This window comes from Pipra filicauda, unplaced genomic scaffold (genome assembly GCF_003945595.2).
Source record: "Pipra filicauda isolate LSUMZ 115617 unplaced genomic scaffold, ASM394559v2 scaffold267_size1258537_pilon, whole genome shotgun sequence".
Classification (NCBI taxonomy): Eukaryota; Metazoa; Chordata; class Aves; order Passeriformes; family Pipridae; genus Pipra; species Pipra filicauda.
Genome location: NW_024104384.1, coordinates 468,174 through 586,340, shown reverse-complemented (window position 1 = coordinate 586,340; position 118,167 = coordinate 468,174). Strand labels below are relative to the sequence as shown.

Below are 118,167 nucleotides of genomic sequence, written 5' to 3'. Positions count from 1 at the left end.
TTTTGAGCGCTCAATTCTAAACGATAAAATCTATCTGAAACCTTCCTGCAGGTTTCTGATAAATACATAATGTGACTGCAGGGCAGGAAGTCTGTGCCTCTGACACAGGTGACTGTGGGTGACATCCGTGGCTTATGCTACAGGGAAGAGTCAGAGGAGCAGCAGGAAGGATGTTTTCAGCTGGTGGGTTCCTGCTGTGTAGGGTAAACAGTAGAACAGCTCAGGGCCCAGAAAGCACAGCTGGGAGGGTGAAGATGACCAGGGGTTTTTACTCTAAAGGTGGTTATTATGAAGCTGTTGGAATAAAACTACTATTTTTATAGGAGTGGTGGTTTATTTGAAAGACTAGAGGAAAGTGCATGTCTAAAGCCCGGTTTTGCTGGCTTGTGGCAGGCGGGAGTGTGGGAAGGGGTCGTGTACCAGCAGAGGGCAACAGTCTGGAGCTCCGCTGGAGATGCCGGTGGCTCCTGCAGCATCTCCGCCTGGGGAGGGATCCCGGGGGGACGGTGCTGGGGAGGTGCTCCAGCCCTCTGCTCTATGAATCACATTTAGAAACCAGTGCTTCGGGGGTCTCCTACTGCTTCAGCTGCCACATCATCACTGATTCCAGCTCTCGGGAGGTCCTTACCTAGAAGGTCTCCTAGAGCTTCCTTTTGAGCCTGGTGATAACCTGAATCCCTGTGAGTTGCTGCAGTAGGTAAATTTTAGCTGCTGTTTTGGTTCTGTTATGTGAGAGCCTGCTCTGAATTCGAGCACTGGTTGGGCAGCAGGGACCTTCAGGCCTTCCCTGCTGAGACATCTCAAGCTCCTGGTCCTTTGGGAGCCAGGGCAGTACCTGAGCACCACCTCAGAGTGACTTCAGTTCACCAGGGAGATACTAAAGCAGCTATCTCAATAGATACCTTACATTGCTTTTCTTATATTAATTTCCTTAATGGACCTTTTCTCAAAAAACATATGGTCTATATGCAGATGTCTCTAAATGAATACTTACTTAATTAGAATGACAAAATAAGTTTAGTTGGAAGGGACTTCTGAAGATGATCTGGTTCAAACACCCCTTAAAACAGGACCAGCTTCAGGGTCAGATCAGCTTGATCACTCAAAGATAAATATATATACTTAATATATACATTAATAAAAATGTACGTATATATAAAACATATATTTATCTAAGTATATAAATATCTAAAAATATATATATATGTCTTTAAAAAAACCCAACAGATTGAAAAACAATTTAGGCTGAGAAGATGCAACTTTGGAAGCTTCCATGAATGCAGTGTTTTATGTACACCTTTACCAGCTCTTCAGTGCCAAAGCCATAGATTATTTTTTAAGAAAGCTGACTAATAATCTGGTGGAGGGGATTATGCAGCTAAACAGGAGAGGTGCTAAAGATAGGAAATTGCTTATGATATGGATCTATGGAACCTGTATATTGGTATATACCTGGAAACGGGTATGTACAGTGAAGTGAGGGGTTCCCAAATCATTGTTTGTGTTGTATTTAATCTGTATGATCCTGATTCAGGGCTCTTGCAGTTTGCCTTGCAGAGCTAGGAAGGGTTTTTTCCCACCTTGATAAAGTTTGCTTTCTGCAGAAGCTGTGGAGATTGGCAGGATATTTTCCAAATGTATTGGGGCTCTTCACAGAATTAAATTCTTGTCAGCACTCAATGTCCTTTACTTACAACCTCAGGGCTAAACCAGCTTCTGGATTTAAGGCCAGTAGGTAGTTTTGGATCAGATTGGCAGGAATTGTTTTTATGCCCTCCCTTCCTGCCATTTTTATTGAAGAAATTCCTTGCTGCCATGGGGACACTGGCAATGCTTTGCTCTCCTCTCCCTGTGGCTCATTGGAGTTGGGGGGTTTGGTCTTTCACTGTAGATCTGAAGATTGTTGCAGGAATCTGGAAAGGTTTTGGTGGGCCAAGGGTTGGTGGGACTGGCTGGAACAGGAGCTCTGTGGACCTTTCTACTCTGAGTATCAGTTATATGTTGTCAGTGATTGAAGGTAGATTCAATGTAGGAGGAATTTAGGACTACTTGGGACTAGGAATTTTTGAAAGAGGCTGGAAAATTTCCACCCATCAGGGGTTACCTATTCCTTTTAGCTGGATAGTTTTTACAAGAGACCAATCTCTGAACCTAAAAACAAGCAAGAACTTTCTGTCTTGGAGTTGTTACCCAGTCATGATTATTTTGCAAGGCTGCTCTAAAGATAATCTCTGATTACTGGGACATGCTTTTGTCCCATTCCAGCAAGGACTTATTTACTGGTTTACTTGTCTGTCACTGGGATTTACCTTTCTGTGGTTGCTGTCAGGATTTGTAGAATTCAGTGGTACACAAGCCAGTGGGTCAATGCACATAAGAAAGTATTGCTGGTTTGGTTCAATTTAGGTTTGAGCTCATATCTTGCAGTTTTGCATGTTGTGCATCAAGTGTGTAAGGCTGGACATTGGGACGTACTTGAGGATTTAGGTGTGTTAAAATTATAGTTTAACAGGATTCTGAAGGGGAAATAAGGAATTTTGCCTGAATCCTGTGTGAGGTTTGACTTCATGGCTTTATCTGTATTTCTCCTGTTTATGGGGGGGCTGCCAAATGGTGTTTAAATAATGGGACTCTGGAGTCTCCATCCCCACATGACTTTAATAATGTCCTTAAAGTTTCAGGTGTGTTTTCTTATCTGAAGAATGAGGGTGATGACTAGTTAAGATCCTCAACAACCTTTTGAAACCCTCCTGTGGAAGCTGCAATTGCATCTGTTCAACCATCACTGCTGATACATTTTAAAAGATGTATGAAACTGAGGACATGGCTTGATGAGAAACAGAAGAGCAAGGTAATTTTATTTATAAAAGAGATGAAATGGCATCTTGCAAGAGAAATCTCTTGATACTTATCTCTTTTGCACGAGAACTTTTTTGTGAATGGAAGAGTAATGAAAGCAACTGTTTCTTGTCTTTATTACAGTTAACCTCTAGGGCCTCACTGTTACAGAATACAACTGAAAAATTCTTTTAATAAAACGAGGGGGAAAAAAAGATTCGTGTGAAAACCTCTGCACCTGCATCAATTGTAATGAAAAGGGCAAACGTGATTTAGTTCAGCACTTCAGGCTGAAGATCACCTGCAGTTTAGAAGGACCCATGTTGCCTGTGCAGGGTGTATTTGGCCTGATGGATTGCACAAAGGGCTGGAAGGTTTTGACAAATTGGGGAAGTGGAGAGGAACCTGAGGGTGCCAGCCCCTCTAAGTGTCCCCCCCCCCGGGGGGCTGTGGGGACACTTAGAGGGGCTGGCACCCTCTCCTTCCTGGAGAAGGTGACGGTGCTCAGCTCTCCTCGGGGTGGGCGCCGGGGATGCTCAGCCACCGAAACTTTTCCCTCAGCCCCGCAGATCGCGGGGACCCGAGGCATTTTTGGGCCGCCGCTCCGCTCACCCACCCGCCAGCGGCACGGCGGGGGCTGCTCCGCGGGTGCGGGGCCGGCTCGGGGCGGGCTCTGCGCCGCTTGGCCGCGGCGGCGGGGCCGGTGCGGGGCGGTGCGGGGCGGCGCCGGCGTTGCCCGGAGACGCTCGCAAGCCCCGCCGGAGGAGGGAGGGAGGGAGGGAAAGAGGGAGGGAGCTGCGGGAGGCGGCGGCGGGGCCGCAGTCGGTGCGGTGCGGGCGGCGGGGCGCGCCCGGCTCGCAGCGCTCCGCTCCCTCCCGCAGGAAGCGGCCCGGGGCGGGGGCGGCCGCTCGCAGCCATGCCGGGCCCGGGGCGCTGAGCCGGCCCCGCCGCCTCTTCCCCCCCGCACCATGGAGGACGAGAGGTGGGTACCGCCGGCCTTTGTGCGCGCCCCGCAGCGCTGCGGGGATGGGGATGCGCCGGGAAGGCACCGGGAATGGCACCTTCGGCGGGGCGGGGAGCGCTGCGCGGGACGCGGCCGGAGGGGATCCCCTCCCCTCCCTCCCAGCCCTGCTTCCCGCTTGCAGGAATGCCGCCTGCGATGAGCGCCTGCCGAGCTATTCGTGGATGTTGCAATGTCATGGTGACAGGCGGTGTCGCCCCGTGTGCCCGCAGCGAGGCAGCGGAGGGGTTTCCGTGGGATGTGTTTCGGGTGTGAATTAAGGAGGTGAGGGGGGCAGGTCGCGGGTGTGTGTGTGTGTGTTTGCTAAAATGGAGGTGCCGGGCAGGGCGATGGGATGCCAGGCAGGAGGGTGAGCAGCCGCTGTGCCTCGCGAAACGCCGGGGTTGTGTCTGCGCTGCTCGTGGCTGGAACCTCGGGCAGCCGGCTTCGGCATTCCGCCGAAGACAGACCCGCTGATATTTGCTGCTTTTCTGAGTCATGAATGAAAATCTGTAACGTCCGTGGAGCCTTTGGGGGTCGATTTTCCCACCTGCGTGTGTGGAAGCCGTGCCCTGCTGGTGTTAGGGCAGCGCAGGGGATCCCCCGTCTCCCTCCCGCGGTAGCTGGGCCATATAGACTTTATTTCCTGCAAGGCAGCTATTCTGCTCCAAAAACTGCAGAAGTGTTTACAGAGTCGACCTAATGCCCACCGAACCCATAAAAGATGTTATTGCTGCGCAGGGACCTCAGGGATACAGAGAGATGTCCAGTGTTTCAGCTCTGCCCTTGTTCTTCCCCTCTGTCAGGTGCCTTTCGCACACCAGAAGCCTCTTGTGCTGCTTCAAACTAAACATTAAGCTGGTCTGGGTTTTTTTTTTTGCAATATTCTTTTAAAAACAGGATATGCTGAGTGTTTCCTTTTGTGCTGGTGACCTTGCAGTGAGTGGGGGAACAGTGAGGGGGCTTGACCTGCTGGTAGGACTGATAGTCAGGGCTTGACAGAAGTTTCGTTTAAATATGATACATTGAAAAATTAAGCTGGAATCAAGCCCCAAATTCTCGAAATTTTCCTTTTGTTGAGGCAAAACATTCACAGCAGCCTGTGGGAGGTGTTTTCCAAGCTCCAAGGGGCAGCTTTCTGCCCTTCTGTGACTCAAGTGATGCAATTGTTTGTGTATTTAATGTGCAAACCAAAACTTTCATCCTGCCACGTTTCTCTCTAAATTACATTGTAATGCTTCTGCATCCTCTAGGGTTGTGGAGAGCCACCTCTGGATGTTAATCCAGATGTCAATTATTTTAAGTGCCTCGAAATCTTAGTTTGTCATGCTTGATGCCAGCTCATGGAATGGGATTTCCTTTTTTTTTCTTTATTTATCTGAGTGAGTTTGTGTTTGCGGAAGTGGAACAGAGCTGTTTTGATACCCCAGGCTGGGATCAATCCTTGGCATTGTTGCTTATTACCTTTTTTTTGATGGTTACCAGCAATGGTCTCATTTTGACTAGAGGCCTTTTGCTGGGGGTACAGTGGTGAAAAAGTCACTGGGAAGGTACCTGGATTATTTTACCTTATCCTGTTTTTCCAGACCATCTGTTTTTAGGGCATGAAGGACTGTCCCCATCAGCACGTTCTCTGCCTCTGGAAGCGAGGAATGATTACCCAAATTGCTGCTTGTATATCTAGTTTTCGGGAAGAGGGAGGTGGTCCTGAACTGCTTGCAGGCAGTAATGATGTGGGGTTTGACTCTTGGCAAGGAAAGCTGGAAATATTCACCTGCTTTGTGCTTGGAAAGGGCACATTGTGTGGGACTGTGCCGAGGCTGCTGTGCCTGCTTGGGGCAAGTCCTGGCAGGGGGTGTTCAAAAATGACCTCGGTGGGTGAGCACCCCGGGCTGGGTCTGTGCTCGTTCTTGTGCTTTTGCCCCTCATTTCCACTCAGATCTGTGTCAGGCAGATTAGTCCTCAGATTTTACACTCTGTGACTTTTGTGATGGCAGAATTCCCCCTGGTTTTTAATATTACTGCGTTTTCCATTTTTGTAGTCAGTGAGGAACACGTTGATGTTGCTCATATCACCTCTGACTCTGGTCCCTGGGCCTGCCAGGACTCAAATATCCTGTTAACTTGCACATCCAGGTTGTTCAGTGGTATCATGTGCCCATGTCATGGCACACAGGCAGAAGCAGCCGGGGGCAAGGGGGAATTAACCTGAAATATTCACATTTGGCAGTAAAATATTTCAGAATCCTGGTTTTCTTTTGCTGTGCTGATAGGGATTTTAGTTTTATGGAGAAATTGTGTAAGGTGATGGTCAGTCATGATACTCTGGTTCTGAATTTGCAAGATGTGTTTGAGTTTGAATAGAAAAAACTCCCTGGAATGTTATTTTTTTTTTTGTTAAAATATTAAAACACCTGTTTTTTTTACATTTGAGTGGATGTAGTGTCTTTGTGATATTTGTTTGAGAAACACAATATTTGCCTTTGAAAGCAAATGGTATTGTCATATTTGAGTTATTTTGTGTTGTTTCCATTACTGTCAGCAAAGACTTTTCTTCTCAGTAGTTCCCAAAGTCTGCTTTTCCCCTGAGGTCTCCTTTGATATGAATATCTCCTTTTGGGGATCTGCTCTATGCCAGTTGTGTGTTTTTCTGAGCTAATGTCTCCATGTTGATGCAGGCACTAAAAAAATTCAACAAAATAGGAAAATAATATTGCTATTAAAAGAAAAATAATCCTTTCCATTATGCTGCCTCCCATATGTTTTAATGATGATGCATTTCTCTGAAATCCTCTCAAAAGCCTGCTCAGTATGTGGATTCCTTTAGTCACAATTTTTTTACTGTCTTTGTATAGACCTAAAGACAGTTTCAGAAATTGAGATTTTTATAACTATGCTGTTACACTGACTTATTTTTCTTACTGTGACTTGAGGAATAAAACTGCTGGACATAATGTATTTGCACCGTGATTTTGGCCATTGATTCCAAACAGAGAATAAGGCCAGTTAAGGTAAAATGATTTTTCCTTTTGCTAAGATTAAATTAATATTTTGGTCTCCATTTATCTTAGTAGAGGCATTTAAATTTTGAACCCTACTAACTGCTATTGGGCTTCTGTCACTTTTTTAGATCAGAGTGATGTCAAACCACTCAGAAACTGGAGATTAACATTTTATGGCCATGATTGTAACATATACCACAAAGAAGCTCCATAGCCTTAGAAAATTTACAGTTACCAGTAATTTCTAAGTTAATCTAAGGATATGAAGCCCCTGTGGAGACGGTGCATTGCCTGTGCTGTGGGAAGGGCAGGTTGAGTCTTTGGCCGAGCTTGCGGTGCTGAAGCTCTGTGGTGTTGGGGGATAACCAGGAGAGCAGAACTCAGCCTGTGCTGCTGTGGCAGGAGATGAGAGCAGCTCCCAGAGACCCCTCCAGTGATGCACAGTGGGATGAGGCTGGGCTGGACATGTCTGGAGTCCCATCACCTCTCCAGTGGGAGAGCCTGGTGGAGAAGGACCTCCGTGGTGCCCACATTGGGCTGGGAGCTGAGCCCGGTGGCTGTTCTCCCAGAAACACGTGCAGAAACTCGTCCTTCCCTGCTCTGAAGGAGAGTGCATTTGAGAGCTACCCTTCCTTCAGGGTGAACTCCTGGCTCCCATAAAGCCAGGGTTAGAATTGGATTTGGCAGAGCTGGGATTTTTGTTCCTGGGGTTTACCAGCTCTCTGCACGGCAATAATCTTGCCAGGGGACAGTTTATCTCTGAGGAAGGCTTTTATTCTTTCACATAATCTACAAAGACATCTGTAATTACTGCTGGTAACTAAGGCAACCCAACTTTATAGTTGATATATGTAGGCAGCAGAACAGTGGGTTAGGGGTTTTTAAAATACCTTTCTGTCCGTCGGAATGTGGGAATGCTCAGGCAGGAGCTGGGCTGTGAGCCCTGGGAAGCCTGAGCCCAACCCTGCTAGGGGTCCTGGAGAGGAGAAACATGGTGTTAATGGGGTACTGATTAGCTTCCCTGGATTAATTGGGGACTCTCAAATCAGGGTTCATTTGTTCTGCTTGGGGACGTGATTAAATGCCGTGCAGGAGGTGGCAGTGGGGTGGGCACTGTCTGGAACGAAGAGCCTCTCTGCTTATTTTAGGAGAATCCTGCTGTGTCCATAAAGAGGATGCTCGTCTGGCCCAGGGAAATTAAATCATTTGTCCATTCACTCAGTGCATGGCCTTGGATAGCCCAGGAATAGAACAAATTGCTCCTGGCAGCTGACTTGCGAGTCCTGCTGGTGTAGTAGGACATGAGCTTGGCAAACGTGAAGGTGCTGGGGGGGAAGTCCCCGTGGTCATGGGATTCAGGGGCTCCAGCATGTCTGGGTGGTCTCATCTGATACCTTTGATCAGAGGACCCCATTCTTCCTTTGCTTCGATCCATTAAAATTACAACAGGTAATTCTTAGCCTTGTGGGGGGAAAAAAAAAATCTCAGAAAAGGGCTGTGCAATGTGCTGGTTTGTTCTTCTTCTCAGGGGCAGCTTTTGCTTTGTGGCAGGTTGCATTTGCTTGGAGCGTTCAGGTTCTTGCATTTTTGCGTTGGAAATGTGTCGGTGATCTCTGAGAGTGTGTGCAGGGAGGTGTAAAATCTCTCTCCCAGATAAAACCATCCTCTGTTCATCACTGGCACACAGTTCTGTGGAAGCTGAGTTCGTCTCAAAGATGAGTTAAAGGCTTCTGGCCATTAATTTTTCAAATCTGTTTTTTCATATGAGTCATTTGGAAAAAACTTTAAATAGCATATCTTGATCTTTTTTGAAGCAAGTTTTTAACCAGACAATCTGCAGTATTTTTCTGTGGTAAGCCTTTGGCAAATTGTGAAATCCACCCCTGTTAATAAAGCTCAGGATGTCTCTCTGGATGCTTTTTAAAAAAATTACCTTTTTGCTGCTTTTTGGGAAGAACTGCTTGATCTTTTCCCAAAATTCTGAAGCAATTTTTTTGCTTTTAAAATACACAGCCAAATGCTGGTGGAGTTGAGGCTTTATGAAGCCTTGTTGATCTGACATTTACTTTGGTGTTCAGTGAAACTTGCTGTGTCCTTTGAACTGTGTCTTTTGCCAGCGGAAAAGTTTGAACATAAAGGATCTTTGGTCTCCAGCACTGGAGTGCTCATAAATAAATCTCGGTGGTGTGCTTGTTCTTGTTAAAGAACCCCCATGACTTCTGTGTGCATCACTTGATTTGGGATCCGTGAGGCGCGTCTGTGATGATGCCCAGAGCAGTGTTCTGCAGTGTCCAGCTGTCCTGCCTGGGCTGTTTCTGACGCTGCCTTTTGGTTTCACTTTCTTTTTTTTTTATTTTCCTTTCTTTTTTGTTTACTTTGTTTGCTTCCTGTATGTGCTCCGGCTTTGGAAACTGAAAGCTCAGTGAAGTCACTTGCACTTCCAGAGCCTCATTCTTCCCTCCTTGGCTCTGTCCTGCCGAAGGGGCAGGTTTAGCTGTTCAAAAACCAAGGGTTTCTGCTGGGGTGTTCAAAGCTGTGGTCAAACTTCAGTTGGCCTAAGGTTTCCACCAGGGCTTTTGATAGATACAACAGTGAGGCTTAGCTGAATTAGGCTGTGTCCCTGGAGCCAGGAGGCTTCCTCATTGGAGTGTGCAGGCTTGGGGAAGAGCCGAGTGCCAGTGCTGCTCCATGCCCATGGAAACCTCTGGCAGTACGTGCAGCACAGAATGAGTTCAGCTTTCTCCAGGGATAGAAGAGCTGGTTGTGTCACTGCCTGGCACCAGTCCCCTGAGTACTGAGCCTTTAACATGAGATATTCTCCTTCCTGATTTTTTTTTCTTTTAATCCAGCCATACTGAGCTAATTGGATGACAACTGTAACGGAGTCTGGGAAGTTGTCTTCCTCCCTGGGACATGTGCTGAGTGATGTTGTGCTCAGCCTTGCGGCTTCACTTATGACTGAAAATATTTCACTTGCTCAGCAAAGTGAAAGAATTGGACTTGGCTGTTTTTTGGCATTAACCTTTTTCTCAGGCACAAAGCTGGAGGCTGCTCAGTATGCAGGGGTGTGTTTGAGCTGTGTGCAGCTTGGCTGCTGTTCAGCCTCTTGCTTTGAGAAGGACAGTGCAGCCCACCACAGACAGCTGGGGGGTGAAGAGCTCTGTGTGTCCTCAAGGGACACGGTGATGGTGACAGTCACCTGTCAGGAGCAGGCAGTGGGGAGGATGTAATGTTCAGCACGGACCTCACACTGTCAAGGGGGTTGTAAATAGTGAACAATGTGTTTTTCAGAGGGAAAGTCATTGGGTATGAGTATACATGTATATAGATAGATATGGGCATGCATGCACACCTTGGCAGAGGCTGGTGGGCTGTTCTGGGGAGGATCCTTCCACACTTCCCTGGCTGTGTGCCCTTCCTCAGACGTCACCTCCTGGTCACCGGTGGAGCCAGGATGATGGGCTGCCCAGACTGTTGGTTTATCATGATACAAGCCCAACTAAGAAAGGTGGCAGGGAGGAAGGGACAGAGGTGAAGCTGTCCTTTGGAAGGAAGCTCTGAGAAGGTCTCGTGTCAGGCACATGGTGGTGATGGAGTTGCTTCCCAAAGTCTGGCATTCGCTTCGAATTGGCTTTGACATGGACAGCCCTCCTTGACTTGTTTTATTTGCCTTTGCCTGCTGAGGGTTTGAGGGCTGAACCGTGGGCATGAGCAGAGCAGGGACCTGCCTCAAAGTGCTGTTTCTATCCCAAGTGGAAACCTTTAGCTACGAGTGATTTGACGTGCTCGCAGATTGGGGAGGTGGGGATATCGACCCACTGTCAATTCTGTGCAAAGAGCCAATGCTCCCAACAAAGTCATGAGGACACGTGTGTGCCTGAGGCACCTGTTGGCCTGGTTAAACACGGCACAGCACTGGGTGCTTCTGGGCTGACATTGACTGCAGAGCTGGTGGTTCTGGTAGGAAGGTTTAATAATTCATTCCATACGTTTCAGTGGCAATAAATGGACCTATTTCTAAAATGGAAATGGGATGTGGCCTCAGCAAAGCTAATGCTTTGGAAGCTGGGCAGGGAGTTTTAATAGTCCTTTTCTGCTTGCCTCTATAGAAGATACGAGTCATGTATTGTGTGCTTGCCTTTTTCAGATGGGACATTGAAGGCTAAACTTCTCTTTCTCCGTATGGATGTTAAAAAATCTGTGGTACTCTTGTAGCTCCCAGTGCTGAAGTCTATTTCTATTCAGTGAGGCGATTATGTTCTGGCTTGAATTTCAACTTATACTGCTTTCCTGGCCTGAAGCCTGTTAGACTGGGCTTTGTCCTCGAGTGTTTGGCACTTTTTTCTTTTCTTCCCTGCTGACTGAAATGTAGGCTGAGTTGGCTTTCAACATCCATGCAGAAGTAGCTGCATTTTGTGATGCTCTTCGTGTAGTGAACCTGAGCTGACTAACAAACACGTGAATAACTCCATGCTTAATGCCCTGTGCTGCAGTTTTACGATGCTCATTTTAAAAAGTGCCATTGAATCGAACTTTCTACTCCTTTTTTTTTTTGTCCCTCTTTTTAGCATTAAGCAGAGCCCCCGTTCCTCTGAGGCAGCTGAAGATGAAAAGGAGCAGCGCACAGTGACAGTCAATCCCTCTCACATGAGAAAGGCTTTCAAGGTCATGAATGAATTACGAAGGTACACTTTTGACTTACTGGGCACCCTCTCTCGTTGAGCAGAATTGTGCTGATTGGGAGACTCAGAAAATAGGTTGTGCCATCTTTGTTACAGCTAGTGGTTGCATGTAGAGGATTAATCAACAAGTGGGAAGCTAAAATATAGCCCTTTTGTGGTGGTTTGCTCTCCCAAGCCTCAGACCTCTGTCTTCCCAACAGGAGTCAGCTGTGGCTCAAAAATGTTATCTGAGCAATAGCCTTCACTTATAGATAAGAATTCATTTAGTTTTTTCCATTACTTACAGCAAATTCAGCTGTAAACTATGTTCTTAACTGAGATAATGGTCTGAAACCCAATGATAGAACATTATAGACATTAAGACACCTACGCATAATTACAGACCAAGATTATTAATGCACTGTTCTTAGTCTCTTTAACGAGCAGCATCACTCAGTCTGGGCTTAGCACTCCAAAGTAAGGGGTGAAAAAAAAAGCAAGTGCTCAGGAAGAATGTCAGCTCTCTACTTGCAAATTGGAAAAAAGTTAAAAGAGAAACACCTTGGTCTCTACACAGCTGTGTGGGTACAGGGAGAATGGAGGCTGAAAAAACATCTGTGAACAGAGTCTTCAAGAACTGCTGTCTTCACATCAGCAATGTGGTGGCGGCAGTTCAACACAAGTTGTTCCTTCATTGCTGCTATCCCACGAACCAAACAGAAGTTCAGCAAGCATTTTTCTGACTAGCTCATTGGAGTTCTTTACCATTCAAATAGACTTGGAAGCCAGATTTTTAAAAGAATTCCTATGGAAAGTATGAGTGCCATACACACGGATGTACGTGCTCCCTCGCTATCGAAATGGTGTGATGAGAGCAAGGAACACCCTTTACTCTTCAGGCACACTCAAAGTACTCAAAGATGCTTCAATAGCTACCTCTCCTCAGTGGATTAAGTACTTTCTGTAATATACACGTTCTCTGGTGTGGAGAATGATTGAAAACGTTTCCTTTCACAGATATCTGACAGTGATTCTCTGTTGCATAGGAACAGAAAATGGAAATATTGTAACAGTTACATGAAGCGGAGCATGCTGTAATTTTTTTCCTTTTTACTTTTAACTGGCATCCCTCTGGTCCTTTCTTTGTACTGAAAGCAAAGGATCTGAAAATAAAGGTTTGTGCAGCTATATTCAGAAATCTATTGTGCTCCTATTATTCCTTGTTAATTGAAGCATAGTGGGAATAACTGGAGATGGACAATGTTTCTTAGTGCCTGTGGTTAGCTAGATTTTGTGCAATACTGAAGTAACAAAATACAGAAGACTGAAAGCTGCCCTTAAGCACCTGTGTCACGTTTTCATCTTCTGAGTACTCATTTTTCTGTCATCTCCTGCTGCTGTTTTGGAATATACAGGTTTCACATCTATTGTACGTGCATTGAGCTTGTGATCTGTTAAGCTGTCAACAATCAGTGTTAATAGGTACCTTGAATAATAGTGCCTCCCTTCACATGCATCCAGAAATGTCATACAGAGGGTGTCTTGCTAAGCTTTTAACCTATTTGCAATATAGAACCATAGAATTGTTTAGGTTGGAAAAGACCTGTAAGACCATTGAGTCCAACTGTTAACCCAGCACGGCCACGTTCACCACTAAACCATGTCCCTAAGTGTCACTTAGGGTTTTAGCTTTCAAATGTAGATGAAATTATTTTATGAGTGGTACTTTAGATGGCTGTAGATGACTCCAAAGAGGAATTGAGCAGAGCAACTTTTGCATAAGCTGAAGGATATGAGGAAGCTTCCATTAAGAGGCTCATAAAGAGCTCCCCTCATTGCCCTTACCCCTTCCAAACTGGGGTGAACATAGAGTACAGACTACCAGTTCCTACTTTCTTCCTGTTTTCCAACTTTAACCCTCTGTTTCACAGCTGTTTTGTTCACATACTAGGCATACCTAGTCCATTAGAAACAATGTGTATGTTTATTTGATAATGAGGTTTCCTAAAGACAAAGTTCAGTGTGAAGATAAGCATTTCTGAAGAGAAGGCAACATCTAGATTACAGACACTGATCCTTTTTCAGGCTTGGCATTTGAAAAGAACACCCCTAGTTTGCATTTGTATGCTTAAGCATCTTAAACCAACTTATTGGGAGGCTGAGCACTTCTTGCTGTCGGCATCTGCGAAGCTCTGTGCAAACATTAACTAATGAATCCTCAAAGGACGGATGTGGGGCGAATAGAAAAGGTCACTCCTTAATGAAGTGACTTTTCCAAAGCTGTACAATGAGTCAGTGGGGGAGCTTAGAAGGTTTTTTTTTTTTTGTTTCTGTCTGGGACCCGGTTCTTTATCCCAGTGACTCTTAATCCCAGACTAATTCCTGAGGTGAAGGAAGTCCTCATGCCCATGGTTAAACTCCAGTGATTGACACCTCCTCTCTGGCAGATGGCAGAGGCAGCCTCTCTGCTCATCAATGCCAGGACATGTTTTGGTGGTCACATTCTTTAGGGCCAAGCACGAAAGGAAGTACCAAAATCACTGCATTTTCCACTCTACCCTTCCCCTGTGGAAAGACCAAAGTGCTGCTGGTGTTCCCTTCTCTTACAGATCTACTAGAGCCTGGCTCCAGGAGAGTTCTTGGAGTTCTTGGGCCTGGCCCAAACTCTTAAGCTCTTCTGTGCCTTCTCCAAGCCCTACTTGTTTGAGAGGTGGAAGGAGCCCCTTATCCTTTGTTCTTTGGGCAGCGTGTATACTAGTTTGACTTCCATTTTTTTTCCTGGGAAAAGCAGAACCACAGGCAGGGCTGCAGCATCATTAGGATTCAGGCTTTGCTTTGTAGGCAAACAGTGATGGGAGCTGGTAGCTGAAGGATTAGAGGACCTTGCACTGGGATTTGGCAGAAGCTCAGGTGCCGTGTCTGTAGTGGTGGGTCTTCCACTTACTTTTTTAGGCTATACTGATGTAGCTTTTTGCCTGACCAGGAATTCTGAAATGACCTTTGTCTTTTCTGGTGTTTTTTCCAGCAAGAGGCTCCTCTGTGATGTGGTGATTGTGGCTGAGACCGTGGAGATGGAAGCCCACCGCGTGGTCCTGGCGGCCTGCAGCCCCTATTTCTGTGCCATGTTTACAGGTACTCTCTTTGACACCACACACTGTTCTGGGGTTGAACAGGCCATTGCAATCCCGAGGCCTCAGGCTGTGTCTCTGTCAGGAGCTGCAGCACAGGCAGAGGGTTTCCTTAAGAGAGAAGTGATACAGATAGGTCTGCAGTTTGCTAAACTTCATGGATGATGCTGGTCATCCTTGACTAATTCCTTGAGGCATCTGTATGGGTGTGGGGTGCTTGTGTGGCTGTGGGGTGAGTGGGTAGCATGTGGGCCACAGTAAGGTTTACTATGGGGCTTGGCTCACTTGATTTTTTGGTTATTTTTATTCCCCCTAACAAGACCGTGGGTCATGAAAACATTATTAACATCAAGCACGTGTGCAGTGCCCCAAATGTTCATGGTGCACATCAAAGAAGTAGCTGGCACAGGAGTTGTAGTTTCAAGGCTCAGCCCTGCTGATACTGATTTGGCAGTCACAGATGTTTAATCTCCCATGGCACTTTTTTCTGCTGCCTGAAATAACACTGTTGTTCTCTCGCTCCCAGTGTGTTTTAGCAGCCCTGCTTTTTGGCAGGGTGTGTTGCTGCAGTCTGGTATGTTTTGGTAAGGGCAGAAGGGAAGAGGAGGACAAAATTCTTGCTCTGTTAGCCTGATCACTGTAGCAGGTGCCCTTTGAAGGCTGTGCCCAGGCAGGGCAGCAAAGAAAGCCAAAGAAAGCCATGCCAATACTGAGGCAGGAGAGTGACCAGCTTATTTAAGTCATTCTAGTAAAATTAGTCTGGTCAGGAACTCCTTAACTTCCTTCCTTTTCCTTGCCCTCCTCTCCAAGGTAGGAACTGACTTAACCAAATACAAAGAAAATGATTTTTACACCCCAGGGAATGGGTGTTACTGTCCCTGAACTCCAACATAAATGAGCTACAGGGGTTTTGCCCCTGTTTCATGTTCATTTGCTTGTAGTCTAGGGCTTGCTTCTTCCTTTTAAAAGCCTTGGGATTAGACCTAGTTTAATTTACTTTGCTGGAAGCAGAACACAGCATTTCTCAGGAAAGAGCTTGTCATTTGGGAAGCTTTTTTCCCTTCTGTGATGGAGATGGGGGGAAAACCTCAGGTGTAAACAGATGTCTGAATGTGAGATGAGATGTGACGCCGTGGTGGCTTTATCAGTGTGGTGAGCTCAGGTGGGAGAGTGGGAGAGCATTTGTGTTTTCTAGGGCACTGTTGCTGCACCCTGAAGTTGGTGTTGGCTGTGGTGGTGAGGCAGAGGAGCAAATGCTGCTCAGAAACAACTGTTTGTCAGGGTACCTCGAGCACGACTTGGGAGGGCTTGTGATGCTCGTTCCTGGCGAGACATTTAGTAAAGGAAAACTCTTGGAAAAACCCTCTGATCCTTAGAGGTCATCTGAGCGGGAAGGTGGTGGTGCAGGGCTGCTCGTGTTTCCATGCAGGAATTCTCTGGGCCGTGTAATCCCTCACGCTGTGAGTTAAACAGTAATCAGCTAACCACGGTCATGTGGCTGCTCCGCAGCTCCCCTGGGCTGGGTGACAGCCTGGGCAGCCGCCTGTCCCCTCCCCCTGACACATCCCCGGGGGCAGAGGGTCAGGCAGAGACCAGTTCTCCCTTTGCTTTCAGTCTGGCTAGTCCCAAATTCCTAAGGTCTGGATCTCTCTCTTGCGAAGACTGAGTGCGTGATCTCCTTCCAGCTCTGTGGGGGTTCCCTCCCTGCAAAGGGACAGTTTAAAATCACAGCTCCAACATGAGTTGGTTGTCGTGACTTGATTTTTTTTGCATTGCAGTTTTGCATCAGTGATGAAGCCAGTGGCTCAGGGACAGCCACACCATGGGGTGTTTGCAGGAGCTGCCTGTGCACGCTGAGTTCCCGCTGGAGGAGCAGCTTTCTGGGGCTGTGGGGGGCTGGAGGGATCCCCCAGCAGTGCCAGCAGCCATGCTGTGAGGGAGTGACCAGCAGGAAGCTGTGAACAGTGGAAACCAAACTGAGACCTGCTGCTTATCCACCTTTGCCTGCTGCTTGCTCTGCAGGCCCTGTCCCTGACAGCTGAGCCTGACTTTGGTGTCATGAGTGACCTTGTGATGACCTTGGAGTCTTTCCTAAACCATCTTCTGTCCTCTGGTTAGGCATTCCTCTTTGAAACAGCCTTGGGAAGCCTGAAAATGGGCAGGCACATCTTCCATTCCTATCTTCCACTGCTGAAGGGGAGATGGGACCCAGCACTTCCTAACTGAGTGTCCCTTTTTGTACTGGCTTTCTGTAGCATTTTGGATGGTGCCTGGTCCTCATTGGCACCATTCTGTGGGGATAATTTGGGACAGTAATTTCTGTCCATTTAGAAGAAAAGAGTCATTTTGAAAAGGGTAGCAAATACTTCAGTGATGCTGCTGGGGCTGCTCCTGTGAGATACCTTTGGAATGTTGGAAATGCTGAAGGAGGAAGCAGGTCTCATGTGCTTTCCCTTGCAGGTCTCACGCGCTGCTTCAAGGCACTCACCCCATGTGTGAGAGGCTGTGCTTATGTTATATGATGCACTTGTATTCTCCTTCAGCACATCTGGGACTTAGGAAGCAGGCAAAGCTGTCTCTGTGAAAGCGCTGGGAAGCCTCTCTGGAGTGCAGTGTGCAGGAGGCAGGGCAGGCTGCAGTGCTGGGTAAACATGGCACGGCGAGCTGCTACAGTTTTGAGAGTAGTTTATCTTGTGCCAAAGCAGAGCTCTGCTCTCTCCCTGCCCTCATGAGCAGAGGGGAACAGGGAAAGCACTGCTTTCCCTGTTGAGCATGATGCAGAAAAGGTGTGCCTTCACAAGGGGCCATTGTCTGCAAAGTCTGTCCCCTGAAGAGGGTCTGCTTGGAGCCACTCCGCCTGTTTTACCTGCCTTGCTCCCGCATACCTTGTCCCTTGTGTCTGCCTGACTCTGCCCAGCCACAGAGGTGCAGGGACAGGTCTGTGCAGAACCCTGTGCAAGGCAGCCCTTTCTCACCACAGCCCTTAGGGATGAGAGATGATGGTAGTGCTCTGAGTTATTCTGTAACTGAGGTGTCAGGTAAGGCTCTAGCCTGACTTATGAGAGACATCCTGGGAGTTGGGGTTTGTGGGATTTTTTTTCCTGAAGGGATGTGGGGTGAGATACCTTCATTGGCCCGCTGTTGGCTGCCCACAGCTGTGCCCCACAGGCTGCATTTGCCCTGGCTCTGTGCTGGCCTCCTCCTGGTCTGCACCAACCCCTGCCTTGGTTCACTTGTGGTGTCTCCAGGTTCTTCCTCACTCCACAGCACTAGAGGCATGTCCACCCTCTGACAAGTGGGAGGAACTCCATCGCTCCAAGTTGGATCCCACTCGACTGTGGGGCCCAGCATGTGAGACTCCCCCCTCACGGTGCCTGGGCTGGCAGGAGCAGAGGCAGCGGAGGCTGTTGGTATGCAGGGCTGGCAGCTTGCTGGTGGGTGTGGAAGCCCACACAGCTTTTATTTTTGTTGCCTGTGTCACATGAACACCACAAGGACAGATGATGTTATCAGGTTGGTCCCTCCAAGCTATTTCTGCATCGATCCCTGGGTGTGCAAGGCTGAGCCTCCTCTCTGCACTGTGGGTCCCACAGGGCTCTGGCTGCTCTGCTCCTCCTCTCTGTGCAGGGGGGGTTTGGTGGGTGCTCCTTGCAGGCACCTCCAGCACCACAAGGCTGATGGGGACTGGCTTGTTCTCAGAAGCCCCCTCTCATCTCTGGAGACGTCTGGGATGTTTTTGGGGGAGGAAGTGTGTGAAGATGACATTTTGTCAATTAAAAAGTCCTGCCTGCTTTGAAGGCCTCCCAAATGTAGGTCACTTATCCCTTTGTACTTGTACATTTATATTCATGGGCTTCTCTGAATAACACTTTATTATTTAATTTTAAAAATTGAATTTGGGGCAAATATTATTTCACTTCTTGGGGCCTTTGACTCTTCTAACACTTTTGGTCTCACCCCACTCCTGTTATTTACCCGCTTATTGGCATAAATGAAGTCAGCAAAGTTCAATTTGCAGGATCCAGGTATTGCTAAAGCTTGGACCCCCCTTTAACATCTGACTCTGTGCACTTGATGTGCCCAGCCACGTCTTGTCAAACACTGCACAGAGGTGTAGGCTGTAATTACTTCTCCTATAGGCTGCAGGAAGTATTTTCCCACTTAATCCCACAGCAGTACTGAGTCACCGGATTTCTGAGAGTGGTGATTATTCATGCCCAGGTTTAAGAATTGACATTTTTTCATGCTCTCCTTTGTTTAGCTTTGTTTTTCCACCCATCATTTTCTTTCCGCTCGGGGTTTTGCCCTTTCTTTTCTGTGGCCCCTCAAGATCTTGGTGATTAAACCCTGGGTGAGGTCACGGTGTGCGTGGATGCTGGAAGGGCCCTGGGGAGTCCCTTGTCCTCCCCCCCAGCATGATTTTGTTCCTCTGTCGTGCTCCTGTCACGCAGGGGGCGTGGAGGTGGGTCATGAATAGGCTCTTACACGGACACATGGTTTTACTTGTATATCCAGAGGGGAAATTATTCCCCTAGCTCTGCCTGTTTTTAAGTTACGGATTTGAAGGAAGGATGAAGTTTGGATCCGAAGGTGTGAGGCTGGGAAAGTGAGAGGTGAGGAAATGCATGTTCCTGTGTGGATGCTTTGCACAAGGTGTATCTGATGGATGGGTTACAGCAGGGTAATTGAGAGAAGCTGGCTGCACTCTGGGTGCTTGTTTTCCTGAGCAGGTTTCAGCTTCTTCCTAAAGGAAGAGGGTAACACTGCATTGCTTTTACTGTAGGGTATACCACAAAACACCCTAATGCAGCTGTTGCAGCATACTCATCTACCCATATGTATATATATTAAAAAAATTAAAAATACTTACAGTAAATATATAAAAAAGGTCTTTCTAAGACTTGTCCACAATCTCTTTGAGTCTGTCCCTATACTGTTGAGGGACATACTGTTTTTTTGTTTTTTTTTTACCTCTATATTTGTTTGAATGCAGGAGACCCACGGCAGGTTCTTTTCTGTCAAGAAATTAAGCTCGTTGCATTTATTGACTTATTTTTTTTTACATTAGTGTCCTCAATGTTGAGTTGTTTTTTAGCTGGCCTTAGGAGGCTTTTGGGAATCTCCCTGGTTGTTCTTCAGTGGTCAGGGATAGTGCCAGGCAGTCTCGTAGTCAGCAGGAGAACGTGCTGGATGTGTGGGGAGCGAGGTTCTGCAGAGCAAACTGTAACTGTCCTTTTGAACTGAATTTCAGGAGACATGTCTGAAAGCAAGGCCAAGAAGATTGAGATAAAAGATGTCGATGGCCAGACCCTGAGGAAGCTGATTGATTACATCTACACCGCTGAGATTGAGGTCACGGAGGAGAATGTGCAGGTAGGTCTGGTCCAGCACTTCCCGTGGAGAACCGAGTGAAAAGCTTGAAACTCAAAGGCACAGGTCCTTTTGGGGGTGAGGGATCTCCCCAGGCTGCAGAAAGTAAAAGGTTGAGCTTGAAAAAAGCTACTTCCAGCCTCTGTTTAGTCTTGAGGCGCTTTAGTGTTTTCCCTGCACTTAAGTCATGTTGCATTTAGCTTTTGTGTTGGGCTCTTATAACAAGAGCAGGCATTTGCCTTCCAAGAAGCTGTGCTGACTTGTGGGTCAGTCTGTCGAAGGTCAGAATAGACTCAAACAAGCAGTGAATTTTAAGGCCAGGGCAGGGGAATCTGGCTGTTAGTTTTTAAATTCTTCTGGCTAGTTTGAGTTGTTCGGCAGAGCTTTGAGTGGAATATATTGTTCAAATGAGGGCATTCTTCCTTTTTATTTTTGTGTGTGCACTCTGTCTTGAATTTCTGTGAGGTCAATATTTGTCCAAGAGTGGAAAGAGTAATTGAAAGGCAGCCCAGAGATAAAGCAGGGTGCTCAGGAAGAGAGTGTTTTACCATGTCACGTGGCTGTGGCTGCTGGTCAAGCTCTTTCTTTGACTCTGCTTGTATTTGTGGTAAGAAAAAGGCTCTGCACTCAGGCACTGATTTCTGGAAGGGATGCTGGGAGCTCGTGTGTGGACGTGCTTTTCGGTGGGTCTCTGTTTTTGTTTGCAAGGGGCAGTTTGAGCCCCTTGTCCTCCTCTCTGTGACCTGGATATAGGTCAGGGTAACAAGTCTCTGTCCATGATGCTGGAGAGAGAGGGGCAGTGCTGCTGGGTGCATTCTGTTGACCTAATTAACATGGCAAAATTAGACTAGTTCTGCTTGAAATGAGGTTCTTGCTGTGAGCTCTTCTGCTCCAGTCCCTCAGGGACAGTGCAGGTTCTTGCTGACCAGTTGCTCCTGAAAAACCCTGGGCTGTGCCCACTTTGCAGTCTAAGCCCTTGCCATGCTTCGTGACCCAAGTCTGTGGGGGCCTTTTCTTGCCCCTTCTGCCCTCCACTTTTACGAAGTTGACTTTCTGGTGTGCTCCCAACCCAGCAGTTGTCACACTGGTAGGAGTGTGGAGCCTGGTTGTCCTACAGGACCATCAGCGAGGAGACCTTCAAGGTGTCACTGCAGCAAAGGAGCTGAGACTCAAACCCAGCTGTGGGTGGCTTGGACTGGCTCTCTGCTGTGTGACCCACACTTAGGGGCTCTGTATAGTCAGGGTCATCAGCAGCTGACATACAATGTTACTCAGTGAGGAACTGGGGTGGAGCTCCTTGGACCTCTGGGATCTCCCACTGAGGAAGGAAAAAGGACATTTACACGCTCTTGGGCTGGTCCCTTCTTCTGTGGGAAATATGAAGGCCAAATCCACGTGCTTTCTGAAATGTGTGCTTTCCTTCCATGCTGCTGGTTGTTGGGTGGCTCAGAAGCACCCACTCGGCACGTGGGACGTGTGGAGCTTGGGACACCATCTGGCCCCAGCCAGCCTGCCTTGAATGGAGCTTGGGAAGGGCCTGTGCCTGCCCAGGGGAGTATTTTGGTGCTCCAGCTGCACCTGTGTGTAAGCAGGGCTGTGGGAGCTGGTGCAGGCTGGAGAGCTGGCTCTGTCCTGCTCTGCCTGGGCCTGCCCAGGAGGTCTGGGAAAAGTCCAGGTGTTCCCTTTTCCGAGCAGCTGGAAAGCTGTCTTTCTTAGTAAAACCTAACCAAAGCCTGCCTTCTGTGGCCTGGGGATTACAAGGAGTTAAAGTAAGCTCCCTGTCTGTATTTTGGCTTTCATCTCTTAGACAGCAAGATAAAAAAACATAAGTTTTGAATACTAAGATTTGGGCATGCTGTTTTTTCCCAGTCTATTAAATGAGGTCCTTTTACTGCAGGATTTATTTCAATAACCACTCTGTGAATAACTCTTTAGGCTAGAGGTAAATTCATGGGAGCTAAAAAATGAAGCTGTTCTACCACAAGATTAACTGACTAGTTTAAATTTTATTATGTTTAAAATGTTCATGCTGAAAATGTTTTATGGAATTTATTATAATTTTGTGATGAAACCAACAGAAATAGATCCTGTCTCTGGGTGTTTTGCTCTGAACAAAAGGCTATAAACAGGTTAATATTCACCTGCAGCCAAAAGAAGAAAAGTTTACAGAAATGAATATTCTGTGATTTGTTGGAAAGTTTCACATCAGTGAAGGCAAAAAACATGAGCAACAAAAATTAAGCTCTTTGCAGTCTCTGGTTTGGATTAGCAGTGTCAAGCTTAGGAGGAAGGTTTGGTCCTTTGCATCACCACATCTCCTGATGCACAGCTTTGGGTCATTCATCCATCCATCCATCCATCCATCCATCCATCCATCCATCCATCCATCCATCCATCCATCCATCCATCCATCCATCCACCCAAGGACACCTCAGAAGTACCTGTGTTGTTTCAGCAATGTTCCTTCACAGCCTTGCTTGAGCACAGTGAGACTTTCTCTTTTCCCAGCAGGTATCTCCTGAGGTCTGTTATTGCCATGCCATGCACTCTGATTCTCTAGCAGGGCAAAGGTGCTTTTTTAAAGGAGTTTTTCAGACTTCCTGAGTGGGTGGAAGAAGCAATTTCTGGGTATAGGTGCCAGGTAATTTCATTGTAGAAACTAGCAAAAATAAAAAGATTGCTCAATGGCATTAACTGAGCAGATGCAGCCAAGCTACCGAAACTTGTCAATAAATGAAAAGACACGATCTTTTCAGTGAGCAAAATAAGATGAGAGCAGAATAGAAATGAGAAGATGAGCAGTAAAGGTACCATGCAGTGCAGGAATGAATGCTCCCAGGCGTGCTCTAATGCTGAGCAGTGCCCAGCACTTCACAACAAGAAGCCTTTTTACAGTATTTTTGTTACTCCTTTTCTAATAGAAACCTGTATTTTTTTGCTTTTATAGGCCTGGTATGAGTTCAGGAAGTGAGACTCCCTTTTTTCTAAGCTTGTATTTCTGTAGCTGATTGTACAATGAAATGACACAGTGCTTTTTGTTTTGTTTTTCGTGTGAGGAAGGATGTGTGTACAAGGGGCCAAGCCTTTACAGTCAGTTCCAGTCATCATCTATGTAGTGAGTTCCTGGGGGGGAGGTTCATCCAATTTCTCCTCAAGATTATGTCCCAAATGTGCAGGCAAAGGGGATTTTCAGCCCACCTAAGCTCTGTAAAGGAGAGCACTGAGCCCATATGGAGGGAATACTCTCTTCTAACCCTGCTGGGGGCATGTAGGTGAGAACTGCCCCAGCAAATGCAATCCTGCTTTATCTACTGGACCTTCATTCTTAGAGGAAGATTGCAAGGCAGTGTAGATGAAGCAGTAGGAGGGCTCAGGGATGATGGATGACAAAGAATCTTCTATGCTGAGCAGCATTTTACCTCTGAAAATGCATTTGGGATTTAACCTCCCACTTGTTTGGAAGGCATGGAACAGAGAGAGAACTTATGTCTTTATTGCAGTCATGTTATCTCAGCAAAACCCACGCTGGGATTTCTGTCCCCACTGCCTTCTGTTGTTCCTCTTCTGTTGCACCCCACATCAGGGTTGGTTGTAAAGATTCATATGCATGACATACAGATCTCATTCATTTGAAGGTGGAGTTTGATACATTTATTTAGAAGGAAGTTGTGTCATGCAGTTTCTGTAAAAGGAAGGAAAACTAAAGTGATTGTCATGGGGAAGTTCGTGGATGCTCACGTGCAGCCCTGGTTGACTTCCATGGAACACGTGTCAGAGCACAGGGCCTGCTGCTCCCCACCTGTGTGGAGTAGCTGGTGGTTTTAACACTGCAATTACTTGGGTTTTTCAGATAGGTCTTGATTTTGCAGCTGAAGTGGCTGCACTGCTGCTTTCCAACCCTCATATCAAACCTGCCAGCTCCGAGTGATGGGAGCAAAGTCCGGCGATGGGGAAGCTGAGCGTGGTTTCCTCGAACAGAGCTGAATGATGAGGAGATTTGGGAGGAGGCTCCTCATTCTCTAAGGTGGTCCTGTGAACATACCTGGACCTCTGGTTCTAGGCAGTGAATACAGTCCCTCCTCAGTGTGTCCCAGCCATCCTTAATGAAGATGACACTTCATTACTTTCAGCAGCCTAAGAATTGCCCTCCCAATTAAGCAAGTCATTATCATTCAGGCTGTAATGATTCCCTGGAAAAAATCCTGATTAACCTGACTTCCCAATTAAACTTACGGATGCTGTGCAGTGTTACCACATGTGAGGGGTGTCCTTGTGCACAGCCATAGTTTGAGATATGGATTGTGCAGAAAGAATGAAACCTGAAATTAGCTGTCTGGAGGAAGTGGATATTGAAACTGTCAGCTTTGCAGGCACAGTAATTGTCATACAAAATGACTTGAGAAAAGAGGAAAAAAGCTTTGCCAGGAGCTGTACTGTTTCCATTTCAGAAGTGTGCTCCTGCACCTCAGCTCTCCCTACAGACTTAGGACTTCACAGCAAGGAAGGAGAGTTGTGTGGCAGATGCAGTTTTCATGATAAAGGGGTGATAAGTGGGTCAGTTCATCACCCTTCCCCCTCTTTACTCCAAAAGCTGGAATTGTAGCAGGTGCAAGCCCAGGGTGAGGCAGAGCACCTTTCAGCAATAAATCAGGGCTGTCTTCCTCCCTGCAACCAAAGCTCCTTGCCATGGATTGCCTTGGAGTGCTGGGGGTCCTGGTCCATGGCAAGGTTGACTCCTCTGGGTTGGGGGACCTTCCTTAGACCTATGGAAAATCTTATAAGTTGGCTTGGCCTAATACAGAGATGAGGAGAAACTCGTGGATGCGGCACCAGAGGACTATGCTGGGCCTGATGGAAGTGTCTCTGCATTTTTATTCTGCTGTTTAATCAAGGAACGGTGTGTCTGAAGTTGGAGAATGTAGATCAGGAGGGAAGTTGCCAGCAGCTCCCCTGTTTTCTCTCTCACCTCTATATCCCATGTTCTTCTCATGCCTGCTTCTGGCATTCCTGCTCCTGGTGAGGCTTTGTGGCTCCCTGATCCTGTCCCACTTGCCTCTGCCTGGGCCATTTCACCCCAGGTGGAGCATTTAAGTGGAAGCTCCGTTGTTCACCCCGTGTGCTGCCTGGGAGCAGCTGGGGAGTGATAAAGCCTAATTGCCATCCTTGCACTCAAAAGCCACATTACACTAATGTAATTTTATCTCCACTACTCGTGCAGTTTGGAGCAGTTCATTTAAAACTGTGTGCTTTACCTGCCGTGCAAACACAAAATCCATTAATTTCTCTGGTCACGGGTTCCCCTGGGAGGGTGCTTGGGAGCTGTCTCCCTGTTTGGGCAGATGTGCAGTCCCAGCTGTGTCCCTGGATGTGCAGCTGAGGATTACAGCCAGTACTCTTGTTTGGCTTCTAATTTGACTGAATTGTCAAAGCTGCTTATGAGCTTTAATACATCCCCTGCTCTGGGAAAATGCTCCTTTCCCAGTTTTGCATAGCAGGAATGGACTAAGTTAACTTTTGGCCATGGGTACCTGGAAGGCTGTGTCACGCTAGGGAATCAACCCCAGTCTCTGCAGTCCAGCATTAATGAATAAACCTTAGAGTGACACAGAGCACTTTTGGCTGAAAGATGTTCCTAGTTTACAGACATCAAAGGTCTGTGGAAGTAATTGCACAGGCAATGTTGTGTTAAACTTGAAATTGGTAGGAGTCTGCAGAGCACAGCTGGTGATCTAGATGGTTATGGTTATATCTATACATATATATATACACACTCCCCATAGATGAGATAAATTATTTAACAAAGCAGTCAGTCTCAGTAGTAATAGCAGATAATTTTGACATAGTTTCAAGAAATGAGTGGGTTTTGATATGGAGGCAGATCTGGTACAGAAGCCAGCTCTCTGTAAATCTTTCACGGCTGTTGGAGTTCAAGTACTGAGAGTCAAATCCAGACCCAAGTGAGTAACTTGCCTGGATGTTAATGGGGTTGCAGTTTGGTCCTGCTGCATGTTTAGGCAGGGCATTTCCTCTTGTTATTTCTAAAGGAAACAGACTTTGTTCTCCCGGAAATCCTTTGCTTGCTTTTCGCCTTCCCTGGTAAAAACAAGATGAGTGTCGAGACGCTCAGCTGGGAAATGGGAAAGAGAAAATCCACTCATCTTTTGATAGGCTTTTTATATCCTACTTCTGAGAAGTATTATGTGGTAATGCCCCTTTCCCAAAGGCTTCAGTGGTGTAAGGCTCCTTCTGCACTGCCCTCTGAAGCCAGCACAGGGCTGTAATAGTAGTACTGGTACGTCCAGGGGCTGTCACATGTGGTGTTAGTGATGGCAGTGAGCACCTTCTGGTTTAGAGGCAATATCCCAAACACTGGAGGTAGGCAGCCCCCCTGGATTGGCAGGTGGACATGCTGGATGGATGGGGGTGCACAGGAGAAGCTCTGTATGGTCTGTGCCCAGAGAGTTTTTGCAGGGAGTCTGGCTCCTCTACCCAAAACCCTTATGCAGCTCAGGTGCTCACCTCTCGTTCAGCTAATCAGAAAGTGGTCCACAGCTAGGTTTCAAAAACCTAGAATATTGCTATCTTGATTTAATCAAACCCCCAAACTAGTCTCCTCCTGGCATGAAGAGACCTGGGCCAAAACAGACTCCCGGGTTAATTGATTTCTCTTTTTATTGTTGCCTGTTGGCAGTGGATGCTTGGCTGCTGTTCAGCTGGGATGGAGCTGGAATGCATCTGTGGCTTAGAAAGACCTGGGGCAGGTTGTGAGTGTCCTGCCCTGATGTGGAATGGGACTGTGGTGGCAGGGACAGGGAGGGGACATCTTTATCCCTTCCGTGCCGTCGAGATCCAGGGAGGTGAACGCTGTTAACCCACTTGTTTTGTTTAACAGCTGCTTGGGGTTTTTTGAGTTGGAAGTAATTTCCAGGAAATGTGTGCTCAGATGGTGAGCACAGATGCCCAGTTGGAAGGACATGTGTGAAGCAGCCAGAGCTATGAAGGGTCTGGGATAAGACACGTCTGCAGTTGCTGTTCGACATAAGAAAGGAAGTAGCTGATGTCACGGGCTGCAACGTCCCGATTGACTTTGTTTTCTACTTCCTGTCCTTCTTACTGGCCTCAAAGGTGTTTTTTTCCAGCAGATGTCACATTCCTGATCCACTTCCATCTCCATTTTCTGCACTTAGTTTTGGAGGGACAAAGCAGTACCTTATTTTCAGAACGAACCACAAGTGTCCACAGCATTTTGTGTGAGTGGAAATGAGGGCTGTTAATTTGAATAGTTGGCCCCATCTTTCCTGGGAGTCTTGCTGTCACTAAAACCTGCTTGAGCTTCTGGGAACTTCCTCTCTTACACAGCCATTTGGGCACCCTGCTCAGAGGCCAATTGGTTTCGTTGGAAATAAGAAAGTTCAGGGTTTTGAGGAGCGCTGGGCTGCTATGGGCTTTGAATCTGATGGCAATGCTTATAAATAGTATAAAGCTCTTCAGGGGAAAAAACAATAAATCTGTGGTGCAGGACCTACCTGCAGCAAAGCCAGAAGTGCAGGTGCACCCGTGGTTGCTTATGTCTTGTCCTCCCTTTACCTACCTCGAGGTCTTGTGGGGAGAAGATGTGAGGAGAAGAGCTCCACTTTTAGCCCAGCATGGGATAGCTATTTCCATTTCTCAGAGCGTGAATGGAGATCTTCTGCATATGGATAGAGCCAAGCCTTTAACCTTCCTTCTCGTCCCCCACAGGGACCCTGAAGGGGAATTGCATCCAATTTGCGCAAGCTGTGCATCAAACACTCTTTGTCGGCTCGCTCTAATTCCCCTTTCTTGCCTTTGCAGGTTTTGTTGCCAGCTGCTAGTTTATTGCAGCTGATGGATGTTAGGAAAAACTGCTGTGACTTCCTTCAATCCCAGCTGCATCCCACGAACTGCCTCGGCATCCGAGCCTTTGCCGACGTGCACGCCTGCTCCGAGCTGCTGCAGCAGGCCAACGCCTACGCAGGTGAGGGAGGGGAGCCCTTCTCTGGGGTCAGACTCGCTCCCAGGGGCAGCAACTTGTGTAGTCTGAGCGAGATCTGCACGTCCTGGTTGGTCACTTCATACTTCTGGTGTTAGAACGGGGAAGGGAATACTTTTATTGGGTTCTAGGCCGGTAACTTTCTGTCACGCCGCGAGTTGTGAAATGTGGTTTGGTCGCAGGGGAGCTCCTTGTGAGGTAAAAACCCCTGATCCTGTGGATCTCAGCCCACAGAGTAGCTCCTGAGTGTGATCCCAGCAAGCTCTTTGTGTGCCTGTTCAACAGCTTGGTGTTGGCACGCTGGCATCCTCCCCAGGGACCCTGCCCTGAGGGAGCAGTAGGCAATGCTGGGGATTTCCATTCTAGGAATAAATGGAACTAGGCAAAATTCAGTCTCGTGGGTGGGAGAGGGAACACTCTGCTAAAACTGCCAGGCAGTCTGAGGCTCTGATCTGTGCAGCAATGGGCACTTACCCCCAGGGTGGATAGGCTCATGTTTCCTGGAGAGTGGATGTGTTTGGTTGCAATGAGCAGGTGCAGGCAAAGGCTCCCAGCATTTCTCCTCTACATTGTAAATGTAAAGCTGTTTCAGGCAGCCCCAAGCCCTGAACTCCCCAGTACTTTCCAGTCTCCTCTGGCAGAGCTGCCCTTGACCTCTGCTCGGGAGAAGCTGGTGGTTTTCTCTACTCAGTTTGTTTTGCTGCTTTTCTGGTGATTTGTATGGGGATAAATACACCTGCGGTCTCCCAGGGCACCTGCTCTGTCCTGCAAAATTTTCCTTGTCAACGGTTTTGTCCTTAATTGGACCATAAGTAGGCTCAGTGGAATAAAAATGTGCCCACCGAGTCCTCCCCTATTCTCCTGCAAATAAAAGTAAAACCTTTTCAGCTGCTCTGGCTGTATTATCCCCTGGAGGAAAAGGTACCCTGGAAGGAATGGTTAATTGTATAAAAGCTTGCTTGTAATATCTCATTATCCTTGCTTCCAGGCCCTGTTTAATCTTTAACCCAACAAGCAGTGCATTCACTGTATATTTATTTGGTTGTTTGGCAATTAGAAAGTCTGCTTTGTTGTTTTATTGGCCTTCATAAGTCCCAGTTAGTACAGCAGTCCATGTAATGTTAATGGAACTCCATTAATAAAAATGCCATTAAAATTCTTTTCACTATGTTGTTTATGTAACAGCCTTAAAGCAAGACAGAAGGTCCCCAAACTCAAGACTCCATGTCTGCACGAGCTCAGTTACTTGAGAAATGCTTAGTTCTGGCCAGTGGATCACTTCAGTAGATGGAGGAGCCTTCTTGATGCAGGCACCAGTTACTTTATTAAAATCAGTAAATATTCTTACTTGCTTGCAACTAATAACAAGAGATCAAATATATTTCTACTGCCAGATGCAAGTCCAGAATGAATGACTTTTGTCCAGAATGAGATTTTGTCCAGAAGTCAGAGTGCATCCAGCTGACTGTGTGGGGAGTGTTTCCTGCCTCTCGAGTATTTAAGGCCAGAAGAGTTCTTTAGATCTTATATATACTTCCAGCATAACAGAGTATTAAACTTTATCCACATACTGCTATTTTTAGTCAGAGGCTTTGGCTTAGCTGTGGGGTTTTGGTCCCCATTACACCAAGTAGGGTCCGTGACTGGGGAAGTCCAAGTCCAGAGTCCAGCTCTGCAGCACCAGCTTTGGTGAGGGGTCATTCAGGTGCCGTCTCCAAAGAGCTCCTCTCTAGAATATATGCCAGCTCATGTCCCTGTGGTGCTGCTTTTTGACAGGCAAAGCACTTTGCAGATGTGAGAACTCGAAGCAGATCTTGCTGCGGAGGGAGATTTTTGGATACGTGAGTCTGAACTTCGCAAAGCTGCAGGATTAGAGCTTGAAAAAAGCTGCTGCAGATAAAGTGTCTGAGCTTCATGTTTCTGTATTTCAGCCAAAGATAAATGGGACTTAGAAATGGCAGGTGAGATTAAATTGGCAGTATATGTAAGAAATGCTTGCAAAACTAAAATTGCCTGCAACTGGCTAATGACACAGTTGACCTAGAAATTATTTTTTAGGAAGTAATTCTTTCCTGTGCCTTTTGACTCGATGTAAATCTTGACAGATTTGATGATCCTCAGTCATAATTCTTCCAGTTTGGGATTATAATCAGTGACATGCATTTTGTTTTCAAGTGGCTCCCAGAGTTACAGCATGGAGGGATCTGGAGGCAGAAAAGGGAGAAAGAGGAACTTGTAGAATTGTGGGCTGAAGTGGAAAGGGGAAAAGCTGCTGGGGAAGGTGGGTCCTGGGGGGTTGGAGCAAGAGAAAGGGTACATTTACATGTTTGGGGGAAAGAAGTAAAAGGTGGAAGGAGAGGAGAGCTGATCCCATGGGAGTGCATGGGATGAAGATGCCCCTTGCCCATCTCTCCATGTAGCCCTTGGACACACAGATTCAGCTCCATGCCCTGGGATTCCTCAGTATTGGCTGCTGACCATATGCCCCAAACTGATTCATGTTAAAGGTGGGCTTCCTTGGAATATGTGCAAATACCCAAGACCCTTGTGGAGTCTCTCATCCAGGAGCTGAGCAGATCTGATGCTGCCTAGCTTGTTGAAGTGGGCAAGAACTGAATCTCGAGGTGGCCAGATAATTTACTGCCTTAGAAAGGCACTCACACTTGTCTCAGTTGCCACTTCTAATCTTATTTGCCACTGGAAGACTCTTAGTGGCTTTTCAGAAACTTTGATGTCATTTATGAAGTTGTCTCCTGGGGCTCATGCTACTTGAAATAACATGAGATTTCTCTTGCAGCTCTCTCTCTGGTTTCTGTTTGTGTTCCACCACGCAGCCACAGTGGGTTTGTCTCGGGTGCTCAGAGCTGTAATAAGAGCAGTTCTCTGAATGCTGTAGTCCTTCCATTGACTGAAAATACGGATTTCATTATAATTTTCTGTTCCCTCTTTTCATTTGTTGAACAGAGCAGCACTTCCCTGAGGTGATGCTAGGAGAAGAATTTCTTAGCCTTAGTCTGGACCAGGTTTGCAGTTTAATATCAAGTGACAAGCTCACAGTCTCCTCTGAAGAAAAGGTACTGTAAATTGCGTAGGAAGAGTGAATGTAAGAATGCTGGAATGTTTCTAGATCTTACACCAGGAATGTTCTCATTATATGCTCTTTAGGGGCCATTCTGCAACAGAGATCACGGGGAAAGGAAAATTAAAATCATGCAATTCCTAGAAACACATAAAAATGACCTTCACTTGGTTGTTCTTTGAAGGAAGTAATGATTCTCAGATCTATATCACTTCCAAAGGCCCTGGGGGTCAGAACAAAATACCTTCCCTCCCTGGAAAACTCCCATATGCTGTTGTGTAAAGCACTCATTACCTGCTGCAAAACCTCAGAGAAGGTGAATTTCATTAAGCCAGAGAGGAGTATTGGCTTCTGTTGCATGTTGGGTGGAACAACAAAAGGAGATCTGGAACTAAAAGGAAGGAAGGAAGGAAACGTTTTTCTAACATCATCAATGTTTTGAATGGAAGAGGGGAGAAAAAGGCACTGGTTGATACTGTTTTGTGGTTGAAATGTTCAGCACATCTTGTATAATCTGGAGTCCTGGGGAGGAGAGTGACTAAAGCTTTTAGTGCTTGGTGAGCTCCATTCTCTGGTGTGAGCTTCTTGTATGACCTGCTGCAGGTTTCTGGGGACAGGTACGTGCCTTGAGTCCTTCAGCTCACCCCAGAATTGTCACTGTGGGGAGGTTGTAGAACCACAGAGTCATTAAGGTTGGAAAAGGCCTTTAAGACTGTTGAGTCCAACCACTAACCCAGCACTGCCAGGTCCACCACTAAACCATGTCCTTAAATGTAAATGGTCACTTGTGGGAGACCACAGGAGAGCTTGAGGATGATGTGGTTTGTAACTTCAGGACCCTTGTTTGGGTGGGACGAGGCTGGACCTGAGTGTGTTGGTGCTGCTGCTCAGGCTGCACATCCAGGCATGTGCTCTCCTCCTGCTGAGCCCCTCTGGGCTGCAAACACACGGGTGCTGGGGCACACAGGGGTGGTAAAACTTCCCAGAAAACCTGCACCATGTGAGGTGGGGGCACAGGGATGCTCGGTTCAGATGCTGAGCCTGCAAACTCAGAGGCTCCGTGGGGTGCTCAGAGGTGACACACGAGCAGGGCCAGAGAGGGCGAAAACCAGCGGCACCAACTCACAGCAGAAAGGCTCTGCATGAGCCCAGCAGCCTGCAAAGGGAAGTGCAAGTTTAGTAACCAATTTTTTCCAGTCCTGTGCAGCATTGTTAAAAAGCTTTTATTGGCCTTGTGCCCAGAGGAATCAAAGTGCTCCCTCCCTCATCTGAGCTTTGTACAATCAAACCCAGTATTTCTTTGGCTGATTGTAAAAGTTGAGGATGCAGGGCAGTGGGAGGAAATGTAAGCATGAGCTGTATGTTCAAAACAACAGATCTGAATAACAGGAGAGAGGCAGAAAATGGGAATGGAACATAAACATGAAATGTTCTGGGGTCCAAAGAAGTGCTGGAAATTGAGGACAGGCTCGTAGGCTGCTGTTCCTTGTTAACTTTATGACAGACAAGCCATTTTCCTCACCTATATTCTTCCTATTTGCTAATGCTTGAGATATATATTATTAAAAAAATACATAAAAGTATATGCAAGTGTGTGTGTATGCCAGTCTGTACATACACATATGTATCTATGTGCACAGGTGATGGAGAGAGAACTACTTGGAAGCAACAAGGTGTTTTTTAAGTAGACAAATAGTTCAAACATCTGAGAGCTGAATTGTCACAGCCAGATTTCACAAGAGGTTTTCCTGTTCCTGTTCTCACTGTGACTCTTACATGGACTGCAACCTGGCATCCAGTGTTGCCATCCCTGGGTCACTGGGAAGTGTTAGAGCCGAGTCCTGCCAGGACCAGGGAGGGAGTGTTGCCCTTGGAATGCCCCAGGGCATGTGTGCTGTGCCCAGGACCTTGTGTGCTCTCCCCTTCCTCTGCCACCCCCCAGCTAATACCAACTGGCCCAATAAAATATATTTTTGTCTCCACAAATTTGGCTTACTTGTACCCTTAGGCCATCAGGACTACAAAAATTGTCTGCTAGCACAGAAATCTATTTTAATTGCAAAATGATGACAGAATTTCCCCACCATTCAAAGATTCTCCTCCTTCCTTTCCTCTCCCCCTTGTTGTACCAGCCTCTGTGCTTGTACAGGCCTTTTCAGCACAGGGCAAAGGTTTGTTTTGGTCCCTGCCTGCTCTTTTTGATATAGCTGAGTACTTGGAAGACAGTTTTATTAATGTTTTCTAATTGGCTCTTTAATTATGACACTGTTTGCAAGCCAAAAAATCCCTATAAAAATCATGTTTATTTGCATTTACTAAAGATGTGTGAAATGGAGGGGCTTTCAGGCCTTGAGAATGGGCTCCTGCCAGCTCACAGCACTGGCTAAAGAAATTTTTTAAAGGGTTGGGATTTTTGGATTGTGGATTCTACACAGAGTGCAGTAACTGACTCTTTGTCCCACGTCGCTGACATGCAGCAGAAGCTGATGCATGGTCTGACTTCTGGGAGTCCCTAATAACTGGATTTTTGGCTGAAGAGACTGGGAAAACATCTGGGCTGGCTCTTTCCGTAGGTGGTGTGAGGAGAGGGGATATTCCAGGCTTTTGCCCTTCTGCTCCATAGAGTTGGAATTTTACTTCTCCCGGGTTTGGTACGGCTCCTACAGCCAGGCAGGTGCCAGCTGCTACCTCAGCTGCAAATCCAGCTGTGTGGGTAAAACTGCTTTGGTCCATCCCACCTGGCAGCAGGATCCTGGCTCCTGGGGGAGCAGCAGTAGCTGCTCGGGGTCTGCAGCGGGCACGGCACGTGCAGGGAGGGCACAGCAGTGGTGGAAACAGATGCGGCCTTTAAATAGAGATATTGCTGTCTTGGATTAAGTTTTTTTCCCCCTTTCTCATAAAATTAGGAGTCAGAGCCAACGGAAGGTACCAGAATCTGATTTTTTTTTTTTAAATGCTGTTATTTTTAGAGTAGGCACAGCAGGGAAGCATCGGTGTTTGCCTAACTCAGGAATGGTCTCCAGTTTATTCCTGGTGACATTTGCCTCACCTTCCTTTAGACTTGTTCAGTGTCATCTTGTCCAGGTGGGCTGTCCCAGCCCTGTGACCTGTTCTGTAGCTCAGCCTTAGTGCAGAAGAGGTTAATGAAAAGCCTGTTTGTCGGCTAAACATGTGCTTTATCCTCCCTCCACAGTCATTTGCAATTAAAAAGATCTCACAACAACCCAGTTTCTACTTTAAAGGCCTCATAGAAGTTAAATTGTTTGTTTGCTTATTTATTTTAATTTTAAAATGCTTAAAGGCTCTGCAGTAGTTATTCTCCTCAGCATTTGCTGGGGTTTGATTACACGGCTCCCTGTTGTGTTGCTTAAATCCTCATCTAAGTGTCCTGAATTCCAAACAGTTCAGCAGGAGCTTTGTTGGCACAGGAAATGAGGCCGGTGCTTTACTGCTCTTTAAAAGTATATAGTTTAGCCCAAGAGGAAGAAACCCCTTTCTGCTCTGCCTCTTCTTCGTGGGGAGGATGTGTCTGCCAGGACCTCCTGTTTGCCAGCAACAATAGGGGGCTGAGAGATGGTGCCCTCAGTTCTGGTTGATTTAGTCAAATTAGTGACCTTGGACCAAACAAAATGGTTTCTTGGGAAGTGGTGGGAGGGATGGAAAGAAAGAAAAAAATTATCTGTGCAAATTGGCCTGACCAGTTGGTGACCCCAGAGGGAAGCTGAAACCAAGGGCACTTGCCCAGTGTGCTGGGACGAAGGGCCAGTGATGCTTTTTTTGGGGAAAAAAGATAGGGTCTGTGGGAAGGAGCTCTGCTCAGCCCCCTGGGCAGTGAGAGCACTTGGGGAATGTCGTCTGTAGATCTGAGTTACGGATCAGAATTTAATTCTGCCTCAGTGGGGAAACTCCACTACAGTGATCCAGATCCTGCTGTGCGGCATCTGAGCCTGCACCAGCCCCTCTCCCTGCCTTGCTGGGTTGTTTAGAGAGCCTTCCCCACTCCCGATGACATTTTTAGGCCTTTCTTCTGCGAGTGAGGCTCACAGTTATATAAGCACATGCATATTCATACCGGAGCCCACATAGGACGCTTCTGCCTGTGCGTCGCAGGGCTCTGCTGGCGCCTGCCCATGGGCTGTTTGTGAGCACTTGGTCACGGAGCACAGGTCTGGATGCTTATCTGAACCAGCTGGATCTGGAAGTACAACTAGAATTTGGTTCAGACCAGAAGCCCAGTGTGCTCTTGTTTTCCAGCTGGAGTATCCGAGTATTTTTAGCAGCGAAGTGCACGCGGTGCAGAGCTTCCGTGGCTGCAGGCAGGGCTTGTCCTGGGTGTGTGGGGAACTTGTCCTCAAGACTTCTTGGTTTCTGGGGTGGAACTGGTGCAGTGATTAAATACGAGTGTAGTGACTTACTGCGTGGCCAGGCTCCTTGGGGAGGGAGATCTCTGTTATCAGGAGTAATTGTTGTGGCTGATTTCATGAATAATGTCCAGTGCAAATGTCAGCAGGCTCATTAAGTTTCCTGGCTGCCTTCCAATCCTAATGTCCAAGGGGTATATGATTGTCCTGGACATGCACTTAGCTTTGGGAGTGATACAGCACATCTAGATGGGAAGTTGCTTGTTAATATGCATGGTCAGCTCAGCTCTTTGGTACAGTGGTGCTTGTGCTCTGTGTATAGTCACGACTCTTTCATCTGTTTTTGATAGAGATCTTGCACCTCCGTCCTGTTCCATGCTGTAAAATCACAGTGCTTCTGATTTTGGGTAGGTGACTGTGCAAGCCACTTCTCTCTCCCCCATTTAATTGTAATTTATCTGTGTAGGTGTTTGAAGCAGTTATCTCTTGGATAAACTATGAGAAGGAATCTCGCTTGGAGCACATGGCTAAACTGATGGAGCATGTTCGCCTGCCCCTTTTGCCCAGAGATTACCTGGTACAGGTTAGTCTGCAAATAAGTCCTCAGTAATTGCACTTAAGCTGCTGGTAGCTCCTTAATCAATGGCTTGTCTGTTTGTGTCTGAGATGGGTAATTTGGTGTGTTGCTAAGTCTGTAAACAGAGGAATAAAAGCAAAAACTGAGTGGACTCTGAAATCAATGCTCTCAGTCAGAAACTTTCTTGTAAATGCTTCTGGGGGAAGCATTGAGCAGTTACTGCCTTGTGATTTTTCACCCCAAAAATACCCAGGTGGTGGTATTACAGGCTTGTGTAGGTTTTTTTTTTTTCCCCTCCTGCACAGGTAAATTTAGCTTTACGTGTGATAATTTTGGCTAAAGATGTGTTCTGCACAAAGATATGGGTCTGTGTGACTGGCAGGTGAGGTGCTCTCTGACTTAGTCTGACTTGGAGATCGTTCTTCCTAAGTTAATTCCTGGGATCTGGGCCTTGATAATGAGCTGAGAATCCTCAAAGAAGGGGTTGGCATGTGGGCTCTTTGACTACTATGCTTTTATCATGTGTCTAAAAAAATCAATACAATTGGCATAAAATTGGCATTCACAAGATGAACCCATCATATTTTTTTTTTTTTCCTCTCAGCTGTATCTTCTGATGGAATAAAAAATGCTCCATCTCCTTAAAAAGTCTGACTCAGATAAAAGAAATTACTTATTTTGTGCTCAGACTCCTGGTGAATTCTCCTCTGCTGAGTTAAGTGTCTGGCAGAGGGTGATAAAAAGCTCACTCTTTGTGAGTGGTCTTGGAAAACAGGGAGAAACTTGGATGTTTTTCTTTGGGAAGAGCTGTCAGTCTGTATTTGTCTTCTGCATTTTTTTTAAAATGTTGATACTCTGGAAGGGAAGTTCCAGGTTTCATGCCCTTTCCACAAAGCTCCTTGTGACCTGTGCCACCAAGTACTGGAGTTTAAATGATCTTTTGTGTGTGTTCTCAGACAGTCGAAGAAGAAGCTTTAATCAAGAATAACAACACTTGTAAAGACTTCCTTATCGAGGCCATGAAATATCATTTGCTTCCTCTGGATCAAAGGCAACTGATAAAGAACCCCAGAACAAAGCCCAGGACTCCTGTTAGCTTGCCAAAGGTAAGCAGAGCTCGTCACTTCGTGTCACCTCACTCAGCTTTACAGGTGGCATTTTCTGTCTTTGACAGGAGCTCGAGAGCTTGCTGTGCTACTTCTTCCTAACTCCATGATCATGCTTTGAAGTGTTTTACTCCCTCTTCTGGCATTGCCTGTGCCCAGCAAGGACACGAAATTAAGTTGGCTAAACGTAGTTGAATCGTTAGGGGAAGCAGCATCTCTGCTGCTGAAGCATTTTGTCGGCCACAAGTGGTTTTGTGACTCTGGAGAGGCTGCAGCGCTGGGAGGGCTGGCTGAGGTGTCGAGGAGCCCTGCTGAGGAGGGTCACAGTAGTTGTCTTTTTGTTTCCTGTATCCATAGTTAGAAGCCAGGAAATCGGGAAAGAACAGCACCCAGCCCCGTGGGCAGGAAGTCTGAAGCGAATTTCAGTCGACTCAAAGCAGCAACTGAATAAATAATCCTTGTTGCTCCCCTGTTTATCCTGCAGGCGTGTGATGCTCTGGTCACCACTTTATTAGTGAAGTAAAAAAACAACCACAGAAACTATTTTCCCTGTGCCCCAGAGATAGACACAGTTTGGCACAATGTCTCTCAACAGGCTGTCACTGGAGTTGTTCATAAGCATTTTGGAGATTCTAAGGCAGCAGAACCACAGTGTGTAATTTTTCTAAGCACAAATGGTGCGGGGGCTGGTTTGTGGGATGGTGTATGAGATCTGTGCTGTTTGTGATGTTTAGGTATTGGACTGTCCATTGAGAAATTGTGGTTCTGCTGTATGTGTCAGCGTGTTGTGTCCTTTCTGCTATCGCTGAGATGAAGTTGGTAGAACATAGCTTTGGGGGTGTCATGAAGGGCTGACATGTCCCTTGTTCAGGGATTAAAGCAGTGAGGGATAAAAGGAACAGCAAACCAGCGAGTTCAGAGGTTCTCAACAGCCTCTATAGTATGACCCGTGAGCACAAACCCAAATCCTCTGCAGGTCTCTCCTCCCTTCTTTTGAACTGTGGAGAAAGGGAAGAAGGTGATGATCTTTCAGCAATCCTTTTACTGAGAAACTTTCATCTGGCCTGTTGGTCCTGCTGATGAGGGATTATCGTCTGCCACGAAATCTCTTAATTCTGTAATCGTGTGAAGCTCTGCAGCTTTCCATGGGAGACTGTTACACAACTGGTAGTCAGGCTGTTAATTTAGACTCAATTTGCTTTCTAATGTCACGTTCTCATCTTTGTAGATCAAACAGGTTACTATTTTCATACTCTCCAAATTCTTTAAATCGCTGTCCTGCTTTTAAAGGAACCGTGCTTGGGAGTTGAGCTCGTTACCCCAGTGACCTGAAGTGACGATCTTATCCCCTCAGCTACTCCCAGCTGCCTTGCAGAGGCTAAAACCAGTTTCCAATCTACTCTTTGTCTATATTTGAAGCCCCGTTATCTTGTTTCTAGCTCCTTGGCCTTGTAAAAATCAGATTGTCTTGGGTAGTGTTTGCTCCTGCTGATTTGCTGTGATAAGGGAGCAAATCCTCCCTCGATAGCCGTGGAGGGTTGAAGGAAATGTGTGCAGGTGTTTTGGGGGCTGCCTGTGCAGATGCTGGTTTGCAGTGCCCAGCAGCAATGCACACTGGAGGGATGAGCTACAGGCTCCTGAACCCATGGGAGGTTTGTCTTCTGGCAGCAGACATGGCAGATTTGGGAAGAAACACACTGCTTGCTCTCCAGGTCTTCTGGCCTTCTCACTTTTTCACCAGCGTCCACCACTTGCTATTGCTGGGGGTGGAGCCCGGGGCTGGATGAACCCTTAGCCTGACTCAGCAGAGCAGTTCTTGAACTCCTGAGATTGCCCTTGATCCCCTTCACACAGCTCTTCCCTATCTGTAAGGAATTTAGGGTTTAATTCCTGAATTTGCATCAATACCTGTGGCAGACAAAAGCCTTAATGGAGCTGACAAATCCCTTCCTTCAGCAGCTGAGCACCCCAGGTGGTCACAGTGCTGGTGATTTCCCGAGTGTCATCTTCCCCACAGGTGGCAACACAGCTGTCAGGTTTTATTTGCTCAGTGGCATTGATTATTTTTAGCACCACCAGGGAAATAATGACTGAACAGTGGGCTGGCAGTGGAAATTATGCTGGAATCTTCTTCACTCAAAAATGCTTTTACAGTGAGTCTTTCATGCGCTGTGGGGCTGAAAGGTTTTGTATTTCAAGGGGAAATTGGGCTGGTTGTCCACCTTGGACATGGTGAGGAAGGGTAAATGGGGCAGCTGTATTTAGCCTGCATTAAATTGGAGACAAAGTTTTCCCCCTTGAAATAGTATTGACTGAAATAAGTGTTGCTGCAGAGGCTTCTAGTTGGCCTGCCCCATGTTTTTGGGCAGCTGCTCTTGAGCAGGTTGTGGTGATGGTTTCTCTGCAGGGAGCAGCTGCTCAGGGTTATGTCTGAGGTTTTCTATCTGTTGTCTTCCCTCCCCAGGTGATGATCGTGGTGGGTGGGCAGGCCCCCAAAGCCATTCGCAGTGTGGAGTGCTATGATTTTGAGGAGGAGCGCTGGGATCAGGTTGCTGAGCTTCCCTCACGGAGATGCAGAGCAGGTAACGGGACCTTTTGCTGCCACCTTCTTTGTTTTCCTCATGCAGCTCTTTAGCTCTGGATGGATGGCCTCAGCCATCCCTTCAGCCTTCCTTTGTGCCTCTGGCCTCAAATAGCTCTTTCTTTTTGCCGTTTCTTTCCCTACAGGTGTTTCCCTTTCTTGTTCAGGTGGATGAACCCCTCTCTAGAGGGGTTGATCCTGCCTGCCCGCCTTCCATAGCCACTGTCTCCCCTTCATCATCTCTCTCTCTTTCCTGGCTGCTCCTTTATCAGCATTTCCTTTCCTCCTCCCATCCCACTGGCTTGGCAGCCCACAGGGATCCAGTTTGCCTTGCTGGTATCCTAGTGAAAATCCAAGGAGCTGAGTCAGTCCCTCTTGGTGCTGAGGAGTGGGTGACGGAGAGCAGATCTTCGAGTTGGGAGCGTTCCTCTGAAAACATCTGACAGAGTGTGGATCGCCATTTGGTGTTCCCTCTGGCTCACAAAATTACTCATTCAGGTGTGAAATCCATCTGTGCCTTATGCTGCCATGGTTTGATGTGCGTTTCCCCTCCCATGTGTTTTATCACACTTGGCTTCAACGCCCTTAACCCGCGGAAAACGCCAGAGCCGCGCCCACATTCTCCCGGCTGTGTCCCACACCCTGGCAGGGCACCTGCTCCCAAAACTGTTTGTAAAACTGCTGTGACACCTCTCTCCTCTCTTGTCAGGGGTGGTGTTCATGGCTGGCAACGTTTATGCCGTCGGGGGCTTTAACGGGTCGCTGCGGGTGCGGACGGTGGACGTGTACGACGGCGTGAAGGACCAGTGGACATCCATAGCCAGCATGCAGGAGAGACGGAGCACTCTGGGGGCAGCCGTGCTCAATGACCTCCTGTACGCAGTGGGAGGCTTTGATGGCAGCACTGGTAGGTGGCTGAGCAAAAACCAGGCAGTGCCTGACCTGAAAAAAAAAACAAAACGTTTGCAGAGGCCCTGCAAAGATTGCAGGGCTTTAGTGAGGTTCCTGTAGAGGAAGAGCCAGAAATGGGGTTTGCTGCGTGTTGTAACCAACTACATGTATGTTCTGAGCCGTCAGGAATTGCAAAGCATCTCACCCTAGTTGTTTTCTTCAGTGATACAGTTCTTTCAGTCTCGTTCTCTGTATGAATATGTTTTTTCTGGACTGAAAAGGGATTTTTCCTTGTTTCAGTGAAATTTTTCATAGCGACATGAATAAAATACCAGCAAGGCAAGTTACAGGGTGTGCGTGCCTGGGATTTGTCTTGGCATAACTGCATGTTTAGATTCACACCTCTGCCTCTGCTGTAAAGCTTTGCCACTTGGTTAAGCCCTGAAGTATTTCAGCTGGTGATGAGTACAGTGCAGCAGGGTCTGGGGGAACTTTTAAACCTTTACATGGACATTTTGTAATACTTGAAAGGATGTGGGGCTTTGGGGCTTGGAATCTGGACTCTGCTCCGCCTCAGTGTCCCCAGCACACTGGAGAGGCAGCAGTCCCAGGGCAGGGGTGATGGGGTAGCATTTTTCCAGCTGCTGAAGAAGTGGCATTGAGATGCTGGTCCCAGCCTGAAAGGCAAGGGATTAGAAAATGGGATTGCAGGAGCGTGGCGGGAATTACGGGCTTGGGAGGAGGTGGAAGGCAGATGAAAGTGCAACACCAATCTTTTTTTCTTCTCTTTTTTTTTAATTAGAAAACCTGTGTATCCCCTTTTTAACTAGGTCTGGCATCAGTTGAGGCCTATAGCTATAAAACCAATGAGTGGTTTTTTGTGGCTCCCATGAACACAAGAAGAAGCAGTGTTGGAGTTGGAGTTGTGGAGGGTAAGAAAATCAGCAGCCATTTCCATCAAGCAAATGTTCCTGTGTCAAATAGAAGCCTGAATGGTTAAGTGCAGTAGGAGGCAACTGCAAGAGCTTTTCCATCGACTAGTTGGGAAAGATTAATTTTTATATGATGTAGTTGCTGCAGCTTTTTCCATTCTCCTCTTTATCTTAGTGAAAAATCATGTGTAGCCTTCCAAGAGCCTCAGACCAGCCCATGCCTCCTGTGAATGCCATTAGGTTTGTGTAGGTTTCTTGGAACCTTATTCTTCCTGGGCTGCCTCTGGCTGGTGAGAGCCGGTGCTGCTGTGCAGTGGATGCCGTTGCTCCCGTGGATGGAATTCCCATCACGGAAAATCTGCTCAGAAACAGGAACACATTTTGTCCCACAGCCCCAAGCTGGTGGGTTGGCAGGAATGCTAAAGCCTGTGTTTGTTGACATCAGGCAGGGCACGCTGTGCTCTGGTTCTTACATGAGCAGGGGCTGGCAGCAGCACAGGCTGGTGCGGCGGCAGCTCGGAGCGAGGTGGGAGCGGAGGGTGCTGGGGAGGAGGGTGGCAGCTGCTGGCACCTCTGTGTCAGCACCACACTCGAGGGAGCTGGAGCTGAGCAGCTTGGTTTGGATCCAGGAGAACGAGCAGTTTAAGTAGGAACCATTTCTTCCTTTACAAAATCTGTTCTGAAGCAAGTATAAGGTTTTATTTGACGTTATCTTTAGCAGGTTTTGGCAGTTTCCAGTTAGTGCAGAGCAGAGCAGCCACTGGCACAAGCACTGTTACAAACCAATGCTTTGCAGTGGTTTGGATTGACCTGTGTGTGTCATATAATACATGGGAATGTGTTTATGAACATGGGAAATACATGGAATGTTTTTATGAACATGAAGTGTGTTTAAGTGAGAAGAGAGAAGAAGATAAAAGTCAGAATAAATAGTGGTGATTAACTTAAATCTGCATATTTAAGAACCATCTCCTTCAAAATTGGCCCATGTTTGGGAAGCACTGGGCTGCTGGGATTTGCTAAAAGGGTTTGAATGCAGAACAAATATTAAGTATGGATATGAGAGATCCATTTCTACGAGAAGATTTTCTACAGGAGAGTTAGGAAATCCTTTTCCTTTGCTTTGTTTGAAAGTGCAAATAAGTGTTGCATGTGTTGGAGTCTGTAATTAAAAAAAAAAGAGGGCATGTGATTGAGACAAGAGCTGATCATACTGGTGTAGGGAACAAGCTGCAGCCTTCAGTTAATCCACAGGGTTTGCCTGAATGTGACAAAAATTGACCTGATTTCTGTGGATACTGAAAATACCTAAGAATTGATGCCAGCCAGGGAACTTTATCTTGCCTTGCTTGGTCTGATACTCTTGCCTGATTCATTGACTAACACCAGGTGGGTCAGACCAACAGCACAAATATGTTTACAGAGACAGGAAGATTGAGAAGGAGGCCATGAGTGAACCTGAGGGAGCAAAAAAAGAGCCAGCCTGTTCTTGGAGCCTTGCAAACATCCAGAAACAGGAGAATGCAAAACTGAAGATAACTGTTGGAGGGAGTCTTGTGCATGCAAAGAGTTGCACAGCTCATTTGTGGCCAGGCTCTGCTGTTATGGATTGAAAATTGGTCTTATTTCTGAGTTTTGTTCAAAAATTTAGGTTAGAATTTTTCTAGATATCTGTTGAGCTTTATTAATGGTTGTTTGTTGTAGCATCTAAGAGACCTGAACTTGAAGCAGAATGCCTTTGTGCTAGCTGCTTCAGTAAGGAGAATCCCTCTCTGTCCAGAGTTTACTGCCTAAATGCAAAACAGGCTGATAGATGATACAGGGAGACAAGGAGAGAGTACCAGTCAGGCCCTGGAACAAAGGACATGGTGGAGCATCAGCCTTGTTTCATGTGTGATACAGTCCCAGGATATCTGATTGTGCTCCTCTGGTCTCAGAAAGTCTTTGTTATTCAGCTTTCCCTAAGCTGAGGTAGGGAGGGTTGGACACACTGTGCTGTGAGGGTGTCCTGGGGTATCACACTGTGCTGTGAGGGTGTCCTGAGGTATCTCCTGTGTTCTCATCACTTGGTATGAGTGACCAGGCTGGTCTCAGCTGTGCTGGCAGCATTGCTGGGTTTTGATTTGGCCTAAGTTCTCCAAAATCAGGTCTAGGTTTCCTTGCAGGTATTATATAAGAGGCTATTGCATATTTATTGCTCGTGTGATACTGTAATTAATGTGCAGTGCTGACAGCACACCTTGCCTTGTGGCACCTGAACGGGAGGAAACGCTCCATCAGCAGAACACACTTTGGTGTCACCTCTTCTCCTGGGCCAACAAGTAATTTGGAAAACCCTCTGGGCTGCTGGCTTCTAGTTAAGCTGCTGTGTTGTACCATTGTCTTAGCTGACAGCTTTAACAGCTTTACAAACAGACGTGCCAGTCTGTGAGTCTACTCTGGGTTCTCCCCAGACACCCCAGCAGGTTTAGGCACGTCTCCCCTCAGGCAGGATCCTCACCCGGGGCTGTCAGGTGTGATGGTAACATAAGTCAGTGGTAGCCACGATGCCAATGGCCCTGTGTGTGTGTTCCAGGGAAGCTCTACGCCGTGGGGGGCTACGATGGAGCGTCCCGTCAGTGCCTTAGTACTGTGGAGCAGTACAACCCCGCCACCAACGAATGGACCTACGTTGCTGACATGAGCACTCGGCGCAGCGGGGCAGGTACTGGCTCCCAGAAGTGTCCTAAGGAGCAGATGAGCACTCAGTTCTCCTCTGCTCGTGGAAGGGAAGGAAAAAATGTGGCTGCGCTGGCAAGTACAACCTGTTATTTGCCCCCCTTCCCATGAGGGGTGAAACCATAATTGCTTGGAAGCCCTCAGCAGCTCTCCTGATTTTGACAAAATCTGCCAAATTGTGATTAGTTTCTGGATGAATGAAATGATGTTCAGTGTCTCTAAGTAGCCCTGCTGACAGATGTGTCTCACTTGTAAGCAAAGAGCTCTCTCCCCAGATCACCAGCTGCAGGGTCAGCTGAGCATGAGAAAGCCAAGCTACACCTCCTATCACTGGGGTTTGTCGGATGGATTTCCATTTTGGGTCTTCCTGCAAGCATCCAGTGGGTGCTTTGCAGACCTTTGCATCACTGGGTGATGTGCAGACCAAAATTCATCTCAGATTGCCCCTGCTAAGCTAATTTTTAGTGTATTTTTTGTTGGCGAGAGTTGATCTGGAGGATTAGAGGAAAGGACATGTTATAAAAGGATTACATTCTAGTCTTGATGGTTTCTAACTTACTACATTGTGTTAGGCTAGGTAGGGACTTTTCTTTGTGACTTCCTCTCTGAAAGGGGTGAGAGCTCTTATCCATTGCATTTAAAATCAACCTCAGGTGAAAGGGAATTTGTCACTGTTGGTCCTATTGCTCAGTGTGTGCTGTGGGTCCTCCCTGTTGTTAAACTGTGCAGTTACCCAGAGGCAGCCAGGCCTGGAAGCTGCCCTTTGGGGCTGAAATGACCCCGCAGGTTAAGCTGGGGTGAGAGGTTCCCTTTTGAGCTGAGCAGTTTGAGAGGCTGCTCTCTACACCTTGTCTTCCTTTCCTCACCCCAATACCTTTTTTGTGACTCTGAGTGAGGCAGATTTGGGCACACACTGTTGGTTCAGTTGGAAGAATTTTGTAGCATCTGCTTGATGCTTAAACCTAGCCCAGCACAGCCTTACAGGAGAACAGAATGAGCATCTCATATTGTTTACAGCACGTTGAGACAGCAAAACAGTTTGTGCCTTAGTGAGATGGATTTTAGTGAATTTTCTCTGTTTGAAGCACTGCTCTGAGAGCTGCTTTGCCAGTATATCCCTATTGGCAACTCCATTGTTAGGAGCGCTCGTACTTCCCTGCCAAATTGCTCCGCGGTTTTCTGTTCCCCACCTGAAAGCTGAGCTCCTCGAGCTCTGGGCGTCACCGAGGTGTCCCTCCAGCAGGCACTGGGAGGGCACTGCCCGGTGCCCCTGGTCCCCAGCGGTGCTGCAGCACGATCTGCTGCACAGCTCCATCACTGACACTGCACTGCCGTCCCCGTGCTGACATCTAGTGGGGACGAGGACAGTTGTCCCCAACTCCCTGGGGTGGCCCCAATCCAGGCAGTGGGGCTGTGGGGGTGTGCAGGCACTGTCTGGGTTTAATAGAATCACGGAATCATTTAGATTGGAAAAGACCTTTAAGATCATCAAGTCTGACCATTAACCCGGCACTGCCGTGTTCACTGCTGAACCACGTCCCCAAGTGCCACAACTGCTCATTTTTTGAACACTTTCAGGGTTTGCTGGACCAGCTTGGGGTTCTCTTCCCCCTCCTGGCAGGAACATCCTGTCTGCATGTGCCCTGCCTGTCTCACTGCATAGGGAGGCAGTTTTAGGTGGAAAAGCCTTTAGAGCGTTTCTGACTCTTTTACTCTCTTTACTTACTTAAATTAGTTTACTAATTAAATTATTTCTTAAAAGTATAAAATAAAACAGCTGAATATAGTCAAATGCCAAGGTGCTGCTGTAAGCAGATGCAGTAAGCTTTACTCCCCATTTAAGTGACTTACCATTTTCCAGTGAACTGGGAGACACCTTGTACAGCTCAGGAGCCAGGATGTATGTTGGGACTTGGTCTCCCCTTCCCAAGTGATGCATGTTGGAGTATCTCAACCAGACCAAGGATTTGGCCCAGTAAGGTGGATATTTATGGCAGTTAGAGATGAATTATGTGTTTGCCAAAGGTGAACCATAAATCCCAGTCCCATGCTGGGATTTCAGCACCTCTTGATGCAGAGTGAGATGTCTGGTCAAAACCAAACCCAGCAGCAGCAAGTTAGGAGAGTCTGGAGAAGGGAGAGATGATGGTGACAGACCTGTGACAGCGTGCCTGTCCCCAAAGGGTGGTGTGGCTGGTGGAGCTGTAATTCATCAGTCAGTCTCAGTTATGTTCTGGCCTGTTTTGGGGTGAGGGAGGAGCAGTAATGCTCCGATAGTTTCCTTCCCCACCTTGTGTTGCCATCCTGCAGCTGGAGCATGGCAGCTGCTGTGGTTTGTACTCCTGCTGACCATGGTGAGCCTCAGAGCAGTGTGTCACATTGTGTTTTTGGCACGGGATACACCACCAGGAGATGTTCTGGTGGCACAGGAGCTGCTGAGCCTGAGTGGTGCTCTGGTCCTCTCCTTTCCCTGTGCTGCACAGGACAGAAAAGATCCTTGCACAGGGACCAAGTTAAAAACCTGTCAGCGTTAGGCTGGCAGGGCCCCTCTCCTCCCTGAACACCGGTTCTGTGCCTTTCCCTCCACTGTCAGGGCCCAGGGCCCATCCTGCTGGTTAATGCCCTTGGTTGGAATGATGGGATTCAGATCTGTTTCTGCTTTACTAATATCACACCTTGTTAATTTTAATAGAGGCCCTTGAACCTATTAATGAAGATATGTTGCTGGAAGTTTTAGCTCTCATGGATTGGTGAACATTTTAATTAATTAATTTACTTAATATTAGGCAGAAGTACCCTTCAGATCCCTGTCATTCCCAGAGATTCAGCCAGAAGCCTGCAAAAGTGGCTGGGAAGGTGGCATTGGAGGCACCTTCTCTGTGTCAAGTGCTGCCAGGTTTGGGGGTGGGAGTGGGAGGAGAGGAACCCATTGGTAGCCTCAAGAACTGGAGTCTCTAAGTTGTTGAAAAGACGGAAAGCATCTGAAGGATGAAGTCACATGGCACAAAAGCATCAAGAAAAATAAAAATAAAGCTCCTGGCATTGGGAATCTGGCTAAACCCAAAGGGGGCCCCATGGCAGAAAAGATCAGGCAGATGGAAACAAGGTGGGATGGGAGGCAGAGAACAAGTCAGTCCAAAGAGATGGAATGAGGGCAGAGGAATGTTGTGGGACTAGACTGTGGATCTTGGATAGCCTAACAGCTTCCTGAGAAGGGGCACAGCCCTGCAAGAGGGTTCATCTGCCAGGCATTACTGCCCAGGCTGCCGTGGCGCCGGTGGGTGGGTGGGTGGGGAGTTGTCTGTGGTGATCTTGAGGCACATGTGGCCAGTGTTTTGGAAGTGCTTTGGAGAGGCCAAGACAAGCCCCCAGGAGGAGAAGCAGGGGGTGTGCAACCCTCTCCCCTGCAGGTTTGGCTGACTCTGGGCTCTCTTGGCAGGTGTGGGTGTTCTCAGCGGGCTCCTCTATGCCACCGGCGGCCACGACGGCCCCCTGGTCAGGAAGAGTGTGGAAGTCTATGACCCAGGGACAAACACCTGGAAGCAAGTAGCAGACATGAACATGTGCAGAAGAAATGCAGGTAACCACGACATGCCCTTCTGTGGCGTTTGGTTCAGTCGTCTGTGAGGTTTTTAATGCAGTTAATGTGCTGGTGGTGTGAGTGGCTGGTGTTGGGAGTGACAAAAGCAGAAGATGAAGCATCTGCTTGGGAATGGATCAGGAATGTGGCAGGAGATGTGTTGTGGGGGGTGAGTTAGCCCACGTCTGACCGTCTGTGCTCTGCTTTGAGGTGTGTGTGCGGTGAATGGTCTCCTCTACGTGGTGGGAGGCGACGACGGTTCCTGCAATTTGGCCTCGGTGGAATATTACAACCCCAGCACGGACAAGTGGACGTTGCTGCCAACCAGCATGAGCACAGGGAGGAGTTACGCAGGTAAGCAGCCAGTGGGAGAGCTGGCAACAGCTGGGCTCGTGCATAAACCTGAGGGCTGTGTCTCCTGAAGCTTTAATCCTACCTTTTTGTGTGTTTTATGTTGGTTTCAGTAGAAATAGTAGATGCCTCTCTGCTGGCCCGTTGCTGGGCTTTGGCTTTGCAGGGTGATCTGAACCACCCGGCAGCCTAGGAGCTGCTCCTGCAGTAACTGTGTCTGTCTGTCTGTCCTTACAACAGGTGTGGCTGTGATTCACAAGCCCTTGTGACACACAGTGAAGCCAATGTGAGGAGCAGAAGTGAAGTGGATCCAGCTAGGTGGTGTTGGGAAGATGACTGACCTCTGACTTGACCCATCTCATTGCTGTTAATGTCTTAGCATGACAAGTGATACGTTCCAAGCATCATCCACTCTGTGGTGGATTGCATAGCCAAGTGAAAAGCCCTCTGGGGACATGTTCCATGCTAGACACGAGGTGTTGCTTGTTTTCTGTGGTGCAATCAACTGTTCTTCTCAATGGCGTGTCCTGAGATAAACGCTGTGCTTGGACTGCAGGCACGGAATTACCTGTGTGAAACAAAACTGCTACGTTTGGGCATGTGAGTAAAAATGAGCATTCCTGGATTTCTTCACTACTGATGCTCCGTGCACATTGTTGGTTGAACTACTTACTCACTGTGCCTGGAGGGTGGACTTCACTACTGGCAGTGGAAATCTCTGAGTTCCAACTGAGAAAAACAGTCAGCAGAAATGGACTGGAACAGGGTGCTCTGGCTCGAGTGTGACGCTGTCTCAGTCATACGTCTGTACATGCCACTGGACTGCTGTATGTACCCCTGAAATGCTTGTCCTGCGGTGGAAATAAATACCATGTGATTTTTCTACTTGCCATGGATGCTGTGTGCTGTACCTGACGGGACCTGCTGGGCAGTGCCTTCCCTGGGGCTGAAGTCTCAGCACCTGAGCCACACAAAACTTCCCAGCCCCACAAAACACATGCTGCTCCCACGGGGTTTGTTGCTCCTGTGAAACAAATGTTGCTTGAATAGAAAGTATTCCCAACCCACACATTTCAGCTGTGCTGAAATCCCCAGTTCTGGCTCTGTCCAGCATCTCAATGCCATTTCATAATAGAGCATTTAGATGTTAAAAACTACCTTATGGTGCCATTAATGTAGAGACATTCCATACAGAGAGAACCCTCTGTCACCCAAGCAGGGATTAATGAGCCAAGTAAAATACCTGCAGTGTTTTAATGCTTTCAGAGCATGGAGATTAACTAATCACTGTCACTGTAATTGCTATTTTAGTCTTGCCCTTACTGAAGGCATTCCTCTATTAGTATGAAGAACTCATAAAATTATTCAAAACAGACAAATGTAGCTCCAGCTGCAGGAGAGCTGTCTTGCTTACATACTAAATTCTTAAAAGTTTTCTGTTTGAGAAGATGTTTGACTTTAAAACACTTTGTTGTGTCTCCTTGTGAGCTCTGGCATGCTTCTGCATACAGGGGTGGGCTCCCAGAAGCTTCCCAGCTGAAGGGAACTGGTGAAGAAAAATATTTTCTCTAGGCTTTTTCTTGTTATTTGTTGTTTGGGGTTTTTTTTGTTGTTTGTTTCTCTCCTGTAGATCAACTGAGGCTTTTTGTTGTGGGCAGCTGGCCAGTGTTTTTCTGCTGGTTTCTGTCTCCATAGGTCTGTTATCAAAAAGACTCCCTGTGACCTTCGACAGTAGAAAAGAAAAATACTTAAATACTTCAAAGTTCATTTCAGAGGGATCCACGCTACATCATCTTGTGCAGCTTTTGCAGAGGAGTGGGTTACTTCTGTAAATATGTAGATCTTTGGTCTTTGAGTTGACACAGTCCTGGTGAGATGGGTTCACTGTGGGGGAAACAGCACCTACCTTTGCTGTGTCACCCCCCCACAGAGGGACTGGCCTTCATGGGGAATGTTAGGTAGCTCCCACTCCTCTTTGGATATTCTTGTTTTCACAAACAAAGCCAAACTGTCCAAAGAAAAGGCAGTATTATTCTTGATGTCTACCCTTCCACTGTATGTCAGCTCAGAAGTCTTGAAAATAATAATTAAAAAAAATAAATGAGTCGTTTCTATAATACCCTTTAAACATTTTGAGTTTTACAATCCGCAGTGAAACGTGCCAAAATAATAGTATGACATGCTGCTCTTCTCTGAGGTTTTGCTTACTGTAAAAGCCATTGAGGCTGGCAGGAATGTATCCTGGCAGGAATGTATCCCTGACTGCAACTGCCTTAGGATCAGAGTCCTGAGATGCATCTTTATGATGACATAAGGAAGGTGATGAGGCCCCAGTTTGGACAGACTCAAATTCACTGGTCTGAAAAGTGGTTCCCTTTGATGCAGCCCGTGGGAATAAAGGATAAAATGGGACAGGTTTTGGTCAGAGGGAGCATCTCTTGTTAGGCTGAGTGACTGGACAAGGGTGGACAAGCATTTGGACACAGATGGCCCTTATTAGATCTGTACAGACATAAAGCTAAATAAACTACTGTATGAGCTGCTTGCAGAGCCCCACTACAGCTCAGCAGTTGGGAACAGTCCCCAGCCAACCTTCTCATACCTGTGGCTTCACTGGAGCAAAGGCAAATACTGTTCAGGGACTCTGAATTTCTGTGGGCTGGAGATAAAAGCTAGTAGGTACTGCTGGAGAGGAGCAAGGTTGAAATCTGCTGTGGTTGTCAGATGTGGAAAGTGGATATGCCTGAAGCTGGGATAATTTTATCCCCTGCTATCCATCTATTCATAAGATATTTTCCTTAGGAGGAAAACAGGTTTTGGTGTTTTTCTGCTATTGTAAAATGGCATTTCTGCCCGCTGCTGGCCCAGACCTGTGGCTTGCTGGACAGGGCCAGGACTCCCAGCCCTTGCCAGGGACGAGTGATGCTGTTCCCAGCTGCAGCCAGTTCTCCTCGATGGCAGATGACACGTTTCTTTCTCTCCTCCTCAAACAGTTGCAGTGTTATGCAAGTCAAGTGACCTCGTTTTCCAGCTATGCAATACCAACAACCCTAACACGTGATGAACCAGCTGTAAACCTCCCCCACCCCACCCCAGAAATGCTTTTGGAATTTGTCTTTGGCCTGTGGTTTCGTGTTTGTATTGTTCATCCTGAGCACCTGAGCCAGATCCTTTACAGATTGCCTTTTTCTAGGACTGAAAACGTAGCATTAGTGCTAACAAATTTTACTGTAAATATTTTTATAAGACAGATTTTAAATAATTTTTTTGGATCGCTTTTTATGGTCGTCAGTGACACTTCTGTTAAATTCTGGGTCTAATTCATGCACTCCAGTGCAGTTTTTGCTGGCTGTGGTGTGGGTGTGACTCTGCACGTTCTCTGCACAAGAAATGCCGTGTTGTAACTGAGATCTGGGATGGCTCTTGTGTTGATTCTAACCTATGAGAAGGACAGCACTGGGCTCCACATTATGAGATAAATTCAAGTCCATTACCTCAGTCACCAGGACGCTCTTAGATTATTAATTTACAACGATTTCAATACTCTGATTTAATTTACTTGTGCCATGTGTTTGGTTCCTGGTCAGTTTAGGGGACAAGCTGTCACTCAACCATCCTCTTTCTTGGCTCCTGTGTGAGTTGCTTGAAGATGGAGATGCTCTGCCCAAAACAGTGTGGGCACAACCCCCCAGGCTGCCAAAACCAGCCAAATTATTGCAGGAGGCTTAGTAAAAGCTTTACACACCAAACTCGGGCTGCTTCCTCACGTCGGTCCTTTGTGAATACGAAGGCTTTCCTCAGCTCCTGTTGTCACCTCTTTTTGGGATCACCCTGTGCTTGACCCCTGTGGGATTTTCTGGCCTTGGGTTTTCCCAAAGGTGGCTTTGCTGTTGCAGAGGATGCACCCTGGGGATCTGCCCCCCAAACCCCCACAGCATCTCATGTAGATGCACACGCTGCTGGGCTTGCAAAGCAGGATAGATTTGCCTCAAGCAAGCTGTTGTTTGAAAAAGTTTGAATCAAGTCCATCTTTTCCATTTGTGCCTAATAGATAAATTGGGGGTGATTAAAACCAATTTTCAGTTCATTCAGTTTATCCAAACACTTTCTTTGTACAGATGTGTGCAGCATGTAATTACCATAAATACGCTTGGCAGCGTTTGCGTGACACCACCAGGAAAGCTCAGCACTGTTCTCTGGTTTGCAGTGTTTGGAGACCAAAATCCTTAATACCCAGCGAGGTGCAATGCCTGTTCACCAAGCTAACATGATGGTTCAACAGCTAGATTAACCTTTGGGATTGTTACTAATATATTATCAAAGCAGTTGCCCCCTTGGTTTAACATCATGCCCACAAATCACATTCACATGAGCATAACTCGTTGCTCAAAGCTGCAGTGTTGGGAGTGTGCTAGGTATTACAGTCTAAATATGGGCTAATTCACTTTTTTTTCATCTACTCTTCTCTTGTTTATGGGTTTATAAATTATTTTCCTCTACAGTGACAATAAACAAATATTGAGAATTTTAATTTGTGTATTTTATGTATAAGAAGACCCTTAAGAGTAACGAATGATTGTGAAATAATTTACCTGGGTGTGAATTTTTTTGGTTTTGTAAAACAGACTTTGTTGGTTCAGTAGCTGGCAGTATACTGACTCGGTAGACTGTTTTAGCTTGTTTTTTAAATTAAAGATTTTTTTTGCATGAGTGTGGAGGACCAAGGACTTTGCAAAGTAATTCTCTTGACAGCTGTCTTGTCCAGTGTGACAAATGACTCAAGAAACATTCATATTTATATTATGAAAGAAAATCACACTGTAGTTCCCCATCATTTAATTTGAATAAAACCTGAACTAATGAAACTTTTCAGGGTCTGTTTTGATTTCACTGGCTTCTGACAGCGAGGAACAATCTCATCACTCCAAGTGACTTTATTTTCCCCCTCTTTAATTACAGCAGATACAAAGCCTGGGTTTACTTTGTGCCCTTTGGCCTGGGGTAGTGGTACCCACATGTGCTGATGCTGAGAGGAGATGCTCCCTGATCCTGTCCCAGACTCTGCTCTGCTCCTCTTCCAAGGGAAGTTAAAAGCTGCTTTCCTGCTGGAGTGCAGGAGAAGAGCATTTCTTTTGGGGGTGGAAAAGCCCTTGTTTTAGGGCACAGATGGCAGAAGACAGAATCTTTTACTGAATGCAATTGGGAAGAGAAAAAACATGAAAAAGGAGAGTTTATCCTCATGGGCTCAATATTTCTTAATAATACCATAAAGTAATACATTAAACAAGTTGCCCAACTCATTTTGCCTTATGCTTACAATACATCTCACTGAACTCTCTGGTTTTCCAGAAATGTTCCTTGTGCCTCATCTGTTAATACCAATGTATGACATCAAATTTACCATGTGGGATCCTGAAATTTAATTACCTGACGAGCAGATAATGACATATTGTGGGCTGCTCTATGCAGCTGGAGGACTCTGCAATTATTCCTTATTTTATTTCAAAATGACTTTTCTCCTGCACAGTTGGCTCCTCTTTATTCACATTTAAACTGATAAATCTATAAATCTGTGAACCTGCAGCTGAAGAAAAGCCTTTGCAATACAGGAAAAAAAAATCTCACTGGCTTGATTTTGCTGCCTGATTTTTTTTCTGCTATTATTGTTTCTTTTTGTAGCCTACATTTTAATCTTTTGGCATGTGTTCCACCCCAGATTTCACCCTTGGCAGGACAGGGACCTTATAGCAGCAGCTGCCACTTTGCCTCATTCACCTCAGAAGGGTAAGTAGTTTTGCAGTGAGGAAAGAAAAGGGGACCAGGAGAGAGGAAAGGAGAGGAAATATGAGGAGAACTCACCCAGTGGGGTTAAAAGCTCAGAAAAGCAGCTCCCCTCTTTGTTGCTGGGTATCACCCATTTTGGAATAACCCAGGGTGAGATTTGCCTCTTCTGTTGTATAATTTGGTCCATGAGTCATCTGGAACCGGAATCAAAGGCAGGGCAGGAAAAAGCCTCAGCTCTGGAAACTTCAACATCTGATCAAAGATGACCCTATTTATGAATAAATAAGGCCAAAAAAGAACTCTCTGCATCCCCATGCCCTGAACTGCAGTGATGAGCTGGGCTGGAGGTGGGACATGTCAGTGGAGGCTTCAGATGGCAAAATTGCTTCTGCCCTGGCACAGGTTTGTTCTTTGCCTGTGCTGAGGGTTCTGTGTGATGGCAAAGAATGATTGCAATCAAAAAAAAATAAAATCTGTTGGATACTTCTGAAAAAGCCCGTGGGAGCCAAAGGACCACTGCAGACACATTGCCACGAACCACCCAGGGTTCCCAAAGCACCCCACAGTTGCTCAGTGACTGATGATATTGCCTCACAGAATGTTATTCTGCACTGAAAACAAGCACAAAATCACTTAACTACTTAGTGACACGAAATATTCTAAGAAATTTGCCAAAGTGATTAATGTTAACGTTCTTGTTCAGCAAATTGAATGAGATTTAATTGGCACAGCTGCTGAAGCTCAATGCATTTGATCTGGCCTCGATTTACAGAATGTGAGCCTTCTCCTTCTCTCACTGCAAACCTCCACAGCCTCTGCTCAGCTTATTGCTCAGTGAATTACAGGTCTTAAGTGTTAGAGTATCCTTTTTTTTTCAATCAGTAAATCTTCTAAAAGGGCCCTTTCACGTATGTATAACACCTGTCCCAAAGGATCTGTTCTTCTTTTCTAACCATAAATGGTTTAAATATTACTTTTCTATGTCTTTCTTATACTTCTTTACATTATACTCTTTCCACAATGTTATCTCACCCTATGGTGAGTTTGTCCCACTGGACAAATGCAGAAATATAATTTAGTGGTCACAGCACCAAGGCTGACAGAGCTCAAGAAGCATTTGGATGATGCTCTCAGGCACAGGGTGTGACTCTCAGGGATGGTCCTGTGCAGGGGTAAGAGTTGGACTTGATGATCCATGTGGGTCCCATCCAACTTAGCATGTTCTTTGATTCTGTGACTTTCATGACAGAATTTTCTCTGATGGAAACTACAGAATTCAGAGAGCCACAGTCTTCCAGGCAGCTCTAATTTAATTCAGAATTGGGTAATATTTCTTACCTGGGTAAGGAAAGTTCAATGAAAGTTCAGTGAACTGGCATTTTGCATGTTATCAGTTTAGTTTGAAATGCATTAATATATGTAAAGTGTGTAATCACATAGGCTTTAATCCATCGCTGTAGCATCCCAGGGCACATGTCGTGTGCCAGAGTGTTGGAGCTTTGACCCCATGCACAGAAATCCCTGAGGCTGCTGCGTGGACATGAAGTGACAGTAGACCATGATTAGGGAGCAGACAAAATGCTGTTGATAAATTGCGGTTAATTTGTGGACTAAAGGAAAACAGCCTGGGACGTTAATTTGTGGTTACCTAAATAGGTGAGCATGATAAAATCATTCCATGAGTGTTAGATTTTGTCTAAATTGACTTTCCATGTTCAGACCCGGTTTGGGGGTTTAAATGGCTGGGGGCTCTGACACTGAAGGGGTTTCTAAGGCTTTAGGACCTGCCTCTACCACCCAGGCTGATGTAAGGAAACCACTGTGACTCCCAGCACTGCTTCTCCCTTTATCCTCCCATCTCTCTGCATCCTGTCAAAACACCCATCAGGTAACAGGTAAGGAGATTGGGGGTCCAGGACTCCGTTGCATTTTCTTCTCCTCTGTAGTTCTTAAAATCTCCCTTTATCTCTGACTTTGGAAAGAGGAAAGGCTGCAGGATGTGTCTGAGCCCGTGTGTGCCATGGTCCAGTCTCATCCCATGGACAACCCAAGCAAAAGGAGGTTTAAAAGCCTATAAGAGAGGGTGGTGTGAGCAGGCATGTCTGAAAGAAGTGGTATGGCTCAAAAATCAGTCGAGTGACTGGTTACATAAGCTGTTTTAAAGCTGTATCTTGAATGTAAAACACCCTTCTGCTTTTGAAAGCATATATGACACTGGGAATAACTTGGCTTATCTAACACAAAATGAAACCATTATTTTTATATTCTTTGTTAAAGAATAAAATAGTGCTAAGCCCTCTAGAAGCAAATTACTTAAAGCAGGAGCACCTGCTTGACAATTTAACCTTAATTGGGATCAACTGGTTCAAGCACAGGTGTTGCTGCCTCACTTGCATCCACCCCTCCCACTCTTGCCCAGCCACCCTGTGCAGGGGAGCTTTGGTCACTGTTCTGGCTTGTCTCCTGCTTTTTCTTTGCAAGAAGTGCCTTGTACTTCTTGTTGGTCCCAAACCAGCTGAAAACAGGGAACAGTTTCTGCAGAAGTCACTGTGGTGGAAGTCGTGGGGGATGTACCAGAGCAGGTTCCAGAGGACACCAAACCCCTGCTGAGGCTGAGGAGAGTGAGGATGGAGCTGCAGCAGAAATGGCAGGTACAAAGTGGTGGGAGCTCTTAGCCCTGTGTCACAGGGATGGCTGGTTGTTTGGACAGAGGTGGGTGCAGTCCCCCTTGCTGGGAAAGGCCCTCGTGTGAGGTGTTTTGCAGGTGGTGGTACCTGTGCAAGGTCACAGGGAATCTGTGTGTTTTCTCCATTGTGCTTCCTCTTTGCATCCCCAATGTTTATGCTGGAAGGACAAGAAGTTCTGGGACCCCTCCCTTAAGTGTAGTAGGTGTTTTCCTACAAGGAGATGATGCATTGAGGATACACCACCTTGGCTTAGCCTGTCCTTGGAGATGGATATTTTCCTCAAGAGCTGTTCTATATTTAACTAGTTTCAGCATTTAACACACTTGTTTATGGCAAAATACTGCAGCCTCAGGTGCTGACTGAAGGAATGTGGGGCTCCCTGCTGCTATCCTGTTGCTGGTGGGATGCACTGAGGTCTGGCTGCAGCCCAGGTGCCACTGCTGAGGGATCCAGCTCAGTTCAGGTGGGAGTTCTGGTTTGGCTCCCAGGGGGCTGTCCCAGCACGGATAATCTGTCAGTGCCATCAGCCTGTTTGCTCATACAGGGTTTTTTCACTAGTACATGGGCCTGGATGATATATCAAGCGGCACCACTCTCTGGTTCCTTTCCAAGATGCCATTTATTATAACTCTTTTTCTTTCTGTTTTTTTTTTAATGCTTCAGCACTTTCCCTTTGTCCCCTGTGTGTGCAGTGTCAGTGACAACCAGCTCTGCAGATGGGGAGCACCTTGTGGCTCCACCTGGGTGTCCCCTGTGCTGGTGACAAAGGGGGATTCAGGGCTGATGTCCCTGCCCACAAATGTCCCCTGAGCTGCTGCAGCAGCAGCTGAGGAGACAAATGTCAGTCTAAAGGGTGGAGCAGAGAAAGGCAGAGGTGGGGAGCACAGCCAAGAATAAAGATCCTACCTTCACAGGAAGGTATATAGAGATTATAAGAGATTTATCAGGTTGTCATTTGTGAAGGGGTGAGAGGGAGGATAATTCCCATCTGAGTTGTGAAAAATGCCACTTGCCTGAAGACAAATTAATTTACTTTTTTTTTTTTTGCTGGGCTGAAGGTGTCATTGAGCTGTAAAAGCTAAAAAAGTATGTAGGTATATCAAACTTGCACAGAAAACGAGCCTTAAACCCTCATCCACAAGGAGACCTGAATTTGGGTAAAGGAAAATATATGGTTGTTTTAGTGGTATGTGCAAGAGAAAGACACTTCACTTATTGGAGTTTTGCTCAATAAAAAAAATGTGTCCTTTTGTGCTAGAGAAGTTTTGGTCTCCTTTACAGTGATTTTAACATTGTGGCTGCAGTCTGAACAATTTCTCTTATGCATCAACCACCTAAGAATAATTAACCCAAATTAATCCGCCTCTGTTTTCTGTGCCTTTAATAATGTCTTATTGGTATGTTTGATAGTTAAAATGGCAACAGTTATTTCAGAAAAGTGTCATTAGAAAGTTCTAAAATGTCTAATATAAAATAAAATACAGTATCAGCTTCCCCTGGACTCAAGTAGCAGAAATAAAGGATTCCTTTCTGCCCCAGTGGGTGCTTATGTGGTGATAATTTGGTTTTTGCCACGTATGTGGCTGGAGATATCAGATATAATCAGGCAGCTTCCCCATGAGTTTCCCTACGTGTTGTATTGTAATGACTATGTAATTTTTCCCCCCTTATCCAGTTAATTCTGCAGTTTCTCACACATGTTGCAATTTGAGTCAACGTGGGGTAAATGTGTGTTTTCTCTGGTGCTGGCAGGGTGCAATCATCCCCAGCCTGTGGGAGCAATCACTCCAGCAAAATGTCCTTGGCTTAGTGTCAGTGGGTGGAAAGCAGGTGAGGGACCCGATGGGATTTGGGCTGGATGTGCCGTGCAGAGCACTGGACTCTGGGGGTCAGCACAGCCAAATAAATGAGCACAAGCCTGGATAGCAAAAGACATTCTCAGTGCAGGGTGAATTCCTGAAAACAGCATTTTTGGGGGGAAAAATTAATATTTTCTTCTCAAGCGGCGCAACTTCACAATTCCAGCACTTGTGCTGCGTTTTGCAGATAGATTTGGATCAAATGTACTGTGACAGAAATCCTTCCTGCCCAGTTCTTCAGCTTCATCATATCTGAGCCCCTCATTTGTTGACATACATTAAAAATAAGCTGCAGACAAGAAGCTGGAGTTTTTAAGGGATGTTTTTATTAAGCCCTGTACTTTGTCATCTGTTTTCTAGCGTGAGGTGCCTGAAGCAGCAGTGAGCTGAGCCCCAGATGGTGGGAGGTGGAAGCCTTTAAGTTGATCTTAGGGGCAAAACCTGTGCAGTGTGGAGTTGTAGCCTTAATTAAGATGATATTGATTGCCTGTGACCTCTTAGGGGTGTCCTGAACTGTGTTGTGGACTGAACTGTGTTCAGTTTTGGAAATCTCATGACAAGAAAGATATTGAGGTGCTGGAGTGTGTCCAGAGAAGGACAGTGGAGCTGGGGAGAGGTCTGGAGCACAAATCTGATGAGGAGCAGCTGAGGGAGCTGGGGGGCTCAGCCTGGAGAAAAAGAGGCTCAGGGGGGACCTTCTGACTCTGCAACTCCCTGACAGGAGGGGGGAGCCAGGGGGGAATCAGGCTTTGCTCCCAGGGAACAAGGGACAGGACAAGAGGAAGCAGCCTCAAGTTGTTCCATGGAAGGTTTAGATGGGATATTAGGGAAAACTTCCTCATGGAAAAGACTGTCAAACACTATACAGGCTGCCCAGGACAGTTGGAGTCACCCTCCCTGGAGAGATTTAACAGACTTATAGATGTGGTACTTGAGGACGTGGGTTAGTGGTGGCCTTGGCAGTGCTGGGGGAACAGTTGGGCTTGATGAATTCAGAGGGATTTTCCAGCCTAAACAATTCTATGATCTACCCCCTTCACAGCCTGATTCTCTGCTAATTCACATCCTCTCAAGAAACTCAAAGCAGAAGTCATCCCTTACTGATAGAGAAATAAAAAAGGAGGTTGAGACTGTCTCTCCATCGGGGACATGCCAAGGACACCTGGGAGAAATTTAGTCTTTTGCCTCCTGTACATACAGGATTGAATCCTGCCAAATCTTGTGCTGATCCTTGGTTGCAGGTGACAAGGAAGGGTGAGTGAATGCTGCTCTCCAGTTGCTGAGTTCTGGGCTTCAAATCTAATGGAAGCAACATTTAAATGTCCAATCTCAATAACATTACCTACAAACCACTCAGCTCTGGAAGCAGCATTTGGTAATTTCTGGAGGTCAGAGACAGTGATTTTGTTGAGCGTGTACAGGTGGTTGCAGGGCAAACAATTAGTCTTGGTAGAAACCAGAGCCCCTGATTTGTTTCACTCTGCCTCCTACCTTTAGGGCTTTTTGATTTGAAACTCAAGAAATGAGGCCCAAGAGGTTATTTGGCATCTCCCTTTTCTATCATAACCCAGAGTGAGCATTGCCCAGGAAGGGACTGATTGCCTGTGCTGTCTCTGCCTTGTTGATGAACCAGAAAAGCTTCTATTAGTTTATGGAAATGAGATTTAGACTTACACAAAAGCTTGACACCATGCCATGTTTTTAATTAGTTTTTTTGAAAAGATATGTGAGATGAGACACGCATATGCCACCGGTTCTTAGTGTGGCTGTTAAGGAGCAGGTCTCTGCTTCTGAAATCCGTGTCTTTTTGCAGTTACCTCATTTCATAATTGCCATTTAAACAAATGAGGAGCAGATTCCTCTAATTCTGCTCTCCCTAGAAAATACCTTTCCTCTTCAGTCTCCCTGTTGCATTTAATGAGAGATTGTCTGGTTTTGATCCCAAGGAAATGTAAAAGCAACAGGTAGAATCAAGATCAATTACTTTATATACTGTGCATTAGACAGTTTTAGTAATTATTGAGCCCTTTCAATTATATATTTTTCCTTGACATTTGTTATATTATGAAGCTATAACTGATTCCTCAAATCTTGTGATTTATGGATGGCATTATTAGAGGAACCTGGTCTCATCATGTCTTCTTGAGGCAATCACTAACTTTTAGAAGCCCTTTTTTTCTGTGTGTGTCAGGAAGCAGCTTTACAGGGGCAAGGAAATGTGGGGAAAAAATGTAACCTTCTCCATTGTCAGATCACCTTAAAATATCCCCTAAACTGTTCAGGAAACTTCGGTTTTGGATTTTGACAGATTAACAGACAACAGTTTGTTTCATCACCTTTGGCAAATCCAGCTTTAATTAATCGACATTTTAATGATTCTTAAGTGGTCACAGGCTTCAGTATAACTTAATTTAATTTAATTTGCTGGGCATGATTCTACAGTCATGAAGTCCAGAGCCAAACCCTGTTCTCATCTCTGCTGCAGCAGTGCCAGCCCACCACCAGTCACTCACAAGTGTCATTAAAAGCTGGACCAAAGCCCAGATCAAAGCAGTGTAAGGGTAGCAGGAGGCTTCACAAGCTCTCCATGTGACTGCAAATTTGTAAATAGCTGAGAAGTCGGGATTATTTATTTATTTGTTTGTTTTTTAAGGGAAAGACAAATTCCCTGTAGGTGTCATGCCTGGTACAGGATGCCACTTGGATGCCACCTTGCTGAGGACTTGTGCACATCAGCACAGCTCACTCCTCCCTATCTCAGTTAAATGCTGACCCCAACCAGCCATGAGAAACCTCCAAAAGACACAGAAAGTGCTGGTTTGTAACCTGGCAAGTGTCTGAGGTTGGCTTTCTAAAGGGATAGAGAGGAAAACAATCATAACCAAGTGCTGGGACGCCTTTAAATTGCCAGATTCTGTCTGTATTGAGGGGATTTGTGTTTTTCAGAATTCAGTATTATTTGAATTATCTTTCTTCTCTAAAACAGGTATTATAAACTTAAAATAATACCTATAAATCTCTCTTTCATCAAATGTATTTTTAGTTCCACTTCCCATCCTGTATCTGGGCTCCAGCGTCCAGAGAGACACTTCTCCTGCTCTTCTGGTGCAACTCATATTTGTCCTGTTGAATGAAGCTGTAGCTTAAAAGTACACAGAGATGTGCAAAGCATAAGCTGTACAAATGTTAGCACTTGAGTTTGAAGGCCAATATTAAATTGACCTGCCTATATTTGCATGTGTATTTACTTAATTCCTTTCTTTACCAAATATACTCAGTATGGCAGGGGAATGTTTCTCTGCTTTACTTGCTGGCAGGGCAGCTGTATCACTTCTCACCTACAAGTGGTGTTGCATTAATCTCTACCTGTTGCCAAAGATGTTGATTTACTAAGAAACTAAAATACTGTGTTTATAGCACAAAATTTAATTAAGTAATCTAATAAAAAACAATCCCTGTGCTCGATACCTTAGCTGTTCTGTTCATTGTGCCTCTGGCTGGAACATGTACAGCTATTTTATAAACTCTGTGCTCCTTTTTTTTTAGTGGTCACAGAGCACAGAAATGTTCAGTGTGGCAGTGAAATGGTTTGATAATATGTTCTGTTCATACAGTACCTTTTTGTTCTGATGGTGCTGTATGGGAGTTTTTATAAGCTGACCCAGAAGTAGGTTGAGACTCTTCATTTTTATGTGGTAGTTGTTGAAGGGCATCTGGAAGGGTAGGGGAGGGTGGGGGAATCTCATCAAAACCACACTCTGCAAGCAGGTGCTATTCAGGGTTTTAAAGATAAATGGTGTGACGTCCCATTTTACTCAATCATAGCTATAATGAATGATAATTTGATGAGCTTACCCTGGAAGGGTTGGAAGGACTGTGCCAGCCTCGACGTGACGACTTTGCTGTGTCTGGACCTGTGTCACTTGGACAGAGTTCCTCTGGAACTCCATGGTTTCCATCCTCCCCTTCCCTCTGTCTGTCTGACTGATCTCTTGGACACCTCCCAAAGGGGTTTATTTAAAACAGTAACAACAGAATTGGAACATGGAGGAATTATGTGCAGCCTGGCAACGTGAGGCACTGCCAAGAACAACTATGGGATCAAAAAAGACAGGTTGCTTACAACGCCCTGACTAACAGGAGGATTAGCAAACTCAGCTGCTGACAGCAGTGTTTCAGCAAGCAAAACTCTTACCCCAGGGGCCAAGCAGCTCCTACAGCAGCAGATCCCAGCTTTTCCAGCCGTGCAGGAAGGTTGCTCACCCAGCCATGCCCTGGCAAAGCTCCTTCAGGGTCCATCTCAAGGCAGTTCACTATGCTCAGCATGTACTGAAATTACAATTAAATAATTAAGTACTAATATTAGTTCAATTTAACTATTACCTGAATATTTCAAGGATTCAAAGGAAAAATTAATTTCTTGATCCTTGTGGTATAATATTGCTTCTACAAACTCTTCAGCAGAGAATGGGAAACCTCACCAAGATTGTAAATATCACTAAATGCTGCCTTTAACCATGCAATGTTTTAGCACACAGAGGATGAAATTAATGAATCTGATGATAATGAAGGTATAACTGAACAAGATGAGTGTTATGCCTAGAGGTTAATTATCAAGTAATTCAAGGGAGGCTGCTGTTATAAGATTAAGATTTGTGTGATAGGATTTTTTACCTTTATATGACCCGAAATCCAATACTTAATAAAGGAACAACAAATTAAATAAGAGGAAAAAAGAACACAAAGGGATTGTCCCCTGCTCCATATCTTTTGCAGAGCAGGTAGATGTGGTTAGCTGTATTTGTTGCTCAGAAAAACCTGGTGTTTCTGCAACCTGAAACGAAAGAGAATTTGCTGGGGACCCTTGGGGAAGGTGGGATCTTGCCAGGGCAGATGAATGGATGGTCTTTGGGGGTATAATCCTGATACAGGGCACAGCAGCAGTGATGGGCAGAGCCTGGGTGGGAGCTGCAGGCTCTTGGTCAGTAGCTACATGTGAATTTTAGTGAAGCCAGAAAATTTCCCACTGGTGGTAACTCAACCTCAGTGCTCTGGAGTGAAGCACTGCAGGTACTTCCCATTTCCTGTGTTCTCCACCTGTACCCTTTGAAAGAAGCCAAAAGTAGGGCAGGAGTGGAGATGTCTGAAAGCAATGAGTTTCAGACTCAGCAAAAGAGAAGAAATCGAGTTGTTCACTGTAAAAGATGGTGGTTCTGGGAGCAGCAGCCCTGGCTTGGGCTGTCCCTGTGGATGCAGGTCTGGAACCTCAGCTAGGAATGAGGCAGAAATCTGCATTCCAATCTGCACTTCCAGTTTCTAAAAGCTCACACTCGAGCTAATTTCACAGTGCTGGAATACCCATTTAGAGTTTAACAGAAATGCAGTTTGAAGGCTGGGAGGAGAGATGTCAGTTTGGAGTAGAGTCACTGTTCCTGTAACACCGAGTTAGTCAAGGATTATCTTGGCCATTAAAAGAGACGGAATCCCTCAGGAGACCGGGGTTTTTTCCCACCACAAGATGGCATCAGTTTTGCAGAGATAGGCTTGCAAAAGGACGTTAGACTGGAGACGAGAGTGGCTTTAAAATAAAAACATTTTTAAATTAATAGCAGACTGGTACGAACCAAGCATTTGTCACACAAGTGTCTCTTGGAAAATTGTGTTACCTAAAAGCTTATTTTGGATGCACAAAATGAAGCCACCCCTGATCAGATTAGCCAGTGCAGCTGCTGGTTGTGATGCTACAGGCATGAACAAAATTTTGCTTGCAAATGCTTTTTTGCTGTTTGTACACACCACATCGAAGTGAGTTTATATTTCCCTCACAGGCCTCCTAAAGTCTATCAGTTGTTTGCTGCAAGCTAGCAACAATATTTACCCTTGTTTAATACTCGTCTAATGTGTTCTAAAGGTCTTTATTGTTGTTTGCTTTATGGAATCCCTCATTTAGATGCTTGATGCTTCACATATATATTTTCCCAGTCCTTTTTCAGGACTCTGTTTTGACTCTGTGTGGCCTCATAAAGTTTACTTAAAGTAAAATCCCTCTAAATACTCATGCTGCCTCATAAATCTCTGAACAATCATCAGCTGGCCTGGGATTTATATTGATTCAGATAATTTTGTAGTTACTATTATAAATCCAGTAGTAATCTACTAGTAAATGTACTAGTAATCTACTAGTAAACTCAGGATACCTTGGTACTTCTTGGACTTCTCTTCTTGGAGGCATCAGTGTTTTGTTTTGTTTGTTTTCTTTTTTTTAATTATTATTATTTTTTCTTTTTGATTAAGAAAGATTTTCAAAATCCTGCTTTGCACCACATATTCGTGGTATTTTCTAAGCAGAGACTCTTTCCAAGATTCTAGTACGACCACACTCCTACACAAAGAGCTGGAAAAAAAATCTCATTCCTTTTTCTCTTAATGATTTATATCTCCCCCCTTTTTTTTTTTTTTTTCTGATTTTTGTTTTAAAAACAACAGCACTCAAAATGTCACGCTAGAGACTGTAACTCACGGGGTCACAAGGCTTTGACAAGGCGTTTGGAGATTTATCAAGTGCCACCATAGGTTCTGCTTTGTTGTGTTTTACAACTTAGAGCTGCCCAAGGCTTATTTCTTTCAACTGTTGTGTGTGTAGCTTTGGCTTTCACAGGACTCTGAGAATTCATGTCTTGTTTTCTCGTTTTTAGAAGAAGTCATAGGCTTTTATGTCTTTACTCTGTGCTGCTGGTAGGCAGTGAATAGTCCTGGTAGCCCTTCCAGTCCAAGCAATGTATGAAGCAATGCTGAGTCTCCATTCAACTGCACAATAAACTGCACGTTCTTCTGTTCCTCTTGCAGCTCTCCAGTTGTTTCTGAAGCATGAAGTGCCTTTGTAAGTGCTATTGTAACAGTGATGGTTGTGCTTGATCTTGCATTTACTTCACGCACGAAATTCCCCTGCAGTCAGTGGGTATTTGAGCCAGCAGGCTCCCAAGCCTGGGCTGTGATTGCTGTTTATGACAGTATTCAGTCCCCTAAAAAACAAACCCAAAAGATATTGCTGGACTTGATGTGTCTTATCATGGCTGATACTGGAGGGTTAAACAAGATTAGACTGAGAGAGAGGTGAAGAATCTACTCTGGAACACTTACACCCTGACTCCACAATTAATTTTATCTAGATGGTCCCTGACAAAATTGCCAGATTAGCAGTTCAAAATGACCAGGAGGTGGTTGTATCTACAGAGCAACCTGATGGCTGCTAATGGAGGAGTTAATTACTGAGGAGTTTGCACTGAGAAGCACTCCAGAGATGAGGCACTTGGGGGGGGATTTCAGGCTGTTCTCAAAATGTATTATCTCCTCATCATTTTGCACCAAAAATCGAGGGAGCATCGAAGCAGTGACCATGTCTGTGCCTTGAAAAGTGCCTGCAGTAACCCCTGTCCTTTTCCCACCAGGATTTGCCTGGCTGGTCCCCAACACACAGAGCAAAGGTGGCATCTGCATTTCCCTGCTCTGACCTGTGGGCATCACTTATTCCCGGTGATCCGAGGTCATTCCCAAATAGTAATGGCTTTGCCTCTCAAACAGGCAGGTCAGGACTGTGCCTGACCTGTGCTGAGGAAAACCAAGTTTTTCTAGCCCAGAGTTGCCTGCCTCAGCACAATATGGTTGGGGTGTTGTCTATTTTCCCCTTTTTCTGCAGAACATGAGAGGGGATTAAGCTGTGGTGGCTTCTGTTGACCTGCAGTTGTGAATCCCCCGTGGGCTCTTCTGGGTGTAACTCTGCTGGCCCAGGATCACTTGCTTGAGAGAAGAAAATGTTCATTTCTGGTGTCTGTTACCCTCCTTCCTGCAAGCAGAAATGTTTCTTTTCGCTTTTTTAAGCTCCCCAGGAAGTAGGTTTTTGTCTTTTGATCTCAGAAATGTTTGACAACTCATGTTACCAGCCCTTTGTTTGAAATTATGCTGGGAACAGATCTATTATTTTGCCTTCAATACTACCTTCCTTTCATAGTTCATTTTAACTTCTTAATCATACAGATGTAGCATATCATTATAGTATTTTTGCTCTACATGTCCACTTAATGGCTTTTTACTCTTTTCAGTTCAAGGCACTTCTTAATTAATCCGTCATCAATTTATTTTAAACACTTCTTTCCTCTACTTCTTTAGAAAAGCAGATAAGAAAATAAAAAGGCAAATGATATAATTGCAGACCTGGTATTTTTGGCATCAAAGCTCTTTAACAGAAAACCTGCAGGACTGCAGAGCCCGGGGTATGAAGGCAATGTCTCCAGCAACTTTTCACGTGTTTTAGGCGCAGTTTGGGAGAGATTTTGCTTTATTTCTGTGGGAGTACTGCCCTTCCCCTTGGACAGCCTTTGCACAACCTTGTGTTTCATGGCATGACACCTCACCTTGGTTTTACTGTAGTTCTTTACTGGTGGCTGTAGCAAAGGCAGAGTGCAAAGGCTCTGTGGCTGTACATGTCCCTCCTGGTCAAGAAACAGCTGATGGATAATGTCTTTCAAAATGTATCACCCATTTTCTGACAGTGTAGAGTATATATTGCCACCTGCCAATCTCCTATGCTACAAAATACATGTTTATATTCGCTTCATAAAATTCCTGTATTGTAACCGTGGTATGAGGCAGGGCAGGTAATTTGAGTCTTTCCCCTCTAAGCATTCAGCTTTTTTTTTGTTTTCTTTCCACTCCATTTGGATAGCTATACTTTCATACGTAATGTGTTCCTAAAATTGTATTCAGGTTCGAGCTGGCTGAACGTGGTCCCCTGAGCTGGAATCAATCCTGCTTACAACCAAATAATCTAATGGGTTACCCCCTGGGTGGGAGATGCCGGGGGTGTGGGAACAAATTTCCTCCAGACCTGGAGGAGCGAAGCAGCATTTTGAAAATAGTGAGAGGATTCTTGGAAGCGTTTCTGGGCTTCAGAGAAGGGAAAAAGCAGCATGATCAAGCTTGAGCAATGCATTTGCAGCATGGAAATGTGCAGAGAAAGGAAAGAGGCACTGTGCTGAGGGAGAGGATCCAGGAGCAGAGTCCTGGCAGGTTGGGAGTTCAGACTTGAAACCAGAGGAACTGATGGAGTTACTTATCTAGAAATTAAAGTAATACTGGATTAGATGGAATTCAAAGGATTTGAACCCAAATGTACTTAGAAGTCCAGTCCTCCTTCAAAGCCTCCACAGCCAGAGGAGGTTTGAGGTCTGAGCTGTGTCGTGCAGTTTTGGGGGGATACCCTGATGGGTGTGATAAGGGTTGCACACACGGTGCTGGCACCAGTGTCTTGGAGAAGCTCACTCAGAGTCTCCCCTGGAGAGTGGAGGAGAAGGACTAACAGACCCCTCTCTGCCAACCCCTCACTAGTTTTCTGAAGACGCTGTTGCTTTGGTAGAATTCTTGTGATGTTTTTCTCTGTTGTGCATGAGGAAGAAAAGCTTTTTCATCCACCAAGAGGATGTTTCCTTGCTAATTAGCAAGGGGCTTGGCCAGTCTGTAAGTTCTTGGAACTGACTTTAAAGCGAGAGATAGGCATATGTTTGTGATTATTTTATGCCAGCATTATTTTGTAATGGGATTGTTGGCAGAAGCTGTTGTTGGGAGTTTTCCCTGTATTAATTTAAACTGAGGCTCATCAAATTAAATTGAACTAAGGGATGAGGCACTCTGAGGTCAATACCCTTCCTCTGCCTCCGTTCCCAGTCCCATGTATAACGTGGGTCTCTGAAGCCCTTGGCCAGGAGCCCTGCTCCAGGGTTGGCAAAGTTTTCTCTATTTGTGAGAACAAAAGCTGTAATGAGCCCGGAGCAGTCCCCTCAGACTGGCAGCGTGCACAGAGCAGGCAACAGATGCTGCTATTTTTTTGTAAACCCAAAACCTAATTATGCTTGCAGCAGTCCCATAAGTCAGGGGAAAAGAAACCCCTCCAACCTGATTTATGGATTCCAGTCATCACTGCTGGGTTTTAAAGCAGCAGAATATTTTTTTTTTCCAGTGGTGCTCCCCCTCCCCAACCTCAGGAAAGCAGGCAGGAGTGTTACCTGAGTGGGGATGATGGTGAGTTTGGTGCCTTCCCACAGCAGGGCTGTGTGTTGGGGCTTTCCACATTGCCAGTGGGAAGCTGAATTCTCACTGGGACATGAAACAGGGAACCTGGCATTTAGCAGACATGCAAGCATGGACCCAACAGCTTCATTTAGTGTGTGTTTAGGGCTGATGAAGTTGCCTGTGAAGTGCTTTTAGGGATATTTGTCACATTACAATGTCAAAATCCACTGTGAATCTTCACAGCTTATTCTTTTTTCTATTTCTTAGTGGTTTTTCTTGTTTTCACTTATATTGAACAGACACATTATTCTTATCACAGTACCTGCCCTGCAAGCCTGGATAGCTGGAGTACCTTGACCCTTTTCTGATCCAGGCTTCCAGGGACTCAGAGCCAAAAATATGAAAACTGCCTTTCACAAAACCAGAAATTACAATCCCATCAGGATACGATTTGTGTGTGCCTGAAGCAGGAGAAAAACTACACAGAGCAGAGATGAGGCATTTCCCCCTGCCTTGAAAGGGCTTGCTGCCTCTGATATGCTTCCAGTTCAACTGGACCAACAGCCCATGGCAGCTTTTGGACATTTTTGTGTCTCTGCAGATCTCATTTTAGGTGCAGAAGAATACTAATGGATTTTTTTTTTTTTTTGCTTGTCAAGACTAAAAAATTTATATTCTGCACGCTCTGCTTGCGGATGATGGAGAGATGTTACAGCCTGTAGACAAGTTCATTTGAATTGTACTTGCAAAAGGGATTAGCAACAAGTAGAAAGTAAAACAGTCCCTTTGGGTGTAGATGAGGTGAAGGGGTGTGAAAATAGGGCTCTGAGGGGTGGCTGGGAGGTGCCTCTGTGTGCTGGGGAGGTCTGAAAGCCCCCAGGATAGTGTGGGCATCTTCTCCAGCACAGGCTGGATCTGGAGGCAACAACAAACAACAGCTTCTGACCTAAGCACTTCTGGCCCAGTCTCCTGTTCCTTTGGAGGGATTCAGGTCCTTGAGAGCTGGAATCACTCAGAAGATGTAACTGAGGCAGGGAGTGATGTTGGAGGGTATCAGCATTTGTAGGAGGGTGAGCTCTGACTGGGGTTAACAAACACTCCGTGGTGACTGTGAACCTGCTCGTTGGGTGTCTGTCTGCCCAGGAAAGCCCTGTGTGTGTGGCTGTGTCTATGGCAGTGCTGTGGTTTGTGTGACAGTGTGCTTTTGAAGTGATTCCCCTGCCTGTCCCCATTCTTTGTGCCTTGGTTTGCATTGCAGATGCATCTCCAAGAGCAGAATCCCTTCAAATGAACACAACTGGCATATGCAGTGGGAATCTGCTCCAGTGCTAACGTGCATTCAGAGAAAGGCTGCTCTGTCACAACCCCTGGAACATCTGTGGCTGGTCCATTCCCCTGCAGCAGCTGTTCCACACTGCCTGTCCCATCAGAGAGCACCTCCTTAGGTACAGCCTTGGCATGGCTGAAGGAAAACTGATGCTGAGACATCAGTCGGATAAAGCAGGATCAGCTTTTTTAGTACCCTGGCATGATTTGTTACAGCTGAGTCCTTCCAGCAAATCCTGAAGATTTTCAGCAGCTATAAGCTTTTTATGGCAAATCAGATTTTTCTGTCTGGTTGACTGGTTATAAACACACATTTCTCAAGTTGGCTTGTTACACTGTGTCAGTCTTAAAAACAACGATGAGCAGTGGAGTGTTCATCTGTGTCTACTTCTGATGACTTATGCCTCCTGCAAATGAACACAAATAACCAAGAAAATCAGTTTGCATATGAAATCCCAAAGACAAAAACTTGAGCAAAGCAAAGCAACAGGTTGGCCTGTTGAAAGGAAGCAGCCTGGAAGCAGCCTGGTCGTGGTTGCTGCTCTGAGACAAGTATTCTGGAACAATAAAGAGCTTATGGAATATTAATAGGGAGCTGCCTGGATTCTAGGAGTGCCACCATCCACCAGTCCTGTCAGGGTGGTGTTACTGCCTTTCAGCATCTGTATTCAAAAGAATCGATCCAGACCTTCAGTGTGAGCCCTCACCCAGGGATAGGCAACACTAATTAATTTTCCTCGTTTCTTCTGAATCTAAGCGATTTAAGAAACGTCTTATTGATTGTGGTTTTGATAAGTTAAATTTGTGTTTAGTGTGCTGTGAACATAAGAAGAAGGAGAAGGGTTTGCCATTAAGGGCTGCTGTGGGTGGCAGCCTGTTGGGGAAGAGAGGAGTGCTCCACCCAGTGCCCCCTTCTACTCGGTTGTTGGCATTTTTTTTTTGCTTTCATGTTTTATTGTAGGTGTTTTGGATGGATTCAGTGACCACAACTACAAAGGCTCTGAAGCATTTTTTTGCCATTAAAACCTAGCAGCATAGCTGCAGTACAGTCACAGCAGATTTAGGAGATCTCAACACTAGTCCGAGATACAGCCCAGACATAGACAAAGACCAGAACAGATTTACAACTAAATCCCACTGTGTTCCATCAAACTATGAATTTTTCCAGTTTAAGGCATGGAAAAGATACAGCTGTCTGTCTGACTGGTGCAGTGCAAGTGGGTTTGGTCTGTTCTGGCTTAGGTGGTCTGCATGCCTAATCTTCAGGTGACAGTTGTTATTAATGTCTCCTCCAGCACGTGTGTGATTTTTGGACCATGTGAAGCAGAGAACCTCTGACACTCTAATGCAATTTATTGAAAAAAAACATTATTTCCACAAGGCAATGAAATGAATTGAATGAACAATTCACATTTAAACCTCTGTCCTCCCCATCCCCACTCTGTGTAAGAGGGAAATCTGGAGGAATTCAAGGAAAATGTGGTCTGGCAGTGTAAGGCTTCTGGCCAGCAGCCACGCTTTAGGGTTATCACCTGTAGGATGTGAAATGCCAAAGGGAGAGGCTGTCACATATAATGTGGAATCTTTGACAGGGGAATACCCTGTGCAGCACAGACGACTCTTTCCATGGGGCCTTTCGGGCTGCTCGGCAGTTACGAGCTTTTTTTTATAGCAAGTCAAATTTCTTCACCCTTCTGCTTGTCTGCTTATGAAAATGCGTCCCTCTGGTGCACTTGTTACATTTCATTACTGTACAAGAAAATAAAAAGTCAGCATACCTTGCCCACTGGTTTAGTCATCTGTGTCCACTTTTGACAGAGTGCATCTCCTGTCAAACGCACACAGATGCTCTGGACACAAATATCACCCCCTGTTACAGCTTCCAGGCCTCTAATAAGGAGATCAACTTCCTTAATGATGAGTGTAAAGGTAATGCCCACCAAACAACAGCCCCACTGGGAAGCTCTCCAAGTGGATATGTGATGCAGATGTTGTCTTTTTCATGAACAATTAAATTTCCCTTTATTACACCCTTTTGAGAAGGAAAACCAGAAAAAGAAGCAGTTTGCTAATAGCCAACTTTATTTCTGGTTGCTTACCTGCCTTTGATAAGATTCAGTAAAACCATTTGAAGGGAAATGTTATAGAGAGAAATTTGCTCAGACCTGAGACACTGTGTATATCAAATAAATTTCGTGCCGTAGCATCATCTGCACTCCCTCTTCAATGCTGTTGGGTTGGTCCACTCCTCATGAGGGAAAGAGGAGCAAAACAGCCCTAACCTCTAGGGACAGCCTAAATTGTTTGCTCTAATTTTGTCTCATTGTCTTTAAGGTCTTAAAAATTAAGAACACGTTTTATTGTGCTGTGTATAAACAGTCAGCTCCCAGTGGGAAGGTTAATTAAAATAGCCAATGCATCATATTACCAACCATCTGAGTAGGGCTCAGTGCTCTCTGTTCTGTGGCCTCCTGGGCATAATTCAGGTGCAGGTGCAGGTCCATACAGACAGTGAGACTTAAGATGCTCTCAGTTGTAGGTTTATCATGTGGTAAAATACAAGTCCTGTTTATTGTAAAGATAGAAATGTCTCTGGAGTCTAGCCCAATACTGTGCTAAAGAATAAGACACGACTATTGCAACTGTGACTTCGATTAAATACTAATCCCTTCCCCTTTCCTTTTTCCTTTCTCTTTCTCTGTATTGAATTATTTTCAAGATTTCAGGCCCTCTTACTTGATGTTAAAGGGGCTCAATTTCCTTTTGGTTTTTCTTTCTGTACTTTTCCATTAACTTAATGGTTTTTCTTTTTATTTTCCTTCCTTTGCTGGCATTTCCTTGGCCGGTTGGTGGCTAAAGTGGATTGTTAAGAACGGATTTTTACAGCTTTTACGTAGGCACCAATATCCATTCACTCTGGCTTCAAATCCATATTCTGCCTGCCTATAATTCCTTGTCATCTTACTTGGGAACAGTGTCCTCTCCATCCCAAGATGGTTTGCAGCTAATCAGCTGCCACGTTTCTGTGGCTGGTAAAGTGATTCCTTGGGGAATTTAATTTGGAAAGTGTGGTGCTTTTCCTTCAGTATGACAGGCAAGTAGAGGGGATACTGTGGGAATGCAAGATGGTACTGTATATTCCTCACCTTGTAAGGGAAAGTCTCTGTGAGTGATCGGGTCATTCAGGTGCTGTTTATGGGACAAGTTTTATTTCACTGGATTTATTATAAAGCCACAGTCCTGCCCTGTGCTGTACTCTGGTACAGTAACTCTCTTTCTGCAGGGGGTATCTTAGCAAGCTATGACTGTGCTCTATCTGTTTATTTATAGGCTCAAGATTAATGTGGTGTGGATGAAAAACATGTTTACTTATAGGATTGTGACTAATGTAGTGTGTGCATTCTACATCAGTAAACATTAATGAATATTCCTCCGTGAGAGGCTGAATAAGAGACTCGACTGTTCCCACATGAGAGGGTGAGTGCTGCAGTGGTGGCACTCACAGGAGGCTCATCACAGGAGGATGGAGCACTGGACCTGCTAGGGAGGCCACAAGCTGATACTCCTTTAGTGAATAATGACTTGGGGCGCTGAAATGCTTATTAAGATCAGCCAGGGGTAGCATTAAACCTGTGGGATGGCACTGATAGCAAAGAATCCATTTTGTTCATGTAGTGCCCTTCAGATTTAAAACATTTCTAAGTGCTTGACAAATAACTGAAATGGAGTGTTTGGGGACCATGATAGTAGTTATACCAGTCATTATGAAAAATGAGATGGAAAGCAGTGAAAGATCTGAAAAAAAAGCCTATAAACAGTGATGGTACAGCACCACCACCAAGGCATAACCCAGTCCCTCTGCCTCAACCCAGGTCCTGCTGCACTTGCCCACAGGCAGCACGGATGCAGAACTGGTTGTTCCAAGCTTTACAGCATCTTCATTTTAAGCAAAAGTCTTGGCAATGCAGGAGGAAGAAATTACAGAGAATCCTGAAGACCTGAATGAGAATTTGAATGAATCACCACGGAGCACAGCTGCACTTATCTACTCGCATCAGAGCCGGACAGCCACGATAAGGCAGGGAGGTCTCGTGTGAAATGATGTCCCTCTCAGCTCAGCACCCCTCTTATCTCTGTGCAATGCAGATGCCTGTCCAGGATAGGCACCTGATGGCTTCCAACCCCCAGCAGGAACTGCTGTCTGAGCTATTCTTCAGCTTTTTTTTCCCCTGGCAGCTTCCCAGCCATCCGACACGTTTGAACTCCTCAAGTAGTTTTGTGTGCACTTCCTGCAAATTCTCCATGCAGGAGCAGGAACTGGTCTTGAAAATACAGGACAGGGGCATGTGCTCTATTTGGTAGACTAAACTGACATATTTGTGCATCAAATATTGGCTGAGGGAACCCCACCAGATCCTCCCTAGCTGAAAGGGAAAAGCATTTTTGGCTGTAGCTTGTGTGTGACCTTGGGGCATCATCTGCAAGGGGGTCTGGCTGGCAGATGCAGCCTGGGATGGTGGATACATCTTTCTTTCACTCTCTTGAGGATACTTTAAGCCATACCTTGCTCTGCCCCATTTCTGCCTCTTCCTTCCTCCCTCCTAACTTGTCCCCTCAGAGGTGTGAAGGAAGGAACCTGCTCTGCAGCTCGTTCTCCTGACATGACCTTGCTTGGGTGTTATAAAGGGAATGGATTGTGCTGGGAAAATAGTTCTGGTCCCAGGTCACAACTTGGGAAATAAGGCAGAGAACTTCCTGCAGGCAACTTTATTTAATAACCTGCAAAAACAAAAGCTGCCTGCCAGGGACTGTGCTGCTTCAGAGCCCCAAAAGGGTTCCTGGGGTTCTGCCCATCGTCACTGCGCTTCATTATTTCCCATTAATATTTTATCAAGCAGAAGAAGAAAGTTTCCCTTTGAAGTGATACTTTAGGAAATCAGCTTCTTATTATAGCATTAAAATAGTGACAGTTTTACTTGGGGGAAAGGGAAGCAGCTGGCCCAGCTATAAATACTGCACTGGAACGATTAATAACTCGAGGAATAAGCAAGTGTTACAAACTAGAAATTTACTTTCTAAGGCCCCTAAAGCTGAACCTGCAACAGCTCTGATCTTGTTAGTTCATTCTTTCATCCTTTCTGAGCCTAATGCAAACCCTTGGGGGAGCACTTCAGGCCTTGATGGTGCCAAGTACTAAGGCACCATAAAAATAACATTTTCAGGATGATGTGCTGGGCTAGCTGGGAATGGAGACAGAAACATCATGGGCTCAGACCTAACTTTTTCTATCAATTACTGTAATAGGGAAAAATGTGTATATATCTTTATGGTATAGTTACAGATGGCCAGACTAAAAGCTTGTCTGGGAAAAAAGATCTCCTTCCTAGTGGACAGGAAGGAAAGCGCTTTGTCTGGTAAGTGTAATAAAAACTGACCAGCACTCAGTGCTGTAAAGACAAAAAGTGCTGTAAATGTGTCACTACCTGTTATGTGGTTTATATGAGAGATTTGTAGCCATCGAGGCAAGCTGCCCACGGGGAGTGCACTGGGAATTTGGGAAAGGGGGTTGTACTTAGAAGAGGACAGGACAGACACATCCCAGTGTAATCCTTCTCAAGAAGCACTTTTTGGAAATCTCTGTTATCATGACAGGACAGTACAAACTAAAGAGAGACCATTTGGTTTACAGGGTTATCTGTATTTTCAGAATCAAAACAGGTCTCAGCATGGCAGTTCATCTCTAATCACAAAGAGGGAGTCGGGAAAACCCTTCTCTCTCTGGGTCAGTGCGAAAGCTGTCACTGAGACCGGGCAAGAGTTTGACTCATTTGGCTGAGAAGGCAGGAAAAAAAAATATAGAACCCTTTAATGAAAACTGGTTGTCTAAACAGTGCTTTGCAATGAAATCTGTTTTTGATGGGTTTTGCTGAGAAGAAAACTTCATGCTGATCAGCTGATGGCAAGTTTAATTTAGTCTGGTGTTCCCTCAGGAGGCCTTGGCTGCCCCATTTCATTAATCCTCTGAGATTTGTTCATTTGGGAAGGATTTTTTTTTTTTGTCCCTGCTTTTTTAACTACATGTTTGCATAGCTGCTGGTGTAACCCTGGGTGGGTCTGTCAATAATGACTATCTCAAACTGTTGACAAAGATGTGTCCTGTGCAGGCACGGGGAGGTGCTTGGGTGTCTCAGACATGAAACTGTTCCCTGCCAAAGCTCCTGCTCCTTTTCTCAGCCCAGGTCAGCCCCCTGCTCTTCCCTGGCTGTCCCCAGCATTGTTCTGGGGAGAAAAAACATCTTCATAGGGATTTCATGCATATCTTCAAAGGCCCTTAATGTTTAGAGCTAAAATCTTGCCCTATCTTATCCCTTGTTATATCTAGCTAATGTGTTGTCCTTAAAAATGAAGTGAACAAGGTAATCCTTTAAGCTAATAACTTCAGGAATCAATAATAATGCTAGATGGTGTGATTTGCTTTCTGCTTTCAAATTTGGCTTAGCAAACAGGGTCCCTTCAGCTCCTCTGCTAGAAAATGGCCAGAAGATCCCCTTTGAAGTGATGGGCTTTTATGGCTTGTTATCTGTTAATAGTATTTATAATCTAATGGAGAACAACTTTCCGAATCTGTTTGAAATATTTTGAAGCTGCTTATCACGATGTAGCATTATAATCCATCACTAATTCACATTAGCCAAGGGTTGGATTTCAATTAATAGTTGCAATACTTGAGTTTATTTAGCTGAACCATTGGCATTGGTGTGGCATTCATACAAACAACATGCAGGTACAGAGCTCTCTTCCACATTCCCCTGGCAACTTTGGACCAATTTTGTAAATTATGTACAAAAATGAGATTTTTTTTTTTTATAAAAGTTTTTTAAATCCAGAGGCCTCTGAAGAAAAACAAGGAACATATTTCCTTGGTATAAAATCTTCCTCTATTGCCTTCTCTAACCCTGACAGAAAGAAGTAGTTTGCCATCCCAGTCATCACAGTCCTGCCTGGCAAGTTTATGGCCAGCCTTGCCCTGGTGGTAACAAACCCAAGCTGGGAAAAAGTGACAATGTGCATATCAGAAAGTACATTTCTCAAAGTGCCACTGGGGCTGAGTTCAAAGCACTTTCTTTCACCATTTCATCCTCTAAATTACTTGAACAGGATTCACTCATTCTCCTGGCGTTTCTGGGCATATTGCACAAGTGCCCCGCAGTGCAAAACACAAATAAACATCAAAGCAGGGAAAATAATTTGACTTCCTCATCTTTTTGGATGTGTCATTTTTATATATATATATATATACATACATATATATATATAATTCCAGAAGTAGCCCGTGGCTGATATTAAAGTGCAGGCATTTGAAATAGAGTGACAGGGGGTCATCTTTGGGGGAAAAAAAAGGAAAATTCCAAAGTGATGTGATCAGATCCTGAAGTCCGAAAAAAAAAAAAAAATAATAAAAGAGAGGAGACCTCCCTTCAACAGAATAATTCAACATAATGAAAATTTTCCTAGTTTCACTAGTTTTTGTCAGCTCTCTGCTGTGAGGCAGGACCTTAACAGTATCCCTGAGGAGCAGACGGATGAGGGGGAGACCAGAATTGCCTGGAGCTCTTCTACTGTTCTGGACCTCTTCATAACTTTGTTCTCTCCCTGTCTCACACAGTCTAATTTTGGGTGGTATCTCTGTGTCCCACCAGTAGCTTGCCCAGGACCTTGGCAAGAGTCCTTGTTTCAAGATGTTCATGGTTTGGCAACTGGCAGCAATGGAATCTGAGGGAACGTTTAACTCAAAGCAGATATTGGCAAGCAGTACGTCTGTGGAAATGGCTTTGTGTAGACTAGGATTTATATGGTGCTTTAAAAATAAATCATAAGTGAAAAGTGGAAAATTATGTGCCCTTCTGTGCTGGGAGGACGTGAGGGTTTGGAGCAGGGAGGGAGCACTGTGGGGGCTACTCCAGCCTCCCCTCTCCCTGGGCTCCCTGCCAACCAACCTGCCTGCTCTTGCTCCTAGCATTATTATAAAGAAGGTTTGGGATGTGCAGGGGTGGTTATTGTGCCAAACCAGCTAATTGCAGAATTTCTGAGAAAAAGGGACTTCCTGGAAACTTTCTCCTGGGTGCTAAAGCTGCATTTCCTATCTGTGAAGCTGGCAAACAGCTGCTGAGGCTCTTTGTCAACTTTGGGCACATTTGGCCTTTGTTTGCATTTCCTTGTCACCATTGAACTCTGGGGATATCATAGACTGGTTTGGATTGGAAGGGACATTAAAGATCATCAAGTTCCAACCCTCCCCCTCCACCCCCCCACAGGCAAGGATGCCACTCACTAGACCAGGTTTGGGGCCCCATCAAACCCAGCCAGTTGGCCCAGTTGGCCATTTATGGCCATTTTATGGCCAACTTTCCCCTTTTGCTTTGTCTTCCAGGGCTGTGAGTGTGTGAGAGCACCTGAGTGTCTGGGACACCCCCCTGCCCAGTCACCTGGAGCCTGCCAAGCAGAGCATGCTCTCGCTGCCCACCAGCACGTCTCATTCTCACTGCTTCTTGTGTGACCCCACAGCCTGTTTGAAGGAAACCTTTCCATGCAGAGGGGTGATCCCGAGGTCTGTTAGCACTTGAGTGGCTATGGGATGTGGCACCCTGTCAGTGCCAGCCTGCCCTGGGACCCTCCAGGCTGGCTGCAGCAGGGTGCACACACAGCCCGTGGTGTCAGCACGAGCGCTGCTGCCTCAGCAGCCCCTGGGGTCCCGTCGCTTCAGCTGCTCAGGGGCCGTGTGTGTGCCTGCCTATCACTTCTGATCAGCACCAAAGTGACACCTCGGAAGCGTGCAGCTCTCCCACAAGGGCACCTTGGGAAGCTGAGCACCTTCAGGCTGTCGTGCTCCTCACAACCCCATTTTCACTTACTTATCTGCTGTGGAGATTTGGGCTCTGTCCTTCTGCTGCAGAGCTGGCCCCAGGCTCTGTATCTCCACTGGCTCACACGTGTCACTCCCTTCAATCCAGGCACAGCTCTCGAGTAGCAACAGCTTTGATATTCTCTGGCCAGGGTAGCACAGGCTCATCTAACTCGAGGTGTTTCATTACTGGAATTGCACTGGGGAAATATAATGTTTAATGGCTTTGTGTCACTTGATCTAACAGTCCCCTCTTGGGCCATGTAACACGACCTATAGAAATGGTGTTGAATTTGCAGCCTGCTAAAATTCTTCCCAGTCCTGCTGGGACTTGCTCCCTCCCACTGCTCACCAGTTTGCAGCAGGCACCACGTTGTCTGCTCTGGTGAGGAGGATGGAGCCATTCTGAAAATACGAGTTACTGGTTCTGTCCTCCCCCTTCCCTCTGACCATCAGGTGAGACAGAGTAGAAAATTACTTGTCTGCTTTCCACAAGTAACTACAAGCCATTGAACTCCCCTAAAGAACAGCTTGTGATACTCTGTTTTTCAGCTTGTCTTATTTGCTTGTTTACTGACTAATTTTTTTAGCTTCAGCAACTTGTAATGGAATCTCAGTTATTAGCAGGAATTAGCAGGATTTGGCTGCTTAGCTTCCCAGAGTAAGCTTGTTTGCTTATTAAAAGGTTATGTGATAATATACATGAAATCTGAATTTAAAGAACCAAAAGATCATAACAAATATAGGCAGCATAATATAAGCATGAGGACTACTTTCCCACACCACTGGGTGCTTTGGGACCACTCCTCATTCACAACACCCTTAATTCAGTTTATCATTCTTACTCTAGAGGTCCCTTGCACCCTGTAATTAGTAGCATCCTCCTTTTCTGTCCATAAATGTGTACTCTCATGTACCTTTTGTGCAGGATGTGTGGGATTACCGGTGCTCTCCAGTACAGGACCATGGGTTCTGCTCCCATCCATAGCCCCCTATAGCACATGTACCTTCCCACTCTGTCAAGTTTCCATTTTATACTACTGGGAACATGCAGTTTATGTGAACTTCTTTTCCAAACATTTCAGGAACCCAGAAAGCACTATGGGTTTGTTAATCCTCGTGTGATACAGAATGCTGCTGGGGTTCAGTTGGGAAAATTATGAAAACTGCAAAGAATGGTTCAGATAAAATAAAGGAGTCCTCTTGGTAGTATTATATGTTCCTTGCAGCTTTGTATCCTATTTATAGCAATACATTTGGCAATGAAGATTAAATATATTCTCCTATGCAAGATTCAGATTCGGAGCCGGAAAAGCAAAAGTATCTGTGTCCGTGAGCAGCTGCACACTGAGTGCTGAGGCTGCACTTGTGTGGGGCTTCTTGATTTTTTCATTTTATTTTATTTTTTTTTTTGTTAAGGAAAAAAGCTTTTATGTTCACGTTGGCTTTGTGTATTTCAAAGATCCCATTTCTCTCTGACTTTGCAGTCTGCCAACAGAGGCTTTCAACTCTCACTTGATTGCTTCTGTAGTGGCTTTGGGGCCATCTCTTGTTCTTTCTCCAGCTCTGCTCCTGGAGGCGTGTTTAGCTGAGTTGTGGACAAGCAAAGGCAGTTTGCCTCTGGCTGAGGCTGATGTGGCTCTGAGAGCAAGGGAGTACCTTTGCTTCCAATGCTGCTACGGCATTTTTCACCCACTACAACCGCACTCCTTCTGCTGCCTCTAAGTCTGGCAGATTAAAGATTTCATTTTTGCCATCAAAACCAAAGGGACTCGTGGTCCTAAGTCATTTGGAAGTGCAGAAAAATTCCATCCTGAATCTGTTTCTTGAATTTTTTAAGGCTGTAACTGTGCCATAAGCTAGTAACAATGAAAACTTAGGGGAGATTAAATTGGAAAGAGGCTGTGCCAGCACGTGCCAAACAGATCTATGTGAAGGAAAGACAGAGTCTCTTCTCTGTCTTACATCTCTTACTTAAAATTCCTACACATTTTCTGCTTTGATAATAATAAACCTTTTCACTTAATATATTTCTCAAGGCTGTGGTCTAGCTATCAACTTCAGACTTTAATGAAAATCAACTCTGGTGCTGGGTTCCTCATCCTAAACACAACCAGCCTGTTGTCAGCCATCACTCAAACCTCTGATTTCTGCCTTGAATAAAAAGTCTGTATTTCCCCCTACCTCCCCTTTCTTTTAGCACTCTCTGCACTTTTCCTCTCATTTTCTGGGCTCTCTTGAGCTTTAAGAGTATGCTGGGAAATAATAAGAGAAAAGATAAAGAGTTGATTTAGTGCTTAGCAAATATTGGAAGGAGGTTTGTACATGTGATTAGAATTTATTTGTTCTGTTCTTTGGTAGCAGAGGAGGGTTTGATGTAATAGCTAAGAACATACGTGGCAGAAGTTGCTGAAGAAGGTTTTTCAGTGGTGACAGACTATGAATTTAAAATTAGCAACTGCAAGTGATAGTTCAAAACTCCTTTATGGAGCAGAGGGGGATTTCTTACCAGTGTAGATACAGCTACAGTCAATGGGCACAAATCCATGACAGGGGGTTGCAAGGAGTTTGAGATGTGCCAGAAACTTCCCAAGGAATGCAATGGTGAGAAGTGTTTCAGAGGGGTAGAAGAGAATATCCAACAAGCTAAAAAGTTTCCTTCTTCTCTTGTCTGGCATCAAGACCTAGTTCAAACCCCACACTGCTTGGGCTGGGGAGCAGTGAGAGGCTACAGGCCCGGAACACTGAATTCTGGCTTGGGCCAGTGACTTCTGAAGCACCTTCTGGGTTTGTGAGAGAGTGTGAGACAGGGAGGTTGGAAATCTGAGCTGCTTTGGTGTCCAAACTGTGGTGTGTGGGTGTTATAAGAATGTTCTGAAGGAAAGACCTCATTAGTCCGTGAGGAACGAAATGTGAAGGCACAGAAGGAACGAAGGGAGTCAAGGGCAATGGGAATTGGAAAGAGAATAAAAACCTGGGTATTTGGAAGAAGAGAGCCCTGTTTGAAAAGACAGTTTTGTAAAAAAGTGATATAAAAATAAACTTAATTTGCTTCCTAACATGACATTGCAGCAACATAAGTTTGGAATAAATCTTGAAATGCCTTATTGCAGAGAATTCAGAGTAAAGCTTGATCAAATCGTTTGTGTATAAAGAATGAAAGAACATGTAGGAAAATGGAGTTGTATTGAAGAAAAAAGTCTGTTACAGAAGGAAAATAGACATGTGGTTCCAGTTCAGCAAAGCCTGTAAACGATGCTTTCATCTCTCACTGCTGAACACGAGGGGACTTTGTAATGAGCTGGCAGCAAAGAAGGTGCAGAGTCAGACCTTAGACCAGCTGGAGAGTGAGGAGTTGGATGGATCCAAGGGACTGGGGATGCCCAAGGGACACAGCCAATGCTCCCAGGCTTCAGTGGGTACAAAGCAGCTGTGGCTCATGGGCCTGCTCCAGCATCTTCTTGTGACCCCCAAAGGGAGATGAGAGCAAGTAACAGGCCACTGCCCTACAAGCTGACATACTGAAAACACACCTAAACTAGCTTTCAAATGAGAACCCGAAAAGCTGGTAAAAATATTTTGTTGTTTCTGGTTTTTGATGGCAGCGAGAGCAACAGAATCAGAGAAATTAATGGAACACATTTGAAGTGAGACATTGTTAGCAAAATACAATGGGAGTTTTTTTTTGTCAAGATTTATGTGTGGAAGGGAAAAACCAAAAGAGAGAGAGAGAGCATTGAAAGCCAGATGAACTGTCAGAGTTAAAAAGTGTCGTCATTCTGGAAGCAGCTGAAAAAAGTCGATAGAAGACAATTGACTTTAGATAAATTGTCAAAAAAATGTCAGCACTTGAGGTTCAGAGAAAGGCCTCTTGACGGTGGAAACCTATCGTTTTCCTTGATAAAAGTCTGTTAAGATTATTAGAAATGCATTGATAAGAAGGTTATAGAGCAGCTTTGAAAATAAATGACGAAAGGAAAACAACCAAAAGCAGCTCTGACAGAGGCAGGAGAGCGACTGTTCTGCAGCAAAATGACCTCTGACAGAGAGGGGAAACCAGAAAGCAAGTAAATTAAATATATTTTTCTTGATTTCTACTTTTTTTTATCATCATGAATTGCTATGATAGGGAATGCTAGAAAAATTTCTTATAAATTTATAATTCCTAAACCATAGTGACCACTATGAAAGTTGGGATTTACAAGTGATTACTCTGGTAGCAATAGTGCTTGTACCTCCAAAGGCTCATTCTGTGATCTTTACTTATAACAGTGCATGTTTATTCATGGGAATTGTCCCTCTGCTCTTTTCTGCGCGTTATGAAAAATGTGAGAAGAAAATCAGATTTTTGCAATATTTTCATTCAAGCAGCCTGAGGTGCCACAAGACATGACTAAAATCTAGCAGCAGTAGCAGCATTACAGGAATCCTGGGTGGCCCAGGTTTGTGAGGTGGTGATTTGGGCCACAGGGCAAGTCAGAGCCCTCTTCAACCTTTTGGAAATCAGTTCTGGGGGAATGCACTTCGTGGCATTTGCTGCCCCTTCCCAGCAGTGCTGAAGGCAAGATGTTGATGTTAAAATGGTCCAGACATTTCTGTGGATGCTGTGAATATGTTGGGCTGGAGGAGGAAGGGTTGAAACAGTTGCTCTGCTTTAAAAAGAAAGCCAAGAATTACGGGAGGGGTATAAATACTCTTATCCCAGTGCCTGGGCTCTGGCAGCAGCAGGGAAGCTCCTCACGGACAGGGTCTCCTTGTGCTCTCCTGAAACAGTAACTCACAGAGACAGGATGTTTCCCTGGGGGACTGCCTGTGTCCATCAACCTGCTGATTCCTGGGATCCACGTTTACTTGGGTTCAACTTCCTTGGGGCTGATAAAGTGGGATGTGGAGTTTCCTCTGCACCCCTTTGAAGGAGATCTGCACACGGAGTGAAATACGGCGGTTGAAGGGCTCTATCTTGGCGTGATTTATTTAACTCATGAAAAATGGAAGAAGATTGAATTATATTGGCACCATATATCACATTGCTGGGTGAAAAATTAAGATATATTAGTGGGGTTCAAGTGACTAGTTTATCACTGGATTTGCATTCTGATTAGCCCAGCTGTCTCTGCAGTGTGCTCTGCCCTGAGCACGGACAAGGAAGCAGCAGGCAGGTTGTCCAAGTGCTTTAGGAACTCCAGGCTACAATGAAGTGTGTGCAGAGGTGTGTGGCTGTTAAGGAGTCGTGTCTTATCTGCATTTTGATGCTATCAAACTTGATAGAGTGGCAGGAGAAAATTAATAGGGGGGATCTGCAGTAGGGAGAAGAGCATAAGTGAAGCTCGCAGGGTTTTGTTCAATACTGAGGAACAAAGGGGAGGCAAATTGCAGGACAAAAGGAAATTCAAAGTGTGTCCTCTGAAATACTGTAATTTCTCAATACCAGCAGAAGGCGGGAGAGAATTCCAGTAATCAGCAAGTGAGGAAGAATTCTTAAGAAACCATTAAGGATTCTGTTCATGCAAAGTTTTTTTGCTTATTAATAAAATTCAGGGAAGAAAAACAAAGACAGAAATGGTAATTAAGGTTATTTTCTAATCTTAATTTTCAGTTGTATATTTTGTACTTTTTCTAAATACTTTCACATCCACTGTAATAATCATGAACTGAAATAATTTGAATTGAATTGCAGTCTAGGAGTATTCAATATTTTTCTACTCAAATTTTCATGAAACACAGATTTTAATTCTCAATTCAAACCTTCAAAACCAAACCGAATTTTTAATCTAACAGCAGAGTTCATTAGCTTTATTATCTTTACTTCTGACCTCATCCCTTCTGCCACGGTTGACTCGGTGGTTTCAGTTTCAGGTTAATATGCACAGTAAAATGGTGACTAAGTGGGGTAGTTCCCATTAAAGCAGGGCTGGATGGTGCTGGGCTTCCTCTCCCTGGGCTTTTCCCTGTGTGCTGGCACTGCAGAGCATCAAGGCCAGGTTTTAAAGGAGTTCTTGAAAATGTCATGTGAGATGCAACTGCACAAATTACCAATTCAAAGGTTATGGATAGAAAAGCGCTGTCCAAGGAAAAACTACATCATGTTTAAAATCTAGACTGACTAAGTGGCTTAAGAGGGCAAAATTTAATTAAATGCCTGGAGCCAGCCTGAACTGTCGGGAATAAATCTAAATTAAATATGATTACAAAGTGATCTAATAGAATGAGATAAGTTATAAATAAATTAGACATAGCTTCTGCGACAGAAACAAATCAACAGAAAGTCCTTGGGTGTATATCAGTCCTGGTACATTTTTATGACACAGATCAAAATAGGATGAGAATTCCTGACTGTGAGGCAGAAAGGAGCCTATAAACATGATTGACAAATCTGCCAACAAAAGTTGAGCCCATGGGGGTGGAGTTGAATCATGCAGCAGTTTCTGTGTAACATGCTCCTGGTTGCTGAGAGGTTATAAATTATTACAAAAAGGCTGGGTTGCTGCCCTGCTTCTTTTAATAGTAGAAGTGGTGGTAGATTTAAATGGAGAACACCTCATACAGAAATTAGATGTCACTCCCAAAGCACACTTAATGGTTGCACCTCACTTTCTGCCAGGCTTGTGACCACAAAGATAAACCAGAGAAATTGTCTACTGAATTGGAATACTCTTCATGATTAAGCCCAGTCACAATTAACAGAGTAATCCAAGGATTTGATCATGATAAAAAACGTTTGAGCACATGATTTTGTGTTGCAAAAAGCAAGCTGTAATTAACTTGTAGCCATTGCTTGAGAGGAGCCAATAAACAAATTAGGATGAGGTTGGACACTTAGCAAATTGTATCAGCAAACAGACAAACCAAATCAAAAGACACCTCTTCAGTGGCAAACATTGATGCTTTTACAGCTGGTAAGAGCCAGCTCTTCCCCAATTAAAACAGCTTCAAAGAGAATTCCAAGATTTCTGTTGTGAGAGAAATAACCTTAGAAAAAGGAAATGTGCACAAACACAGCAATCTTGTTGTGTAGCCTATCGCCCTCTGAATATTTATGTATTAATTATTGTTTCTCTTGGCACGGTGACACACTGTGAGTTTGGGGGAAAGAAGCACGTAAAGAGCAGACCCAAGAGAAAAAGAGCCAGTTAAAACAAATGTTTGAAGTTTGACTATATCAATGCTTTTTTTTTTTAAAGGAAAATGTGACCAGAGGGAATGGCAGGAGTGTCAGGGGGCAGGTGAGGCTGCTCACAGAAAGGCATCTCGTGGGACCAGGGGGCAACTCTCTGATTCTGGATGGCAAAATAACTGAGTTGGGTGGTGTCACACCACTTACTGCTGAACAGATGCCAGGATCAAAAAACACCCAGCAGTTTTGCTAAAACTCTCCTGGTAGGCTTTGAAGGAAGCCCAGAGGCAGAGTAGCCTGGAGTGCTGTGTGCTTTGAAATGATGCTGCAGTGTCAGGAGCTGGGGTATTGTGGGGGGTCCAGGCTTTCCCTTTGGGCAGTGTCAGAGAGGATCTTGTTTTCTGCTCACAAAAGGAAATAAAACTCTTACTGATGTAAAGGTGGCATCTGTTTCAAAGCTAGAAAGAAAGAAAACAATCTCCTTTTTCTGGTCTGGAAGCGTCACATCACTCGTGGGAATGTGTGCCATGGTCCTTGGGGCAGTGCAGAGGTGCCTGTTGGGTTCTTACCACATTTGGGGGGATGCTCAGCCTGGGCAGTACAGCACAGACACTCAGCAATCCACAGGGGTGAACTGGAATTCTGATGGGGAGAACTAGACCCCATCTATGTTTCAGTGTAGGAGAGGTCAGATTTCTTGTGGAACCATGGTTCTTACAGCCTGCATTCCATTAGTCGGTCACAGAGCCTAATGCAGAGACTGATGATCAGCAAAATAAGACTGTCAACTCCCCCTAAGCTGCCTCTTTCTTTTGGGTAAAAGCACAAAGTTGCCTTTTATTTTCTAGTCCTTATCTTGCTTTTTTTAGTACAGTGTGAACCAATGCTGGCATGGGAAAACATGACAGCTCCCTGAATCAGCAGTCACAGGTTTGAGAAACAATAGGGCTTCTGTGAGAAATTTATTAGGTTTAGAAACAGAATTACAATGGTGGTGGATAAAATACAGAGGAATATAACCTTGAGGAGAGAAAATGAAGCAGTGTTTTTCCCAGTCCTCTGCCTAGTTTTCAAGTCGACTCTGTTCAATCTCAAACAACTATTTCCCAGCCATCCTTTTAACTATTATTATTATTTAAGATATTTCTGCATTTTGCTCTGCCCCTGCCTCTTCCATGTAATCAGCAACTGGGTGTGCTTCTGGCAATGTTGCAGGAACATCATCTGTAGCTGCCTTTGATGGAAGAGGCAAGTGAGATGAGCATTTTTAAATTAGGGTTGTAACTTGGTGTCCTCTGCAGGAAGAGCAGAGGGGAGGGGACAGGGGAGCTGACAGTCAGCAATTGCTTCCCTTCCCTGGCTAGCATGGGACTAGCTGGTGCTTTGATCTGAGCAGGAAAAATGTCTTTTGAGAAAAGGCTTCACAACTCACACCCCTATCACATTAAGTAGTTTGTAGCCTCAGGACCTGAATTTGTCCAGCAAGCGTGACTTGATCTGTACTTTCCTTGCACAGCTCCTCTTATTTTGAACACCAGGCTCAGTCCTGAGTAGGCCAGTGCAGCTTTGCTGGGGGTGGGATGTCCTGCAGGAGATGAGGATGGAGGCACCTCTGTGGCAATGGGAAATGCAGGACTGGCCCCAGGCACTGCTCCCTGGACTCTGGGCTTCGTAGGTGCAACCCTCCTTTGGATGGAACCCTGTTCTCTCTCACCTTCAAACTACAGAACCCAGCTGAGCAAATGCTTTCTAACAGCTCCTCTCCCTGACAAATTCAGCCTTTTCTCTGTATGAGCATCCCTAAGTCAGCTGCAGTTTGAGTTTGTGCCGTGGTTGGCTGTTTGATGGGTTCAATCTGAAACAGGAGCTGTGGTTTGGTGATTCCTGGCTCCACTGCAGCCCTTCCTTCCCTACCATGGGGCTGCTAATTCCAAGTTTGCTGTAGGAGCTGGGGGAGCACATTTGCAGGGATGTTTGATTAAATCACAGTTACATGAACACCTGAGGAGGGAAAATACAGAGCTGGCACAAATGCCGTCGATATGAACTCGTTCAAACAAACGTTTGCCAAGCCACCACAGGGACCCTTTTTATTGCTTTTGTATTGGAATCCCTTTCCTGCACCAGCCTTACTTGTTAGCAATATCCATACAGGAAAAATGCAGTGCAAATTCTCTGGGTCAGATTTACAGCTGACTTTGCTCCCCTGCTTCATCTGGGGGTTTGTCCTACTCCACTGAGGAAGAGGGGACTTGTTCCTGATCAAAAGTTAGCAAAACACATTCATAGATTAGATGAGTGTGAATTAGTAAAATGAATTTACTTATAGGACATCAGTCATCCTCACCATTTCAAGTAACTAATGTCATTGGTGAAGTTAACTATCCTTAATTCAACCTCAGAGAAAAGCCAGGATAAGTAATTGTCTGTGGTTTGCATCTTAATTTTGGGAGCTCAGCTCAATATATCTGGTTGCTTGTTTCATGGATCTAATAATTGCTTTATTTGATATCCCTACCCTGGCCTGCATTCATTCTGTAGTTTCATTAAAGGATATCAAGATAAATCAATCAGCCTTTTCTCTTCATCATGGGGTGAGCTCTTTCTCCTGCAGAGGAGGAAGCTCTTTGTTACTTCCTACACTTTGGCATCCCTTGGCTGCTGGTGTCATTGCACCCTGGGCTCCTGCTGAGCTGCCAAAACAGGTACTGTCTGGCCTTGGGTGCAGAAGCTGGTGGATTTTCAGTGCTGGCTTTATGAACTCAGCAGTCTTAAAGGATCTTAATCTTAAAGGTTTTTTCTAACTTAAAAAATTCTGTGACTCTAAAGAGCTGCAGCACTTGCTGTTGGAAAAAGCTGCCTGCCCTAAAAATAATAATGTTGTGTTCTGGTAGTGTCCCTGACCCTTCATAAACCAAAGGGGCCAGGCATGGCCATGCCCCCACTGTGCCCCCAACGTGCTCTGACCAGCACTGGAGGGCAGGATGCTCAGTTATTGCCATTGCCCATCTCCCAGGGCTGGGCTGGGCTGGGGCAGCGGTGCCCAAGGTGCCCATGTGGGCTGTGGCCCCTGGCACCATGCAGTGCTGGCCAAGGCTTGGCAGCAACTCAAGCTTTGGACTTGATTTCCATTTTTATTACTGCTGCACTTAAAAAAAAAAAAAAAAAAAAAAGAAAAAGATAGTTATATCTGTGTTCACATTCACGTCTCCATTGTTAGCCATGACCTGACATGTCATATTTTGCTGTTGCAGCACCCAAGTGAAATTGCATTTCTTAATAGGGAAACTCAGCTCCATAAAGTCTGGAAGGGGCTCTGCAGAGATGTAATAACTGCTTGTTCACCTGTCAAAGCGGAAAGGAAGTTTGACTGTTGCTTTGAGTTTATTTTTTGCTGCTTCCGTGCCATGTTAGACTTGGATTCAATATTAAATAAATCAGAATTCATGAAAAAGGCTGCTCCTTTTCATAGCATTAAATGGATTTTGAATACTGCACTGAACTGCCAAAAATGTCACTGAAGGAAGTGGTTGCACAGACTGCAGACCTTTAGACTGCATTTGAAAAGGATTTAAATACATCCTAAAGTTGGCTTTCAAATATTTGTATATTTTCTTACCCCTTCCTTCCCCACTTTCCCCCTCTCTTAAAAAATAATGAATATGATTTCAAATATCTTGGGAAAGTTTTGGCATAAATGTATGCCAATTTTAAACCTGTTTTTAAAGGGATAGTGTCAAATATGTTTCTGTAAATAGCTCCCAACATCTTTGTTTACTTCTCTTGCACAGTTTGCAAAAGCGCAGAAATAATTCTTCTGACCCACTGAAGCTTTTTTCCCATTTATCAAACATTGATTTTTGTGTGTTTCTAGTAGAGCTTGAAATTAACAGAACCATGTTGGTAATTAAAATACAAACGATCATAGCAGTAGCCTTTGCATATGTAGATCACTTCATATAAACATCAAGAGAGCGATCTGCAGCCGTTACGTGTTATTTGTGTTTACACATAAAAATGGAAGGAAACTTGCTTAATTCAATTAAATGTTTTTTTTTTATTGATTAAGGAAAAAAAACCAACCTACAAGATGTTTGTTCATTGGCAGGATGAAGCACTTGGGTCCTTGTTTCCGTCAGAGTTGTTGCTCTGTCGCTGGTGACCCTCTTGGCAGGGGCTTGGCCTTGGTGAGGTGGGAAGAGGCAGCACCTCTCACCCACTGCCAGGGTGAGGTCGGGATGGCAAAGCAAAACCAGAGGGAGCTGGCTGCTTCCAAAGGCACCAGCTGCCATGGCCCTGGCACCCCATGGAAACGCAGCAGTGTTGGGGTGATGGAGACCAGGACCCAAGCTGAGGGTCCTGTTGGGTGATGCAGGAAAATGAAGGAAGGTGCTCTTTGTGAGAACAGAGCCACAATTAGCAGTGGAGGGATGAAGCCCACCCTCTCCTGCTCTGCAAGCAGCTGCACTGACACTGGAAGTGCAGAGCTGCTGTGCCAACATACTGGTGAGACGTGGAGCTGGCAGGCTGAGCTATCAAGGGGTGGAAGGGCCTGCAGGGTGGCAGCAGTGCAGGGCAGAATTTATGCCATTGCTCCCACCTGTGAAGCAAATGAGGCACAGGAGCTGTAACCTCACTTAGGGAAAACTCTCCTCTCCTCTGCCTGGAGACAGACAAGGCTCCTCCTGGGATGGTCAGGCCCAGGCTGGCAGCAGTTTGGTGCTGCATCTCCCTGGCTCTGGAGAGGGGCTGGTGGATGCTGGGCTCCCGCTGCTGTCATTCCCTGGTGTTCCTGCTGTGTGCAGAGTAGAAAAACCTTTCACTTTTCAGCAAGAACATTTGTACCTGCTTTGCTTCGTTCTTGGCAACACGAGAGACTCTGCCCCGGCCAGGCACGATAACTTCGGCTGGTTTCTAAGGCAACCGTCACCAGCACATCCATCCCGACACATTTCAGGAGGCAGAAGGAAGTGTAACCCACACTCAAACCCCTCCTTGTGCAGAGCTGGGTAGCAGAAAATCATGTAACTGTAGCAGTGTGTAGCCAACACATCCACATCTCTGTCACCTGAGCATCTCCAGGACACTGTTGCACAAATGTTCAGCGTGTCCTGCAGACCACGGTGCTCCATGCCCTGAACATGCTCAGGGCTAGAGGTGGCAGTAAATACACTGCAAATTGGCATTATCAGTTAAAAAGCAAACCAAACCGAAGCTCTCAGGTATGTGGACAGAGAGATTGCCACCATCCACTGAGTCCCTCATATCATATCTGTGTGAGCCAAGAGCATCACCCTCTCTGTAACTGGGGAAACCCCCAAGAACCCAGAGCTCAGTTGTGTTGTGGTGTGCATGTTGTGTCTGAGTTACACCACCAAGGGTTGTAGGAGATTGTGAACTGTGTGGGAATATGAACTTCGAAATTAATAGGTTGAAACTTTGAATAAAGTTGAAACTTTAATTGCTTAAACAAACTCTCATGCTTGGACAGAAGAGAGTTTTGGCTGAATTTAAGCCAAGGAGGTGGTGCTCCCTGGATCAGCTACTGGGAACCTGGTGGTAAAGGAGCAAGTAACTTCTTGGCACAAGTGCTTTTACCCAGGGATGCAGCAGAGGTGTGAACCACAATGAGGTGCAGTTGGCATTGCTTTGCAGGATTCCTGCTGGAGGTTTTAGGTGTGAGTGAGGTTGGGAATAATGGTCACTCTGCTTTGGCAGTTGGCAGCAGTGAGAAGCATTTATATTTTGTATATAAAAGCTTAAATGACTCAACGACCCCATTAAAAATAAAAAGAATTTGGTTTAACAAAACAATCTCCATTCGAAGTAGGTGAACTGAGGTGACCTTCTGTCCTGATATTTTGCTTCATTCCTTTAGGAAGAGAGTACCTGACTGCTTTTCACAGCAGGAGGTGATCATGCATAAAACTTCCCATGACTTAGAACAACAAGTTTTGGGGGAAAAAGGAAAAAAAAAAAAGGAAAGAAAAAAATCTATTGTGTTTGAGTGGTCTGTTGCTTCCTTAGGCAAGCAGTGAATTTCCTGGGTGCTGTAAACAAGAAGTTTTGACCCTTCTTCACGGTTATCCTGTTGTTGAGTGTGTCGTACCCCCAAGGACACTTGTGGGGGCACATTCAAGCAGGGGCTGGACATGCAGAGTCTGGTGCACACTGGGCTCTGTGTGTCACTGGGAAAGGTCACTGAACCCCGGGATCGATTGTGCTGTTGTACCTTGAGTAAAGGTTAAAGGAAAAGTTTTCTACCACATGAAGTGAGTATTGATTTCCTGAAGGCAACTGGGAATTGCACTATGGCTGCACTTTCTTTTACTGAGATAATGTCACTTTTTTTCCCTTTTCATTTTTTTTAAGGGCAGTGATGTCTCTTTACTCGATCTCTGCAGACTTTAGCAGTTAATGGTCAGCTTTCTGGTTTCCTGAGGGATTGAAACAAGAGCATGATTTTAATGTTCCCTGTTATACCACCCACCAGTTCCGTGTCTATAAGAATTCATTAATTTTAATGACACAATAAAGAAACTCTTAAGTGCAATAATGCAGCGATGACAGAAAGGCAGTAACTTAAAGCAACTCGGAGCACTCCTGTTGTTCACTCACTCCACGTGAGATCATGGTTTTAGTAATTCAGAAAGCAAATTTGCAAGATTGTTTTGATTCCTTCTGGTACCTGACAGAGCAGTGCCACAGAATTGTGTGTACAAACCTCTCTGTGTGGGGATAAATTTGGCTTTCTCTTGCTGTGGTGCCACGGCTTTCCCCCTTCACCCCCAAAATTCACTCAGCAGTGATGCTTCTGATTCATAACTTTCACTTAGCAGGGCAAAACTGCTGATTTTTTTTCCAATACCTGGTTTATTCATTAGTCCATGGCAACTATGAAGTTATTGCACACTCTCAAATACTTCCTGCAGGGAAGGTTTTGTTGTTGCTGAAATTTAACACTTAATACAGCCTTGCCTTGAAGTTGTCTGGCCCTGCCACAAAACCATCCCAGCTGTCCTCTTACTGTGACCATTCTGCAAAGAAGATGATGATTTGTAATCTATTTTTGCAATAGAATTACTCACTCACTGTGAGTGGGGAGTACAATTTTGCAAGGCTGATTTAATTTGTTTTCTTGTTTCAAGGACAGATATAATCCTATATTTACAAAGTAATTACATAGTCCTTCATGTATAATACTTAGTCCGTGGAAGCTATTTATCATATAATTAAATGAATGGTTACCCTCTAAAATTTCTTGTAACAGGTAAAGAGTCCTCCAAATTTGTGCAGTACTAAATACAGCTTTACCTAAATTGCAGATGCTGGTTAAAGTGACCAACAGTTGTGCTATATCATAATTATGTATTCTTTCCATTGTTTTCTTTGAAATGAATTCAGAAGCATGAGTATTTAACTAGATTTTGGGCTCTTTTTCCATTCACTGGTGTGCTGAGGAGGGTTATATCTGAAGCCAAGGATTAGAAAATAATAATTTTGCAACCACCTGAAGTGCCCATGTCACTCATGTCCATCCTGTAATGCCCAAAGCATTTGCCAGCTGTTTGGAGCATTCAAAATAATGATAATGATTTTTCATTCATTTAGCAAAAGAGAGGGAGAAAATAGAGAAGAGAAACTGAAGTGACCTTTTGTGGTAGGCAGAAATGTGCCAATATTGAAACACAATTATCTGAAGTGCCTGTGGGTACCAGCTTCCTGTTGATAACCTGTGGTGCTAATTACCTGCAAGAATTCAGGGCAGATATTTGTGACTGGAATTAATTGGCTCTCGGGAAAGGCAGCTCTGGCAGAGGCTATTGAGAGAGATACAGAATAGCAAGAGGGAAAAGGTGTTTGTGGTGGCAGTGGGGCCTTTTGGTTCTGGTTTCCAGCGTTCTCCTCTACATGTGTGCTTGTGCCTCAGCCAGGCTGTGAGATAATGGTGTTTTATCACATCCCTTTAACCCTCCTGGGGATCAGAAATGTGATTTGGTAGCTTTCCCACCCATTTGTCCCTCTGTAGCCTTGCAAACCTGTGGGGCAGAAGCCAGCTGGCCAGTTAATCAAAATACAATGTACTGAAAAGGTCAAAATAGTAGAGCAGACTCAATATATTTTTCCAGAATGGGAGGCATTAATATTCTGTGTCTTCATAGACCACAGAGTAAAGTCAAGGACTGCAACATCAGAGCAGAAAATAGGAAAAAAAGGCAATAGATTCCCTTGACAAAGCTTTTAATTAGAATGAGTAATGAAACAAAAATTAACTGGTGGGTTTTTAGGATGTCTCATTTTGGAAGATACATGGGGTTCTGTGAAGTGGCTCAGAGGATTCTTGGTTTTGTAAAAACTGGAGTGATTTCCATGGTGAATAAAATCAGAAACTTTGCTTTTGGAGAAAAAGGTGCTGAAATGCCCCCTGATTGCAGAGGATGCAGGACAGCATCACTTCTGGGGCACGAGATGCCCGTGGCAATTCTGTGCCTAAGCCTTCCTGCTCATCTTCCATAGCTGAGCTAATTTGCACATATGCTGGTGGAAAAGTAAATTGGTGTTACATTTTAAAAGAGATTAGGTGGGATTGGGTTTTTCAAAGAACTTGGTGCCCATTAGGGTGTTAAAAAGCCAGGAAACTTTTGTGAGGCCTTGAATCCTGCTGCCCCTGAGCATCTGGCCACAGAGAGCCCCAGAAGATGATACATAATCCAGGGAATTTTTGCAAAACTAATCTTTACTGCCGTGCTGAAAAAGCAGCTTGGTTGCTTTCACACAGCCACTGAGACGCTGAAGATGATGAGCTTTAAGCTTCAGAAATGCTCTGCCACCCCCAGCCCAGCCCCTGTGAGGAGAGCTGATACCCACACACAGTGACAGCAAAACAGAGGCACCTGGTCAGGGAGCTCCATCTGCTCAGATAACACAGCCTGACCATCTCCGAAGTGACAGTCCCAAGGTCACCCAGTAACCAAAGCCAGGACTGGGCTGAGGGTGTGCTGGCACAGTCCTTCTGACCTGTGATGCCTCTAAAAAGGTGGATTTTGGCTCCTGCTGCCCAGGGAAGCCTCTCTCCCCTCGCTGGGCGCAGCTGGAGCAGCAGCACCCAGGCAGGCACATTGACCTTTTCCTCTGCCCTGGTGACAGATGTTCCTCACAGACATGTCAAAATGTGTTCTTTCTACTCCCTCTCTCCTTTTCAGGGTGTCTTTTTATTGATTAGTCCAGGCAGGTAAATCTGAGCCTAAAGTAATTACTTTCTCTTTGTTTCATAAGGTCCCTAGGCCCGATATATTTTAATGACTTTCCTCCCTTTTAATGGATATCAAATGACTCCTCATGACATCCATCATTTCTCCTCAGTGACCCTGTTGGCTGGTTACAGCTGGTTCAGACAGTTCTGGGCAAACAGGCCTTTTAAAGATAATTAACATTCAAAAAGGTCAGTTATCCTTGCAGGTCTGCATGCTGATGTTCAGCTGTGAGTAAGAGAGTTTAGTTACCCTTTATTATAAACACCCAATTGAAAACCCCAAGCACAGCCAAATCCATTTGTAATAATCCCACACAGGTATGGCATTCGCAGCACAGCATATGAATATTGAGCTTTTAATTTTTTCCAATTCCTTCTATCAACAAAGGGCTCAGCTATTTCAATTCCTGTAAAATGTTGACAAATATCAGCTTCTCCCACTGCCTCCTGCCTGCTTGTTGCAACACTCACCTCCTTGGAATAATATTTGCATTTCTTCATTCCCCAACAGCACTGATGAACATTCACTTAGGGCTTTAGGAGCCCTAACCTGTGAATCCACTCCCTTGTTTATCTTTCCCATTCTCCACACTCCTTTCTCAAGGAAGAACATTTACTCTTGTCCTGAACATTTATCAGCCCCAGATTGGCTCCTACAGCTGTGATTTATAGGGAATACGTACCCAAAGGAAATGTCTTTGAAGGTCAGAGGGAAAGAGCCATTGTATCTTGCCAGGGTAAGCAATAGTTAATATAGTACTTTCAGATACTTTCTTGAAAATATTTATTAATTTATTTATTTATCTGTTCATGTAAATACATGTGCATATGAATATATAGGCATAAGAAGCAGCATTAGTCCTGCAAGATGTGGAAGTTGATGGGTGCTTTCCTGAACTGGAACCATTGCAAGGGGGTTCTATGTGATCTTACAATGCAGCTTGTCTACCAGAATATCTTTAAGGAATTACAAGGCCTGGAGATGGTGATTAGCTGGTAGGGTAGTTTTGCAGATACTGCCTTTCTGTTCTGGCTGAAGAAAATGGTTTGGTCTTTTTTATTGTGTTTTTAAGTGAGATTGAGACAGATAAGGATTCAACCCAAATTGCTGAGGTGAAAGAGTCCCAAGGCTGGCTGTATGGACAAAGCAGCTTTCCCAGAGAATAACTGCTTAAACAATTACACATCTGACCCAAAGAGAAGTGGTCATTAGAAACTGCAAATGGAAGTACTTTCTGAATGTGGATCCTCCTACAAACTGAACCTGAACTGGGATTTTTCTTTTTCAAGAATGCTGTATCTGAAAACAAATGTGTGTTTTTTTTTGCTCTTGCTGCAAGGGTAGTTCATTAACACTGAGCTTCTGTGCTTTATTATTCCAGCATTACATGTTTATCTGCCAGGTACTTGTCAAAGCAGGCTGCTCTGTGGGCAGGGAAAGCAAAGGGAAAATGTAATCGTTAGCAAGGGAGATGAGTTCTGGCCAGCACTTAAGTGTCAGCATGTCTGCTATATCTGATTTTCCTACTTTTCAGCCTCTGCTTCTCTTTGCACAGAACTTTTTAGCTGTCATGGCATCTTAGGAACAAGCAAACCTGGTTGAGGTGGTGGGTTTAGAAGGCACGAGCAAGCTGGTGATTGTCAGATGGCCATTCCCATGATTAATATCTAAGTGTCTGAGTTGGATGGTTAATGTGCAAGCTTACAGGTGTACAGATGTACAAATGATAAAAGGAAGGACAAAAAGGTTTTTGACCAAAACATGACTTTTATCTCTTCTACTCCTGTCGCTTCAGAGAAGACCCTGTCCTTGCCCAGACCCCCCCAGCCCTGAGGTCAGCCCCCAGCCAGGTGCCCAACATGGCTTTGGGAACTTTTCCTAGTGGGGCTGCAATGAAACTTTGCCTCTGCAGGAGCTCTGTACCTTGTCAGGTCACAGGAGGGCTCAAGGGGGTTTTGTTTTGAGGCGTCCAGGTGCTCCCAGCAGTTGTGAGTGCTGCAGCGAGGGATGGTCATTTGAGGGACAGATGTGGAGTTTGCTTTATTTCACTAGAACAAAGCCATGAAAACATGCCCCCTCAGCCCATTTATACATCCTGCCTTTATTTAAACTACTGCTAGGGGTAATCATCCAGTGCTGCTCCAATTTCACTGGTGACTTTGGGGAAGTCACTGCCAGCACCAGTTGGACACTGTAGGACAATATGTTACAGCAGGAGTAGGTGTCAGTTCTCCACTCCCATTACTGCTGATGGTTATTACTGTCTCTGGAAATCTCCCTCCCACTGATGGCTAATCAATGAGCTTGGCATGGCTCTGAAAGAAGTTATAGGTCAGTAGTAAAACTGCAACAATTAGTAAGTTTGCCTTTTGCGCCAAATATTGCAGCATATTTCCCCACCTCCTCCCCAGATAGTCTGCTTATTGAATTGTTACTTTTTTGACACTAACAGATGGTTCCTGGTGGCTGGCATCTGCAATATTTGGGAACAGATTGATGCAATTGATAATGACCGGTTTCTGCAGCAGATGGCTTATAGACAGATTTCGGTGTAAACTGACAATGTTACATCTAAAGAGAAGTTTCCAATGAACCCACACATCACAGCTATGATTACAACATTATTTAGACCCTGAAAAATGGATCTAAGCTTAGCATAAGCACTATGTTGTGTCTAAGACAAAGGTTAAGAAAGATTGATTAGATAATTAGCGTCGCTTTATTAGCCTTTCCCCACATCTGCACGATGTTCTTACACAAACGTTCCGAGCCTAAAATGGCAGTGATGATGTTTTCATATTTATTATGTAGATAGGCAAGAACTCAATTTATTTTATAACACAGAGTTGCCTCGGATTTGCAAACCCCCTCTGACAGAAAATAATAGGCAGCAAAATGAGCCAACGGCACGAGTGAGCCCCTGGTGGGGTGGCAGCCTGTTGGCTGCAGTTGTGGATTTTCAAGCCTGCTCTCACTCACCTGAGTGCAGCCCTCACTGAGCAGCCTAGACAGGTCTGGAGCATGGCTGTAGCTGCAGAATTGCTCTTCTGTGTTGGTCCTCTGCTGCAGGGTTCTCCACAACCTTCCACAACAGGTGTGATGTGCGTCCTCCCCCCCAGTTTGGATAGCAAATGTAAGGACATCCTTGTGGTGAGGTGCTGTCACTCTGACAGCGGATTTTGCAGATTCCATGGTATGAGAGGGGTCCAGGTTGGCAGAGCCTTGACAGCTGCAGGCAGCTGAGATGTGTCTCCTGGTGCTTGCTGAGCCCTCTGACATCTCTGTGTGGTGCAAGGCCAGGCTGGGGGTGCTCCAGGGTTTGATGGTGTCATTGCATGTCCTGTGACAGAGCAAAGGCTCTCAGTCTGTTGGCAAAGTGCCACAGTGGGGTTCAAAGACCCCAAAGCAGGGTTGCTGAGGCAGAGGGAGTGTTGATGTGCTGCTGAGCAGTGCTCCGTGTGCTCCATGTGCTCCATGGCTCCATGTGCTCCATGGCTGTGGTGCTCAGGCCCTTGTCTTACCACTCAGTATGAGTCAGTTCACAAAGGCAGCATCTGCAATGCTTCAAATAAGACGTGCAGGAGAAGGGCAATGCCCACCACACCTTTATCTCTGTTGGACATTTTATTCACTTCTGATGCATTATTTTATTCTCCCCAAAACTGCTGAGACATTTGACATCCCCCCTGTGCTGTGAAGTTGCCAATCATTCCAGCAACTCATTGGCACATCTTGACCAGCACCTTGAGGTGCTTTACAGCGAGACAGCCACCCCTGTGTCTTTTCTTTGGAGCTGAAGCACTTTGTGCTGTGATCCAAGCACAGAAGGGTTATGGTCCCTCCCTGGTGAAGCCCAGGGCATGGGGCCAGCAGGTCAGTGACCTTTGAGTGTCTCTGGAGTAAAGGCTGAGAACTCTGCCATGGATACAGCAGCTGCTGCAGGTTCATCCATCACAGGCTCTCAGCCCATCAGGAACCCCGTGGCGTGAGGGACATTAAGTAAGAGTTGTGTGAGGACTTGGCCTTGCTTGGCACTGTTTTTTCCTACCTCGATCAAGGACTCTTGACAGTGGGAAACAAATTATTCAAAGCTTGCCTGGACACCTTAATTTGTGCCCAGGCTCTCAGAGGTGAGCGGTGCTGGAGCTGTGAGGCTGCTCAGTGATGTATGTGCTGAGCACTCCTGATAAATTCACCTGCCTGGGAAGGTCCCACCGGGGTTGCCTTGGGCAGGAGATGACTCTCCACGAGGAGTGTATTTGCATCTTTACTGGTGAAGCTGTTGACTGCAACCCTGGGTTGTTTTTCTAGCATGAGAGAGGTGATGTACCACAGAGGATACCACCACATAAGGAATCCAGCTTTTTGTTGGTACAGTTGGCACCATGGGACGGTTTTGTTTGTTCCCTCTAGCTGTATTTTTAAATCCAGGCACTTCTCCCGTAGGGAAAACTGAAAGAGTTAAACTGAGTGTAAAAACAAAGAAAACTGGAGCAGAATCCCCTGGGGAAGAGCAGTTCAGCTGAAAGTAGTTCCTCTGGTTGACTTTGACAAACAAACTTTAAAACTGGGCTGCATTAATTTAACCAGGTAGTTCTGGAACTACATGTTTTGTTGGTGTCTTACAAGGCAGAAGTGCAGTTAGGTGAGCTCTCTGAGCTCTCTGCCCTGCAGAACTGCATGTCTCTACTGCTTTTTCCACTAGACTTTTTTATTTTCTTAATTTGTCCCTTCTTATTTTGCTTCCTTTTTAAATAAAACCCCATTTTTTATTGAACAGCTGCAGAAGTACAGGTGGCTGTGGATGGTGTCAGGGTCTCATAGCAGTCAAAAACAGCTTCAAAACCAGCTTTTTTTTCTGAGTGGCAATTTCTCAGAGCTTTTTCTAAAATATTCCCAGCTCTGGTTCTGATACAGGTATTGTGATTGATGTGCAGTTTTCATTAGATTTGAGTAAATGTGATGGTTTGATATCAACCTGGAATTGCATTGGTAAACACAGAATTGAATTTGGCTGTGACTATTTGCATCCAGTATCAGATTGTGGAAAATAGGTGTCCACCAAATGAAAGTGAAATATTAAAATTCTTGAAACCCTTTAATCCTTTTTGTTCTTATTTTCTCTCTCTGATATGAAGTTCCTCTGGTGTAGACAAACAAAACCTTTGTGCAATACAAATGTATCCAAACACCAAGGTTAGTTTATTTACATAAATACTGTTTTCCCTGCCTTGCTGAGATTATTTTCAGTGCAAATCACTGTTGCTTGAATGTGCTGTGCTTATAATGATTCAAAAGCTATTATGGCTTCTGCTCTGAGGGATGATCTACTTCTGTAGCAGTGCCCAGAGAAATGTTCTGCTTCCTAATTGTTGCTCAAAGGCAGCTAATTTGCCTTTTTTCCCCCTGTATCAGGTGGAATGAGGCAAGATTGCTTTGTTTTTTATTTCTCTGGATTACTTGGAGCAGGCACAGTGAGGGTGGTTGGCGTGAGTGCAGCCCTCCTCAGCTGCAGGTGTCTCTGTGGCATCTCTGCCCCTTCATCAGGGTCCCCCCTCCAGGGACAGAAAGGCTGGAGGTGTTTCTGCCCCTGCTGTCTGGGAGGCTGCTCAGATGTCAGCCTGGGTTTGGGCTCAGAGTCACCTTCAGCTCTGGCTCCATCCTCCTGAGAATGAGGAAGTCGCACCCTGGGACTTGGAGTTTATTCCTGTTATTTTGCTTCCTCGGGGGTTCTCACTTCCCACTCCCTCAGGAAGGTGTTTTCAGCACCCACCTGCCCTTGGTGGAGTTGGCTGGGACACATTCCTGGCACTACAGATAAGTCTTTTCCCAGTCTATCATTTTTTGGTCAGGATTTAAGGGCACCTTGGTTTATCCCAGCCACACACCTCTTGGCATCTCCCTGTTACTGGCCCAACACCCCGAGGAGTCCCATAAAATCACATTACAAGGCAGATCATTCTCTAGTTTGATGAAGGGAAAACAATTCAATACAAGGACAAACTGAAAACCAAGACACTGAGTGTATTTTTTTCACTTGTGAAAACAGAAGAAGATATGTGAGATTTTACATTGTTTATGAGGCAAGGATCTAACATTGTCTTTGCAGTACTGGATTAAACACTGACTAGGGTGTTTCTTCTTCTTCCCATATTCTGAGTACCAGATTCTTCTTTCTGTCCTTATCAGATGACAGGCTCTTAGGCTGGGAAACTCATGCCCAGAGGCGATGGGAAACTTGGGGTTGATTTTCAGGAAGAATGAGAGAACTTCTGTCACTAATCACCTCCTGCTGTAGAAATTAAGAAAAAAAAAAAATAAAGGCTTGCCTGGGGCATCAGTGATGGTTGTAATGGTTTTGCACAGCTGGGCTTTTGAAAGAAAATATATAGAGGAAAAAAAAGGTTCATTTCAGGAAAATTTTACAAATAAGATTCTGGCTGAAAACTGTGGCTTATGCCCAGTGTTACTGGGTACTTGTTGGGTTTCTGGTGACCCTAGAGCTATAGGTGGTGGCACACAGGTACAAAACACAGAGATTCTAATGAGGTTTTGAGTGGGGACTCCCCCTCTGCCCATGCTCACACCCACATATGTGTTCACACAGTCTCTAGTGCTTGAAGGACCAAAGTAAAACGTCCACAAGAAAGTGCATAAAGTCTGACACGTGAAATCTGGGCTTCAATAAACTCAAGGTATGCTGCTGTAATGAACATTGAACTGTATTCTGGACTCCTAATAGACACCTTAAAAAGGGGCATATTAAAAGGGCAGCCAGCTCCTATTACTTTTAGCAGATTTCATGGTCTGCTTTCAGGCAATTGCAATGAATAACAAAAATAAAATATTCGTTCTATTTTCCTCTTTGCTTTTTCTAACCTACTGAGTCCCTAGAGCACTGGGGAATTGAAGTGCATCTCTGATTGATAGCAGTGAGAAAGTAACTGTAAGTCAGTTTTAAATTGCTCGAAGTGCGAGATTTGTAATTTAAAAAAAGATATGTGAGGAGCTTTGTTTCTTGTTAGCGAAGGAATTTATGGTTTTAATATGTAAATGGCAAGTAGCAGCCCAGCAAAACAGAGCAGGTCTCAACAGGAAGGTCACCTAGATTTGGCTGCAGGCTGAGGCCCCAAGTAGACCTTGTTCAGGCTCTGGAAGAACTTGCATGACCGAGGGTTTTAGGGATAAATCTCTCTTGGTAAAAGCCAACACTGTACATTATATTTCACTGGAACATCTGTTCCAGCAAAATGTCAAGAGCTGTTGAATGGGAGCAGCTTTTCTGTGTTTATTTTCTGATTTCTTTCTGCCTCTGTATTGGTCTGGGTTGGCACCAGACATCTCCTGGTATGTTTATTCCTACAGAAAATGTGTTCACATCCAGAGTCAAAAGGATTTAGGTGATAACAAATTATTCTGGTAATTCCGATTTCTGTTTTTCAGACCCTGCTTCTGAAGGGGCAGGAAAAAGGGGGCCCCTTTCCCTGTCCAGTGCCTCTGACATGCATAATCAATAAATGCTATTGGCTGCACTTCCAGTGTCTCAGAAAGGGATTTGCTTTAGAGCCAGTGGGGCAGTGGAACTTAATTAGCAATTGATTGTTAAAGGAGTTCACTAACGAGTAACAGTAATTTTATATGTATAACTTTATCTGTATATAAAACATGATTCACAAGAACTGGTGTATTTTTTAAAGCCCTTGCTGAAACACAGGATATTTTGCATCACTCACCCCTCGGGACTCTCCTTATGGAACATCCTGGTCCCTGTTTGCCACTGGCTGATGAATGACCTCCTGTGAGGGTGGGAGGGACCTTGCAGGGACAAGTCCTGGCTGGAAAGGATGTGGCAGGACTCTGGGATAGGTTTTCCAGCAGTGGGTTCCCATGTGCATTGTACACAGGGGCTCCGGGGCAGTGACCAAACTGGGACATAAAAACTGCCTTCAGATGTGGAAAAAATGCAAGTGCTGAGTTTGGGACAGATAAATGAGGCTCCTCTGGCTGCAGCTGAGCAATGGCTGCACTGTGTTGTTGCTCCACAGAACTCAATCCCCTCCACACTCCCCCCATGAAGGCTGAAAACAGGAGTGAGCACCCCATCCACCCTTAGGAAGGTTATGTGGGCTCATCCACCTGCTTTAGCTTTTGTGCCCTTCACCCTCCTCTGCTCCCCACATCCCATCCCTTGCCCCAGCCAAGAGCTCCTCTGTTCTGCCCCCCTTACCTCCCTCCACTTGCATCATGGCTTTATTTGGTTTATGTAGATATATTTTTTACTGTTTTGTCTCCATTGCTTTGTCTCATGGGACTGCATTTAGTACCATCTTACTCCTTTGCTTTTATGCTTCCTACATCCCCAATTGCTCAGTATATCACCAAATATCATCCTGTCACTCTTTCCTGTACCCATTTACTGCTGCTGCTGTTTCAGGCTGTGGCTCTGCCTAAACAAGGAGGTGAATAAATTACCCAGAGGGTTCATGTTGCACCTCCCTGGCTGTGAGGCACATCATGTTTTCCCTGGACATGAAACAGTCTTTTCCCACTATAGGCTGTGGGATAATAAAGGAGCTGCTTACAACAGAGTGGGTTTAAGGTGGCAGAAAACCAGGATTGATTTGCCCACTCTATCTACTTTTATTTATGACTTATGGCTTCTCTTCTGGGGTCAAAAAAGAATGGGTGTTTTGACTTTCCATTTCTGGACTGTGGAGCAGAGGGTCAAACCCATGTTTTGACTTGATGGTCCCATGACCTGAAATAACGTGACAACTGGAGCAAAATGACAAATTGCCCTTTAAAATGTGTGCAAGTGTCACTGAGAGTAAATTGGGCACAGAAATTGATTTCATGGTATTTGCCTCCTATGTCGAGGTAAGAGCCTGAGCAACTTATTCAGATTTTCAGTAATTTGGGGCACCTACATCTCTGCCCAGACTTGCAAAGTAACAAGTGTATTTTGTATGCAACAGCCCTACATCCTCAGTTGCTGGGAACTGAGGTGCAGTTGCTGCCCACAACCAGCAGCATTATTAAAACAAGGCAAAATTGTATTTACCATTCATGTTTGCCATTTGCATCACCGTGCACATTTTCAGAGAAGTCAAAGATTCGAGGTCAGACTGGATGGGGCTCTGAGCAACCTGTTCTAGTTGAAGATGTCACTGCTTATTGCAGGGGCTTTGGGCTTTCCCAAAGGTCCCTTCCAACCCAGACTATTCTGTTGTTCTATTTCCCATACTACCATTCTAAAAAATGCATCAAAACTTCCTAAAGTAATTAGTAGCAAAAAGGAGGTGTATGTGTCAGCAAGCTCTCTGTTACAGGGTGATGGTGTTGTGTCTTCCTGAGTAACATCCTTTCAGTGGTGCTTCAGGGCAGGGGGACCCTCTCCTGCTCAGTAAAACCCCTTGTGTTGGTTTCAAAGTGCCTGGAGCAGGAGCAGAGCTCCTGGGCATTGGCTTCTGGTTGCTGTTCCTTATTTTACTGGAGAGGGATTCTGTGTTTCCATGTCCTGTGTAGGCAGAGCCCAGCAGTTTTCCCAGTGGTGCCGGTCTTCCTGCCACTTAACTGTGCTTCTGCATCCAAAAGAGTTATGCATGGAGGGTGGGAAAGAGCCTGCATGGACATGTGTGGTGGGGAGCAGGTTGAGAAAGGAGTGGGGACAAAGAAAACAGCCCCATGGGGGCTGCTAATCCCTATGAGTCTTTACACAAGCAACTTCTAATGCCCTCATTTCCAAAACTATGTATTTCGCCTCTCCTTATCTCAAAAATGTAAATATTTCAATTGATTCTGAGATTCTGGAAAAGAGAAGTCATCATCAATCACACACTTCCTCTGCTTGCCTACCCACTAGGTGACATTAAAGAAAAGAGGCATTAGCACTTCTCTGTGTGGTTACCTCCAAGCATGGCAGATTTTTGTGCTCTGGTGCGATGGCAGTCACAGCAGAGCAGCAACTTTAATTGCCAGGCTCTCTGTGAAATGCAGCATAACTCCCTTTGCACCATTTGGTCCCGTGGCAAATGTCTCTAGTGAAGAGATTTTCTTAAGTAGATAAAATAGGTCATATATTTTTAAATGGTAAAGGGTGTTTTCATGTGTTGAATAGTGTTTCCCGTTTTCAGTCCTTTAAGAGGATTTTCATACAAACTGGACCCTGGAAAAAAACAACCCTCATATTAAGAATTTATCTCTGTAACTGTAATAAAATCTTCATTTTCGCTCAGTTTAACAAAGCAGGTCCAAACAGCTATTTAGCACGACAAGGATAAATCTGTGTTCACTATTCACAAAATAGGTCAAATATATTAAATAAAAGCTGCTCTAATGTGTAAGAACAGCAGCCATGGCTTTGCTCCATCCCATCCCTCTGCATCCAGGTGTGCTTGAACCTGCTTCAGCCTTATAAGCTGCCACTGTCCCTCCAGTGGCATCCCAGTGGGTTGGCACTGGCTGGAATGGAATGGCACAGACTGGTTTGGCTCCAGGGATCTGTGGGACAAGGTGCTGGGGACTCACAGGGACTGGGGAGTCACAGGGACCTGCTGGGAGGAATAAATGTGAATCTGTCAGTTAATTCTCATCCGCCTCCCCAGTTGTGGACATGCACAAATGGAACTGATGGAGTTTCCTTTGCCTGCTAAAGGAAGCATGAAACAAATTATTTTATGTCCAAAGTTTGTAGTAGAGCCATGAGGGACTTCTAATTAGAGAGCTAATGTGCACTTTCCCAGTGATTAGGTAAACACATTTTTTTTGTTATTTATAATAGCTTCCATCATACGGATTCAACTAATTACAAAAACTTCCCTTGTAGAAACCATTTATAATTTTAATTCCAATTATTTTTTGATAATTCAGAAACATTTTTCCTACTACTCATCAGAAAGCAGAAAGTTAATCCATTCATTACCATGCTGAAAGGCTGATTTGAAACCAACCATGGATTACAAATTCAGACTGAAGGTGAAAAGCAGGAGTTTGCTGGGCAGAAATTTGAGGGGGGGATGTGGGGTGTGGGAATAGCTGTAAAACCCCCAATTACACATTGCTGAGAAAAAAGAATCCTCTGCAGAGCTGAAGAAGAAATGCAGATGTACATCTGCAGCCTGAACTCTCCCATGTTGAATGAGCTCTTTTGTAATGGCAAAGGCAGAAAGTCAGGGACATGTGAGAGCCCAAAATATCCTCTCTGAAATTTCTGTTGGGGACATACCCCAAATCCCACATCACCCCGTTGGAAATCGGAGGCATCTGTCATGTGATACCTTTGCCTTTCAAAAAATATTTGCTTTAACTCAAAACCTAAAAGGACCAAAGGTTCAAAGTGCCTTCATGAGCACTGTGGGATGAGACCAAATCTCCTGTGATTCCTTTTGATGCAACAAAAAAATACAGGTCAGGTCCTCCCTGTATCCATCTCCTTAACTTTGGTGCTTTCAGTGGAGCTGCACTGATTTACAGCCCAGGCCAAGGAGTGAACACATTTCTTTTAACCTAAATGACCTTTTTTTAAATGTACCCAATCTGGGAATTAAACATCCCATCTCATCTTCCATTTGTAATTTTATTATACAAAGCTCTAAGACATTCACAGATTTTTTTTCTCTGAAAAGTGATCACGTTCTTTGTTACACAGAGTCATATAAAATCCTGCAAAATTTGCTTCTGCTTCCCAATTTTGTATAACAAACTCCAAATTTAGAGCCCTATAAAACTAGTCTATTGAATTCAGTGTGAAAATCTTTGATTTCTGTACATAAATACTTCCATAATTGTATTCTTGCCATCTCTTACCTTCTCCAAATATTTACTTAAGCACATTTTTTGAAAGTCATTTTCAACCTTCAGAAATTAATTGCTGCCTAAAATGGGTTTGACAAGCCACGAACGCAGCGTTTAGGTCAAGAAAACACAGAATGTTTTAATTTTGGAATACATCTTGCAAGGCAGGTGTGTGCCTTTGGAAGGTGCCCACTCAGAAGGTCCAGCTCAGTCCACGTTTCTCAACTGACAAGGGATGTTTAGGAGTCACCTGTTCTGTGCTGAGACACCTTGGGAAGGGCTTTGCAGGGAGGAGAAGGAGGGACATGAAGGATGTCACACGTGAACAGTGTGGGTAGATTTGATCTTTTGGTCCTTTAAAGACACTCAGTGGTCTCAGCCACTTCTCTGAGGGCACCAAACCCATCCAGCAGCCTTTTTCTGTCCTGGACAGAAAAAATGGTTTAATGAACAACTATTGTCTCACCACTCCACACCCCTCACGCCCCAACCCTGCTCTTTAGGTGGCCTTTTTTAGGTCAGCCTGGAGATAAGGGTCACATATTTGGTTACTGGTACAGCACTGCTGGCCTGAGCTCAACTGAGGAGGAGCCTGATTTGCGTTCAGCAATGAGCTCTCAGGCACACCTTGTTACCATAAATCCTCCCCTGCAGCCTGGGCAGAACGAATCAGATCATGGGAGCAAAACACTCCGAGGTGGGAGGGGTTTGGTGATGGAACCCATGGAGGAAAATGAGTGTAGGGGCTGTTGCAGGGAGACCACAGATGAATTTCTGCTGAATATTTGGCCTCAGAACCCAAGGGTGAAGAGATTTCCTCTGGGCCTGAGTCTCTGCTGAGCTGGCACTTCTGTGCCACGTCCCAGCAGATTCCTTGCTCCCTTCCTGATGTGCCACGGCTCTGTAAGTGAGCCTCTGACCCAAACCAGTCCTTTCTTCTTCCCTAATCCTCCTCTGCTCATGGGATGAGGCCAAAACTGGGAGGATGGTTGATGTTGTCACAGCTTGGAGCTGCAGAGAGGTAAATTTAAGCTGAATTTTGCTGGGTATTTCCTGGGGGGTGCTGGAAACACGAGAGACCTCATGTTAGAGAGCCAGAGCTCAAACTGGCTCATCTCTGGCATCTAATGAGCACAAAGAGGAGGCGAAATGATGGATCAACACCCCCAAAGTGTTTCCCAGCACATCTCCTGCACTCAGCTGTCCTAAGGAGCTGTATGAAGCCGTGGATGTGTTGGAGTACTGTGATGGCTCCCACAGGCACAGGTGGCAGCTGATCTGCACTTGCCAAGCTCTGGCCCTGGCATAGAGACCACTAAGAGAGCAAATGCCAGTAAATGTGTTTGTCATTGCGTCGGGTTTTTGGAGAGCCACCATCATAGGAGAGGCCAGACCGTCTCAGTAAATGAGTAAAAGCAGGTAGTGAGTCCTAGGGCAAAGCAAGCTGAGTGATTTCCTTGCAGGATGGTTGGGAGGGTCTGTGCTTTTTTGGCTCTCAACTCTGAAGAGCCAACTCTCCTGCCTCGCCAGGCTTGAAAGCTCCAAAAGTAAAAGCCAGACAGCAGGAAAAAACTCCTCACTGCTGTTAATGAGCAAAGGAACTAACGAGGCTGGAGCGAGGGAGTGCATTAACAGCCCACCCAAGCAGAGAGCCTCTCTGTGACAGCACTTTGCCAGGAAGGATCCATTTGCTTCCCAGCCAAGCCCAGCAGTGGGCAGGCAGGGCTCTGTCATCCCTGTCATTAAGGATTGCTCCCAAGGGAACAAACACCATGTCTGAGTTCTGCCAGAGCCCCAAGGCTCAGAGACCCTTCCAGCCCACCGGAGGTGCTTTATCAGCCTCCAAAATGACCCAGCAATGCTGCTCTGTGGGGGAGCAGCACTAAGGGATAATTTCAAAGAGTTTCTAACACTCCCCTGGGAGGAGGGAAACTGCACCGAGAGCTGAACTAACGTGGACTTGATGAGCAGGTCAGCAAATGCTGCCGACACAACGTGCACGTTGCATATGTGAGAGAGCAAGTCTTCACAGGAAAAAACTTCACAACTTTGTATTCTCTGCCCTAAAGTCATTGTCATCTTGAGATTCTCTGCAAAGATGAAAACAAATCATGCTGTCAAAAAATCACGCTTTAGAAACAAATTATTCTCTCTAAATGCATCTTGGCAATATAATTGATAAACTGTGAGTATGTGAAATAATTGAAAAAGTAGGGTGGGGACATGCAGGATAAATGACTAAAATAAGAAAGTAATGAACATGTGTAAATAAAGGCCACAATCAATAAATATAAATTACGGTGTGACAAAATGTAAATAATCAGAGCATTTCAGGCCTGAAATGTGATCCTTCTTCAGGGGAAAGTTGTGTTAGCAAGTCTGCAAAAGCCTCAGAGAAGAAAACAAGAAGAGGCCAGGTTATCAGGGCTCTTTGAAATGGCAGACACGATGGATTAGCCCCTGGATTCATTACTCAAAACCTTCCCCAGCAGTGTGGAAGTAAGACATGTTACCAGCATACTTCTTCCCTCCACCCCAACATACAAATAATCCTGGCAGGAGTGATGTCCCCAGCCTTTCTTGCACTGATACAAACAAATAGAAAAAGAGGGATGACATTTTTCTTCCCTAATTTAGCCATTTAGAAGGGACATTTGAAGGCTAACTCTTGTCTCTTGATTCACTTCAGTTTTCTCCTCCCTCCCCAGTGTCTCAGGAATCTTTGTGACATTCAGAAACACCCACTGTCCCTGGTTTCTTCTGCAGGTGCACGTATCAAGGCAGTTTTTTTTTGTCCACCGTGGAGGATTTTAACCCATCTCTGTTTCCAGGTCCTAAATCCTTTCCAGATCCTGGGGATTAAATTCTCATCAAGACCAGCCCATGCCAAGGCCCTTCAGCACGAGCAGGACTGCAGCCTGAATCAGGGATGAGGCTCAGCCACTGCTGCAGAGGGTATAAAGCAGCGAGAGATTAGCACTGAGGATGGACTGAAGGGATTTGGGATGGATGAGGGCTGGTGGATTTACACCCTCCTGGCTGACTCTTGACTTCTGAAAATGAAGGTGAGGGATGACAGACCTTCATCTGCTGTTTCAGAATATGGTTGCTTTGTCTCAGGACACCTTTAACCCTTTGCCCACAGCACAGCAGGAAGGTTCCTGCTCACCTGCCCACCGTGGGTGGACTAAATCCCTGAGTGTTTGGTGAATCATGGAAGAACAGAATGGTTTGGGTGGGAAGGGACCTTAAAGGTCACCCAATTCCGCCCCTTACCATGGGCAGGGACACCTTCCACTAGCCCAGGTTGTTCCAAGCCCCATCCAACCTGGCCTTGGACACTTCCAGGGATGGGGCAGCCACAGCTTCTCTGGGCAACCTGTGCCAGGGCCTCCCCACCCTCACAGGGAAGAATTTCCTCCTAATATCCCATCTAACCCTGCCCTCTGGCAACATGAAGCCATTCCCTTGTCCTGTTAATCCAGGCCCTTGTCCAAAGTCCCTCTCCAGCTCCCTTGGAACCCCTTTAGGGCTGGAACGGGCTCTAAGGTCTCCCCAGAGCCTTCTCTTCTCCCGGTTGAACACCCGTAATTGCTGTGGGTTTATGTCTCGTGAAATGCAGGTGGATTAGGACTGGAATATAAATTTCCTTAGTGGACAGATTTGAAGGAAAGTATTTGCTGCTCTCTCAGACTGAAGCTCCCTGGGAAAGCACCCTCAGGAGCAACGTTTAAGGCAAAGATTGCAACCTGCACCTTGCTGCTGCCTCGCGGACGGTATCACGTGGTAAAAATACATCATGCTCCACGTCGAGGGGCAATAATAAGAAAAGAAATGACATTAAAATGCAAACTATTGTCGCTGGTTATTTCCATGGAAAGTCCATTTCCATTTAATAGCACAGAATCCATCATGCTATGCCCTATTTCAGCTGTGATGGCTCCCAAGAAAAGATGTAGGTCACATCGTGTCGAAGGCAGTGCCTTTGAGAAGAGCTCACGGTGCAGTTTTCGGGTGGTGGGGGGGAGGGTTGCTTTGCCATTTTATTTTATAGCCATGCTGGTACTCACCCTTGGCCAAAAGAGGGAGAAAATGTCACTACCTAAATTTGGCTGTGGGGCTGTACCACTTGGTGCAATGTGAGCGAGGGCTGGTGGAGTAAAGCAAGAGAGTGGCAGCCCTGGAAAGAGCTGCTGTGAGGGTTGTAGAAGGGAAAAATGGGGGGAAGTTTTGAAATTCTGGGGTACAGGTGAAGCAAGGTTCACCCAGTAATCCTGCATCTCTACAGCAGCCCAGGAGCCCTGTTACATTAATGCTGTGCTGTGAGTTGCAACAGAGTCTGGAGGAGATGAAGCAGCCAAAATGTCCTGATTTTAATATAACCCTACAAGCAATGGTTTGGGACACAGCCTTGCTCCAGTTTAACAAAGGATTTCATGAGACTCAATTAGCAAGGTTATTAATTAATCAATTATGTAAAACAGATGAGCAATCCGATATCCTGTTCCACAGTGATACAGCTCTTTGTTAAAGCTTAATTAACACACAGGCTTGGGGACAAAATAAAAAAAAAAGATAAATGAAAAAATAAAAATCCTACAGAAGAATCAGTTGGAGAGAGTCATTCCAACAGAAGATGGAAACTGGGCTGGAGACCAGACAGGATGACAGCCCTGCTCTGAGAGGATAGCAGAGTTATTTTGGGTAGTTTAACAACCAGCCTCATGTTTGTCTCCACCACTACAGCCAGCTGAGCCAAATTGGGCTCTCCTGCCTGCCAAAATAAATGTGGTAATTCCTTCTGTGCAACTGCTCAGTGCCCACCTTTCCAAGCTGGCTGGTGCTGTACATGATAAGGGAGGCGTTTAGCAGATGTGTTTATGTGCATCCCGTCTCCTCCTGCCACACCAGCAGCTCTTGCAGGAGGGGTGCAGGGCTGAGCTGCAGCTTTAGTGCCTCTGACAACCACCAAAGCTCACTGCAGGTGTTGGGTTCTTACGTGACTTGTACCAAAAGCAGTGGGAATATTGATCTTCTGTAACAGCCCCTTGTAACCCAAAGTATTTCAATAGCCTACATTAATCTGTGAAAACCTACATCTTGTCATAGTCTCAGTTTTATTTAATTTTACTTTAGGCTAGTAGTTATTTAGGTCAATTCTTTGCTGGCTGTGATAAATTGATACATCATCTGTGATGGAGCAAAGCTGTGGCTGTGCTCCTACTTGTATAGACTCTTACCTGAATATATTTGCATTAAGCTGGGTTTGAGGTATTCAACACGCAAAAATCAGTGTCAAACCTGCAAGGCTCTCAAAGCCTGCAAATAATTTTAGAGGTAATATGTTTTCAAAGCTTAAACCAATGTGCTTAAGGACCTTTCCTTTAGCAATATGCTCTGGGGTCAATTTTCCCACGTTTAAGGGCCAGATGGCAAATGTATTGGCTGGGAATGGAAGTAGAGTCATGCTCCAGCAATGATTTTTATTGAGTAACTATAGATGAGAAAAGGCAGTTACTACCTGGCAAAGACCCTGCATTTTAAGTTTTCTTCACAAACTTTCCCTCTGCCCAAGCCTTTAGTGTGGAATTGCAGGAGTTTATAGCAAAACGTGACAGAAGCTGATACTCAAGACCAGTGGCTGCCAGAGGCTGTATTTCTTTCCAAGTCTGCTGTCAGAGAGGGGGTTCTTGCACAGCTAGAGCTGGGAGGGTGGCTGCAGAGCCATTGGATGCTCTCCTCAGAGCTTTTACACACCTCTGCCTCATTGCTGGGCTGATGGACTGCTGGCAGCATCAGAATTTGCTTCTGGCCTTGCTCTTCCCTCTCTCCCGCCATGCCACTGTGTGGTTTGTGTGGTTTGAAGCCTTGTTTTCAGGGATTCATTTGAAGCAGTTACTGGATATTGCACACAGGGGACAGGACCAGCTCAGCCTGTAGCAGAAACCTGCCTCTTCAGTTTGTGGGTTGTCATGGGCTGATCCTGAGCTCCTCGACTCACTGGGAAGGAGTGGGTAGGACTGCTCTGCCCATGCTTGAGGGGTCTGTCCCTCTCATTCCCAGCTTACCTAAATCTATTTGTTTCATCATTATTTTTTTCTCAAGACTGCTCTTCACTCTGCCTTCCCCTCCCGCTCCAAAAGAGCTGGTCTGATTCCAAAAATGGGAGTGCTCAGAAAGTCAAAAGCTTATTAATAGCACTCTGCCTCTTTTTAATCTATTCAAAAAGCTGTACAGTGTGCAAAGCTGTTGTGACATGATTTTTCTTTTTTAATATCTCACCCTTTGACTGTCAGTATATTTAGGGGAAAATGAAACTAATCATCAGTGAAGGCTGTAATGCTACTGCTTTACAGCTGGTGGGGAGCTCAACAGACAATTTTGTAAGAGAGGAAATAAAGAGGAAGAGAGACAGAGTGGGGGGAGTGTGTTAAGTGTATACATGTATCTTACATCAGAGGTTTCACAGAACATGCTAAGAAGAGAATATTCGTTTGCAAAATATTATCAGTAAGATAGGAGAAATATTTATATATTAGAAAATGAATGAAAAAAGGCCATTTTTTGTAACTTTGTCCTGTGTGCCCTTTCCATGCAGAGGTATCACTCCCCCCCCAGTGTGGAACTGCCTGGTCTGGCAGATTTTACTGAGGATGCAAAGTACAACATTTGGGTGTGGATGGACCCCACTGTCCTCCAGGTAAGAAGCCACCCCTGCTATCATTTTAGCTTAAGCCCAAACTGACCTTTTACTACTACTGGAGCAACATTTCAGCCACAGACACTCTTCAGTATCAGCACAGAAGCAAAGTCTGTATCCCCTGGCAGGGAGCTCATGGGAACCAGTCCCAAGATTCTCGTTGAAAATGGCAGGACAGAATCATGGAAAAGCTAAATATAAATCAGTGCAGCTTATCAGGACATGACAGGTGGGATGTAATGATCCACTATGGGTGTTTTAATGTATTAAACCAAAGTACCAATTCACAGCACTAAGCCCAGTACGAGTTGTTCCAGGAGAGAATAGCAAAGTACAGGTGATAAAACACCAGGTGAGGCACGGAAAGAATTCCCAGAGGTGGATAGCCTGAAACCAGGGGAGTCTAAAGAGCAAAGACTGAGGCAGGAAGGTGGTAATGGGGGGACCAGTTTTGGGCACAGCAGCTCCTCAGAGCTGTCAGGGTGTGGCTCAGTGGGGATCCAGTCCCTTGAGCCCTCCCTCACTCCCCCAAAACTGAGATCACCAGTTAAGTATTTTCAGTGTCTTTTTTTTTTTTTTACTGAGGCAGAGCATATTCTGCTACTAAAAAGGTGAGTGGCAGAAGCAAATTTATGGATGATTTTTGAGATGTTTAGGAGCTGCATATGCTTACAGGGAGAACCTATTTAATAACAGGGTCAGTTATGTCAATCCACCTCATGCAACTTTTTGAGGAGTAAGCATCTAAAAGTAAGGGAGAAATTCAACCTCACTGACGTTTACAGGAAGAAGAGTAACAAAATAACTTCAAGAGGAAGAAATCCACTGGCCAAAGGGTGTGAGAACCATTAGAATTGATGGTTCCTTTTTTATGGCACTTTTTGACCGTGACCAACACTTCTAAGGGCAGATCATACCAGTGTGAGTCTATATAAACATAAATACTGTATATATATGTGTATATGTATATATGCACACACACATATTTTATATATCTATAAATACATATATTATGTATACACATGCATTTGTAAATAGAAGGGAGGTGTGTGTGTAACACCAAACAAAGTTTGCAAGATGTCTCCAATTGAAAACTAGAAGGGATATTAAAAAAAAAAAAAATCTGCAATCATTAACCCTTTCTGACAACTAAAATCTCATTTGCAGCTCACACACCTTCAAGCTTTGGATTTGGTTTGTTCTCCTCCCAGTCCTCAGTGCCACACACGGCACCTGATGTCTGGAACAGCTGAAACCCTTCAGCATGGAAGATCAAACACTTCAAAGGGTCTCAGAGTGGTTTTGGAAAGGGAAAAACCCATTTGTTTGCAGAGTCAGGTGAGGAAAGACACTGGAAGTGATGTGTGGTACCCACAGTAAAAATAAAGTAGTGAATGCAGGCAATGGAACAGAAATTCCAGGCAGGTTCTGACCCTCACTGATGGTGTATGGACAGATACGTTATAAATGTATTACCTGATGAGATGATAATTGCACAAATGTCTGAAAATAGGTTTCATATTTTCATGTGGCACTTTTAATGTTCCCCATACACATCACAAAAAAAAGGGGATGAAATAACATTTTAAGCTCTGTAATTAGCACTGCAATAATGTTGGTTGTTTAAATTGGTTAATAATATAATAGAGGAGCTCTAATTTAATAATAGAGACACAAACCCAGGTATTTCTAAATGAGGATGGCTTTCCACCAATTGTATTTAAAACAATTTTGCCTTCATTTGTTGTGTAGATAATTGCCACTGCAGAGTGTGGCTGTGTTAATGGAATTGCCCCGGATACCATGAGAAGAGAGAGAAAACCACAAAAATTTGCAGACTAGGGAGGAAATAAAAAATGAAAGCTTCCCTTTCTGCCCTTGCTAATTCCTTAAAAATCAATCTTAATATAATTTGTAAAGTTCTGATTTTGGTACAGTTATTCCATCCAATTTGATTTAATTTCTGCTTCTAAAATAGAGGTTTCTGGAGACCTTACATTAACTTCACAGATTACAGTTGGCATTGAACACAGGTATAAGTTATAAGGCAAATACAAAGGCCCATCCATTTCAATGTGTGATTAAATGCTGAGTAAAGATAGTGCAGTATTTTTGATCCCCAAAGTTTAATAAAATTCAGGACTGGCAATGAGGAATCGCAGACAAATTAAAATTTATTGAGACAGACAAAAATGCAACTATTTCAGACTACAGTTAAGCATTTACAGTTAACCAAAGGTAGCAAAATGCTCACATTCCACTTAACTCCTTATGGAAAAAGCATTCAGAATTTACTATGCAGTTCTACTTACTATGATAGTCTACATCCATCTACAGTAGGGACATCGAACTGAAACACGGAATATTTGGATCTCTCCTTACAGATCTACACATTGAACAGTAACAGACATCAACAGCATTGAGAAAAGTATAAAAAGACCAAAACCCACCTACTGTAGAAAGGGCTTTTTGATGTATAGTAACTGTACAAAGCAGTCTGTGGATGAAAGGAACCCGAATGACACACAGAAGGGACCGCAGGAAAAGCCAACAAATGTGGGAAGCTAAGCTTGAGAGATCTGGTGGTCTGGATCAAGTGGTGACCTTAGATCTGTGTCAGTTGCTGCTTGAGGGGAAAAAGGCTACAAAACTTCTAATATCAAAATATTCCCATGCCAGAAATGTACACTGAGACTAACAGACTAGGCTGGAGAGGCAAAGAGAAGCATTCACTAACAAACAGTGTTGTTTTAAATATAAACTTTACATTTTCGATATAAACTGTAGAATAAATATTAAATAAACACTTTGAATGGTTTAAAATAATAGCACAGAATAGCTTAAGGAAAAAAAAAAGGCAAAGAAAATGAAAAGGATTCTTTGTGTTCACAGCAAAGGCCAGTAATGACTCCAAAAAATCCAACTGTGCTGAAATCTGAACTCAGCATTTTGATTTAACCACGGTAGTTAAAAGAAACACAGAGCAACACCTAACAGTATCTCATAGTCTCTAATATGGAAAGAAAATGAGATTAAGAAATTGGTTTGTGTCTCTAAAAGAATGGGAGAACTCTGATTCCATTTTTCACAATGAGAAAATGTTTGGAAGGTCGATGACTTGATTCAGATGGGAAGTCCTGCTTTGCAAAAAAAAAAAAGAAAAAAGAAAAGGAAAGGCATTAAATTAAGCTGGAAGCAAATTAAATCCCTTACAAATCATGAAGAATGGAAGGGGCTCGATCTGGAAGAGCACTGGTTCTTGGTAGAATCGCTGGTTTCTTTTAAAGAAATAGAAGATTTTTCTCACTGCATCTTCCCAAACTGGACACACACACATACATATGCACACACGTATATGTGCATAAATGTATATACACAGACACACACACAGATATACATATGTATATATAGAGGCTGCAGATCCCCCACCACTGGAGGATACCAGTGGATCTCAAAAGGGCTTTGCTAAACAACTTTGCAATAACTGGGGACTTGCTCTCAAAGCAATCCATGGTCTGAGCTGCCCTTCCAAGCACAACAGCCTGTCCTGCTGAGGTTGGAACATCTGGGATTGGACACTATTCCCCTGTAGTTGTACCCATCTGGAGACAGGAATTGGCTTATAGTTAAAGGTATAAACCCTGCCAGCTCTGACTTGGAAGCGTTGCATGTGAAAGATCACAGGTAGGAGACTATCAGTGGCTCTGAAAAATGGATGGTGGGGCCATGTCTGCTCATGTAAGCTGAAAGGTGGCCATATTCACTTTTAAAGACTTATTTAACAGCTTTAGTTTAGTCATCCTGCACATTTACATGTGATACAAAGGGCTGCAGCCTTGGCCCCTGGTACTGCCTGCAAGGACTTGGTTTGACCCTGCTGGGCAGGAGAAGGGATTTGCTCTGTGACCTGGATGTGAGGCATAGTCCAGGATCAGCTGTTGCAAAGGGGACACCAGGACTGCCCCAAACCCCCACGGTTTGTGTGGAAAATGAGGCCAGGCAGGAGGATGAGCATAACCCTGCTGATTGTGGAGCTCAGGTTTGTGTCAGGGTGAAGTGGCAGCTCTGTGCCTCAGGCACAGCACAGCCAGACCTAGGCAGTGAGGGGTTAAGTAAGAAAATAGCAAAAGAAAATGAAACAGGACATTTGAGAAGAAACCTTCTGACAATGTTCAATTGCTTCTCACAAAATCATACTGTTTAGGGAAACAGAAATGCTGGTTTATCTGTTCCTTTTGCAAGTCAGCAGGATTTCCCATGAAAGGCAACTAGAAAAGTGTATAAATGTGTGTGTATGTGCTGTGCAGCTCACGGACAATGATTTTTAAATATATTTTTCTACAGCTCCAGAAAAACCAAAGGGATTTGAGGCAGGGCAGATTGCAGGCCTTCTGCAAATGACTGTGATGGCAGATTTTTGGGAGGATGCAGGGGCGTGAAACAACAAATTCCTCCTGGTTTTACACATCCTTCTGCATTAATAATGATTATGCACAT

At 45.2% G+C, this 118,167-nt stretch overlaps 2 protein-coding genes across 4 annotated transcripts in view; one reads left to right on the top strand and one right to left on the bottom strand.

Moving 5' to 3' along the window:
* Window positions 1–2,830: 2,830 nt before the first annotated feature.
* KLHL3 (kelch like family member 3) lies at window positions 2,831–53,051 on the top strand. 2 transcript variants are annotated; one of them, XM_027736106.2, is made up of 15 exons: window positions 2,831–2,851; window positions 11,409–11,525; window positions 14,527–14,633; window positions 19,881–20,002; window positions 27,833–27,995; window positions 30,975–31,084; window positions 35,917–36,033; window positions 36,984–37,133; window positions 39,598–39,715; window positions 40,424–40,621; window positions 41,436–41,537; window positions 44,113–44,241; window positions 47,695–47,835; window positions 48,046–48,189; window positions 48,427–53,051. In XM_027736106.2, exons 1-15 carry the CDS (start codon window positions 2,832–2,834, stop codon window positions 48,453–48,455), a joined length of 1,767 nt encoding a protein of 588 aa, XP_027591907.1. In that variant the 5' UTR covers window position 2,831; the 3' UTR covers window positions 48,456–53,051. The 2 variants fall into 2 exon arrangements, with proteins under 2 accessions (XP_027591907.1, XP_027591917.1); XM_027736116.2 differs by lacking the exon at window positions 2,831–2,851 and adding an exon at window positions 3,699–3,820.
* Window positions 53,052–115,824: 62,773 nt separating this feature from the next.
* The window catches only part of SPOCK1 (SPARC (osteonectin), cwcv and kazal like domains proteoglycan 1), a 264,587-nt gene continuing 262,244 nt past the window's right edge, over window positions 115,825–118,167 (bottom strand). For both annotated transcript variants that reach the window (XM_027736212.2, XM_027736222.2), the window contains one exon: window positions 115,825–118,167. This exon is cut by the window's right edge and continues 1,894 nt beyond it. The gene's annotated coding sequence lies outside the window, so the exon portion shown is untranslated.

Bases quoted from the DNA above. Each gene is read 5' to 3' on its own strand.
- KLHL3 (XM_027736106.2), top strand. From the start codon at position 2,832: ATGAGAAACAGAAGAGCAAG. The intron at 36,034-36,983 runs GTTAGTCTGCAA...GTGTGTTCTCAG, and splicing joins CCAGAGATTACCTGGTACAG to ACAGTCGAAGAAGAAGCTTT. The intron at 39,716-40,423 runs GTAACGGGACCT...CTCTCTTGTCAG, and splicing joins CTCACGGAGATGCAGAGCAG to GGGTGGTGTTCATGGCTGGC.